Genomic DNA, 140,481 nt, shown 5'->3' on the forward strand with positions numbered 1-140,481 from the left:
GTTTCATATTTCCAGCACTTAGTATCATATGACACACTATCTTACTATATTACTTTCTAATTTTGTTTTTTTTTAAGTTCATATATTTATTTTGAGAGAGAGAGAGCTCAGGAGGGGCAGAGAGAGAGAGAGAGAAGGAGAGAGAATCCCAAGCAGACTTCGCACTGCCAGCGCAGAGCCTGATGTGGGGCCTGAACCCATGAACCATGAGAGCATGACCTGAGTCAAAACGAAGAATCAGATGCTTAATCGACCGAGCCACCCAGGAAGCCTTTTTGTTTCTTTTTTTTTTTTAAGTTTATTTATACATAAATTACTTATTTATTTTGTTGTTGTCTATCTCCCCACTGGAACACCAGCTCCAACAGAATAGGAATGTTTGACTGTTTTAGTTACCACTCTGTGCTCAGGGTACTGTATCCCACAGCATCGGGCACACAGTAGGTGCTCAGTAAGTATTTGCTGGATAAATGAAGGCTGACAGTGTCCATCTAATGCTCCCTGCTCTTGTTCAAAACCTGACGCACTCCCCAGGCTGCTCTAACTCACCTAACGGTTCACTGAACAGCAAAAGCAGCAGCAGAAAAAAAAAAAAAATCCCAAGCCCTAGAAGGGGTGGGGGGTGGACAGGGAAGGTGTTGAGGCACCAGAGATTTTTGTGACGGGAAAAAAGTGAAGGTCTTTTATGAAACCAGCTCTGCGGCCTGCTCTTTTTAACCCGATTAATCTCATTAAGACTTTGTCAACATCCACATTCCCTCAGCCCTGGCCGCGGCAGCTGATGGAAGCAGCCTTATTCAATATTTAAGAAGACCTGCATTGTAGGCAAAGGGTCTGGGCTGCAGGTAGAAGGACAGCCAGCAAATGCTCGGGGACAGTCTCTTAAGTGGTGGATTGTTTCTAACAGGAGAGAAACAAGAGAAGGAAAAGCCCTAACGCCCTCAGTCTCTCCCTGGCCTTCCCAGATTTCTGATAACATTGACCAGCACACCCCAGAGTCGTTTGCTCTGACCCAGGGCAAGAGAGTGTTACCCGTGGAAAGAAAACCACAAACCAGGGAGCTTGGTCTCGTGGGTCCCCCTTTTGCTAACGCTGCATAAAGTGGTGGTTTTCAGAGTGTGGTCTCCAGACCAGCAGCATCAGTGCTGCCTGGAACTTACTAGAAATGCAAATTCTCGGGCTCTGTCCCAGACCTCCTGAAACAGAAACTCTGGGGCTGGCAAGTGAGCATGAGTCCGCTTTCAGGAGCCCCGCCCCCCCGCCCCCCGAGGTGACTGATGCACGACCAAGTTTAAGATGTCCTGGCAGGAGGGACGGGGACCTGAAGACAGTATGGAGTGGGGCACATGGTTCTAAGCTCGTGGTTCTCTGTCCTGGCTGCACATTATAATCACCAGGAGGACTTTCAAAAGTATGATGTGGGTACCCACCACAAGTTTCTTCTAAAGGTGGTTTCGTTGGGATTCTGTAATTTAGCAGTTTTTTAACGTTTATTTATTTTGGGGCGCCTGGGTGGCTCAGTCAGTTGAGCGTCCAACTTCGGCTCAGGTCATGATCTCACAGCTCATGAGTTCAAGCCCCGTGTCAGGCTCTGTGCTGACAGCTCAGAGCCTGGAGCCTGCTTCAGATTCTGTGTCTCCTGCTCTCTCTGCCCCTCCCCCGCTTGCTCTCTGTCTCTCAAATATAAATTAAAGCATTAGGAAATTTTTAAAAAATAAAGTTTATTTATTAACAGTCTTTTTTTTTTTAATCTTTATTTTTGAGAGAGAGACAGACAGAGTGCAAGCAAGGGAGGAATAGAAAGAGAGGGAGACACAGAATCCTAAGCAGTCTCCAGGCTCCAAGCTGTCAGCACAGAGCCCGATGCGGGGCTCAAACTCATGAATGGTGAGATCATAACCTGAGCCGTAGTCAGACGCTCAACTGACTGAGCCACCCAGGTGCCCCAAGTTTATTTATTTTGAGAGACAGAGACAGAGAGCAAGCAGAGGAAGGGCAGAGAGAGGGACAGACAGAATCCCAAGCAGGCTCTGCACTGTCAGCGCAAAGCCCAGCACGGGGCTCGAACCCACAAACCATGAGATCATGCGCTGAGCCGAGATCAAGAGTCAGATGCTTAACCGACTGAGCCGCTCAGGTCCCCGTTGTTTGTTTTTAAGTTTATATACTCTGAATACTATAATTCCAGTATACTGGAACTAGTATTTTTACTGCCCCCCAAAGCCCTGATTCTAGGGTGCAGCGAGGGACATTCTAAGGCAGCCCACCTGTTCCCTACCATTGTGCCTTTGATGAGTCATCTCACCTCATGTGTCCTTATTTCTGGCATCCGCGAAGCGGGCCCTTACCCTCCCATGTTCTGTGACTTGCAAGGAAATTGTGAAGCTTGGGAGAGATGCTGGTGTGAAATCTTTGCAGGGCTCCAAGCGCTGTGCCAATGGCAGAGCTGATGAGGGTCTCCGGGGGCGTGTCTTCTTGCCCATTTCTGCCCGGCTGCCCCAGCCACCCCGCTCAGCATCCTGGGGCCCCGGGGCCGGCTCTGTGCTGGGAACTGTACATGCCTCATTCCACCCGACGCTTCCATCAGCCCTGAGAAGAAGGAACATCTGTAGCCCCCACTCGCCAAACAAAGGAAGTGAGGTGCAGACAGGAACGTGCCCAAGGCTGGCAAGGGGCTGAGCCAGGATGGCACCGGTGAAGTGTCTGGATTTAGCCACTTCCTGCCTCACGGGTCCCTACGCTGAACACAGGTTGGCTTTCTAGGAGGGGTGATTGTTGAGGAGAGGTCCTGAAGATGTCTCCGGAAGCGCCGGGTCAAGTGGCCGTTCATGGGCTGAGCGTCACCCCCTCCCTGTGCCTTTAGATTCAGACCCCGGCTTTGGTTCTGCGTCATGGGGGCTTGGTTTTCTACTCAAGGCTTCCGCATCTCCCACTACACCAGGTCCCATGAAGGCTTGGTGGGGACACTTTTGTTTCCTTTCTTGGTTTTCATACGGGCAGCCTGGCCGTTCAAAGCCAGACCGAAAACTCACTGATCGCCGCAAAGCCTCCACCCGTCTTTCAGGGAGAAATGACCTTCACGTTTTCCTTGCTTTCCTCAAGTCTCCTCTCTCAAGAAGAGCTGAAAATCAGGGCCAAGGGGACTCCGTCCTCAAGCCGCGAAAGATGAGGACCCTCCTGCTCCCCCAGATCAGCCCTCATCAGTGACCCGGTTTATTGCAGAAACCGAGCTGGTTTGAGAGGACCCATCGGCAGCCACCGTAGGCCCCGCAAACCTTTCCCCTCTGAGCGTGTATCGTGGATGCCAGACACTTAGAAACCCATTTGCTCCCAGTCCCGGGTCATTATCTGGTCGGACTCCAGAAGAGCCATGTGCTAGACGATTCCTGTAAGTTTTCCGTCCCTGGTGAATCCCCAAACCAATGTGCTCGCTCCTGGCTGGTTTCCATTCTCCCAGTTCACCCCGTTCTGCTCCGGAAGGGGGGTGGTTGGGGGAACGGGGTCTGAAACGCACCTTGGGCATCTTGTGGGAGAAGCTGTCCAGGAAACAAGCCACGATGACGGGACTTTGTAGGTCCTTGGTGCTTTTCCTCCCAAATTGCCTCTTGACATCCATTGTCTTATTATCTGCCCCTCACCCCAACCACAATCTGAAAACAGAAAACAGACCAAACTACTAGGCGTTTGTCCCACTTAATAGTCCCCATTGTAAAAGGGAAAGTGGAAAGCTAGGAGCACTTGCCAATTCGCCTAGTATGTTGCATATATATGTCTAATATATACATATATTATATATATAAACATCTGCATATACACAGGGTATGTAATATATCATCACATATGGTGCATGTAATATACTGTTGATTTTACATGTATACACATATAGGTATGTATGAAAGAGAGAGAGAAAGAGGGAGGTAATTTCATTATTTGGAGTAATCACGTTGTGCAAAGTTACCGTGATCACCGAATCAGCAAATACTGAATCATTGCTCCTGAGGGAAATACAGGGTTAGTCCCTACAAGCCTTTCGTCACACTTCATCAACCAGTCCATGCACATCCTTGTTTTATGTGTGTTTCTGTGTAAAGACATCTGCTTCAATAGATGTCTTATTTGGCCGGGTGGTTTCTAAGCAATGAAAGTTTATTTATTTATTTTTATTTGTTTATTTTGAGAGAGAGAGAGAATCCCAAGCAGGCTCCACATTGACAGTGCAGGGCCTGACGCAGGGCCTGAACTCATGAACCATGAGATCATGATCTGAGCCAAAATCAAGGGTTGGACGCTCAACCGACTGAGCCGCCCAGGTGCCCCCAGAAATTTATTTTTCACTGTTCTGGAGGCTGCAAGTCTGCGGTCAGGGTGCCAGCGGCATCGGATTCTGGTGAGGATCCTCTTCTGGTCTGCGGACTGCTGACCCCTTGCTGTGTCTTTACGTGGCAGAGGGCAGAGACAGCCAGACGGCTCTCTCGTGACTCTTAGATGGGTACCGATCCTATCAGGAGGGTCCCACCCCCTGACCGCCTCCCACGGTCCCACCTGCACATACCATCACGTTGTGGGGGTAGAGTCTCAACACCTGAATGTTGAGGGGACACAAACGTCGAGTCTGTAACAGTATTCCGTATTGTTAATTTTTAAAAAATGTTTATTTATCTTTGAGAGAGAGTCTGTGTGAGCAGGGGAGGGGCAGAGAGGGAAGGAGCCACAGAATCTGAAACAGACTCCAGGCTCCGAGCTGTCAGCAGAGAGCCCGATGTGGGGCTCGAACTCACGAACCACGAGATCCTGACTTGAGCTGAAGTCAGACGCTTAACCGACTGAGCCACCCAGGCCCCCCAGTATATCGTATTGTTGATTATAAACGTTGAACTCAGGGCCAACAGCACTATACCTCATGGCATATGAACTCACCTAACAAACATATTTTCTCTCTGAGGCACATCGCAGCCTTGTTGCACTGAGGAACACCGGCCAGACCTCAGCACTGTGCTCAGGGGCCGTTTTTAAACAGTGCGATCGCCGACAATAATGCAAACAGCGTTGCCCTAAACGAGACCTTGAAAAAGAGACTTGTGTATGGTTTGAGAGCTGGAGCTCATTTGCCGGTGGACTTGAGCTGGTAACATGCGTGTCGGGCAACTCCGTTTTTTCTGACCACTGTGTGTATGTGTGTGTGTGTGTGTGTGTGTGTGCGTGCGTGCGTGCATGCACGCTCACAAGTATTGCTACCGGTGAAAAATGAAAGTGCTACAAGTATTGATTTTGGGGTTGCAAACAGATTTTACTGAGTAGGCAAATTCACAAATACGGAATCTGCAAATACGTGAATCGATTCTGGGCATGAGTATGTGTGTGTCCATCAGAACTACATTAATGGTAAACCTAACTCCGTCTAGTTCGAGTGATACAGGGGGACGTTTCATGGCTACGAGGCATGACTGTACTCAGTGGGTCAAAAATAGCACTCAGACTGATTTCCGATCACCCAGCTCTGCTTTCTTCTGGGTTGGCCTCTCCCTCAGGCGGGCTTTCTCCACCTGGGAGAACCACCTGACCAATGTGCTGTGAACTCAGAAGCTCAGGGCCCAGCCTCCCATGGTTCACAGAGATCGTTCTCCACAAGACTGACGGTTCCACGGGGGATGAAGAGTGGACTTCTCTCCCTCCTCTTCTTGATGTCATATCAGTGCACGGCACTCTAATGGGGCTGACCTCAACCCTGCTTGTGTCCTATTCACTGATCTCCCATGGGCCACAGAAAGCCACGTGCTAAGTCCAGAGCGAGTGTGGAAGGAACCACACCAGGTGGGAGGTGTGTCCGTTGAAGGACACCAATTGAACAGTCTCCCCTGCTTGACCCAGGACAAACTGGACCGTGACCTGCGTTCCGCATTTTTCTTTGCCGTTGGCTTCATGTACTTTTGAGAACTCCGGTAAGTCCCTGGAAATCTCGATGTTGAGAGGGTAAGTCTGTGTCTGCCGGTAACGCAATAAAATGCTTCGCCTCCTGGAGCGAGTAGCTTTGCAAGGAAGAGAAACTAGACCAGCTTCAGATGTAGTTTTAATGTCCTGTGTCTCCAGAAAGTCTTCTTTCAGAGGATGGACGGTGGCTTATCGGATGTAACTCGAAGGTATTGTTGTGTGCCTGTGTGTGCGTTTGTGCGTGTGTGTGGTGTGTATAAAAATGGACTCTCACCTCTGGGGTTTGGATCCTGCCTCTGCTGGACACTTTGGGCCAGTACCTAAACTCACCTTGCTTTGGCTTCCTGGTATAAAATGGGGCTAAAGGTTGAGTTGAGGATTAATTTAGATACGGCTGCGCTGAGCACCAACATGTGTGGAGAACTTGGCACTGAAACAGAATAAATGCTCTCTATTTATTTAGGGGTCCAACAAAGGGGGATGGGGAGGAGGAAGGCGATGGTAGGTGGGTATTTAGAATTGAGCTGTACTTGACTCCCAGCCCTGTGCCTTTCTGGCTCCAATTCGGTCTAGGGCGAAAGTTAGTTAACCCTTATCAATCTCAGTTTTTCTACTTGTGAGATGAGCTCAGTGGTGTCTATGCAAGCATTATATGAGGCAGAGTATGTAAGTCACTGAGTGCGGCCGCTGGTACCCGGTAGATGATAAATACCATCACGGCTGTTATTATCAGCCTTTTCACCCCAAAGGCGTGGCAAAGCTAACTTGCTGCACTTTATTTAGTGCTAGCCACGTTCCAGACGCTGTTCTAAGCACTTGAAAGTATCAGCTCATTGAGTCTTTTAACGCCCCTCTGAGGGAGGTACTGTTATCACTGTTACTCTCATCTCTGGTTTTCATATGAGGAAACTGAGGCACAGGGAAGTTAAGTGACTAGCCCAACATACAGATAGAAAGAGGCAGAGCTGAACCCTGTTGGCTGGGCCCCCCTCTGCATTCTTTTGCCTCCAGTGATGAGGGTCTAATGCCCGCCTGCCTGGGGGATTGTGAAGGCTAAGGCCTTTGTAAATTACGGAGGGCTCCGTCCGTACTCGGTGTTCTGATGGCTGTTTCCATGGGGACACGGGAGATGGACAGGAACTTTGTGGTTCATTCATATTCTCCAGCCAACACCAACCGAAATTTCCTTTTTCTGTTACTTTCTCCCACCTGGTGCCACGAAGGTCTGGGCAGGGCAGGGGCTGGAGGGAGGCAGGTCTTGAAGATCTATTATTCATGGCAACTAAAAGGAGCTTTTTGTTCTTTCTGAAGTGGCCTCGGATTTCTTAGGATCCACACCCCGGGAAAGTGGCTGTAGCCAGATGGTGCAAGGCAAGAGGTATCCTTCCTGGCCAGAGACTCTAACTCGTGTTATTTTTTGGGGTGTTGAAGGTTCTGGAAGAACACCTGAGTAGCACCTGTACCCACCCTGGGCTAGGTAACCTTTATTACTCTGTTTTCCACTCGCACCTCTCACCAGCCCAATGAAGTGGGTGCTGTTACAGCCCCCATTTTCCAGATGACCCAGCTGAGACTCCGAGAAGTTAAATAGTTTGCCCCGAGTTTGGGCAGACTGTTTGCCCAAATAGTTTGCTAGGGTGACCACGGGACTCCAAAAGCCCAAGCCCTTGATGGAAAATTCTATCATGAAATTTGTACCATGGGTGAAAATGAGACGTGTGTGTGTGTGTGTGTGTGTGTGTGTGTGTGTGTGTTGTGCTGAGGCAAGAAAACAAGTTAGAGCCCTTCCTGGGGCCTTGATTGCCTCTGCTTCACAAGGAGGAAGTGAAAATATGCATTTTCCCAGGGCAGGGAGCGTCTGAGGCCAGAGGACTTAATCTTGTTATCTGAAGGGACTGGTTTTGCCTGCTTGGTAGGAGAGTCCGGGGTGCCTGGGTGGCTCAGTCGGTTAAGCATCTGACTTGAGCTCAGGTCATGATCTCAGGGTCCGTGGGTTCAAGCCCCGAGTCGGGCTCCGTGCTGACAGCTCAGAGCCTGGAGCCTGCTTCAGATTCTGTGTCTCCCTCTCTCTCTGCTCCTCCCCCACTCGTGCTCTCTCTAGCTCTCTCTCTCTCTCTCTCTCTCTCTCTCTCTCTGTCTGTCTCAAAAAGGAATAAACATTAAAAGAGAGTCAGGCCAAGCTAGGGAGTTAGTGTAAGGAGTTTTGCCCGCACATGACCGGGGAGAGTCTGTGAGCTTGAGCTGTTCTTTCCCAAATGCAGAAAGGAGAGGCCGTTTCAGAAAAGCACCTCACCATCTTTACAGCAGCCCCAACAGGCAGTTTTGCTGTTTGTGTGGATGACATCTGGTGTGACCGCTCATCACCTCTCAAAGCAGCACATCCTCCTTTTGGTACCTCTGACGGTTAGAAAGCCATTCTTTACCTAAGCCAGTCTCCCAGCCGCCAGGCGGCCACGTTCTAGGAGGTGTTGTCCAGAGTCGCGGTCAAGGGTGTTGGCATTAAAGGGAGACAAACCGGGGTTCGTAAGCTGGCTGGCTCCACCACTCCTGGCTGGTGACCTTGGGCAATTGACGCGCCCCTCTGAGCCCCAGGCACAGGAGTAACGTCAGGGCCTGCCTCACAGGATGGTATTGAAGACGGAAGGAGGTGGTACTTGGAAATTGCCCATCAGAAGGCTGGTGCTGTTCGTTTCTGTGCCAACCTACCTTTGCTAAGGACAGACCCTCAGGGCAGGATGGTGAGCTGGTCAAATGCACAGGCTCTGGAGCCACAATGCAGGGATTCCAAATGTGTCCCCGTCATCTCCTAGCTGTGTGATCTGGAAGAGGTCACCTGACCTCTCTGTGCTCCAGGTGCCTCCCCCATGAAAGGGGAATGATCACCGTTCACTGGGTCGCCGTGAAGATTAGGTGAGCTAAGTTCCTCGAACAGTGCCTGGCCAGCAGCAGAAGCTGGTTGCACGCCCAGTTTAAGGACCGAGGTGAGTTTAACGAAGAGATCTTTAGAGTCACGTGAACACTCCAGCAGGCCCATCTCTCGGCCTGGAGGGGCAGGAAGGGAACAGCTGCGGATCCAGAAGAGAAAGGGTTGTACGGAGGGGTCCTCCTGACGGGAGCCGGGACCCCCAACAGCCAGCAGGGGATAAATGCCCCAGCCTCTCTCTTCCCTCCCTCCAGCCTTCTGCTGGTGCCTCCCATTAGACAAACCCGACGAGGAGCCGGAGGGCAAGGGGGCCACTGATGTCACCCACACAGGTCATTCTCCCAGGGCACAGAGCCGGGTGGAGCGTGACTGCGTCTGCAGGGGTGAAGAGAAAATACCCAGCAAAGCTATTTTTATTATTGAGTTAGACCATACAATACTGCCACTATGCAACCATATTTGCCATATAAAAACAGCAAATTAATATGCTTAGCCAAATGTTCTGTTATTTGCATCAGTAATCAATGAAGCAGGGTCGTTAGAAGGCTCATTTATACAAGACCCTGGTCTGCATCCCTGGATATTACACCTGCTGCCAGTGTGACCTTGACAAAGTGGGGCCTCAGTCTCCTCGTCTGTAAAATGGGAATGCCATGTCTCTCGTCTATGAGTTGCAAAAATGCTCTTCGGGTTTGAGGATGAGGCCTGCTGCCATCTTTTTAATGGATAAATGCTCCTCTCTGCTCTCTTTTGTACCCGGGGTAGAGGCGGGGTCAGGATGGCACTTGCGGTCTCTGTGGCGTGATGAGATTTAGGGCGGCAGATAAGTCAGTTGTAGCTGGGTTTTAATCAGAATGAGTTTCATGGCAATTTAGGCCCGAGTGGCAGCCAGGGCCCATTAAGCTAAATGACTCGTTTTAATACTACACAGACCTAGCTCGTGGCGTCTTCCTGTTTGGGGCCCCCTGCGTCTGGGCATGCATGTGCAAACACAGAAATCTGTCCCGAACCTTTCCTCTTTCCCTCGCGCACCACAGCCTAGCTGGAGCAGGGATAAGCTTGGTTGACAACACAGCAAAGGCCAAGTTTCCACTTGATCAAAGAATCGGGTAATTGGCTGAGCTGTGCAGGGAGCCCTGGAGAGTCTTCCGTAACAGTGTCTGCTCTTTGTGTGGTGCAGTGTTTGGGATTGTAGACTCAGGGTGCAGAGAGATTCATACCTCGGGGAAGGAAGGAAAGGTTTGGGGTACCCCTGCCCGGCAGGAGACATTGTCCCCCAGGAAGATCAACTCTGCATGATCCTTCCTGCCTTTCGTGTGTGAATGCACACCCTGCTGTGATTTACTGGCTGCGTGTCCTTGGGCAAAGAACTTGACCTCTCTGGGCTTCAGTTTCCTGATCTGTAAAGCTGGGTAATAGAAGATCGTGTTTCCTAGGGTTGTTGTGGAGCTCAAACGAGGGGTTGCATGGGAAATACTTCGTGCAGTTCCTGGCCAGTAGGACGCACAGACAGGGCAGATGAGGCTGTTGTTGCAGTCACAGACAAGCCCCAAGGTTTCACTGGCTGAAGCAACAGAGATTTCTTTCTCACTCATGGTTTCTGGGAATGGTGGGTTGATAGGTGTCTGCTCTGCCTTTGACCTGCCCCAGGGACCCAGGCTGAGGGGGGTTCCATCATCCATCCGCGATTGTGAAGACAGGAAAAGGGGAATGTGGTGATGGATGCGCCGGCTTCAGTTTCCATCTGGGGATGTTTATTGGCCCGAACGGATCATGTGGCCTCTCCCGGCTTCCCAGGGAGAGGGAAGGACCATCCTATCACACGGTGGAAAACCAGAAACGCAGTCATTGCACTGACGACAACCATTGCACTCAACAACCGACCCTTGCTTTAGTATAGTTACACTGTTACCATCCCCTGATAGCATCACATGTATTGTGGTTATTTCTAGTACTCATCATTAGCATGCTCCCTGTACTTATTCTGGCTTCAAAAAGCCTGAGACATTTCCTTCTAGTGCCAAAGCTGGGCTCCCATCTCTTTAGGAAAATGTAACTGAGATAATTGTTGTTAATAGTAACATAAATTCATGATAGCTCCCACTTGACGAGCGGGTGTTTCGTGCCGGGTCCTGAACCAGGGACTTCCCATACATCGTCTCATTTAAGCCTCATGATAATTATGATCTGAGATCTAATGCTACAGATGAGGAACCTCCCTGAAGTTCAGGGATGGGGATATGCTTCTCAGACTGGTAGATGGCTGGATGGGCTTGGCCCCCAAGCCCGTACCCTAAATCACCCTGCTGAACTGTCTGCTAAGAGCATGTGGTCTTAGCCTCTGGAAATACATACTTTTTAATTTTTAAATGTTTATTTATTTTTGAGAGACAGAGAGAGACAGAGTGCAAGCGGGAGAGGGGCAGAGAGAGAGGGAGACACAGAATCCGAGGCAGGCTCCAGGCTCTGAGCTGTCAGCACAGAGCCCGACACGGGGCTCGAACCCACAGACCGTGAGATCATGACTTGAGCCGAAGTTGGATGCTTAACCGATTGAGCCACCGAGGCGCCCCTGCATCTTTCAATGCAAGCAGGGTTGTCGGGATGGACATTGCTTTGGGTGACAGGGGTGAATCACGGCCCCATTCTCTCTTTTCAGTCCTGTTTCCCCCCCCTCCCCCCTGCCCTCCCATCACCCAAGGCTCCATTCCCATGAATTCCTCATTCGCCAAACATTCCAGGTCTGTTGAAGCTTCTGAGTCTTTGCTCACCCGCATCCCCATCCTTGCCTCTGCCTTTTAAGTCTTGCACCCCCTGCTGATCCTTCAAGGCCCAGCCCAAAGGTCCCCCACTCCAGGAAGACCCTCATCACCCCAGCCCCCAGGCAGAACAAATACCAGAGCCTGCCTGTTCCCATGGCATTTCTTTAGCACATTAACAGAGCTGAACATTTTCTAGACACACACAGACACAGCCTTTTCAGAGGAGGGAAGAGATTAGTCTTTGTTTTTAATTAATGCCAGCTCTCTCATCCTGGCTTTTAATACTGCCACCTCATTTGTCTTATTAAGTACTTAGTTTTGCTTTTAATTAGTGCTGTTTGTTGTCACTGAATTTTAATTGTCAGTGCGGGGTCTCAGCAGGCCTTGGTGAGGGTGCTTTACAAACGTTTCCTGTCCTCCTGCAAGGCCTGAGCTTGGGTGGCAGTGCTTCCGAAGGGGGGGGGGGGAAGGGGGGCTCCAGGGGGTTGTTGAGGGCTGGTGTATTTCTCTCCAGGCCTTGGCCAATTCAGGCTGCCTTTGAGGTCCCCTTTTGCTCCAAGGTGGCTGGTCTGTGAAGACACATACTGCTCAGGAGGGTTGTAGTGGCAAAAATTCAATTCAAATTGACTTGACAAATGAAAAAAGGAGAAACATATTGGCTCATGGTGGCTAAAAAGGCCAGGAGGATACATTCAGGCGTGGCTGGATCCAGCATTCCAGTGCATCATCAGGAATCAACCTCTTTCCATCTCTCAGCTCTACTTTATGCTTTGGCGGGCCTTTCCCACGTGGTGGCAAAAGTGACCAGTGGCAGCTCCAAGCTTCTCTTCCACCAGCTGAGCAATCCCAGTGGAAAGAGAATGCTTCTTTCCATATGGTTCCAGCAAAAGTTTAAGGGCAGGTCTTCATTGGTCCAGACTGGGTCATGTGCCTATCCCTGGACCAATCACTGTAGCCCGTGGGGTGTAATACGCTGATTGGCCAGGCAAGGAAAATTGGCCCACTTCTAGGGACCAGAATGGATGAGCTCCTCTTAAGCGACACAGATTGATCGTGAAAGAGGGAGGGTTTCCCAAGGGAAAATTGCCGTTTCCCCCCACCAAAGAGAGAGAAATGCCAAACAGGCAAAAATAAGACGTCTCGATCCCAGATATCCACTGCAGTGTCTCACTCAAGCCTAAACAAACATCTGGAATTTACGTCTTTGTTCCGCTCCCCAGCCGTACCCTCAGATAACATTAGCAGTGACCTCCTTGCCTCATACTTGAAAAGGAGTTTGGATTACGAGGTCCCCGCACATGTGTTCTCTCATGAGCCCTCCCCAACAACACTGCAAAGCAAACATGACAAAGGTGGGCATTTTTATGTCTTCATTTTACAGATGCAAAAACTGAGGCCCAGAATGACTAAACAGAAAGTAAAACGAACAGGGGTGCTAAGGTTGGATTCCCAGACTCCGGGTCCAAGGCCGGCTGTTGCACCGTAACGATAGGCTGCTCTATCTATCGGTCAGCTTTTGGTGCATAACCAAGCCCCCCACAGTTGAGTGCCTTAGAACAACAACCATTCATTTATCTCACGATTGTTTAGGTCAGCGATTGGGTTGAGTTCAGCTGGGTGGTTCCTCTGGTCTAGGCCAGACTTGGATGACCTTGTCTGGGCTTGCTCACATCTGTGGCCAGCGTGCAGGTCGGGCTGGGAGTGGCTGCTTTACGACGGGGCGGCTGCAGCAGCGAGGATGACCGGGACCCTCACAACGGTGAGGGATAGACTCTCTGCCTGCCTTAAAACTCTCTAACAGGGGGACTGTCCCGTGGGCCTCTTCGAAGGCTCATGACAGGAATCATCCGTTATTGCTGTGTGGCTGTGGGAGAAGCATGCGGAGGTGATGGTGAGTTTCGTTTGTTTCAAGGCCAGGAGCACAAACGTGCCTGTGTCTCGAGTGTTGCTCTGGCCCGTCTCTGTCCTTGTTTTAGGCACCAGCAGGCTCTGCAGGGAAGGAGCCAAGCAAGGCCTTACCGTTCCAGGCCTGTGGCCAGGTTCTGGGGAGCCTGGGGATGTCCCAGCTGGCTTCGGGAGCAAAGAGAAGCCGACAGCAGCCTGTAGGCGCTGGATGTAGCTGGCCGCATGAGGGACGCTGTAGCTCTGAGACACGGGGCTGGCGTGGCAAGGCGGGTGGGCAAGCGGAGCGGCGCCTGGCTCGATCAAGTGTGGTTGATGGCATCTTTCCCCTTGCTGGCCCATGTCCTTGCCTCGGCGGGGATGTGTCGGAACCCTAAGACCCTGGCAAATAGTCAATGCTGGATGCGTGGTTGGGGCAGAGTAGAAATATTCAGCTCATTTCTCAGAGCTTTTCTTTGGCTTCCCCATCACTCAGAGTGGAAGCCCAAATGGTCCTCATGATCTGACGTGCCCCCCTCCCTGCCCCCACTACTGCTCCGACCTCTGCCCCCACCTATCTTCCTCTTGCTCACTCCACTCCAGCCACTATGCGCTCCTTGTCATTTCTCCACATTACCAGCGTATGCCCACCCCAGGGCCTTTGCACTTGCTTTCCCCTCTGTTTGGAATGCTCTGCCTCCAAGATTCACATGGCTCAGTCCATTACCCCCTTCAAGTCTTTGCTCAAATAACATATCTCACTGAAGCCTCCTCTGACTACTTATTAAAACTCACCCTTCCCTCTCAATCACCAATCCCCCTTCTTGGTCTTGTTTTTCTAAAGTGCTCATCACTAGCTGATGCCTTTTACATTTGAATTACTGCTTGGTTATCCTCTGGATTCCCCACTAAAAGTTAAGCTCCATGGGGGCAGTGATTTTCCTCTTTTTTGTTTGTTTGCTTTGATGTTGTATCCCCGGTGCCTAGAACAGTATCTGGCACACAGTAATAGATGTTCTGTAAGTATTTTTTTTGATCCTTCCTATTTCTTAGCAGAAGCCGGCAATCTGTATTTTTAATTAAATCCCATGCTTTTAGAATATTGGCTTGATTTAACTTTTTCAAAAACACTGCATGGGCCAAACAAAACATATTTTCAGCCTGGACCCTGTTCCTGGAACCTCCCGTTCACCCCTCCCAGTCCCCCCCCCCCCCCCATTTAAGGCCCTTGGTGTAAGTTGCATTTCCCACACCATCACATAGTCTGCGTGGTTTTTCTAGATTTCTAACTAAGCAGTGATAGGCCTGACTCAGGGAAAGAAGGGCGAGACAGGAAAAGACAGAGAGAGAGAACTGGTGGGGGCTGTCCAAGCTGGTGGCTGCGGGGTCTGCTGTGAAGCATCTGGCTTAATTCCAAGACTGTGGGGCTGAGGGGCTGACCGTGGCATTGAATTCCCCGCACACAGCTGTAGCTCACGTCAGTTCCCTGCTGTGCCCTGAAGGGCCTGTACAGCTCCCCTGCCAGCCCGGCCCAGCCCGAGGAGTCATGCGTAGACACTTGCGGCTAAATGGGCTTTAAGAGTTCCTTTCTCAGCTCATCGGAAACCGACAGAAGACCTGGAGATTTGGTGGTTCGAGGCACAGCTCCTGAGCAAACGGTGCTGATGCTGCCAAGGAGACGCTGCCAAGGAGAAGTAGGCAGAAACAAAATGCAAAGGGGGAGAGAGGCAAGGTTCTGGAATCTGGCCTCTCTGGGCTTGGGACAGAGTCTCCTGGTAGTTTCAGAAGCAAGGCAGCATACGGGTTAGTACCAAGCTGTGCAGGTGAGCAGATCTGGAACAGGCCTGGCTCTGCCGCTTACATGCAGGTTTATGGAGTGCCTACTGCACTCACTGAGCTTAGGTGAGGATTTATTTATTGAGCACCTACTGTATACCGCGTTCAGGACCGGCTGCAGAGCGAAAATGCAGGGCCCCCTGATCAACTATTGTTAAGAATCTCAAGATAGTGACAGCAGAGCATTAAGGCAGATTCTGGACCCTTCTAGGCCTGGAGCGCTGGGCAGCTGCCTAGGTTGTGGGCCCATGAAGCTGGCCCTGCATGCATTGGACGTACAATTATCGAACAAAGTTGGACCCAGGCCCTGCTCTCATGGATCTTACAGAATAGGTGAAGAGACACACAGTAGATAAAGAAAAAATGATAATTGCAAATCATTGTAAGTATTATAAATGAAACAAACAGTGACAGCAAGCAATGGGGTGAAAGGAAGTAACTTAGTGTAGTCAAGGAATGCTTCCTGAAGGAGGTGACACTTGAGCAGAGACCAGGGGAGCCTGAGAAGGAATTAGCCACATGAGAGGAAGAGGAAGGTGTTATAAAGGCAGAGAGAACAGCAGAGGCAAAGGCCTGGTAGCTGGAAAAGCCAGCATGACCAGAGGGTGGTCAGAGATATGGGGAAGGTAGCAGGGAGAGGGTCATGACATTTCTTTGAAGTTACAGGGGAGGTCTTAACTCTTATGACGGACAGCCATTGGAGCACTTTATTATTTTAAAATTACATTAAAAAAATAAATGCTCAGGGGCGCCTGGGTGATCCAGTCAGTTAAGCGTCCAACTTTGGCTCAGGTCATGATCTCCCAGTTCATGGGTTCAAGCCCTGCATCGGGCTCTTCTCTAGCAGCTCGGAGACTGGAGCCTGCTTCGGATTCTGTGTTTCCCTCTCTCTCTGCCCCTTCCCTGCTTGTACGCTAGCTCTCTCTCTTTCTCTCTCTCAAAAATAAAAAAATAGACATGAAAAAAATAAATGTTCATTTGTTTTTCCATAGCTAACATATCCACACGGTTGCAAATACGAAGGGGCATGTTGTGAAAATCCTCCTTCCCAGCTCAGCTTCCGCGACGGTCCCCCTCCCCGGAGGCAAGCAATGTTGTGCTAGTTTCCTGCTAGTTCTTTACAGAGACACATGTATCTTACGCATGGATAACCACAAGTCACACGTGTGCACGTATCCTGCTTTGCCTTGTGCACACAAATGGTGCTCTTCGAGAACATCATCCTACGTCCTGGTCTTTACGACTAGGCAGTTTATCTCAGTGACGCATCCACGTCCATCATAAATAATCTCCTTATTCTTTCCCGCTGTGCAGTATTCCACTATCCAGAGGCACACCACGGGCTAGCCAGCGCTAAGTACCGGGCGTTTAGATTGCTTTGTTGAAACACTTTTTTTTTTTTAATTTTTTTTTAACGTTTATTTATTTTTGAGACAGAGGGAGACAGAGCATGAACGGGGGAGGGTCATAGAGAGGGAGACACAATCTGAAACAGGCTCCAGGCTCTGAGCTGTCAGCCCAGAGCCCGACGCGGGGCTCGAACTCACGGACCGCGAGATCATGACCTGAGCCGAAGTCGGCCGCCCAACCGACTGAGCCACCCAGGCACCCCGCTTTGTTGAAACACTTTAAGCAGGACCTTGGGAAGCCCGCTTAAATGCATCGTGACTCAGTTGCTCCTCTGTAAAATGGGATAAGAAGAACATCTATCTTGAAGGCTATTGTGAGGGCTGAGCAAGATAAAACTTGAAAGGCACTTAGCACGTAGTAAGCCCTTGATATGTGAACAGCTGTTGTTGTTGTTGCTTTTGTTATTGAAAGCAGACTGTTCCTTGGAGTTTGCACCAGGACTGGGGAGTGGGGGGGGCGGGGATCACCTGTGCCCAGGAAAAAGACTTGGAGCCTCTGGCTTCTGGGGAGGCAGTTATTTTCTGCTTTCTGAACTTGCAGCTGCAGGACTGGATCTAAGCCGTGACTTTGGCCTTGACCGAGCCAAAGTGTGTGATCTCTCAGCATCTCTAGGTAGGGGGCTGGTGGGGGAGGGTCTCAGCTTGTTTCTGGGGCTGAGAGGTGGGCATACAGCCAGGAGCTGTCAGGATCCAATAATCTAAAGCCCAGGGAGGAATGTTCTGTAGGTGTGAACCGAGTAGTGATTAGCACATGGGTTTTGGAGAGAGTTCAAACCCTGAGTCTGCTTGTTGGTAGCTGTGTGATTTTAAACAGGTGGCTTAACCACTCTGAACCTCAGTTTCTTACCTGTAAAATGTCACTTACCTGACAGTAGGATTGTAAGGATTAAAGCAAATGACGAAGGTATGGAATTTTGCACATAGTAGGTGCTCAAGAAATGTTGGACATCGTTGTTACATAAGCTATAGTCTAGGGGAAGTAGGAAGGGGGGATTATCTTTCTGCAAGTGCTCACTGTGTGTCAGGGACTGTTGTAGATGCTGAAATTCATCAGCTCGGTGACGCTGAGGTTCTGCGGGTCCTAGGGCAGAATCCTATGTAATTTATCTGACACAGGCATCTCTGTTTTTGCTCCTGGAGCCAATGGTTGGTTTCCCTCTGGGGCTTCTCCCTGGAGCTGCAGGCCTTCTGTCCACTGTGGTGATGGTTTCTCTGTAGTGTGCGATAGGAGAGGCAGGGGTCATCTGAAAACGTCAGAGGCTTTCTCCACTTCTGTTAACTCGCCCTCAAACCTGACATCGTGGCTGGACTTCCTGGGGCAGCATCTGCAGGCAGGTAGGAGAGTGTCTTAGGCTCGCCTTTTATCAGGTTAGAAGATGGCTAAGTAACATGATGAGCTTGGGGATCGGAACCCCGATTTCCTAAAATTCTACTCCCGCGTGAGGTCAAGTACTCTAGAAGCAGAACCCGCGATGGGACTTTCTGGTACCAGTGATGACTCCGGGAAGCAGCGAGGGATGCCAGGCGAGGACGGGGCTTCAGCTGGAGTCTGGCCTCAGCCTGATCCCATGGGGAGCTCTGGAGCATGCTGGCACACGCTCGTCCCGCCTCGAGACAAAAGGTCTGTGCTTTTACATTGCCCGCTGCCCGTGATTCATTGGCTTTGGGCTGCACTCGGGGTGTCTCTGGGCAAGGCAGCTGCTTTTGTTGGCCGAGGGCAGTTCTCTGGAAAACGGTGCTGCCATGAGCCCTTAGCTGCTAACACTCCCAGAGGCTGGGGGTGGACGCCCCTCCTGTCAAGGACATCGGCAATGCGTGCTGTGCCCCCTCCCCTCCACCTGCATCTGTCCCCCCATCCCCCCAGCCACGGTCTGCCTGTGGACACGTGCGTGACCTCCTTTCTCTGGATGGCAAAGCTGAAATAACCAGTAGGGTCCAGGGTAGCTTCTGGCCTGGAGGACCGAGCTGGGTGCTTTCCATGAATGATCTTGGACTTTGCAGGCAGACTTTTAACAGGAAATGAGCTCCTAGTGTGCATGACTGAATGCAGGAGAGGATGGGCCGCCAGGTTCCGCCTGGAGAGCAACAGCATTTGGAGATTAGAGTTCGTGGGCGGAGACCGTGTAACCCCTGTCCCAGCCCTCCCTGCTTCCTGGGGTCCCCCGAGGGCAGCACCACATCTCTGCTGCAAAGCAGGAGGCAAGGCATTCAAATGAATGTTTGGAGTCCCCATCTGGGAGCAGCCGAGGAAGCCCAAAACCTGGGCCCGAGCAGGGGCCAGGGGTCCCGGGGGCCCAGGATGGCCTCGCTCAGCAACTGACACAGACAATAACGAGACAAGTTTCTTTTCAGCAGATTCCCTTTGCACCAGGAGATGTCCCTTCTTTCTTCCTGCTTTCCAAGTGGAAACGGTGAAATGGTCATATTAATCTGAGAAGATTATGTCGATCACAGGGGAGCAGACGAAATGGCTTTTCTGTAAGAGGCTTGCCTCCCATGTGTCCAGCCCTCGGCCCCCCTCTGGCTTCACTCACTCAAAGATTTAATAACTCCAGGGGCTGCAGGATAGGAGAGAGAGTGCTCTCCCTGTTCATCTCCCGACTTCCCAGCATCCCAGAAAACGAGGCCGTGTGGTGCCAAGACCTTCAGGGAAATCGGGACCCACGGGACACAGTGACCCACGTTCCGAAGTTTTTGTTTTTTAATTAATTAAATGTAATCTCCGTGGCCTCTCCCGCTTTGCCCTTTGGCCAGACCTGCGGGAGGGGGGCAGGGAGCCTCACAGAGGACATGAGCCTGGCTCAGTTCAGCTGGACTGCCTTAGTGTTGAAGGAGACTCACGCATGCATTCAACAAATGTTTATTAAATGCCTTCTATGCTCCAGGCGCTCTGTGAAGTGTTGGAGATTAAGAGAGAACAGAACAGAGTAAGTCCTGCAAGGGGCTTACGTTTTAGACATAAGAGAGGCAAACTCTAAGCAAATAAAGGAATAAGACATCCGATAAATTTGGGAAGGGATACGAGCTGTGAAGAAAAGGAAATCAGAGTAAAGGAAGCCAGAGTGGAGGACATGGGGGAGGAGCTGTTTTAAATGGAGCAGTCAGGGAGGGCCCTTTGAGGGGATGACATTTGGGAACACACCTAAAGAAACGGCAGTGAGCCTGGCATATGGGCCTGGAGTTCCAGGCAGAGGGGAGAGCAAGGAAGTGAAGGTTGGAAGAAGGGCAGAGAGGCCTGGGGGAGAGGGCATGGGGGGCTACGTAGGGAGCAAGAGGAGAGTGGGGGGTAGAGTTAGAGAAGGAGGTCACAAGGAGCCAAGATCATGCCAAGGAGTTTAGATTTTATTCTGGGAGCAATAGGGAGCCATTGAAGACTTCTGAGCAAAAGAGTGACATGGGCTGATTTACTGTATTTGAGGTAGGGAGGGAAGGGACATAAAGTGCAGACACGGCTTCTGCAGGTGTATGTTCCTGTCTAATGACCACCCAGATCAAGATACAGAACATTTTCATCCTACAGAGGCCCCTCCCCAGCTGCCCCTCCCCAGCCCCAAAGTTAGCAATGGATTTGCTCTGATTTCTATAATCATCAAATAACTTTGTCTCTTCTTAACTTCCATGAAACCCACCGTCATATAGTGTGTTCTCTTTTGCTGCTGGCCTCCTTCATAAAATATAGTGTCTGTGAGATGTGTCCCTATCGCTACATACATCAGGAGTTTGTCTTTTGTTGCAGACCAGCATCCCACTGCGTGGACAGACCACACGGATCTATCTACTCTCCTGTTGGTGGGCATTTGGATCGTTTCTAGGTTTTAGCTGTTGTGAATCAAGAAGCTGTGAACATTCTTGTACATGCTTAGAACGTGAGCATTTTCTCCTTGGGTGTAATCCTAAGAGTAGCACTCGTGAACTGTAAGGGAGATGAACGTCCATAGCTTTAATGGGCCTGCCAGCTTCCCAAAGGGATGGTCCCACCCTCCCCCCACTTCACTGAGATACAATTCACATATCATAACAATTCACCCTTTACAATGAATTTTAGAACATTCTCATTGCCCCCCCAAAGAAGCCCCGTGCCCCAAAGCCATCACCTCCTAGTCCCCCCACCCTCCCCAGCCCCTGGCAACCAAAATCTATTTTCCGCCTCTGTAGGTTTGGATATCTCTTACAAATGGAGTCACACAATGTGGCCTTTTGTGTCTGGCGTCTTTCACTCAGCACCCTGTTTTCAAGGTTCATCCGCGTGGCGCATGTCAGAACCTCTTTCCTTTTTACGGCTACATAACCTTCCATCGCCTAGACCACACCACATCTAGTTTGTAGGCTCACCAGTTGGTGAATACGGAGTCATTCCCACTCTTTGGCTGTTACGAATGATGCTGCTACGAGCATCCGCGTACACGTTTTTGGGTGAACATATGTTTTCGTTTCCCCTGGGCGGGTCGATACTTAGGTGTGGAATTGCTGGATCCCACAGTATCTCTGGGTTTCGCCGTGGGGTGCTGTTTTTACGAGCTGTGAGTTGTGTTTGTAAAGATCTCCCTGGCCACTGTGTGGAGCGTGGACTGAAGAAAGCCAAGGGTATGGAAGCAGGGGGTGGGGGGGGGCTGTGGAAGAGGCCACCACAGTAAGCCGGGCGGAGATAGCGGTGTTTTGGATCAGCACAGCGGTGAGCCAGGCAGAGAGCAGTGGACAGATTCTGGATCCACTGTGAAGATCAAACCAACGTGATTTTCGGATGGGTCGGGTGTTAAAAGTTTTTTTTTTTTTTTAAAGCCAGGATTGACTTCAGGGTTTTGGACCTCAAAGCTGGCCAAGGCCAAGGTGACTGGCAAATGAAAGACCCTGGATTGGAATCAAGAACTCTGACCCTCCCCCTGCTGGACACGTGGCCTTGAGTTAGTGAAGAAGGAGGATGTGGGTTTTAGGAAGAAGGCTCTTGGCTCCGATCCATTTCTGCCTCTAGGGAGCTGTGACTTCCAGAAGGAACTTTCCCTCTTGGGGCCTGGGTTTCTCCATCTGGGAAGTGGAGAAGCTGGGTGACGTGCTGGTCTTCTCTGCATCTCCCGGAGTGCTTGGCATAGAGTAGGGACTTAAGAAAGAGCGGCTGGGGGCGCCCAGGTGGCGCAGTCGGTTGAGCGTCCGACTTTAGCCAGGTCACGATCTCGCGGTCCGTGAGTTCGAGCCCCGCGTCGGGCTCTGGGCTGATGGCTCGGAGCCTGGAGCCTGTTTCCGATTCTGTGTCTCCCTCTCTCTCTGCCCCTCCCCCGCTCATGCTCTGTCTCTCTCTGTCCCCCAAAAAATAAATAAACGTTGAAAAAAAAATTAAAAAAAAAAAAGAAAGAAAGAAAGAGCGGCTGGATAACTGGGTGATGTCCGGGTTAATGTTTTCCAGGAGCACCAAACTTCTGCCATGACTGACACCGTGTTCAGCAACAGCTCTAGCCGTTGGATGTGTCCCAGTGACCGACCCCTTCAATCAGAGTAAGTCCCTGCGTCTTCCTGGGAGTGGCTTGTGTGGGGTCAGTGAGGTCCTGATAGTCCTACACTTGAAGGAAGAGAGGAAAAGCAAGGGAAGAAACAGAATTTCCTTCCGTGGGGTGAGGGGGGAAAAAACACCCGGTGGGGGTATTGTCATGGAAACTTCTTCACCCATTTTACTGCTTCGCAAGGTTGGAAGAATAAGATGCAATTTTGGGGCGCCTGGGTGGCTCAGTCAGTTAAGCGTCCGACTTCAGCTCAGGTCATGATCTCATGGTTTGTGAGTTCGAACGCCGCATCAGGCTCTGTGCTGACAGCTTAGAGCCTGGAGCCTTCTTTGGATTCTGTGTCTCCCGCTCTCTGCCTTGTCTCTGCTTGTACTCTCTCTCTCTCTCTCTCAAAAATAAATAAACGTTAAAAAAAAAAAAAACAAGGTGAAATTTTGAACTCCATCCACATATTAGAGGTGGCACGGTGGAGTGGTGAGAGCACTGATCCAACAGTTAAAATCAGACTTGGTTCTGCTTCTAGATCTGAGCTCATTTACTGTGCGATCATCGGCAAATCTCTTCCCCCCCCTCTGGGCCTCAGTTTCCTCATCAGTCAAATGAGGAAGTTGGACTAGATCACAGGTTGCAAACGGGCAGGCCACCAGCTGACTGTGACTTGCAACCGTGTTTTTTTGTTTGTTTTTACTATCTGGTTTTGGCCTGATTATTTAAAAATTGGGAAATTTTACATAAAAGTAACGTCATATTCTGTATCCAGTAATTATTATACCTGAATAAGGGATGTATTAGATCTGTACCATACTGGCTCATGAGAGCTGATAAATTTTGGGGCATTTGGCAAGCCTGTTATTAAACACAGTCATTAAAAATTAAGTTTATAACGTTACCATTGAATTATGTTAAACACAAAGGATATAAATACTCAAAATTAATCACTTAATTATTTTACTATATTTTGTTATTCTCTGTGTTATGTTACATATGTTTTATTTTGAGAGAGAGAGAGAGAGAGAGAGGGAGAGAATGCAAGTGGGGGAGGGGCAGAGAGAGCGAAAGAGAGAGAGAGAGAGAGAGGGAGAGAGAGAGAATCCCAAGCAGGCTCCACACTGTCAGTGTAGAGATCATGACCTGAGCCAAAGTCAGATGCTTAACTGAATGAGCCACCCAGGCGCCCCTATTAAACCCGTGTGTCTAATGCTATGCTTCCGCATATTTCTTCCCAATTTTGCATTCAGTGGGGCTTTTTCTCCACCGTTAAATTGTCTGTGGAGGGTTCACCAGCACACCACTGCCCGTAGTGCCTGACCACCTAAGTCTGTTGTTTATCATTCCTGTAGGTTTTCACTCAAAATGGCTTCTTTGAATGCTTGGTAGTTTTTCACTGTGAGTTCAATCTGTGAGAATCCTGGGGATCGACTTCGGGGATATTTTTCTTCAGAAGGATTAACATTCTTGCTTCTGCCAGGATTCAGGGGAGTCACTCCCCCAGGATGGCGTTAGCTCCCTCGGAGGGTCCTGGCTCAACGTCCTCCCGGGTCTCAGATTGAGCTTCTCCGCCTGTTAGGGGCGTAAGGTCAGACTCTGGAACACAGTGCTGGTATTCGCATCGGCTTACTGCTCACAACTCGCTGTCCTAGATTCAGTTTGCTTTGTTTTCTTTCTCTTTTTTTTTTCAAAAAATTGCCTTCTAGAGTATGAATATGTACCTTCAACAGTACACATTTGAAGTCCAGTTTGACCATTGGAAGAATGTGAAGGTATCACAGTAGTCAAGATAATGAACAAATCCCTACTTCCCCAGTGTTTCCTTGTGTCTCTTCCTCCCCCCACCCCAACCCCCACATCTCCAGGTAATTGCTAACCTTTCTGTAATTATAACATTAGTTTATGTTTTCTAGAATTTCACGCAAGTGGAATCATACAGTGTGAACTCTTTTTTGGGAGATGTCTCTCTTCTTTTTCATGATCCATTCGTCTTCTTCCAAAACACCCATATTGTTGTGCGGGTCAATAGCTTGTTCCTTTTTATTACTGAATTCTATCTCATTGTGTGGCGATACCACAATTTGTTTATCCGTTTGTCTCCTGATGGACTCTGGGCTGTTTCCAGTCTGGGGCTGGGACACATAAAGCCTCGTAGAGAGATGCTTTCCTCTCGCTTGGGTCATCACCTAGGAGCAGGCTCCCGTACTTGCGTGATAGGTATGCGCCGAACTTCTTACAAAGCTGCCAGACTGTTTTCCAAGTTGGCTGCACCATTTTACATTTCCACCGGAAGGTGTATGAGAATTCTAGCTTCTGTGCCTTCTCCTCACGACCCTTGACGTGGCCAGTCTTTCCAACGTTAATCATTCTAGTGTGTGCACAGTGGCATTTCCTTGTGCTTTTCACTTGCGTTTCCCTACCGACTAATGATGCCGAACCCCCTCTTACGTAACGCTTGCCTTTCACATAACCTCTTTGTTGAAGTGTCTGTTCAAATCTTTTTTTCCATTTTAAAATCAGGGCATTTACCTTCTTACTAAATTTTACAAGCTTTTTTTCCCATATGCTATAGATAAGAGTCCTGTTTTTGGATACGCATTGTTGCAAGTATTTTCTCTTGGCTCTGACTTGCCTTTTCTTTTTCATAACAGAAGCGTTTAAGTTTTCATTTTGACCAAGTCTGTTGTGTTTATTTGTGTTGCAAGGGGAAGTGGTGTTGGAGAATTCCCCTAACTTTATAGCAATCCCAGAACTGCATTAAAAAAAAGGGGGGATGGGGCGCCTGGGTGGCGCAGTCGGTTAAGCGTCCGACTTCAGCCAGGTCACGATCTCGCGGTCCGGGAGTTCGAGCCCCGCGTCAGGCTCTGGGCTGATGGCTCAGAGCCTGGAGCCTGTTTCCGATTCTGTGTCTCCCTCTCTCTCTGCCCCTCCCCCGTTCATGCTCTGTCTCTCTCTGTCCCAAAAATAAATAAAAAAAACGTTGAAAAAAAATTAAAAAAAAAAAAGGGGGGGGAGTCTGCTCTAATTTCTCTAGGACCTAATTATGCATTGATGAAGGGTCTGAGTATTTAGTCCACCCATATTCTCTGAAGCAAAAGCCCCCGTCTGCTTACTTCTGTCCAAAACCTCGAGTTCTGTGAGTTTTACAGTTTTGCCGACACTATGGAACTTTTCCAAAGGAAACGTCTATTCTGCCAAGCCCTTCCTATGGTGTTCTCTTGGAGCCAAAGTTACTTTGCAGAGAACATTCCATCGGCCAAAAAATTGTGTTTCTGTGAGATAAACAGTTGCCGGAGGGTGGATGAGGGTAAAATATTTATTTTATTTAGGAAATGTCAGTTAATTAAAATACCATCCATCAGAGTTTACTTTTAGTCAATATGAAGCCAAACAATTTGCCCTACAATTAAATTAAAATTATTCCAACCGTCTGGATGCAGTTTTCTTAAAGTGCTCCTGGGCTCTTCTGTGAAACATCTTGGCATTCTGCATGCATCCGGCTGCCTTGATTGCTTCTACGTTTCCTTCAGATATTAAAATTATTTTTCAAATAAATACTAACGGGTGAATCATAGACATCACACTTGCTACTTGGTTTGCTGCAGCTAATGCAGATGTTTCTAAGGTCTTTCTCTGGGAAATTAAGAAATCCGGTCTTGATTCACTTCTGGCTAGCCAGAGACACTTACTATTTTTGTGATTTTCAAACGCTTTTGTGATTTTCAAATGCCTCCCTCTCTCAGCCTCCTTGAACCTAATGACAATGTTTGAAGCACAATTGTGATTGTGGTTGAAAGATGGGAACACATCCGCTTCTTGCTTGGATACGTTCAGCTCTCTACACGTGGGGAGAAATGCTGGTGTCCAAAAGTCCTATTTCTCTGTACTTTTCAAGTCTGCAAGGCATAGAGTACCAGAGATCAGAGGTGGAAACTGAGGCACCAGGGGAGGCTATGACATGCCTACAATTGCTCGCCTAGTAAATAGAGATGCTGGTCTTCTTTCTAGAGCGGAAGAACTGGCTTTCCCCAGCTGGAACATGGCAAACGAATGACCCACGGAGCGTTCAGGGCTCACTGCCCTACCTCAATGCGCTCTCTGCCCCCCAGGATGACGTCGGCCATGCTGTCATTAGGCGATTTCTCTTTAGTACCAAAAATCCATTGTTCAATTACATAAATGGTCGGCTCAGTTAATAAGCTGAACTGATTAGTCATTTTCATCAAAGCGAAGGATTTTACAACCCTTCTTTGCAGCAACCTTTTTCAGATGCGCTGAAATAAGGTAATAATGACTAGAAGTGTTTTTGGAAAATGTTTTGGAAACCAAAACCAAACAGAAGTAGGTCATTGCAGTTTAAACTCTGTGGTTGTTGTTGGGGCTCCTGGATGGTTCAGTCAGTTAAGCATCTGACTCTTGGTAACAGCTCAGGGCCTGATCTCACAGTCGTGAGTTCGAGCCCCACATCAGGCTAGCTCAGAGCCTGCTTGGGAATCTCTCTGCCACTCTCCCGCTCACACACACACTCTTTCTCTCTCGAAATAAAGTAATAAACATTTAAAAAGACACTTTATCTAAAAAAGTCAACTCTGTAGTGGTTGCATCCAGTGTTGGTATTTTATGAGATTTGTTTCCTTAACTTTATTCATTTTTTCTCTCTCTCCTTTCTTTGCCTTCCCTCAGTGATAAAGAACAGTGAGTATTTTGATACTTTAATTTTTCCACAGATTGAATTTTATCTCTTCTCTGTTCAAATTAGCTGACCCCCAAAGAGAGCTGGTTAAAAAAGGAACTAGCAAGTTTTACATGTCTTAAAAAAAAAAATCCGAGTTTCTGGAGAAAAAAATTAGGAAATTACAAAAAACTGTCTTAGTAAAAGGATAGAAAGCATTCCTTAGGAGAGCCCTCACTGTCATTCTTCTCAGTGATCTGCGGGATTCCAGCCAGCTTACTGACCCCTCTGTGCCCGTTTCCGCAGCCTTTGCCTGGGAACAACGTTCTCAGATAAAGACAATGGTCACTCACATAACTGCTATCACTAATAAAAGGTGACGAGGAACAGAACAGAGCCTTTGGGAAGTTACGTGCCACACATGTGGTCTCTGTCACCTCATGGGAGGTCAGTCTGGGTTCCCAGTGAGGCACCTTTGACGCGGAGGTCCTATCTCTGCTTACGTCCGTGTTTTAAATTGGATTCATTTCCTCAATATGCATGACAGATTGAACACCGAGTCCAATAAACGAACAGTCAGGCCGCAAAGCAGACTGGGCTTCGGTTGTGTGTGCACGTTGAGAAGCTCTGGAAGGCTGTTGCTACCCTCCCTGAGATGGGGACGCAATTACAGAACCAGCAGCAGAGCATCAGGTCTGGCACCAGAAAACCCGGGTCTGAGTCCTGGTCTGGTGCTCAGTTTCAGGGTGGCCTTGAGTGATGCCCTTCACTTCCTTGAATCCTGGCTCCCTCCTTTGTGAAATAGGAATGATCACCCTGCCCGCCCTTCCTCTTCGTGTGGTGGTAGGATCGAATGAGATGTACAGGAAAGCTTTGTAAACTGTAAGGCACCAAGCAAAATCAGAGGCATGTGTGAATTACAACCTTGCCTTACCTTGCCTTACCTTCGTGTATACACTGTGTTTATGTGCGGGGTGTATATGCATTGTACAGCTTTTTTGGACCTAAATGACCATATCATCATACCCAGAATCCTTAAAAGTTTTCTTAACACTAATAAACACTTAACTAGATGACCTGGGGAAATTCTTTCCTGCTTTCCTGACCCTGACCCCCGCCCCCTCCCTATCTGTCAAATGGGGACTTTGAACAAGCTGGTCACTAAAGACCATTTGAATGTCCTACAGTCTGATGTTGGCTGATAAGACTCTGGCCAGACAAAATCTGCTTTTGATGAATATCACGAGTATATTATGCAGACATGTAGGGAGAGATGCTGAGACGTTGTCAGAGCGTAAATATGAACATCACAAGAGAGGTTCATGGCTCCAGAGGGTACTCCTGTGAGTGCTGCAAGTCGAAAGGTAGGGTATGTGTTCATTCTCTCTCCCTCGTTCCTTCACCCCTTCCCTCCTCCCTTCCTCCCCTTCTCCCTTGCTCCCTTCTTCTCTTCCTTCCTTCATTAACAAATCCTCACCAAGTTCCCACCACATGTCAAACACTGTGCTTAGTACTAGGGATACAGGCATAGCCAAAGTATGAGTTTGGATCCGGGGGGGTCTACAAACAAATAAATAGCCAGTCAGCAACAAATACCCAAGCGTGCAAGGAACTGTCATAGCAGAATCACAGTGAGCCTTGGGAATGCAAGGAGAGGCACATAACCCAGACTTGGTGATCCTGATAGGGGAGTTCCTGGAAGAGGTGATGTGGAGACTGAGACCGGGTGACGGAGGAGCAAGATGGAGAAGAGACAGAGGAGTTCCAGGTAGAGGAACAGCATGTGCAAAGTCCAAATGTGAGAGGCGGCATGGAAATTTAGAAGAACTGAGTAGAACTCAGTCTGACTTAAAAGATTAGCGGGAACTTGAGATTCCCTTAGCAGTCTAAAGGGGGTAGGAGGAACCCGAGCATCCTTTCTGTACCCCCTTTAGTCTAGTAGGGGTCAATTTCATCCAGAAGCGCCTTTAGGCCAGCAAGGCCTATGTAAAACATTCCATGGCATTCCATGGTGTAGCTGCCCCTCCTTCCCCATCCTTTCCTCCAGGATTCATTAAAACCTCATTCACTGAGCTGTAAAGAGACTTCCTGCCGACACCTGCCTGTGTTGGCATCCTGGGGGACAGGGGGGTGGAGAAGAAGTAAGAAAGGAAAGAAAAAGGATTAATTTTCTGCACACCGCTGCTATTTAATGTTTCGGAGCCTTCGTGCCCCGACAGCACTTGCCTCGTCCTACTCCTTTTGGGAATTATAATTTATTAATAGAGACATCTGGTGGGTATTTATTATGTGACTATTGTGTGCATGAAATGAAGAATCAAGGTGGGAGGCCAAAAGGAGGTGGGAGTCTGGATTTTGCAGTATTTCAGAGAGCGACATGTGTGAAGGGCTTCTACCAGCAGTCAGGACGGATCTCCTCTGTGTTGGGGGCCCTGGGTGTCGGCTGTGGCGGGAGGGCTCCTTCTGTCCCTGTCCAGACACCCCTGAGCAGGTAGGCTCATGTAGCAGCTGAAGCACGATCCGGATGCCGGTTTCTTGAGTCTCTGCCTCCTGCATGTTTCTCAGCAATTCCCTCCCCTCTCCTGCGTGTCAGGCATCTGGACAAATTGCAGGCCAGCCGCGGTGATCTTTAAACTTTTTGTCAACAGCGAAACGCTTTGAATGAATTTAATTCAGAAGCTGGATATGTAAGGCAGATCAGAGGAGAGCTGGATAAAGACCTTTAGTGGCTACAAGCCTTCAACATCTTATAGGGAAGTTGATGCCGCTGGTCATTTCCAATAATACCAAACTGTAAAATAAACGTAGACACCCTAACGGGCTTCACCTATCTGGGTGGTCGCCACAGTGGATACTGTATCAGTTCGCTTTTGCTGCGTGACGAGCCAGCTTAAACCTCAGTGGCATGGAACGCCAGTCGCTTACTCTCAGGGGTCCGGGCTTGCCTGGGCTTGCTTATGCATCAGCGGGGCTGGCCGATCTAGGAGCCATGGCTGCAACGGCTCAGCTCTGCTCCACATGCGTCTCATCCTCCAGCCCCCTGTCCTGGGCTTGTTGTCCCGGTCACCGCAGGGGCGCGAGAGAGCGAGCACAAACACGCAAGACTTTTGCAGGCTCAGCCTCGGGGGTGGCACGACATCGCTCCCCCGCATTTCACTGGCCAGGGCAAGTCAGAAGTCTGGGAAGGATGCACGTGTAGAGAAATAGACCGACCCTTGGGTGAGAGCGATTTCAAATTCACGCGGCAAAGAGCATGGATACTTGGAAGGGTGAAGTATGGAGGTCATCAATGCAGTAAACCAAATTTCATGCTTTTGTTAAATGCTACGTTCTTTCCATTTTTTTCTCTTTGTTTTCTGTACTGGTATCCGTCTTCTGCTAGTGCTGAGAACCCAGCTGAGTGAGGACGGTGGGCGGCCTGGTTGCCTACCTATCCCGTCCTTCTATCCCCCACCCCCCTGCAGCCCTTGAGATCCCTCCAGGGAACTGCTGAGCCCAGTTTGGTGGCCGGGCGAGGGAATAGGAGGCAGGCATCCTTTGACGTTTGTCTTAAGTGTGTGGATAAGAGTGGAGACAGGCTAGGCAATTCGCCCTTACCTGTCTCAGCCGGCAAGCCAGGGGTCTCTCTACATGCAGCCTCCGAGGGCCCCAGCAGGAAACAGAAATGAAACCATTCCCATTTAACAGATCCAGAAACTGATACTTAGAGCGGAGCAGAGCCCGCTGCTTACACGCGGCAGACCCAGGATTACAATCTTGAACTCCGCCAGGTCAGGGAGGGCTCACGTTGCCGTGCAGTAGGCCCTCCGGGTGTTTTCTGGCTTGGATGCAATGCTGTGAGTAACTTGAGTACGTTGGCCTTTGATGAGTTCCCCACACTGGACCCTGGTCTTAAGGCTGCAGAGCTGGGATCCTGGGCTCAGAGGGCCTCGGCAAAGGAGCCACTGTCCTGTCTTAGGAGCATTCTCGAGGGTTCCGTGCTGACAGTGCTCCCCAGCATATCACGGGGAGGCCCAGACAGGCCCAGTCTCTCTCTTGAGAGCAGAGCCTCTGGTCTGAAACACTATCTCGCTTCTCTCTGTTTGCTTTTGGAATTAAAACACGAAAATCCACAGGAGGCTTGTGAGTCCCCACTGAGACCAGTCGGTGACATTTTCAAACACTGGATGAGCTGTTTGTCAACTGCGTGTTTTGGAGCCGAGAATGGGGGAGGGGTTGGAGAGGTGCTGGCAACCCCTGGCACGCCTTCTGCCTGTCTGCAGATGGAGGCAATTATGTCAGGCGGGCCCTCTCAGGGACCCCCGTCCCTGCTTATGTTTCTGGAGCCACACGTGTTCAGCAGCACCCATTTCCTGCACACACGGACCCCGGTGAGTTGTGTGATGGGGTGAGAGGCATTGGTTTTGTGTCTGGCCCGTGACTGACCCTGCCCACGACCAGCTGGTGAGCTCCAGGAACACGTCCTTGAAGGGGTCTCCACTGGGAACATGGCCCAGCGTCTCACCCGTGCTCTGTTTTTGGTCACTAGGCTGCTTTGTAAAGGCAGGACATAAAGGGAGAGGGATCAGAAGAGGTAGAAGGAAGAAAAGTGAGGACAAAGGAGGGAAGAATAGGGCCAGTTGGGACGTCCATTTCTAGGGAAAGCCAGAGGGACCTGGCGGAGGGGTGGCTGAATTAGGTTATGACGCAGGCTCTTTTGGGAAGGGTGGGTGATCTTCATTATGCTGGCGTCCTTTAAAAATAATCGAAGAAACGTCAGGCTCAGGGATATTAGCACACTGTAAGGAAGATCTTTCCAATTCAACATCACAGGCTCCCTGAGAAAGTGAGGTCTCCGTTGTGGGGAGCATTCAAGCAAGGCTGGAAAGACCCCTGCTAGGGAGGCCGTGGCAGACAGACAGTGTTCTGGTGTTCATGCCTTTGTGTAATCAAGGTCCCCTCAAGGTGAGGGTGGGTGGGACCCAGGACCTGTTTCTAACCTATAGGATACAGCAAAGGGACGGGACGTCACTCTCGTGATTACATTATGTTGTATAAGACTCTTTCTCAGCTGACAGGAGCCAGGTCCCCCTGGCGTACTTGATGAAGCAAGCAGCTCCCAGGATGAAGTTGGAGAAGCCCACTTGGTTAGGAATTGCGGATTGCCCCCAGGACCCCAGGGGTAGCCTCTTGCCAACTGCTAACAAAAAGCCAGGCCCTCAGTTACGCAGCTGCAAGGAAATGAATCCTTCCAGCAACCCAAATTTGCCTGGAAGCTGATTTTTGCCCCCTCCCCGGTCAAGCGTCCAGATGAGAACACAGCGCAGCCAACACCTGACTGCGTCCTCATGAGATGCCAAGTGGAGGAGCCGGCTTAGCCGGGCCTGGATGGACACAGACACTGTGAGATCACAAATGTGTGCTGTTTTAAGCCCCTAAATCGGTAATAACTCGTGATGCAGCAATAGAGAATGTAGAAAGTGTATACAGACCCTGTAGATGGGGCTTTTTGCCGCTCTGTCTCTACCCTCCAGCCGAGTTTTTCCAGTACCTGCAGGACAAATCGCCTCAACCTTAGTGGCTGCAAACAATGAAACCTTTATCACGTCTCCCGGTTTCTGTTGGTGGGAATTTGAGGGTGGCGGGTGCTTCCCCCACAGGGTTACTCGTGCAATTGGTGTCCTCCCAGGGCTTGCTGGGGGCTGGAGGACCGCGGAGCAGGCAAGATGGCACTGGCTGTGGCTGGGGGCCTCCCTTCCCCTGCACATGGGGCTTTTCCACAGGGATGTTAGCATGTCCTCATGACGTGGCGTCTGGCTTCCCCCAGGGCAAACGATCCAAGGCCACAAGGCAGAGGCTGCGATGGCTTTTGCGACCCAGCCTTGGAAGTCACGCACTGCCACTCCCACTGTATTTCTTGGTCACACGGGACCGGCTGGGAGTCAGCGTGAATACCAGGAGGCAGGGGTCCTAGGGGACCACCCTGCAGGCTGGCTGCCACGTTGATCTTCACCTCCTCCAGCACTCTGCCCGCTCTCTCAACTCCAAGCCTTTGCAAAGACCGTTTACTCCCTTCGCCAGGCCCGGTCTCTTTCTCTGCTGTCCCCTCCTGGATTTCACCTTACCCTTGCGGTCTCCGCAGGGGCCCTAGTGCTGCTCTGGGGCCTGAAGCTTACATAATTTGGGGGACCCTCTTTACCTTGCTTTTACAAATTTTTCAGCTCACAGGACCATTGCTAATGCCCCTCCTGGGGTCTGGGAAGGTGCCTGTGCGAACAAACAGTCCCAAATGTAAGCTTTGCTTGTATCACAGCAGATCTCTGTCTGGGTCTTAACATGGCTGTCACTTCCCCAGGGAGCTGTCCTTGGTCCTTTAGACTAACCAAGTTCCACTGCTTAGGTCACCCTTAGGATTAGACGTTTAACATCCCTTTGGGCCACAAGGGACTGTGTCTTAATTCAATAACTTTCTGTGCTCACTCTCACACACTATTCTAAATACGATTGACACAGTAGTGACCCAGACCCAGACAAGGCCCCTGCCCTCCTGAAACCAACATTCTGGTGCAGGGGTAGGGGGCGTTGCGTGTAGAGAGATGCAGTAAACAGGTAACAAAATTTTTTTAGAAAGATAGTTTGAATTAGTGATAGGTGCCATGAAGAAAATAAATCTGGGCAATGGGGGATCAAGGAAGGCCTCTCTGAGCAGCTGGTATCTGAGCTGAGGCCTGAATAATGAGTGTTCCTGGCGGGAGACACAGCAAGTGCAAAGGCCCTGAGGCAGAAACAAGGTTTCGGAGTTTGGGACTGAGCAGGGAGGCCAGTGCAGCTGACTGTAGGGATAAGGGAGAGCTGGAGGCCACGAGGATGGAGACACAGGTTAAGGACAGACCGGGTGGGATTTTGTACGTGGGCCAAAAGAGCAGGTCCTATTTTATTTAGGTAAAGTTCACACGATAATGTAACATGAACCATTTTAAAGTGTACAGGTCATTGGCACTTATATTCCCGATGGTGTTCGCCCACTGCCTGTATGTAGTCATGGGTGTTATTCTAAACCAGTGCAAAGCCATTGGAGGGCTTTGAGCAGAGTGGGCCAAGTGCGTTGATCAGGTGTTCATCCCCAGAGGCCCCTGCTGCAAGGCAAGGTACGTTTCCATCAGCATTTCCCCAGGCCACGCTCCTCCCTTCCCTTTCTCAACGTCAGGCTTGCCCAAGACATCTGCTTCTCTTCGCTTCCAGACTCTTCCTTCTCCGCTCTTCAGACCAGACCAGCTAAGGGTGGGAGAATGGAAGAGAAGCCAGGGGAGGGAAGGAGATGGGGCTTTTAATTTGCAACTTTGAGCGTCAAAAGGCAATTTCATGCCTGCTGATGTGATTAGAGCAGTGGAAATAATAGAAGCAGACAGCTAATGGGGTGCTGGGGCCGGAGGATTCCTACTCTACCGATTTTTTTTCCCTAGCAGGGACAAGGATTTCCAGCAGTATTTAACCTTGCTTTCCACTCAGGGGGGGCACCTCAGCGCCGTGGGGCGTGGACCATCTTATTAGCAGAGATAATGACAACAGCACTAGCTCTCCACCCGGCCCCCTTTGACCCTCCGCACCGTCACCAGGGCTGTGGGGCTGGCCTTCCATTCCCTCTGTGTCGTGGAGGTTAAGTGTGCAGCCTGCCCAGCTCTGGATTCCACCTCTGCCACCTCCCAGCCATGTGACTTTGGGCAGGTGGTCTCACTGCTCCGTATTGGGGTCTCCTCACCAGTAAGCAGACAATAACAGCAGACGGCATGAGGAGGCAGCGGGATCATGTGGGCACCCGGGAGGTGCTGTGTCAGTGCTGACTTTGGAAGGAAGGAAGGAAGGAAGGAAGGAAGGAAGGAAGGAAGGAAGGAAAGAAAGGAGGGAGGGAGGGAGGGAGGAAGGAAGGAAGGAAGGAAGGAAGGAAGGAAGGAAGGAAAGGAGGGAGGGAGGGAGGAAGGAAGGAAGGAAGGAAGGAAGGAAGGAAAGGAGGGAGGGAGGGAGGGAGGAAGGGAGGAAGGAAGGAAGGAAGGAAGGAAGGAAGGAAGGAAGGAAGGAAAAAAAGGAGGGAGGGAGGGAGGAAGGAAGGAAGGAAAGGAGGGAGGGAGGGAGGAAGGAAGGAAGGAAGGAAAGGAGGGAGGGAGGGAGGAAGGAAGGAAAGGAGGGAGGGAGGGAGGGAGGAAGGAAGGAAGGAAAGAAAGGAGGGAGGGAGGGAGGAAGGAAGGAAGGAAGGAAGGAAAGGAGGGAGGGAGGGAGGGAGGAAGGAAGGAAAGGAGGGAGGGAGGGAGGAAGGAAGGAAGGAAGGAAAGGAGGGAGGGAGGGAGGGAGGGAGGAAGGGAGGAAGGAAGGAAGGAAAGGAGGGAGGGAGGGAGGGAGGAAGGAAAGGAGGGAGGGAGGGAGGAAGGGAGGAAGGAAGGAAGGAGGGAGGGAGGGAGGGAGGAAGGAAGGAAGGAAAGGAGGGAGGGAGGAATGGAGGAAGGAAGGAAAGGAGGGAGGGAGGAAGGGAGGGAGGAAGGAAGGAAGGAAGGAAGGAGGGAGGGAGGAAGGAAGGAAGGAAAGGAGGGAGGGAGGGAGGGAGGAAGGGAGGAAGGAAGGAAGGAAGGAAGGAAAGGAGGGAGGGAGGGAGGAAGGAAGGAAGGAAAGGAGGGAGGGAGGGAGGGAGGAAGGAAGGAAGGAAGGAAGGAAGGAAGGAAGGAAGAAAGAAAAGCCAAAAAAAGCATAAGATGGAAGGCAAAACGCTACGGGAGCTTCTGAGGCTGGAAATCTGGATGTTTTTGTGAAATTACGAGCTTTTTGTAAACCCTGTTGGCAATTCTTTCCAACTTATAAAGGAAATAATCTGCTGCACAAACAGAACATATGTGCAGGCAGGAGCTGGGTCAGCCTCGGACCCCCTCCTCCCAGAATGGTTTCTCCTCCGGCTGCGGAGTCTACTGTTCTGGGTTCTTCTCCCGAGGACACCCTTACTCTCTGGGTTCTCCTGAACTTCCTACAAATGCTGCTCGCAGAATATGCCTACCGTGTGCTAAGCACTCGGTAGACAGAAACCTGTGAGAACCCTATGAGGGAGGAACGTGTCCCATTGTACAGATGAGCAAACTGAGGCTCATCTCCTAGCTGGAGAGTTTCCCAGCAGGAATTTGAACTGAAGACACCAGGGACCAGAGCCTAACCACAGTCTGCTTCCTGCTGCACAGCCTCACGCCTTCCCATGTTACCTTTCAGGCTCCAGGCAGGCTGGCCCGTCCATCCCAGCGGTCCGCCCGACAGACAGAGGAAGCAGGAAGAGCTGACAGATGAGGAGAAGGAAATCATCAACAGAGTGATCGCTCGAGCCGAGAAAATGGAAGAGATGGAGCAGGAGCGAATTGGGTGAGGCCTGACACCTGCCGTCTGTCCGGAGAGCCCCCGGGGCCCGAGGGCCGGCAGGCTGTGCCACCCAGGGGTGTGCTGGGGTGGCGGGGCTTCCCTGAGGGTTTGCCGTCCGTGACCTGCCAGACCGCTGACCCTGCAGAACTGGTATCCTTGTGGCATTAGGTGGGAGAGCTCAGGGAGGAGGAGAGAGAATGGGCTGGGGGCTCGCTAGGGAGGGGACTTGGAGGCTAGGGGTGCCATACAGAGGGGGAGCTCTGGTAGGATGGTAGGAGATTGTCACTGGAGCCTGGGGGCCAGTGATTGTGAGCGCAGGGCGTCTTGGCCAATTTCAGCTTCGTAGAAATATGCTCTGGAGACACCATTGACCAGAATATACAGCCGAGGGAGAGCTAAGGAGAAGAGTGTCTGTCTAGGGACGGTATGCCAAATAGCGCATTTGAAATGAACTTAGAAAAGAGAATTGCAGAAATGGAGCTTGAAAGAAGGAGACAGCACGAGAGGGAGGCAGCAGAGGTTAACCTGACGGGTCTGGACTTGAAGAACCCCAGGGTTTTGTCCCAGTTCCCTGCTTGCCCGCTGTGGGTCCCGGGCATGATGCCTCACCTCTCTGAGCCTCCGTTTGCTCACTTGTCGAGTGGGGGGCGCGACAGTACTTATCCCACAGGACTGTTGCAAGCAGCAGATGAGATGATGCATGTAAGCTCCTTGGCCCAGACCCTGGTGACACTCAGTGTTTCATAAGTGGTAAGAAGAAGGGAAAGGTGGAGTTTGGAGAGCAGATAGTTTAAAAATGTATGGGGAGGAGGAGCAAGGGCTAGAAGGAGGCTGTGTAACAGGTGCGTCAGAGAGTGACAAAATCAGTGAGCAAGGCCAGTGCTGGAGAGTGAGGGAACAGTGTGTGGGTGGTCTTGCGAAGGGAGGAGTGGAGAAAGCGGGGGTGACCATGGGGTCGGGGAGGTAGGAGGCAGGCAGGGACCTAGGACAGTATGTGTGTTTGGGGGCTCTCGGTACAGGTGGAAGACCGGCTGTCGGGATGCCGGGCCGCTGGAGGGTCCTCCAGGACCAGGGTCTCAAATGGACTTGCTCCTTCCCAGCCCCCTTCCCAGTCCCCCTTCTGCCAGGGGCGGCCCTTGCCAATTGCTTACAACGGACGCAGGCACCGAGGTGCCGTTTATGTCCCTACCCACACACTCAGCTAAGGGTTAAAGAGGTTCTTGGATGGAGACTGGAAGTTGGCACCTTTGGTTTGAGTCTCTGCAGACGATTTTACTCAGGGTGGATGGGGAGCACTGCTGACAAATGACAGGCGCCTGCCACGTACTTCCTGGGTCTGCCTCATGGGTCGCCCTCCGTCTGTGTACCCCGGAGGCTGCCGAAGGGAGAGATCTCAAGGGGCCTGCTTATAGGATCGAATTCTTAATTTTGCTTTCTATTATTTTTTTTAAGTTTATTTATTTTGAGAGAGAGTGGGGGGGTGGGGAGGGGCAGAGAGAGAGAGAGGGAGAAGGAAAATCCCAAGCAGGTTCTGCACTATCCGTGCAGAGTCCGATGCGGGGCTTGAACCCACGGAACCGTGAGATCATGACCTGAGCCAAAACCGGGAGTCGAATGCTTAATCGACTGAGCCAGCCAGGCTCCCCTTAATTTTGCTTTATAAAAGACCTATCAAGGGTGGGAAGTCGTCCAGGCAGGAGGTCTGTGAGTGTGTGTGTGTGTGCCTAGGTGTGTGTTCACTTCCCCCAACAATGGGCCTCAGCCTTTTGGAAGTGAGGGATATGGGTTTTAAGAGTAGACACTTACCAGCAAAACTCCTCTCAGCCATTTTCTGGCATAGTGCTTACAATCAGGTAACATATTTTATATGTTATATATTTATTTTGACTCTTGTACATCTCTCCCCTGTTAGATTGTGAGAATCCTATAGGTAGAGATGTTTGCCTGTTTTGTTCACTAGTGAATTCTCAGAGCCTGGCTCATAGTAGGTGTGCAGTAAAATATTTGCTGAGTAAGTGAGTGAACGTGGCAGACCATATTGCCCCAAATTTCTGTAGATATCCCCTGTGGCCAAGATGATGGAGAATTTAGAATCTTGGAGCCGAGGGTCCAAATTCCCAGGGAAGGCACTCTGATTGGCTGGCTTTTGTCAGGGGCTCTCATCCAATCAGCTGTGGCCAGGGGTGCCAGCCATGTTCAAATGTATCAGGTGGGCTGCCTCTGAGGGTGAAGTTAAGGAGGTCTCTGTGGCCCGAGCAGATTGCAGCATGAACATTCTGGAACATTCTAGAACAGGATAGATGGGTCCCCTGCTTCGTCCTCCATGTCCTGTCATATTGCCTCAACTACCTTGGTGACGTGGTAGAATAGCACCGTGGTTAACAACTGGGGACCCAGAGTCAGAGATACCTGGGTTCAAATTCCAGCTCTACCACTTACCCTCTGTGTGACCTTAGGTACACCACGTTAGCCTCTCTGCGCCTCAGTTTCCTCCTCTGTAAAATGGGGACAACATCAGCGCATAATTCTTGGTGAGTGTTTAGTTAGGAGGCACAGGATTATCGTAGTGCCTGGAACAGAGCACACGCTCCATAAATGGTGGCAGTCGTTTAGAGAGGAATTTGCTTAGGAAGCTCAGTTTTTGACCCCGGCCAGGGCTTCCGTTCTAGAATTATGCCCTGAGACGCCTGTTTGGCAAGCCCTGGAATTCCAGCAGCCCTGGCTTCCCCTAAAGGAGATTTGAGAGGCTTCCAGGGAGGCCGGGGCCAAGCTCTTGATGACAGAGTGTCCCTTTGCTGAGATGTGCTTTCTGCCAGAGTGGGGGAGGACAGTCCCACAGGATTCTGGCCGTGGCTGTCTCCCTGCCCTGTTCTAGCAGCCAGTTCTTGCTGGTAGCATTGCCAGAGGCAAACCCGTCGCTATTTGTGTCTTACGATCTCAAACCTGCCCTCATTCCTGTTCTATCCATGCTTCCCTGGGAGGGGATCAGAGCAGAGTCAGAAGAAAGCAAGATGATACATCAGACATGAAACGAAGCAAGTCTGAAGACAGGGTGCCAACGGGGGTCCCATTTCAGAACCCGAGGTTCTCTGTTAATGAGGCTTTGGGGCCTCAGTTCTCCCACCCATCTAATGAGGCGGGTCAGTCTGATTCTCGGGATCCTTCCTGCTCAGACTCCATAGCATTTGGCCGTGTCTGATGGAGGACCCCGGACCATGCTGTTGGCTGCCCCTCTCAGAGCAAATGAGCTCCTTCTAACTGTTAAAATGGCAGATGTATGTGAGACCCCTTCTGGGTTCACACCAGCTCTATGGTGTGGAGTCTTTTAGGAAGTGGTTTGAAATCATCATACTGGGCACCATTTATTGAGCACTTACTATGTGCCAAGCATTGAATCTAAAACTTCCTGGAGATTAACTCCTTAACTGCTTCTCTCAACCCTGTCAAGTAGGTGCTATTATTTAACCCCCTTTTGCAGGTGAGGAAACAGGCTTAGAGAAGCGATTTGCCCAAGGTCGCTTGCCCAAGGTCACATGGAGCCAAGATGTACGTCTCTGTCTGGCTAGCTTTCAGAATTCTGCTTTTAGCTCTCAGCTGACTTGGGTGTCTTTCCTGAAGGCCTGGCCCCAAATTCTTCGACTCCAAAGAACATGGAGATTTTTAAAGCCTAGATTTGGAGGGGACCTTGTGGAGCTAGAAGCTGGAACCCATTCTGTGCTGGTCTAATGGTTCCTTTCCAGTTCTTCTTCACCTGTTTGTATCTCCAAAGCTACCAACATTGGTCTGCGCACTCCTGTGGCTCTGAGAGATACAGAGAAGAATCTTCCTCAGGCCTCCCAGGAGGCGCTGCCTCCCTAGGCCAATTTGGCCGGAGCTGACCACCCCAGGGAGCCCCAGGCAAGCAGCAGACAGGACCCGCTTCTCTCCCTGGAGAGTGGGGGGAGGAGTGCCTAAACCTTGGCTCACCACTCGGCCCACAGCCCAGCTCTGCTTTCTTCAGCATCCCTGGAGGAAGAGATAGTAGCCAGAAAGGAAATTCATCGAACAGCCTCATTTTGCCCCCACATTCCTTATTGAAGCACTAAGTGGGATGTCAGAGGTTATTCGACGTGCCCGGACTACTATTGGCAGGAAAGGAAATTAATTCCAGGGAGACTGCTTGAGTCATCTGTTACTGCTGCATAACAGCCACCCACAACTTAGTGACTGAAAGAAACCACAGTCATTGTGTTTCGCGATCCTGTGGGTTGAGAACTCAGGCAGGGCTCTGCTCGATGGGTTTTCAACTCCATGGGGCATAGGCTGGGGTCACTCCCTCAGCTGCATTCAGCTGGTGGCGGGGCTGCACTGAGAGCTGCAACCCCAAGTCCGTGCTCCCGTGTTCTCTTTGTGGCTTGCTCTCTCCATGGGATCTCTCCTTTTTCGATAGTCTGGCCTGAGCTGCTCTACATGGCAGCCAGATCCCAAGGGAGCAAAGATGGACGTTCGTCAGGATTTTTACCAGCTAGGTCTGGAACTGGTAGGGCATCACCCCTCCATGTTCTACTGGAGAGGGGAAATAGGTCCCTTCTCCTTATGGAAGAATGACTTGGGCCACCAGGGAAGGAAGGCATTGATGGCGGCCATCTTTGGAGGCTTCACCTTCTGCAAAAAGGGGAGTTTAACATAAGGATTTAGAGAGATCTCAAGGGATCCGAGGGCAGGAACACAGCCTGGCCTCAGGAAAGTTTTGCTTCTCATCTGACATATTAGAAAACATACCGATACTATACCTCCTGGATTTTTATAGCTCTTTTTAGCCCTAATTCCAGATTCCCAGGGAAGGAACCCTGACTGGCCCAGCTCACCCTAAGCCTCCACCTCTCCTCCAGCCAGCTGTGGCCAGGGGTCGCCGGGCTACAGATTTGGCTGCTGAGTGTGAAAAGAACCTTCGTGCATTGGACAGACACCCATAGGGTGTCCCCCAAAGTGTTGCATGTATTAACTCTGGAGTTAAACCTTTGCCTAGGAAACCCTGTCGGCGGTTTTCATTTTGTTTTTACCCTGTGGTTAGATAGATCCCTCCACATCCTCATTACATTTCTTTCTGTCCAGAGCCTCTCAAAGGCATCGGCTCACATATCCTGCCTGCCAAGGGATGGGCAGCCGGGTGGCTTCCATTTGAGGTCAATTTCCCTAAACAGATGGGCCACAAAAGTAATTAGGAATTGTCATTAACCTTGGTGTCCAGACGCTGTGATGGAAGAGGAAGGCAGAGAGACACAGGGAGACCTGTTGTTGACAGAATCTGTTGGGTTCTGTCACCTCCCCATCTCGGTTCCATCATCCCTCATATTTTTGGCACAGAATTTTTCCGAAATGTGGACAGAGGGAGAAGTGAGTAATAATACCTATAATTTGCGACATTGAATTGGGTAGACATCTTTCCTGTGATTTGTAAGGGGGTCATACTCTCCCCTTTCCAAAGGAGGACCGCTTACAACCACCTTCTTCTTCTTCTTTTTTTTTCTTTTCTTTTTTGACCTGGAGTCCTAAATGTTCTGTGGATAGGATTCAGGGGTTTGGAGACATTTATACATGCGTCTGTATTTTTTTGAGAAGGAATATTGATAGATTTCAGCATACTCTGGAAGAGGGCGGGGGGACTCTGAACCCTCCTATGTTAAGAACCACTGAGTAGTACCTTAGATTCCCCAGGTATTGGACCAGTGGTTTCTTTCTTTCTTTCTTTCTTTCTTTCTTTCTTTCTTTCTTTCTTTCTTCCTTTCTTTCTTTCTTTCATTTTATTTGTGGATCAATGGTTTCTAATGCCCGATCGCGTTAATACTTTATAGAACCTGTTTGTGCAAGATGAACATAGAAGTCTTCTTAATTCGCTAAGTAGCCCAGTGTCTGGCATAAAAGAGAGAACAAGTAAATCCTCGTTAGATGAATAGCATATGATGAATGAAGCCTAACCCGTACGCCTCTCATGGAATCACTTTGACCTCACTGCCTCCTGGACCTCATCTGTAAAATGGGGAGTTGGCCCATGTCGTCTCCCAAGTCTTTCCAGGCTGGAGTTTTTCAACCTTCGTACTGAGTACACTTGGGGACAGATCATTCTTTGTGGTGTGCACTGTCCCATGCATTGTAGGATCTTTTTTTTTTATGCAGCATTCCTGGCCTCCCCTGCTAGATGCCTGTAGTGATGCCTCACCCAGCTATGACAGCCCCAGATGTCTCCAGCCATTGCCACACACTCCCTGCTGAATGAACCACAGCACTCGCCCTTTCTGTCCGGTGGTTCACAAAAGGGAGAAGAGACAAACTCGAAAATTTTCCTGCAACCATGCTCAGCGTCTAGAGAAATAAAACGGTAGCTTGCTCTCCTTACAAAGCACCACATGCCAGCTCTGTGCTCGAAGCTTTATACGGATTCCTTTATGTAACTTTCACAACATCCCTACGCATTCGGCCACATTATTATCATTCCCATTTTACAGATCAGGAAATGAGGCACAGAGAGGTGAAGCACCTTGCCCAGGGTCACATGGTTAATAAAGGCTGGAACTGGGATTACATACTGAGGCAGACTGGCTCCAGGACTAGAGTCTTACTCTGCTATTCTATAGAAAAGCAAATATTTATTGCCAAGCGCTGTGTGAGGGACTGTCCGATATGTTATATTTCCTTTCATTTTCTTAATGTCCTCGTTGAGAGACAGACTGTTGTCCCTGCCGTACCGCTGAGGAAAGAAGTTCAGTGAGGTTAAGATACTTGCCCAGAGGCACACAGCCTTTGCGTGGCCAAACCAGACTTGGAACTTGAATCTGTCTTTCCACTTTATCCTATGGCCTTTTGGGGTGCAGGGAGGGAAGGCAGCTGACAAATGAGTTGAGGGATTTAGGGAAGTCCAGAATTTACAGGGGATCTCAGATCCTCACTCAGGGTAACTGGTTCCAGCTCACACACTTCTTCCTTCAGTGGGACAGTTCATGTCTCTCCACCGCAGTGACCCTCGTCCCCTCCTCCAGGCCAGGCCGAGGAAGGGGTTAGAAAGAGCTCTAACCGTAAGCACTGAAGGGAAACTAAGGCAGGCACCAGTATGTGGGCAGCTAGACCTAGCCTCCAGCGCCATTTTTCCTCTTACAGGTTCTGTGTGCCTCAGTTGCCCATCTGTAAAATGGGGGTGAATCCTAGAGCTGCTCTCACGGGTTGAAGATGGCCCAAGGAAAACAATGCATATAGAGTACTTAGCACAGCTCCTGGTAACCATGACAATTATTGGGTTTCTAATGACCCAGCACCTTACCCGGCATTGACTACCTTAGCTCGGCTGAACCCTCCAGCTGTCTTTTTCTCTTGGCTCCCTCGTCTCCAACTCTGAGCCGAGGTGACCCCCCTCCCCGAAGAGCTGAGGCCCAGGCAGGAATCCCGTTCACCAATCCATCAAGGAGAGAAATTAGGATCCACGGCTCCCCAGGTGTCGCCAGTAATAAACAACAGTGAGAATTAATGAGTCTGAGATACTCGCACCCCGCATGCCAGCCGAATGGCTTCGAGATAGGGCAGCTCAGTCATTTAAGGACAGGTTTCTGCGAGACCTTGGCAAGGGAGTCTCAGGCCAGTCGTCGTCAGAGCAGCCATGTCCCCGTTCACAGCAAATGATCTGATCTTGACTTAAGAAAACGCCAAGTTTAATAAACTTAACAGTAATATCCACCCCACCCCCACCCCCAGCTGAGAAATTAGGGTGAGGGAAAAACAACATGACTCTGGAATTGACGAAACAGAGACAGGGAGGCAACATGACATCCACCCTCCCCTTTTGCTGTGTTTTTGTGAATCGTGTGTAATCCAACCTACCGCTGCTCTAAAGGCAGTCGCCCCGACCCAGCCCCGGCTTTACGCCATCTCCCTCCCCGATTGAGGAATCGCCCGCAAAGCCATCACGCCTCCCAGGCAGGGTGCCTCAGCCCCGCAGCATATGCCACATTAAGCCTACTTCCCGGTGTAATTGTACACCCATTAGCCTTCTCCTCAACATTCATCCGTAGCCGTAGCCGTAGCCGTAGCCGATGCAGCAATACGCATTTGAAAGCCCAGAAGTAGTCGCCTGAATGCTTCCGAAGCCAGTTTGGACTTTTTGAGGGAGGCTGAGCTTTACAAACAGGTGGTGTGTCGGTCAGTCCTTGACTTGGTTTCTGTCCTTGTCTGCAGAAGGCAGCCAGATGGGGCTGGGCTCTCGGCAAGGGTGGTGGAGGGATAGCCGTACGTGTGAAGATGTGTTCTGCCCGGAGGTACGATCACGCGCATGTGTGCGAGCGTGTGTGTGCTCACAGGTGCACGTGGCCATGTGCCTCTCCAGGTGTGCCTGTGGGCATATGTGTTCACCTGTGGGTACGTGTGCTCTCCGTGTCAATTTCTAGTCACTGCAGCTCCTTCTAAAGCTTTCAAAAGACAGGTTCCGTGGGCAGATGATAGCATCCTCATTACACAGAAGAAGTGTGAGACCGGGGAGCCATAGGAGCCACAAATTTCTAGAAGAAATAATTAACAGCAACCATTACTCAGTAGTTACCGTGTTCTGGGGAATTTTACAAACACTGTCACTGCATCTTTGCAACAGTCCTGGGAGGTAAGGATTTTGTTTTCCCTAATTTACAGATGAAAAACAGAGGCTCAGAAGGGTTAAGTAACTTTCTTGGGGTCACAGAGCTAGGAAGTGCAGGGCCAAATGTAGACCCAGGCAAACTCACCCCCAAACTGGCACCCCAATCCTTGTGTCCCTGCCTATTTCTAAATTCTGCAAGTGTGTGCATGTGTACCTGCATGTAGGGAACCTGCATTTTCCTGGAGTTGAGCGTGAGCCCCAAGGGAAGGATTGGGATCCTGCCGAGTCCCAGGCTTGGCTTGTCTGACATCCACAGCCAGGCAGGGAGATATTGCCCCAACCTTGCTGTGGAGAGGAGGGCTGAAGTCTGATTCTGATGTGAATCAGTCGGAAATATGACCCGGGTGGCGATTATCTGGTGGACCCCATGTAATCACGTGGGTCCTTATAAGAGGGAGGCAGGAGGGTCAGAGTCACAGCAAGGTTGGAAATTGCCACACCGCTGGCTTTGAAGACGGAGGAAAGGGTCATGAGTCAAGGACTGTAGGCAGTTTCTGGAAACTGGGAAAGGCAAGGAAACAGGTTTGTCCCTGGAACCTCCAGAAAGAACACAGCCTTCCCAGCACCTTAACTTCAGCCAGTGAAACCTGTGTCAGACATCTGGTCTCCAGAACTGTGAAGGTAATATATATATATGTTGTTTTAAGCCATTAAGTTGGCAGTGATTTGTTATGGCAGCAACAGGAAACTAACACGGAGCAGATCCTCAAAGTCTGGTCTCAGGAAATGGGAATTCTAGGTCCTCTCGCGAGTGTACTCTTAGCCATACTGAGTTAGACCCACAGGGGACAATCCAGTAGTTTCTTTTTTTTTTTTTTAATTTTTTTTCAACGTTTATTTATTTTTGGGACAGAGAGAGACAGAGCATGAACGGGGGAGGGGCAGAGAGAGAGGGAGACACAGAATCGGAAACAGGCTCCAGGCTCCGAGCCATCAGCCCAGAGCCCGACGCGGGCTCGAACTCACAGAGCGCGAGATCGTGACCTGGCTGAAGTCGGACGCTTAACCGACTGCACCACCCAGGCGCCCCGACAATCCAGTAGTTTCAAGAGACCTGGTCCAGCCCCATGGGTAGACAAAGATTGGGGACCCACCTGCCTCATTCTGCCTGGACCCACTACAGCTCTGAAGTCCTCACTGCTGTGATCCTCTCATGGGCTCCGTTCTTACGTCCGCGTGTTGTCTCAAAACGGGGGAGATTGAGTCTCCTCTACCTAAAACCCGGTAATGGTATCCTATTAAGATCTGGCACGGAGCAGCCCCTGCCCACCCTTCCAGTCTCATCTTCCACCATCCAGCCCACTGGCCATACTGAACATCTCTCAAGTACTTTGCACATGCTGTTCCCTCTTCTTCCTAGTACTTTTCCTCAGCCCTCTTTACTGGTCCAGTTCCTCCTTATCCTCATGTCTCAGCTCTACGGTCACTTCCTCCGAGGCCCCTTCCTCACTGTTCACGTCCCTCTCTTACACGTTCTCCTAGCTGCCCATAACTGCCCTTCAGAGAACTTTACTATAGCATGATTATGATGATTTCGATAATGCCCGAGTCTCTCGCTATAATGTCAGGTCCGTGCAAACAGGGACTCACCTGTTTGGCTCCCAGGTGGGTCCTCACGTAGCAGGTGCTCCGTAAATAATTGAATGAATGAGTAGCCCATCTGCATCCATTCGGATAGCAAGGTCAGACCAAGCTGGGAACCCCTTCCCGCCAGCCCCAGGGATTGTCCGCTGATGCCGAGAGGAAGAGATGCACCCTTTCTGGTACCTCTGGGAGCATCCTGGGAAAGGGGGCGTGCCCACTCGGCTTCGCTGAGTAACCAACAGCTCCCCTTAAGTGTCCAGGCTGGTGATGGATGTGTTTCCTGGATGCAAGGCGTGAGTTGTAGTCATAAAATTAATCGGGCATGTAAAGACATAACTAGAGAGTGACAGCCATGTACGGTGTCCAGCTAATTGGGCACTTAATGTGGAGGCATTAGACAGGCAAACACCAGGCTGCTGACACAGAGCGGTCCTTCTCTTAGTCCTCGAGGGATCTTCTATTTCCAAACACCAGGGAAATCTGGATGTTTCAGCCTCAGGATCTGAGACTCCCCGAACGCTGCCCATGGGAGGAAACTTGAGGTGCACCTCATCTAACCCCTCACGTTAACGTCTGGGGGAAAGGGCCCCCAGAGAATAGAGGGTTTTCAAGGTCATTGACTGGAGAAAAGGTAGGATTCAAACCCATGGCTTTTGACCCTGCCTTATCTGTTCCCTATCTTCAAAAATGTCCTTTTTCTTCTAATATAAAGGCAACACGTGGGGCGCCTAGATGGCTCAGTCAGTTAAGCATCCCACTCTTGATTTTGGCTCAAGTCATGATCTCACTCATGATTGAGCCCCGCATCAGGTTCTGCGCTGACAGCGAGTAACCCGCTTGGGATTCTCCCTCTCTCTCTGTCCCTCCCCCACTCTCTCCTTCACTCTCTCTCTCTCTCTCTCTCTCTCTCTCTCGAAATAAATAAATAAACATTTTGAAAGAAAAGGCAACACATGTTCACTTTGGAAAATTAAAGAAGCAGAGGGAGTCCAGACAATTGAGTGCTTGAGGAGGGTGGGTGGTGGAGACGTTAAAGAAGGAAATAAAGCTTTCTTACAATCCCACCACCCAGTGATTATCACTGTAACTCTTTGGGTGTTTCCTTTCTCATTTTTTTTTCTTTTTTGCCCAGTGCGCACCATGAAGGGATTCAGATGAGCATGTTCCAAACCCAAGCTCACACCCTGACTCTACATCCTGGGTTTTGGGGGTTTTCATCCCTCTAACATAAGGAGAGCATTTCCCCGTGCAGTTTGCCCGACTGCTTCCTTCCTTACTACGGTGCTTACCAGAGTGTGGCCTGGAATTCCCCAGCCTCAGGATCACAGAGGGAGCCACTTCAATATTCAGATTCCCAGGCCCCGCCGCAATCCCACAGAATCATCGTATGTGTGTCAAACACTCTCCCCAGGTGCTCTAGAGGCGTCGTAAGTTTTGAGAACGTCCCCCCATGCAGTGGTTCTCAACAGGGCCGCATGCTGAAATACTGGAAACCAGGCTTAAGCAGATCCATAGCTGAGAAGGTTTAGAGTCGGGGGCCCACGGGTTGGTATTCTTTTTGAACGCTGTCTGGGTGATTGACATGCATGGAAGGTTGCAGGCATCTTTCATGATGCATATAGGGTTTTCCCGCCGAGACGAGACAACAAACATTCCTTCGAGGGTAAAAACACTGAGGGGCGCCTGGGTGGCTCAGTCGGTTAAGCATCCGACTTCAGCTCAGGTCACGATCTCACGGTCTGTAAGTTCGAGCCCCACGTCGGGCTCTGGGCTGATGGCTCGGAGCCTGGAACTTGCTTCCATTTCTGTGTCTCCCTCTCTCTGCCCCTCCCCCCGTTCATGCTCTGTCTCTCTCTGTCTCAAAAATAAATAAACGTTAAAAGGGTAAAAACACTGAAATATTTTATCACCGGGATAAAGACCCACTTGTCTTCGTGGTCTTTCGTGACATATTTTGACCTAGCTTCCTGCACAGTTTCATTTCTAAGTTTATACTCTTTGGCTGTCGGAGCCCTCCACGTTGAGGCCCCGGATTTGGGGCTACAGAGAGGATGTCAAAATGAGTACCCTGCTCAACCGATCTGGGAGCAGAGAAGGAAGGTCTGTGCCTCCCACCCACATGCTTCTCTCTTTACCGGTCTCTACTGGATTCACAAATAACAAGAGTCCCTGAGCTGAGACATCTGAATAATGATCTTAAATCTGTTATTTTTCCACGCCATTTGCTGCACTGAGAGAAGCTAATGAGACACTCCCCATACAAGACCCATTAATGGCGCCTTTCGGCATTTAGGAGTGAACTGTGGGAGGAACAGGCATCTTGGTGGAGGCTCTCATGTGGGTTTTGCAAGTGGTGAGTGAATCCACGGCCTCGATTTTACAAGAGGAGGCAGGAAAGCCTCTTAAGTTTCCTAAGCAAAGCGCACTGCCGTTTGGAATTGGGTCACCTGTCCCGTGCTGACTTCCTGGGGCTTGACTTGAGGCAGGAAGCCGGGAGGGCTTCATGGAAAGCAAAGATGATTTACTGACACAGAGAACTAGATTCTAGCCCTGGCGGAGCGACCCCAGGCAAGCCTCTCACCTTCTCTGTGCTTTGGGACCCACGCTGATAGAGGAGAACAAAATCTAACCGTTTTCTGGCTAGGGCAGTGCACGCTGGAGGCAACCTGCGAAAGAGGATGTGGACAAGAAAAATGTCTCCATGCGTTTACCATCCCCTGCCTCCCATCAGCTTGCCTCATCGTCTCATAACATGTTATAATTCTGCAGCATTGCAAGGCATCCTGAAGTTAATCTGCTCTAGACAACTTCAGGCTGTTTCTTCAAACTGTGGCTTTCCAAAGGAAATCTAATTCCAAACAAACAAACAAACAAACAAACAAACAAACAGAATGGATAAATGCAGACATGCTGTGGATGAAGTGCAGTTTTCTGGCCCCTCAGAATCACCCCTACAGTGCACGGCCCCTCAACTGGCTCTAAGGAGCTCTGGGGTGCCATAAAGCACAGCTTGACAACCCAACTCCTTCTGTTTTACAGATGAGGAAACTGAAGCCCAGAGAGTCCAACTCCGGGGCTAACCCCCAGCTTTCTCAATCCTCTGTTAAGGGCTTTTCCGGGAAACAAAATGATGGGGCAGCTGTTGGGTGTCTTGTCCCAAGCTCAGGGAAGTGAGATGGACAGAACCAGCTAGGGTAACTGGGTGTGTGTGAGTTGGTGAGGGTCCCTTGGTGTAGGGACTGCAGGAGGATCCAGCAGGGTGGAGATCAGACTGTTCCAGAAGACCCCCGTGGCTCTGCTTGGCACATAACAGCAGGGTGTATTGCAGTTAAGAACAGAGATTCAGGGGGCACCTGGGTGGCGCAGTCGGTTAAGCATCCAGCTTCGGCTCAGGACGTGATCTCACAGTTCATGGGTTTGAGCCCCACATCAGGCTCCATCCTGATTGTGTGGAGCCTTCTTGGGATTCTCTCTCTCTCCGCTTCTTCCCCGCTTGTGCTTTTTCTCTCTCTCAAAATAAAATAAAACAATAGTAATAATAATAAAAAGAATAGGAACTAGGAACTCAGGACAAACTGCCTGGGTCTGGATCCCAGCTTTCTCCACTTCCCAACTGTGCGACTTGAGTAAATCACTTAACCTCTCTGTGCCTCAGTTTTCCCATTTGGAAAATGGGGACAAGAATAGTGCTCAGCGTATAGTACTACTGGAAGGAGCCCTTAAGAAAATTGATGTGGAGTGCTTATCTCTGTACCTGGCACGTACTAAGTGCTCAGTACACATCGGCTACTGTTATTCTAGGTCATCTGAGACCGTGGACTGGGGGGCTTGCTCCTGGTTACCGCCCCACCCATCATCCTATAAAAACAATTTCTAGGGAAAACACAGGGAGGGGGGAAGGGAAGATGAGGGGGAGGAAAGGAGGAGCGTGCTGCCTCTGGCTCTGTGCGCCCTGCCTGCCGAAGCAGCTCCGTCCAATCTGGGTCACAGCAGAGGCTCTGGAGCCCACAGGCTTCTCCTGGCTCTTCCCTGGACAGAGTGGCTCTCTGTTGAACGAAACACAAAGGGAGAAGCTGCTATTTTTTAACACTGCAAATCCGAGCACTTTGAGGGGATGGCAGGAGCGAGGAGGCTTGTGGGGAGAGTCAGCATCAGGTGGCTCCCAGGGTCCTTCTAGAACCTCTGATCCCCAAGTTGTATCCCGGTGGTTCTCATGCCCGTGGTGCCCCCAGCGGGAACCCGGTCCTTGGAGGGGTGGGCCGGGTCCAGCTCCCTCCTGAGAATGGGAGCAGGTGTGCTAGGGACGGGGTTGGAGAACAGCCAAGATGAGGAGCAGCTGAAACTAAACTTTGAGATGGCAACGAAGACATCCGAGTGAAGACGTCACGTCGACAATTAGATAAAGGGATCTGGGGCCCAGAAGGCAGTTTTCTCTGGAGGAGGTGATGTGAGATAGTAAGTCTAGAGAAGGTGTTTAATCTGAAGTCAATAGAAGGAGGTGGGAGACCTGGGATATGGGTCTGTGGTGTTCTGAAAACGTATCAGAATTTCATGCACACGTGCCTTTTTCGGGGGAAGGGTCCGAGAGTCCTCATCAGACGCCCAAGAGTCCATGACTCAGACAAGGTCAAGACCATCAGCCTGACACTAGGAGATGCCGTGGTCCCCGGTCCTGTGAGGCCCTCACTACTCTGTGTCTGCTTCCAGGCGCCTGGTGGACCGTCTGGAGAACATGAGGAAGAACGTGGCTGGGGACGGGGTGAACCGCTGCATACTGTGTGGAGAACAGCTGGGGATGTTGGGCTCCACCTGTGTGGTGTGTGAGGACTGTAAAAAGGTACTATCATCCTCCTCCTCCCTGCTGCCCTTCTCATCACATGCAGGGGGCTAAGCCTGGGCTCGAGCCTCGGGGGACCCTGGGCCTTGGGGACGGAGCTTGGATTCTGAACGGTAGTTGCCAGAATATGATTCCTTTGGGGATGCTCCCATGCCCAGCTATCTTCTAGGCAACCCTGAACCCTGGTTCCTCTTCTGGAAGATGTTCTGACCCCTCTGTCCCCTTGGAGCTCAGCTCCATCTAGGATGAACATGGGAACCTGAGACAGGATGTAGGCTATGGTTGAGCCTGCAGGTATCCTGGTCGTAGCTTAGCAGACTATGTGTCAGGCTAAAGAACATGCTGGGCAGGTGTCTACACCTGTGTGAACATGGAAGGTTTACCCAGCATCCTCTTACCCTGGCTTAGAAAGCCCCTCTCCAGCCCAGTTAGGGCCATTGGGCTTCTTGAGTATTTAAAGGAGTCTCCCTCCACCCTGCACCCTCTCCTCAAGCTGTCTGCACGTGACAGTTCCAGGACGCAGATATACCTGTCCTTGGGTCTGCCTGAATTCCCCGGAAAGGAATTCAGGGGAACATGTCACTTGGCGTCTCCTGCTTGGGGTCCCACTTAGCATTTAGAATGCAGTATTGGGGAAAGTTTATGCCCCAAAACTTGTCTTCTGCAGTCAGCCACATAGTAAAAATTCCGTGACCTATTCAGTTTTCCATTTTGTCTTGACTGCCAGGAAACTCAGCCAAAAGTATAATGTTCCATCACAATCATGGCATTTGCACAGGTAACTTCCTTCTCTTCAAGGAGCTGAACCTGCAGCCATAATCTAGGTAATGTCAGATTCATGTGGGAAGGAAGGAAGGAAGGAAGGAAGGAAGGAAGGAAGGAAGGAAGGAAGGAAGGAGAAGGAGAGAGAGAGAGAGAGAGAGAGAGAGAGAGAGAGAGAGAGAAAGAGAAAGAGAGAAAGAAAGAAAAAAAAGAAAAGGGAAAGAGAGAAAAAATAAATATGTGGCTTTCCTCTTTAAAAATCATGTCAGTGATCTCCCCCATATGGATGCCAAAAATTCAGACCCCACAGGGACTCTTGGAAAATTCCAGAGAATATATTCATCCAGTGCTGGAGGATGACTCCAGTTCTCATTATTGGAAATCGAAACTCAAATTGGAACTTTAATCCTAGCTGGCCTTGGTCATGAGAGGGAGGTGAGAAATGGGGAGTTCCAGCTCTTTCTATCTACCAAGAGAGAGAGGGGCTCTGTTGCCTCCCAGCCCCTTGGCCCCGATCACTGGCAGCTCGGAGCCTGGCGTATGTGAGTGTGCACTGGGCTATGTTTTGTCCCCAGAACGTCTGCACTAAGTGTGGGGTGGAGACCTCCAATAACCGCCCGCATTCCGTGTGGCTCTGTAAAATCTGCATCGAGCAGAGAGAGGTGAGTGGACCGGTCACCGTCCCTATTTGTCCATTCCCCCCCTCCTCACTGCCAGGTGGGAAGCAGGGTGGCCATTGAGGGCTGGGGAGCCTGGTTAGCTGTAGGTCTTACGGGATTGGTAACAAGGAACCAGCTCAGCTGTGAACACTGGCAGGACTGTTCAGTGAGTGTTTGAATGAAGTTCTTTTCTCATCTCCCGCTTCTGTGACTTGACTCTTCCTCGACGTAGGGAGCTCACCGCGTGTAAGAGGTGGCAGGTGCTGTGTGACCTTATACTAGTTCATCACCTTTCTGATCCTCAAATTTCCCCATCCAGGAGATGGGTGTACTCAGGCCCTCTCTACGGAGTGTTTGGGGTTGTTGTGTGAATCAAAGAGGAGTTGTGACAGGCTATGTGGTGTGTCGGTGTGCTGAGTGCAGGGAGCAAAGGGAAAAACTGGCACTCCCGAAGGCAGGGCTGATAGTGCATGGTTGCCATGTCTTCATCCTCTCCCTGTCCTCCCCCAGGTGTGGAAGCGTTCTGGAGCGTGGTTCTTCAAGGGATTCCCCAAACAGGTCCTCCCACAGCCTATGCCTATAAGGAAGACCAAGCCCCAGGAGCCTGTCAGTGAGCCTGCTGTCCCTGAGCAGGTCACTCCTGAGCCCAAGCATGCTGCCCGGGCTCCAACCCGAGGTACAACGAAACAGCTTCTCCTTTCAGGACCACGGACAGGTCTTGGCTAACTGGTCTACCTAGAGGATGTCCTGACATCATGACTGTGTTTCCACCCAGTTGGTGGACAGCCAGCCTCTGGATTTAGGACCCCTATGTCCACTGCACAACTCACCATGAACCTTTGTCAAGAGGGTAGCATAGCGAGCCCGTGTCGAAAACCGTATGGAGTGTCCTCAAAATTTAAAAATAGAACTACCCTATGATTCAGCAGTGGCGCTACTGGGTATTTACCCAAAGAATACAAAAACACTAATTCAAAGGGATACATTCACCCCTGTGTTTATAGTAGCACTATTTACAATAAGCAAGATATGAAAGCAGCCCAAGTGTCCATAGATTGATAAAGAATATGTGAGATACACACACACACACACACACACACACACACACACACACAGGGATATTACCCAGCCATAAAAAAGAATGAAATCTTTCCATTTGTAACGACATGGACGGAGCTGGAGAGTATAATGCAGAACTAAATAAGTCAGTCAGAGAAAGGCAAATGCCATATGATTTCACTCATATGTGGAGTTTAAGAAACAGAACAAATGAGCAAAGGGAGAGAGAGAGAGAGAGAAACCAAGAAACAGACTCCTAATTATAGAGAACAAACTGAGGGTTACCAGAGGAGAGAGGGTGGGGGGATGGGTGAAAGAAGCGATGGGGATTAAGGAGAGCATTTGTCATGACGCACAGTGGGTGTTGTATGGAAGTGTTGACTCACTATCGTACACCTAAAACTAATGTGACACTGTATCGTATAGTGTTACACAATAATACTATTGTATAATAGTGGAATTTAAAACGGTTTTTAAAAAGAGGGTAGAACAGGGAAGTCTCCAGCAATGTCAGGCTGCCAAAAACTTTCGCTGTCATCCCTGATGGAGTATTTAGAGGTACAACAGAGGTGGAAGTTAAAACTAGAAGCTGAGAGACTTCTGTCACCAAAATACACACTGGAGCCCGAGGGGGATTTGCTGAGAAGGCCTTCCTTGTCCCTGATACTTCTGCTATCAACCATCAGCATATCTGAAATTGTACTAATTAAAAGTGAAAGTTGAGCAAAAGGGGAATTCATAAAAGAAAATTACCATGACTGTGGATATTATCCCTATTACCCAAGTATTATGATTAGTTAGTAAAATGATGATGATAAAAGGGAGAGGCAAAAAAAAAAGTTAAAAGAAAAGAAGCCACTGCTATCAAAACATATCATAATTGAGTGAGACCATTAGGTCCGACCAGATGAGGCCCCTGTAATAATTTCAGCTAATACTAAATGATAAAATCTGGCCTGAATGACGGTTCTGGAGTTGAGCGCAGGCAGTGTTTCTGAAAGGAAAGTTATAGTTGAAGGTCTCAAAAGTTCAAATGTCCAACTATGCCTCCTGTAAGATGACTTCTCAAAGTGCCCAGGGTCGTGCCTGGCACCCACATGGCATTCACCAGATGTTTTCCTCCTGACATGGCATGAGCAATTTCTGCTCCTTGGCAGAGAAATACCAAATTCTCAATATACAGCGCATCCCCGAGGAGCCCCCACACTCAACCCCAAGACTTCCTTCTTCCTGGTTAAGCACTATTCCCTGTAGGCTGAGAAGACTACATGGCATAACTGTCAAGATCTGGGACATCTGAGACCAGGAGGACCTGAATCTCATTTCTCTGCTACTTATCTCTGCGTGAGCTTGGGCAAGTCACCTGGCCCTCTGAGACTCTTTCCTCACCTATGAAATGGGCTGAATAACTCACCGGGTTATTTTGAAGGTTACATGAGATACTACATGGGAAGTGCTTTGCACGATGTGGCGCTTCGTAAATGTTGGCCAATGTTATATCACGTTAATCACGTAGACACAGACACATACGCACATAAAGAGTATGAATTAGCTTATCACATAAACTCTGGACAAAGCATTAACTCCAAGACTACGGTTGATGTGACACCCACTCACGTCGCTAGAAAGAAGTAACATCACCAGCGTTGCACAGTGCCACCTAAAAAATTATTGGTAATAACATCCAGTGCTGATGAATGTGGCGGAAATGAATACCCTATAAACTTTTGGTAGGACTATAAGTCACCTCCAGCCTTCTGGAAAGTATTATGGCACAATTTGTTAAAATTTGAAGTGTATATACCATTTGATCCAGCAGTCCCTATCTGGGAATATATTTAACAGCAATAAAAGGACCAATATAGGGGCGCCTGAGTGGCTCAGTCGGTTACGCATCTGAATTCGGCTCAGGTCATGACCTCACTGTTTGTGAGTTCGAGCCCCACGCCCAGCTCTATGCCGACAGCTCTGGGCCTGGAGCCTGCTTCAGATTCTGTGTCTCTTTTTCTCTCTGCCCCTCCCCAGCTTGTGCTCTGTCTCTCTCTCTCAAAAAGAAATAAATATTTAAAAAGGTTTAAAAGGACCAATATAAAAAGATATATGTGTAAGTATATTTATTGTATCACTTTCTATGTGCCATTTTCTATCGCAGAACCACTGGAGAAACCCAAATGTTCATTAATGGGATTGTCTAATGGATTATGATCTAGCCATACCATGCTATGTTAGGCATCTTTTAGAATCCAATGATGTAAATATGTATGATAGATTTTGAATTATGCCCATAATAGGAGCTTACAGTATTCTTTTAACAAATATTTACTGAATGCCCAATGAGTTCCAGGCTCTGTTCTGTGCCCTAGGAACACAGTGATAAATGGAACAGACAAAATCCTTGTCCTCGCACAGCTAAAATTCTACTGGGGGAAACAGATACTCGACAAACAGCATATGCAAATATAATAGAATATCAGTGGTGATGACAGCCAGAGGCAAAATGAAGCGGGTGAGGGGGACAGACATGGCAGGAGGGTCTGTGTTGGATGGAGTGGCCACAGAAGGGCTGTCTACGGAGACGATGTTTGGAGAGAAGCGTAGAGAGGGCTCGTGGAACGTTTGAGAATGTGATGTGCAAAAGGACTTGAGGTTGGAGCATGCTCGGTGAGTGAGTCCTGGGGAAAATCAAATCAACTGAGCACATTCCAGAACAGTTTGTGTGATCATTGACCGAGGATCCCAGTTTGCTCTTTTGGAAGCCTGTGTGTGCTCACATGTGCGTGTGCATGCCAAGGAAATCATGTGAGATTGTAAACGGGAGCTACACCACAGGGGAAGAAAGGAGAAGAGACTTTCAGCTCACTTTTTAAAAGTTCCTAGGGGTGGCGATGGGCCCCTTTGTGTGTTCCTTAAGTGGCAGCTCTCCAGAAACCATAAAACAAGTTCTCTTCATCTCTCTCTCCAGGTGACACGGAAGACCGGAGGGGCCCAGGTCAGAAGACAGGTAGGTCCTGCCCACTCTGTCTTCTACTTTATCCCATCCCTCTCTTGCCCTTTCTCCATGTAATACATGCTTTTCCCTCCAGGTCCTGACCTGGCCTCTGCCCCCGGGCGAGGAAGCTATGGGCCTCCTGTGCGCAGGGCCTCCGAGGCACGCATGAGCTCATCCAGCCGGGACTCAGAGAGCTGGGACCATGGCCACGGTGGGGCTGCCGCTGACTCCAGCCGGAGCCCAGCCGGTAGGAGACATGGGCAAATCTAGATGGGCTTCTTGGAGGAGGAGAATCAAAAGGAGTTGGGGGAGGGGGGCAGGGAGGACAATGTTTTAATTCATTTATTCGTTCAGTATCTGTTGAGTATCTACTGTGTGCCACGCTCTGTTCTAGATGCTGGTTCTAGTCTATGGTAGAGGAAAGACAGAGCTCAGAAACAATTCTTACCCTGCACATCCATACTTTGGGTTATATCCCTTTCCTGCTCTAACGCCAAATGTAAGGAAAATGTGGGTTTTTTGCCCTCCTCCCTGGAAGCCCTGAGGAAAATGCAACGTACTTTTGAGTACAGTAGGGAAGCTTCCCTCTCACAGACCCACCCAAGTTCTTTCTTCTCTTGGCCGGCGTCCTCTGCTGTCCACGAGGATGGGGTAGGTCAGCGCGGCCAGGACGCTTCTCATCTCATTGGGTCCCAGCACCTCCAGCTGCACTCAAAGTGGATTTATTTGGCGAGAGTGCATGATGGTGGGAATCCTTGATTCCTGGACTTGGACTTTTGGACCAGGTCCCAAGTTAGATGGGCTGAATATTTAGGTCCCATGTTGACCTCTGGCTTCTCTTCCTGAATAGTGGGTGTATAGCTTAGGCCCTTAGTCCCTCTTCTTCTTGGCAGGAGAGCTGGGCACATACCTTGTGCTTAATCCACTGTGCACACCCCCTAGTGAACTTATGGTTCAGATTCACAGAAAAAGAAGAATTTCTCAGGTCTACAACATCATGGAATATTTGCTGAGTGCTTACCATGTGCCAGACATTGTCCCGAGCTCTTCACATACGTCATCTCATTTGATCCTTGTCATACCCCCAAATCCTTTTGCGAAGATTCCTATTATTCCCATTTAACAGATGGAGAAACTGGGCTCAGAGAACTGATGCCATTTGCCCTAAGTCACACAGCTGTCAATTGGCTCAGATGGAAATGAAACCCGTGTCTGTCCGACATTAAAGCCTGGGCTTCTTGTTTTTCCCCTTCCAGAGGTGAAGTTTTTGTTGACGATGCTTTTAAAAAAATCTTTTTTAATGGTGGTAAAAAATATACACTAATATTAAATTTGCTGTTTCAAGTACTTCGAAGTATGTAGTTCAGGGGCCCCAAGTACATTCCCATTGTCATGCAACCATCACCACTAACCATCTCCAGAACTATTTCACCATCTCAAACAAACCTTGTACCCACTAAACGCTAATTCCCCATTCCATCTTCTCCGCCCCCCCCCCAGCCCCTGGAATCCACTGACCACTATGGATCTGCTTATTCTTGACATTTCATATAAATGGAATTACACAGTATGTGGCCTTTTGGGGGTAGACATTTTGTTTCTCCATTCATCCGTTGATGGACATTTGGGCTGTTTCCACCTTTTGGCTGTTGTGCATAATGAACATTGGTGTACAAGTATCGATTTGAGTTCCTGCTCTTAATTTGGGGGTGTATATATATATATATATATATATATATGTGGAATAGATACATCATATGGTAAATTTATGCCTAAATCTTTTAGGAACCACCATACTGTGTTCTACAGTGGCCTCACCATTTTTACAGTCTTACCAGAAATATACAAGGGTTCCAGTTAATCCACATCTTCACCAGCGCTTATATATACATACATGTGTGTCTGTATATGTAGGATATATACATGTATGTGTGTATACATATATATATGTATACATGTATACACACATATGTATATATGTATACACACACACATATATATGTATACATGTATACACATGCGTATATATATGTATACACACACGTATATATATAGTATGTGTGTGTATCCGCCCTAATGCGTGTGAAGCAATATCTCATGTTTTTGATTCGTGACATTGAGCATCTTTGCATGTGCTCATTGGCTGTTCATATATTTTCTTTGGAGAAATGTCTCTTCCAGTCCTTTGCCCACTTTTCATTTGGGATGTTAGTTTTATTATTGTTGAGTTACGGGAGTTCTTTATATATTCTGGATATTAAACCCTTGTCAGATCTACGATCCGCAGATATTTTCTCCCATTCTGTGGGTTGCCTTTTCACCCCATTGATAGTGTCCTTTGATGCACAGAAGTTTTTAATTTCGACGAAGTCCAATTTTTCTCATTTTCTTTTGTTCTCTGCGCTTTGCGTGCCGTATTCAAACAGTCGCTCCAAAGCCAATGTCGTGACATTTTCCCTGAATGTGCTCTTTTAAGACTTTTGTGGTTTTAGCTTTAGCTCTTACAGTTAGGTCTTTGATCTATTTTTAGTTAACTTCTGTATATTGAAGACTGCGCTTTTAGCCCGTGTATTATGTTGCCTGTTGAGGGAAAAGGCAGTCACACAGTATTCCTGAGCCGGATTTGGATCCCCTGTCCCTCGAGTCAGTGTAATGTCCCCTCGTCTGTGAAACTTGTAGCATCCGCCCTGCTTCACCTTGAGAAGAGTTCACTGCTCCCTCCTCTGAGTCCCCAGAGTTCTGACACACAGCTCTACTCAGTGCTTGTCACCATCTAAAGCGTGTTGTAGCCAGAATCCCTCTCCCTGGGAGAGCAGCAGAAGACAGGCGGTCAGCAGATCCAGGCACCTTAGGTGAGTGTCAAAAACACTGGTTCCTCTGCCACATTTCAGACCTACGAAATCAGAATTTCTGGGGCCGGGATCCAGACACTGCACTTCTTTTTTTTTTTTTTTTTTTTTTTTTTAATGTTTTTTTCAACGTTTATTTATTTTTGGGACAGAGAGAGACGGAGCATGAACGGGGGAGGGGCAGAGAGACACAGAATCGGAAGCAGGCTCCAGGCTCCGAGCCATCAGCCCAGAGCCCGACGCGGGGCTCGAACTCACGGACCGCGAGATCGTGACCTGGCTGAAGTCGGACGCTTAACCGACTGCGCCACCCAGGCGCCCCCAGACACTGCACTTCTTAAGCAAACGCCTCATGTGATTTCAGTGAATGCTGAAGTTTGAGAACCATTGTTAGAGAGCCTGAAAAGTCAGATAAAGGAGTTTGGACTTTTTCCCGAGGGTGTCGGGGAGCCGCAGAAGGATCCTGAGCAGAGGAAGGGCCAGCGCCTTGCAATTTTTATATTATCCACACATCTCATAGCTATGGCAATGCAAATCCTACCTAGTGGCACTGAGGTCGGTCAGAGGGGTCTGCTGCTACAAAACACAGACACGTCTGTGCCACCCTTTTTGTGCCATCGGCGGAAGGGATGGTTGCGACCGTTCCTGATCTGTAGCCCGGCTGCCCTTGCTGTGTAAGAAAAGGTTCCGTTGGGGCGCCTGGGTGGTGCAGTCGGTTAAGCGTCCGACTTCAGCCAGGTCACAATCTCGCGGTCCGGGAATTCGAGCCCCGCGTCAGGCTCTGGGCTGATGGCTCGGAGCCTGGAGCCTGTTTCCGATTCTGTGTCTCCCTCTCTCTCTGCCCCTCCCCCGTTCATGCTCTGTCTCTCTCTGTCCCAAAAATAAATAAACGTTGAAAAAAAGAAAAGAAAAGAAAAGGTTCCATCATGCCGGGAGCCCTCAGTGATGAGCCTAAGCCCCAGAGGGGGTCCCACCAGGAGTGCTGAGAACAACTTGCAACTCGGGCCCCAGATCCTTGACAAGAGTCAGCTGACCTCCGCATCTTCCATTCAGTAATCCCGATGCCTCCCAGGGCCCCTTTCTCTCCAGATCTGGGACCTGGAGTTAATGCCATGGAATAAACCAGAGTTATCCTGACTTTGCTTTATGCTACAGAGGTCGCCTGTGCGTCGACGACCTCCGTTTGGGTTGGAAAAACCCAAACTCCAAATCCAAAGGCCACCTTCACTGTGAAGCGTCCCCATCCCCCCAGCCAGAGGTCACCCCTCACCTCCGTCCCCCGTGATGTTACTTCTTTACCTGTATGGCCATTTCAGTTCAATGTCAAGTGCACAAATACCAGATCAAAGACTGTGTGGGGTCAGATCCCAGCTCGACCACTTACCAGCTGGGTGTTCCCATTTTACAGATCGGGGCACCGGGCTTTCCTTTATTATCAAATGGAAATGATAATGGTAATCATTCTTATCTCGGGTTGCTCTAAAGGATTAAGTAAACTAAAACCTCAGATCTCAGAACACAGCCTGACATGCCGTGAGGGTCGGTGTGCATTATTACTCGCGGGATTCCGGAGCCGGGTGAACCTGGTCGGAGGTCCTAGCCACTTCCTAGATACGTGACCTTGGGCACACTTAGCTTCCCTTTTCTTGACTGCAAACGGGGACCATAACGCTACGCATGGCGTCAAGTTGTGAGGGTTCCCTGAGGCGAGGCTCACGGGCTGGCACATTTGAAGCGCTCAGTGGATGTTCACTGTTATCGCTGCTTTATAAACTCATTATTTCAGGGTCTGCCTCCCTCCTCTGACTGGGCCATCTGCTCCTGGAGGAATTAAGGTGATTTTTGTCCATCAGGATGGGCAGTTCGTAGACAATGAACACTTGTTGAATGAGTGAGTGAATGAATGAAGGAATGAACAAGGACCCAGATGAACAAAAGCACAGTGCTACTACAGGACCCGGGGACAAGACAGAGGGACTGGTCAGCCCCCAGCCAGCGGTGGCAAAGCACCTTCTGTCATTAGCATTCAAGCATCTCTCCAGTGACACAGGGCTGAGTTCAGGAAAGGCGGGATCCAGCCCAGAGAAGTGAGAAAGGACTTTCTTCCAGGAATGTCATGCCTTCTGGATGTCAGGACCTGCTGTGTACATTATCCCATTTGATCCTCCAGTAGCTCTGGAGGAGACAGTAGCACCTCCTGGTCTCAGGCAGACTCCGGAGACCAAATGCCTGAGTTCAAATCCTGGCTTTGCCATTAACCCGGCAAGAGATGTTAGCCCTCTGTGCCTAGCTTCCCCATTTGTAAAATGGAGGTAAATCAGCACCCACCTCATGGGGTATAGAGATTAAACAACCTCTTATATGTGAAGTCCCTGGAACATGGTAAGCATTAAATATATGATAACTCATTATCATCAGTAGGTAGAGCTCAGAGATGCAGAGAGGGTGAATGACCATCCTAAAGTCACACAGCTTATACAAGAAACTGGGATGCAGAGCTAGGCCCGTGTGAAGATAGAGACCAGATTCAATAATAATAATAATAATATTCCGTGTTTACTCTGTGCCAAGTGCTGTTCTGAGCACGTTGCCTGTATCGCATCACAGCGTCTCCACCACAACCCTAAAAAGTAGGTACTCTTATCCCCATTTTGCAGGCGAGGAGACCGAGGCCCGGAGAGGATAGGTCGCTTGTGCAAGGTCACACAGGTGGAGGTGACATCCTTCCCTTTTCAACACCCGTGTCGTTGTTGTGACCTGGTTCAGGGCATCTGAGTGTTGCAAAGAGAGAAGGCACCGGAGGGGGAGGAGAGGGTCTGGAGTAGCAGAGAGCAACCAGTTCAAACCCAGAAGGCATTACCTCGTGCCAGCTGACCAGACCCAAGGTTCCTCCCGTGTCCATTGTGTGTGTGTGTGTGTGTGTGTGTGTGTGAGAGAGAGAGAGACATGACGGGCTGTCTCCTTTCCTTACCCCTGCAGGTTTGCGACGGGCAAACTCAGTCCAGGCCTCCAGACCGGCCCCCGCCTCCGTGCAGAGCCCAGCCCCTCCACAGCCCGGGCAGCCAGGTACCTGCCGCCCCACCCCCACCTGTCACCCAGCTGTGACCCTGGGACCTCCCGTCCTTGCTTGCAGAGCCCCCCGGCTTCGTGCAAAGCCACAGCCCCCGCCAAACCCTCAGAATGAGTAACCCTCCGGGCGGGCAGGTGGAGCAGGGTCCGGACGGAAGCAGCCCACCTGCGTGAAGTGCCTCAGCCTCTGCCCCCTTCCCTCCTCGTTGTCGGGTCACTCTCCGTCACCGTCCTTACCTCGTACATCTGCCTCCTGCTCTCTCATTTCTTCGCATCTTTCCTCAAATTGGTTCGCTTGAAAAATGCAACTGAGAGAACTCGCTATCTCCAAACTCCTCTCTCAAGGGAATGTTGGGGGCACATGGTTCCCAGAACAGTAGTGTGAGATTCAGGAAAAATTGGTGGCCAAAGAGACGAGTCACATGGGAAAATCTAAACAAATGCGGATTGCATGAAACAATAGGAGCGATGCCTCATTGGTGCTGTTAACATTTTGCTCCATTTTTTTTTAACGTTTATTCATTTCTGAGAGACAGAGACAGAGCGTGATCTTAACTTGATCATCGGCAAAGAAACCTCTTTCCAAATAAGGCCACGTTCCCAGGGACTGGGGGCTAGAACCTCAACATCCTTTGGGGGAATACAATTCAACCCATTGCAGAAGGTAGTTCTAAAAATTAATGTCGTGAAAATTAAACAACGCGGTGAGGTTCTCAGTACGCTGGCCTGAGGAAGGTTCTGAGTCCGAGCTCTGTCCTTTTTTTGCTCAGAAGGGAAATTCACAAAAGTTAGGGACAAAGTGGCACCTGAATGAGACGTTTCCACGATGGTATTGAAGGGCAGTGGAAACTGATGCGACTCTCTCCCTGTGTGGTTGAATGATCTTTCATGCCCCCTCGGCTCTCCCCCCGCCCCATCCCAGGCTTTGGGAAATGTAGTTGTAAAAATTCCGCTGGACCAGTAATGGCCCTGTAGCAGTGGGGGACTCCGGGTACAAACTTGCCCGTCCCCTCACAAGCAATCCTTACTCCATTCGTCCATCAACCTCATAACAGCCCATGAAACATGACAAGCAGGTACAGGCATCCTCATTGTGTAGACCCAGGAAGGAAGTATTGGGGCTTGAACCCAGGCCTTTCTGACCCCAGAGTCCCCAGTGGGGCCATTCCTGCAGCCCTGGAGGCTCCTTCTCATCGCCTGCTGCCCCCAGGCCTGTGTCCACACCCCCGACATGAGGGGGGAGAGGGAAGAACAGGGAAATCATGCCACCTGTGCTCCACCCCTCTCTCTTTTCCCCATTCAGGGCCTCCAGGAGGCGGCAAAGCCAGCCCTGGGCCAGCAGGACGCTTTCCAGATCACAGACCAGGCAAGTGTTCCCCCTCCTCCCATACCTGTCCAGTGGCCACGCCCTCCCACCTCCTGTGAGAGAGCCCAGGCTGCCAGACCTTCCCCAGCTGTGCCCAGAGACCCATCGGATGAGCTCTAAGGGACCCCCTGATTCCAAAACTCTAGATACTCCTTACCAAGATTAAATAGAAAAGGACAGAGCATACAGTGGTTAAGAGCACGGACTAACCTGAATTCAAATCCCGGCTCCTTCACTTCCCAGCTACGTGACCCTGGGCAAGTCACTTAACTTCCTTCCCTGGGCCTCAATATCCTTATCTCTAAAATGGGAGGGATGCCTGGGTGGGTTATTGGGTTAAGTGCCCGACTTCAGCTCAGGTCACGATCTCATGGTTCGTGGGTTCGAGCCCTGCATCAGGCTCTGTGCTGACAGCTCAGAGCCTGGAGCCTGCTTCAGATTCTGTGGCTCCCTCTCTCTCTGCCCCTCCCCTGCTCGCTCTGTCTCTTTCTCTTTCTCTCTCTTAAAAACAGATAGAGAGTTGGGGTGCCTGGGTGGCTCAGTCGGTTGAGCATCCAACTTCGGCTCAGGCCATGATCTCATGGTTCATGGGTTCGAGCCCCGCGTCAGGCTCTGTGCTGACAGCTCAGAGCCTGGAGCCTGCTTCGGATTCTGTGTCTCCCTCTCTCTCTGCCCCTCCCCCCCCACCCTCTGTCTCTTTCCCTCTCGAAAATAAGTAAACAAAAAATAAAATAAAATGGGAATAATACAAGGATTTACCTCACAGAATTGATGGGAGGATTAGACAAACGAATACACATAAAACTCTAGCACGTGGCCTCGAGTGGATTAAGGTCATGCTAAGTGACCGTGATTCTTGCATATGATGTTATGCATCATCTTCGGTTACCATAGCTACAGCTTAATCATTGCTTCCTAACTCACCAGGTACTGTGTTAAGTAGTATACATGTAGTAGGTTATATATTTTTGTAAGTTTATTTATTTATTTTGAAAGAGAAAGCGTGCATGCCTGAGCAGGGAAGGGGAAGAGAGGGAGAGAGAGAGAGAAGGCTCCATTCTCTCAGTGAAGAGCCCGATGCAGGACATGATCTCACGAGCTGTGAGATCATGACCTGAGCCACCCAGGTGCCCCTATCATGTAGTAGATAATTTTTATTTTTTTTTTATTTATTTATTTTTTCAATGTTTATTTATTTTTGGGACAGAGAGAGACAGAGCATGAACGGGGGAGGGGCAGAGAGAGAGGGAGACACAGAATCGGAAACAGGCTCCAGGCTCCGAGCCGTCTGCCCAGAGCCTGACGCGGGGCTCGAACTCACGGACCGCGAGATCGTGACCTGGCTGAAGTCGGACGCTTAACCGACTGCGCCACCCAGGCGCCCCTGTAGTAGATAATTTTTAAAATATTAGCCGATACTCTTTGAGTGCCTGCAGTGTCATAATTCCCACTTTACAGACGAGGAAACTGAGGCTCAGAGACTTTAAGTAACTTGCCCCAGGTCACACAGCGGAGATTCAAACCCAGGCTGTCTGGCTGCAGAACCACACCGCTGATCAGTGCCCCCCTGAGGTCTGTTCTGCCCACGTCTGAATCAGCTCCTGGGACTTGTTATGAGACATAGACTCCCGGGCCCCATTGCACTGCCTACTCAGTCTGGGTGGGGCCCAGGAACCTGCATTTTTGCAAGCCTCCCTAGGTGGTTTTGACAAAGGCAACATTCTGAGAATTGGTGAATGACATCATGAGCCCCCCCCGCCCCGCCCCATCCCCCTCGACTGGATATGGTGATCCTCCGTGGCCGGGCCGGGGTAGTTCTGGTGCAAGGCTTGCCAAGCTCCCGGTATACAGTAGGCGCTCATCACTAACGGTAATGCTGCCACAGTGGCTCAGACACAGACACAGAGGCTCAGCTAGCTGCCTCTTTCCTGCCCTCTCCCCATCTCCTCTGCAGAGGTGGCTCCCGGTGAGCCCAGCTACGCAGGGGCCACCACCCCAGCCCGGGAGGACAGAACAGGGGGAGCTGGGGGCTACTCAGCAGCTGGAGCCAGGGAGGACCGAGGGGGCCACCCACCGGGCCCCTATTCCCAAGCGGCTGCTGCGGCTCCCCAGCCCGCCGTGGCCCCTGCCCGCCAGCCCCCGCCCCCGGAGGACGAGGAGGAAGAAGCCAACAGCTACGATTCGGACGAAGCAAGTAGGTGGCACTTAGGGGAGGAGTGTTTGGGGAAAGTCACTTCGGGGTGTCGTCCCCGGGGACATCAGAATAGCCCCCCCCAGTATGCCAAGCCTAATAAGCTGTATCAGTCAAGTTATAAAGATACAAGTTTGTGTTGCTGAATTCAAAAAATAACCCCCGCTTTCTAAAGAGTAGGTAGGTGCTGTGTATTTTTTATTGTGATGAAAAGCGTAACATCAAAGTTGCCATGTAAATCACTTTTATATATGTATACATAATTTATTGTCAAGTTAGTTAACATACAGCGTATACAGTGTGCTCTTGGTTTTGAGGGTAGATTCCCATGATTCATCGCTTACATACGACACCCAGTGCTCATCCCAACAAATGCCCTCCTCAGTGCCCATCACCCATTTCCCCCCCTCCCCAGCCCCCCCCATCAACCCTCAGTTTGTTCTCCTCATTCGAGTCTCTTATGGTTTGCCTCCCTCTGTTTAAAACTTTTTTTTTTCATTTAAATCACTTTAAAGAGTACAATTCAACTACATCGACAATGCTCAGATGTTCAGTGTTTGGTGATCCACAACAAATCAAGCAGAATTATACGACCCAGCATCTCACTTCTACATTTATGTGTGTGTGTGTGTGTGTTTTACTAGTTTCCAAAACTCTTTATTGTGTGTCTTCTCGAAGTAATTTTTTAACCATAATTCAAATATTTCTAGACATTTCCTCTTGCATCCATTCCTTCACTGATTTATACAATGCCTGCTGTGTCCCTCTCCCACTCGGACCCGAAGTCCTAGGGACACACACACACACACACACACGCACACACACGCACACAGTGGCACTTATCCTGGGTGTGTGTGGAGCAGCAGGGGAGAGCTGGGGTGGCCGTTGTGAGCTGGAGGGAGGCGTGGAAGGACACGTGTCTGGATCTAACATGTGTTCTGGGGTTGGGGGCGTCCCAGGGGCTCTGAGTCAGGGGGACAGACCGCACCCACTCAGAAGAAGTGGACAAACAGCCGTGATCAGTGACATGGCTTGGCCCCCCCGTGTCACCACTCCTTGTTGTAAAGTGGGAAGCAAATACTGCCTCCCGCACGGAGCTGAGGGGATGGTAAACTGAGGTACCCCCTGGGAGGAAAAACTGGCAGTCGTTATCATTATGTAGTCCTAAACACACGGGAGGAATTATTATTTATGTGGTATGCACATCAGAAGTAATAATAGTCCATACTTGCTTATTTTATGCCGGGCGCTTTTCTAAGTGTGTTCAGTGCACATGCTCATTGAGTCTTCCTGCTCGGCCTGGGAGTAGTTGCTTCTACTCTTCCTATTTCGCAGATAGTGAAACTGAGGCTCCGAGAGCTTCAGGGACCTGTCCAACCTCACAGGGCCAGTGAGTGGAAGAGCTGACGGTCGCATTGCTGTAGCAGATCAGCTGGGTGAAATAGATCAGGATGAAATATCAGCTGTCCCCTCTGTCCCCTGTGCTCTGTCATGGGTCTGCGGTCTCGGGAAAGGAGCGTAGGAGGGTCCACCGCCTTGTGAGCGACAAACTGTTTCCTGCCTCGGAAATGCACACTGTGTCCGGCCCACCTTTCTGCCTTTCTGCACACTGGCACTTGTGCCCAGAACAGTATCCACTGCTCCTTCCTTCGGCCTTAAGTGTCTCTTCACTGACCTGCCGAGCCTAAATGATCCCTCCCAGCTTGTATCTGTCCCTCTTACGAGCTGACCCCAGTGATTTATAACAATCCTATACTGTATTTAGCTGTATATACCGCTCACTCACTCATTCACTCATCTTTATAACCAATAAGTACTTATCAAGTACATACTATGTGCCCCAAACTATTCTAGGTGCTAGAGACACCATGGCCAAAAAAAAAAAAAAAAAGGCAGCCAAGATGGCTAATCTAACGGAACTAACATTCTAGTGGAGAGAAACAGTTAACATACAAATGAGTTCATTTCAAATAGAGATAGCACAGCAGGAAGGAAATAAAGGCAATGGCCACGGGGGTGGCTGCTTTAGATGGAGTGGTCAGCGAGGGCTTCCCTGAGGAGGTGACGTTTAAGCTGAGATGTGGATGATGAGAAGATGGCAGCCACGTGAGGATCTAGAGGGAGAGTATTCCAAGCAGAGGTAACGGCAAATGCCCAGATTCATTTATTCCTTTAGCAAGTAAGTGAGCACCGACTGTGTTTCCTGCACTGTGCCCAGTGGGGGCCCAGCAGTGAACAGGACAGTCACAGCCCTTGCCCTCGTGGGGCTCTCAATCTAGCAGGATGGGAAGTCGTTAACTTGGCAATTGCACACCCGATTCACTGATCACAGGTGTGCTGAGGCTTCCAAAGTAGAGGAGGGCCTACCAGGATGGCGAGTCCAGAGCAGGGACCGAGGCTTCCTCTCTATAGGCTCAATGCCTGGACCAGACTGGGCACCTAATAAGCGCTCAGGAAATGTTTGTTGAGTGACTGAATGAATGTTCTCTCGGTTCCTGCCTCTGCCCCTTCAGCCACCCTGGGTGCCCTGGAGTTCAGTCTTCTCTACGACCAGGACAACAGCTCCCTGCACTGCACCATCATAAAAGCCAAGGTAGGTGAGAGGCCCAGCTGGGGACCGCTTAGGATGCCCTGGCATTTCTAGGAGACTCGGGATTGGCGTGGGTTACCAGGCCTGTTGATCTGTGACCGTGACGGTAATGAGAAAGGGGCAGGAATTAACCGTGGCCACTTCCTTTGGAGGACTTTCTTCAGGGGTGGTCTCTGGTGGGGGGGAGGGGCTCACTGATCTGTAGCTCCCGGGAGCAGAGGCAGCCGGGCTTCAAGGGCAGAACTGGAATCTGCCCAAGAGGCGCCGCCCGGGGAAGCGGTGACAGCCTGACCTGACAGCTGACATGCCCACCGAGGGCTCCTTCGGTTGATGTGACTGTCGGGCTGGAGCAGCGGCTGGAGTGGGGGCAGGGGAACCATTGTTGCAGATGCAAGGACATCTCCCGGCTGCGGGCCCCCGGGGGAGTGAGCGGACTCAACTCCAGACCCCGAGGAAAGCTGGATGGGCCAGTGCAGATCCCAGAAAGTAACTGACCAGAGTTCCCCCCACTGCAAGCCTGGTCCACGTGGAAGAACAAACAGGAAGCAAGGCTCAGGAAGCAGACTGCCGGGTTCAAATACCAGCTCCATTGCTTCCTGGCTGTGTGATTTGGGGAAAGTTACTTCGCCTCTCTGTGCCTCAGTGTGCCATTTGTAAACAGGGGATAATAATGTGCCTCTCCCGTAAGGATGACTGAGTACTTTTTTTTTATTCTGAGAAAGACAGAGAGTGTGTGAGTGGGGGGGACAGAGAGGGGGAGGGAGAATCCCAAGCAGGCTCCACGCTGTCAGCGCAGAGCCCGATGCAGGGCTTGATGTCACGAATTGTGAGATCATAAGCTGAGCCGAAGTCAAGAGCCAGACGCCCAACCGACTGAGCCAGCGAGGCGTCCCAAGGATGACTGAGTATTAAGAGGAAGGTGGCCACATATTCCTGTCTGCCCAGGACAGTCCCTGGCCATGCCTGTGATGCTGTAATGATTAAAAGCCCCCCTTTTCACTTGCCTAACGCCCCAGTTTGGGATATAAACGAGGCTGAGCAGTGCCTGGCACCACTCCTGGGTCAACACACCCAGGTCGCGTCTTCGGAAGAGGCATTGAGCGTGTATTTTGTATCCGTCACTGTGGCAAGCACGTGCTTGCGCCCACCCCCGGCCTCCAGTAGCACCGTGAGGTAAGCACATTCATGATCTCATTATATCTTCCTGGGAACCTCCGAGGTGGGGATCATTATTAGCCCCATTGTACAGATGGGGAAACTGAGTCCTAGAAAGGTTAAAGCCTGAGGTTGCCCGGCAGGTAGGGATAGAGCTGGATTTGGGTCTGGCGCAATGCCCAGGCATTCAGTCCCCTCTTTCAGCTCCAGAAATGGGGGAATGCCACACCATGCCAGCCCCCTGGAGACAGGGCCACAGAAAACTCACACGCTTTCGGGCCGGGCTGGTAACGGAGGTGAGGAAGGTGCGTGAGATGTTCGGCTGTGATGGTGACTGTGGTCAACTGGACTGAGCAGGCCCCAAACAGAGACGTTCAAATTCAGAGTTTAAAGGCACAGCGTCTGCCACTTTGCAACGTTGGAACCCCAGTAGTCATTCCAGAAACGTCTGCTAAATACCTCCTCTGTACCAGGCACTGTCCCGAATGCTGGCGATCCCAGAGCGAACAAGGGCTGGCCCTGCTTTGGGGCTCACTTTGGGGAAACAGCCAAGAAACTGTGGCCGTAGCATTTCCTGAGGATCACACACCCTCCGGGGCTTTCCACAGATTACTTTGTTCCCCTTCACCTTCACAGCAACCTGTGAGGAAGGGTCTATCATCATCATCCCCATTTTATAGACGGACACACTAAGGCACAGAGGGATTAGGGACCTGCCCAGATCACATAGCCAGGAAGTGACAGAGCTGGGATTTGACCCAGTGTAGTCCAGCTCAGGAGCCTGCGTTCTTACCCACGATGCTGCTCTGCGAGCTCTCCCCCTTGCACCCCGATTTGTGTTACCGTCTCCACATTGTCCGCACTCGCTAGTGCGGGGCCCAGAGCTCGCCCTTCATGGGAGAGGTCTTCATCCCCTAAGAACATGAACAGATAGGGAAACAGGTGCACAAAAATGCATGACTTTGGGATTAGGGCTGTGAGAAGGGACAGTGGGAGCCCAGAGGAGGGACATCTGCCCAGCCCTGGCCTAGGAAGTTGACAGAATGTGTCTGGGCCCCGGGAATTTGGGGTTGCTCATATAAACAAGCCCAGTGTAATCCCTGCCCCAAACTCCCTTCCCCCACAGTGTCTCCCTTGAGCCTCATTCCAGCCCTGTGAGGGAGGCCAGGCAGACATTGTGATCCCCCTTTTATGGGTGAAGAAACTGAGGTCTCAGAAATGAGTACAGGGGCCAGGGCCAGGACTCAAGCCCTCTTTCCCCAGCTTCTCCACCTCTCCGATCTTCCCTGTTCTGGAACATTGCCTCCCATCTCAGAAATAACAGTCTAGCCTTGGGGCGCCTGGGTGGCTCAGTCGGTTGAGCGTCTGACTTCAGCTCAGGTCATGATCTCGCGGTTTGTGAGTTCGAGCCCCGCCTTGGGCTCTGTGCCAACAGCTCAGAGCCTGGAGCCTGCTTCGGATTGATTGTGTGTCTCCTTCTCTCTCTGCCCCGCCCATGCTCATTCTCTGTCTCTCAATAATAAATAAACATTAAGAAAAAAAATTTTTTTTTAAAAGAAGAAGAAATAACAGTCCAGCCTTAACGCAGCAGTTACTGTGGGTCAGGCTCTGTGCCCAGAACTTTACAGGTATAACTGTGTTGAAGTCATACCGCTCCATGAAACAGATACTGTCATCCCATTTGACAGATGTGGAAAATGAGGCTCAGGGAGGCTAAGGAACTTGCCCAAACTCACACAGCTGGGAAGGCGTCACACATGGCCAGGCTTCAAATCCTGTCTGCCTGATTCCGGCGTTCTTTCCAAGAGACTTCACTTCCCTTCTCTCTCTTTGGAAGAGGAAGCACACGGGTGGACCGATGGGCAGGACAGATGTCAGGGGCTGTGTCCATTGCCTATGACGGTTGAGTGCCAGGCCCTCCCGAGGCCCTCATGCTGTTGCCTGTTCTCTTGCAGGGACTGAAGCCCATGGATTCCAACGGCTTGGCTGATCCTTACGTTAAGCTGCATCTCCTGCCGGGAGCCAGCAAGGTACCATATGGCCCGGGCCTCTCGGCAGGCTGGGCACATGGGCCCTGGCAGGCACCCAAGGTTCCCAGCCCAGAGCCTAAAATAGCCTTATCTGGCCCCAGCGCCCCTCCTCCCTGAGCGGCAAAGTCCTTGCAAGGGGTAAGGGACAGACAGGAGTCATTCTTCCCCAAGGGGCAGGCGCTCTGCCCATTTCTCCAGCCCAGAAACCTGGGATCCAAGGAGCTGCCGAAGGCCAGGGGGGAGCAGAAGCCCTGATTATGCGATCCACCTGCTCAGATACCTTCAGTGGCTCCCCAGTGCTGACCGTGGCTCACTTCCCCCACTCACTACGTCCCAACCAAAGACTTCTCAGCTCTTAACAGAAATGAATAACTCTCTCCAGGCTGTGGGGCTAAGCATTTGAGAAAATGTTCTGTTACTGGGTGAAAGTCAGTGTATCGCGACCTTGCCCTGGGAAGGGAAAATGGAGTTAACTCTCCTCCCTTTGGATTGACCCACTCAGAAGACAAGGCTAGAAAGGAAAGGGTGCTTTCTTGAGTTTTGTTTTCTGGTTTGTTGACTTAATTTGATATGGATGTCCTAAAAACAAGGGCGACCGCACACTCGCTTATGTGATCTTGGGAAACTGCCTGTTAAAAATCTCTGTATATAAGAAATGCCACATCACACAAAAAGAGGACACACGTGCGTGCATTCACATGCATGTTCTCTCTCTTACCCTTTCTTTGTTTGGATCAAGGAGAGTCCCTCACCTGGCTGTGGCCAAACTTTGAAGTGTTTGGCTACTACTCATTCTAACTCCCCAGTGACATTCGATTCTCCTTGAGACTCTTTGCTCAGTCCTCAATCCAAACTTGCTTTGCCAAAGCACCCAGTGAGTCATTTACATGTTAGTATGAATTAGATTTGTGACCAGGCCACCTCTTCTGGACATAGTGCGTTTTTAGCCTTCTCTCTTAGAACAAAATGAAAACTTTGTCCCCTAAGGAATTCAGGCATGGAGGAAGACAGAAGGAACAATTTCAATATCCCCAGAAGTTGTTTCTTTACTGCCTAGAAATGGGGGACTCTTATTTCTGCCTTTCTGGCCTATAAATCATATTTTTTTTTCCTCAGAGGAAGGTGTCTCTGCTTTCTAATCTTAGTGGAAAGTTCAAAGAGAGGGACCAGTGCATGGAGGGAGGGGTGGCCCAATGTCCAGCATTGGCGATGGCTGTAGCCATCACCCTACGGGATGCCCCTCACTCACCGAACACATGCATTTGGGAACATCTGAGCCCCTGGATACTTGTAAGGGGAGAGGACTCCTACATCACCCGCCCACCCCCCACCCCCAATCAACCCAAAGGATAGGGCCGCAGGGCTGGCTCCCCACCGAGGCAGGTGTCTGTCCATCTCTCTGGGCTCTAGTCCAACAAGCTTCGCACAAAAACCCTGCGGAACACCCGGAACCCCGTGTGGAACGAGACACTTGTCTATCACGGCATCACAGACGAGGACATGCAGAGGAAGACGCTCAGGTACCTGGCAGGAGGGTGGGCGGACAGGACACGGAGGCCGGGTAGATGGACACGTCTGTAGCTGCCAGGGGCCACTCTGGAAAATGTGTCTGCTTACTTTTTCCTTTCTTTTCCACTTCTACAAAAACAGTATATTGCTGGTAGAAACTTTTGAAAACAGCGATAAACAAAACTCTTAACATCTTGGTGTCGGGACATTCGGGGTATGTGTGTGTGTGTGTGTGTGTGTGTGTGTGTGTGTGTGTGTGTATTTATGCGTGTGACCTTGCGTGTGTGTGCAAACAGTTCTTCTAAAATTAAGTGTTTATATGGGGCACCTGGGTGACTCGGCTGAGCGTCCGACTTCGGCTCAGGTCATGATTTTGTGGTCTATGAGTTTGAGCCCTGCATTGGGCTCTGTGGTGACAGCTCGGAGCCTGGAGCCCGCTTTGGATTCTGTGTCTCCCTCACTCTCTGCCCCTCCCCTGCTCACGCTCTGTCTCTCTCAGTAATAAATAAACGTTAAAAAAAATTAAAATTAAGTGTTTATAAAAATGGACCATCCTATTAACTAATTAGCCTCTCTTACTTAACAATATATTGGTGCCATTTTATATTCTTCAGTGTTTTATTAAACTGCATTTGTAATTATAGAAGTCATAAATGAATACACGTTCCTTGTTATAAAAAAAAAATTACAGAGAAGGCAAAGCTCCTTTTAAATGTTAACCCCCTCTGCCAGCCCAGGCCTGCTTCCTCCCTTTGTGAGTGAACACATATTCATACCGCTGTTCAGAACCTATAAAGTATCATGTTGCATAGATCTGGAACTTTCCTTTTTTTCTTAACAATGTATCTTGGCGTTATAGCCAGGAGAAGACATTTAGATCTGCCTAATATTTGACTGCTTCGGAGAGTTGTACAGAACGGCTTATCACACGTTTTTGAAAACGTTTTATAATTTAAATATTACAAAGACACAGAAGAGTGTAGAACGTAATAAAACAAACACCGACAAACTCAATACTCGGTCTTTTAGAAAATCGCACTCTTCCGCTGTATGTGCTGCTTTTTAAATTATTATTATCTTCAAGAAATAAAGCGCCACAGAAGAAGGTCGAAGCTTTTCTTCTATACCCTTTCCTTCTCTTCCTTCCCTCGCAGGGCTAAACACCATACTGAATTTTATGGATATCATTCCCCAGCATGCCTGAGGCTTTAGCTGCATAACTAGTATCTATACACCGTGGTGGTATTATCTGGCATGTTTTTAAATTTTATGTAAATGTTTGCCAGTTTATTCAGCCATCGCCCTGTGGACGGACATTTAGGTTGTTTCCAGCTTCTATTACCAACAAAGTTACAACGAGTATCCTTTATGGACGGACATTTAGGTTGTTTCCAGCTTCTATTACCAACAAAGTTACAACGAGTATCCTTTATGGACGGACATTTAGGTTGTTTCCAGCTTCTATTACCAACAAAGTTACAACGAGTATCCTTTATGGACGGACATTTAGGTTGTTTCCAGCTTCTATTACCAACAAAGTTGCAATGAGTATCCTTTATGCTTCCGTGTATACACACTGGTGTTTCCTTAGGATAGAAACAAAGTGAGCAGGCCTTTGCTGCTTCATAGTATCCGCGGTTGTGGGGTTTGTTTTATTTTACAAATCGCACAAACGGTGTTTCAAATTTGGCTGTTCCACGCACATTCCCACCAGCTACACTATTAGGTTAAGTAAACATTTCTATTGCAGGGTAACGTCCACTTAGAAAAATGCACACATAAAAAAAAAACTGCACAGATTGATGAATTTTTACCACGTGAACACATCAGGATCCAAGAAGAGGACATTCCCAAGACCACAGACTCCCTGCCCCATCAGCGCCGTCCCCGTAGTGAGGACCCCTGCCTCGGGGCATTCACTGTCCTGACTTCTGACAGGACAAATGAACTCAGTCTGGTTTTGTACTTTACATAAACGGGATGGCACAACATGACCCTTTGTGTCTGTCTCCTTTCACTTAATACTATGTTCGTGACACACACCCAAGTTGTTGCTTGTGGCTGTAGATTGTTGATGCTTGTCGCTATTTAGTATCCCCTGGGGTGACGATGCCACAGTTTTATGTGTCCGTTCTACTGCTGAGGGGCATTTGGTTGGTTTTCATTGGGGGGCTATTACGATAGTACGGCTGGGAACATTCGAGTCACATATTGTGCATGCTTTTCTTCCTAGGAGAGTAAGGGTTGAATTGTAGTGTATGTGCACGTTCAGCTTTAACAGAAAACTGCCAGTTTCCCAAAGAGATTGTACCAGTTGCCACTCTTAACAGCAGTGCACGAGAGTCCTGGGTCCTCCCCATCGTCATCAACACATTTCCATTTTGGCCATTCTGGTGGCTGTGCCGTGGTGTCGCAATTCTGGTTTTGCATTTCCCCGATGATTAATTACAACACTGTTTTCTCTTTCATTTTTTTATGTTTCTTCCTTTTTGAGAGTGAGGGAGACAGAGTGCGAGCAGGGAAGGGGCCGAGAGAGGGGGAGACACAGAATCCGAAGCAGGCCCCAGGCTCTGAGCTGTCAGCACAGAGCCCGACACGGGGCTCAAACCCACGAACCGCGAGATCGTGACCTGAGCTGAAACCAAGAGTCGGATGCTTAAAGACTGAGTCACCCAGGCCACCCCCCTTTAAAAACAAAAAAGAAAAAAGTTGATTGCAGCAGCTTTCTTCATAATAGCTCAAAACTAGAAATGGATCAAAAGCAAATACCCATCAGTAGCACAAGTATTATGGTATAGTTTCACAGTGGAATACTATACAGCAGTGAAAATGACAAATGCCTATAGATGTCGATGAAGCTTGTCTTTGAGGGAGGTCATGACAAGGAGGGACCTTGAGGATCTTCCAGGAGCCAGAATATTCTATATCTTGAGGTGGGTGGTGGTTACATCAGTGTATACCTATGCAAAAATTCAGCAAGTTATAAATTTAAGATTTGTACACAGTACTGCTTGTAAGTTACACGGTAATAAGGAAGAAACAAAGTACCTGGCCTAGTGCTCAAAAAATAGGAAACTGAAATATTCCTATGCACACGACACTTTCCTTGTCAGTATCAATCACAGCTCTTAGTACATAGTAGGTGCTCAATATAGGCCCTTCTTTCTCTCCCCACCCCTTCCTTATGTTGATCGCAGGATCTCTGTCTGTGACGAGGACAAATTTGGCCACAACGAGTTTATCGGTGAGACCAGATTCTCACTCAAGAAACTGAAGCCTAACCAGAGAAAGAACTTCAACATCTGCCTGGAGCGGGTGATCCCGGTGAGCGCCTTTGCCTCGAGGGTGCGACGGGGGAGAAGAGTTTGGGGGCTGGGGTCTTCCTCTGGGGCCTGCAAAGGGGGTGATAGATCTGCAGGGTGCCCGACAGTGGAGGTGGGAGGGGGATTTCAGGTCACAACATCGGGATGGCATCCTGGCTCTTCAACCCTGTGCCAACATCACTTCTCTGACGTCCGCGTCCTCCTCGGTGACATTGAGAAGGGCAGTGTGGTGCAGCAGTGTGGCCTGTCTGGGTTCAAAGCCTGGCTCCGCCATTTCCCTGGTCCCTGGCCTTGGCCAAGGGTCTGAACTATTCTGAGCCTCCGTTTTTCTAGTCTACAACATGGGCATCCTAACAGGACTTTCGCCATAGGACGGTTGTGTGATACATACAATCAGAACAGAACCTAGGGTCTAATAGCCACTTGTAAATTAACTGTTGCTATTGTAGGAAATAATACCGCCTCACCCCCTTGTCAGTCACGAATTCATAAAGCACCACGCAGATCAGCGGGCGACAGGGTAGCATAGTGCTTAAGACATGGGCTCTGGAGCCAGAGTCAGGCTCTGGCACTTCTAGTATAATCTGAGCCAAATGATTTGACCTCTCTAGGCCTCAGTTTTCTCATCTGTAAAATGGACTAATGTAGCAAGTACGAACTTCATAAGGTCTTTAAAGGCTTAATCTGAGACTACCTATAGAGCATTGGAGCTGTTACTGCTGTGTGCTGCTTGCCTTTTGGGAAAAAACAGGAACTAAACCAAGGCGCTCCAATTGGAGATTGGAGAATAGCAATCTATACCTCGGAATCAACTGGGGATTTTTATTTTTTTCAATTGTTTCTATAGTTCAGTGTACTTTAGTAGCAAACTTACAGGAACAGCACAGAAGACCAACGACATTAAAAAACAGGTAGGACTTGTAGGACAACTCAGAATGGTGAATGGAGGGAATCTACCATGTGATTTAAAAAAAAAGCTACAAACACCGTTTAGCTGCCGTCGATAAGAAATTTCCTTGTTTAAAAAAAAAAAAAATCCAAATGCTGGCATTGTCCAGAAAAATGTAACTGGTTTATTTAAAATCGCTATAAAGTTGAAGCTGCTGAATCGTGTTCATTGAAACACGTTCACTTGCATTAACGCTTTAGGTCTCTGCATTTGTATTAAAAATTCACACACAAATGAAAATGGAGAAACTGTTAATACCTGATTTCTGTCCCCTGTTTTTTCCCTTGCAATCATATACTCAGGTAACTTTTGATTCCCATGGGGAAAAAAGAAAAGTACCTAACGTTCAGAGCCACCAATAACAGGAAGAAAAAAAAATTTCTGTAATTTTAGATAGTTTTGAGAGAGAGAGCGCACACGAGTATGAGCAGGGGAGGGACAGAGAGAGAGAACCCCAAAGCAGAATCGGCACAGTCAACTCACCGACCTTGATATCATGATCCATAATCAAGAGTCAGGTGCTTAACCGACGGAGCCACAGAGGCACCTCCAAATGTTATCTATCATAGTGGATTCTTAAGCACTTTCTCCGTGTGTGTGTGGTGCACTAGCTGGATGTCTTTCGGCACAATGTTGCACGTTTGGCATGGAGCGTCTTCAAAGAGGCCCGCCGGATAGGCCTCACTGCCTCCTGCAAAGTCTAATGGCTGCACCCCGGAAGGGCAGATCTGTTTTGCAGTCCTGAGCAATTTCTCGCGCCAGATGCCGGAAAGGAAGTTTGCGGATCAGAAGTTCAGTGGACTTCTGATAACGTCTAATTTCACCCAAGGCCACAGGGCCAGGCCTGTGACGATGAGGTTTCTTCACCCTCCGGTAGAGGGCGCACTCTTGCAAGCAGCTTTTGTAACCTGTGGCTTCCTTGAGGCTTCCCCCCCCCCCCCCCCCCCGCCCATTTTCGAGCAGTCTGCTTTGTATGCGCCCTGGCACGGAGACCTCCCTACTCACCCGCCTTCTCCTTCGGCTGGAGCACGGCTGGAGGTAGTGAGCGATACTGGCACAGCGGAGGCTGCGAACACAGTTCTCAACTGGAGATTTTTAAACCGGAGTTTCTTTTTTTTTTTTTTTTTTAAATATGAAATGTATTGTCAAATTGTAAACCGGAGTTTAAACCACATGTTAAACCAGAGCTTAAACTATGATTCGTGGGGATCTCCCTGGAGATCCTGACTTAGTGAGGTAGGGTGGGACCCAGCACTCTGTATTTTTAAAGACAAAACAACCTGCCCATTTTACATATGGGCCACCTTGGGCCCACAGAGGGGAGCGAGCTGCCAAGGTTATGCCACAAGTCAGTGGCTGTGCTCTCGCGCACGGGCCAGAGCCTAGCTCTCCTGCAGCCACCAGTGTGACTCTTCCCCCTGGGCAGCGGCCAGCTCCCCACAAGGACTCCGTGGGGGGCGGGAGGGGAAGTCCTACAGCATCCTCCCACCAGATGGCCAGCCCGAGGATGGAATATCCCATGTGCCGCACCATGTTTCTATAGCATAGGCAGAAGAACAAGACAGAGCAAGGAAAATTGCAAGAAGCAATTTGCCCCAAACGCCAGGCTCCAAATAAATCATTAAAGACCATCCTAAGAGCGAAGAATTGGCTCTGGCTCTTTTCCTAGAAACAGCTGGTTCTTCAGGCCTCCTCCTCCATCCCTCACTCAGTGACTCCAGCTGGTCAGGACAGTGGCCGGGCCCCCACCTGGCTTATCTGCTCCCGAGTCTGCCCATCTTGCTGTGAGGGGTGCAGCCAGCCCCAGAGGCACAGAGGTGGCGGGGACAGGCAGGGGCCTGGAGCCGCCACAGGACATCTTTTGCTCTTTGTCCTTGACCTTCCCACCGCCAGCTACCCCCACATGCCCCACGAAGAGCAGGGGCCTCGCAAGTGCTGTCCCTTCCCCCCACCCCCGCCCCGGACCTCGGTTTTCCTCATCTCTATAGTGGGGAGGTTGGATTTAGGCAGTGGTTTCCACATTGTGTTCCCCAGAGTCCTAGAATCCCACAAAAGGACCTTAGGAACCAAGGGGGGAGAAGTACCTGGTGGTTCAGACCCCAAGCCCCCTGTGTCAATTCTACCAAAGCAGATGAAATCTTACCTGTTTTATGAGTGGGGTGCCCTGCCACTCCTTGGCTATGTGACCTCGGGCAAGTGGCTTAACCACGCTGACCCTCAGTGTCCTCATCTGTCAAATGGGATAGGAATACAACCTAATCATAGGCTATTGTGCATTAACGTGGTCTGTCAAATGGTTAACATTACATAAATTTTATCTAAAAGAAGGGGAGATGGAGGACCACAGAAGCTTGGAGAACTCACCCTCGTGGCTCTGGCTGCTAATGGAAGGATGTGGGTTTCCGATCCTTCCCATGTAAGGAGATGAGCCTCATAGACTCATGTTATCTTTCCTTTCTGTTTCTTTCCTCTAAGATGAAGCGTGCTGGAACCACCGGGTCAGCCCGAGGCATGGCCCTTTATGAGGAGGAGGTGAGCACTCAGTGGGTATTGAAGCCGCAGCCAGGATCTGCCAATTCTCTTTTCTCTCCCTCCCAGCCCCTTCCTTATTCTTTCCCCCAAAACCACTTGCCCGTCGGCGTACCATGAGAGAGGTACCCCTTCCCATTAGAACATGAGACCAAATGTATGCTCCTCCCGTCTGGAGCCCCCTAGGCCAAGAAAGCCCACCCTCTCACACCCGGGGCACACCCTTGAGTTCCCCTGCCTTGTTGGCAGAAGCTCTGCTGAAAAATTCTGCAGCACTAAAGCAATGCCATTCTCCCTCCATGGGGACCTAGGACAGGCTGGCTGGGGCTGGGGTTAGGCTACATATCTGTGCCCTCTGTCCGGGTCCCTCATGGGACCCCACGGACTACAGTGGTGAGAAAACTGTTTTACTCAGGCAAATCTGAGTTCAGAGTCAGACTGGAACCAGGGTCCAGCCCCACCTCCAATCACTCAGGGCTCTGTCCTTGTCTAAGTCAGAGTAAAGCCCCAGGCCCCCAGGTGCCTTCATGGCTAGCCCCACTTTCTGGTCTCTGGAGACTGGGGAGCATCTGCTGTCCATGGTGCTGACCGTGCTGGGGCGGGCCAGCGCCTCCTACTTTCCACAGGCTCCTCCCTCCTGCCAGTCATCCGTCCAGTTGCCTGGCCCCCTCCCCTTCCTAGACCCATATGCCCTCTTCTTCTACAGCAGGTGGAACGAATTGGTGACATAGAGGAACGCGGCAAGATCCTGGTGTCCCTCATGTACAGCACACAGCAGGGAGGCCTCATCGTGGGCATCATACGCTGCGTGCACCTGGCCGCCATGGATGCCAATGGCTACTCAGATCCATTTGTCAAGCTGTGAGTCATTGGGACTGTGAATGGACCCCAGACGGGGTCCTAGATCGTTGCAAAGGGAGAACCTAGAGAATTTCCCCAAGATCATTGAACGTTGAGGCTCAGAGAAGGGAAGGAGTGTGCCCAGGGTCACACAATGAGGTGATGTCCAGAACTGGCTAGAGTGTGAGTCTGGGGTCTCAGACAGTCAGACCGCTGTGTCGCTCGCCCATATGAGAAGTTTTGTGACTCTGTCCTCTCCAGTGGGAGAGAGGCAGTCGGCAAGTTGCAGTAACCCCCTTTGGAGCCCCCCTGGAATCAGCAACACATCCCTCCAGCAGTCCAGAGCCTCACCACCGAAGAAGCAATTCCAGCTTTTTTCCCAGGTGCAGTCTGGAAATGCTCTAAGAAAAGGCCTTAGACTTCGGTTATTCCAGTAATCGCCACCATGGGGAGTAAGAGAGACGTGTTATCTGTGTTAGTCCAGGTCCTCTGGAATGATGCCAAGATGGGATTCAACAGACAAAGGTTCACTAGGAGAAATACCTGAGTGAGGGAAAGCAGGGAGGGAGTGGGAGAGGCCACCGTGTGTGCAAGAGCGGAGAGGGGAGGTGGGAGCCAGTGGAAGCATACTGGGTGCAAGTTCAGCGAGACCGTCCGAGTCCTCAAGGCCCAAATCAGCCACCAGACGGGCCCCATGTGTCCTAGGAGTGGGCCCTGCCACCTTCAGTCATCAGCTGGGAGCAGGGTCTTGGCACGAACGTGGCTGGATTTCCAAGTGCAGCAGCTGGGGCCTGGGTCAGGTATGCTGTGGCTGGAGGTCCACCCGGCGCGTTCTCGTGGCCACCACTGAATCAGACGTGGGGCTCCTCTCCCATCTCTGCCAGCTGCTAGCTGTGTAACTATAAGCAAGTTGTGTTTCTGTCGATATGGTGGAAAGCCTGGGCTCTGGGTCCAGACTGCCTGGGTTTGAATCTTAGAGCCAGTAGTCTTCAGTGTTCTCCAGCTGTGTGACCTTTGGCTAGTGCCTTCACATCTCTGGCCCTCGATGTCCTCATCTGTAAAACGGGAAGAGTAACATTGGCCATGAGGTTCTCTCCTCCAAGGAGCAGACACCAAGACTAAGTGAGGTGTGCAAGAGATTTATTGGGGAACATGCCTGTGAAGAAGATTTGAGAGGGAGTGAGAGGAGGGTCAGAGGAAAACAGGTGGGGAGGAGGGGGGACGGTTGGGCAGGGAAAGTCGAAGATTGAAGTGCAGTTCTGAGGAAGTTTTGAGGCAGGCTGTGGGGAATCCTGGAGTGCAAAGTCACTCGGAGGAGCCCTGCACCTCCCAGAAATGGGGCTGCCTCCTGTCCCTGCCGGCCCAGGTACGGGAGCTGCCCAGGGCAAGCGCAGCCACGGTGGGAACATCGGGGTGAAATCAGAGTCCAGCAGCTTGTCAGCCAATTTTGCCCCCTGCGTTTGGAGATCTGAGAGATGTGTTTTCGTGGGGTCCGGTACGTAGTAAGTGCTCCATAAATATGTGCCATTATGGTTATAAATCACCACCACCACTATTCCTACTCACGGCAAAGGGTGCTCATTGTTGCCTCCAGCCTGGGAGACGCTCCCTCCCACTGACTACCTTTCATAATGGAAAGCAATGCTTCCCTTCAGGTCATGGCTAAAACTCAGTGTGGACTTTGCTTCAGATTTTCTTCGAATGAGGAGTTAGTGAACAAAAGAACCCACGTGTCAGGGATGAGTTTGATTTCTGGGAGTCATTGGCATTTATTTTCTCATACGGTCCAATAGAGAAAGTTGGCTCATGGACTACTGTCCTGCCACATGCAAATTGTTTTTCTTAAATAATTCTCCCTACCACCCCTTCTCTCGTCTGCCCAATCTCTGCAGAAGAAGGAGCGTTGCTGAGGTCACCAGTAAAACGGCTGCCCTGGTGGCCATTGTGGGAAAGCTAAAAGGAGGCCATTAATCAGTTTAAGACCAAATAAAGATTTTTAAAATCAGAATTGATTTTATCTCTTTAAAATTTTTTTTAATGTTTCCTTTTGAGAGAGAGAGAGAGAGAGAGAGAGAGTGGGGGTGGGGCAGAGAGAGAGGGAGACACAGAATCCAAAGCAGGCTCCAGGCTCTGAGCTGTCAGCACAGAGCCCGATGCAAGGCTCGAGCCCACGAACCGTGAGATCATGACCTGATCCAAAGTTGGACGCTCAACCGACTGAGCCCCCCAGGCGCCCCAATCTTATCTTTATCGTTGCTCAGCACCTCATACTTTCAGTACCAACTTTGTGTCTCTTCTTGAAAAGTATCCTCGGGGCGCCTGGGTGGCTCAGTCGGTCCTGTTTCAGATTCTGTGTCTCCCTCTCTCTCTCCCTGCCCCTCCCCCACTTGTGCTGCATGTCTCTCTCCCTCAAAAATAAATAAACATTACAAAGTAAAATTCACAGATGAATAAAATTATCCTCACGGGCTGTGGGGGGTACAGGCTTCCAGTCATGGAATGGATGAGTCACAGGGATCATAGGTACAGCGTATGGAATAGAGTCGATGGTCGTATGGTGACAGGTTTGGTGAGCACGGTAGAAGCATAGACCTGTCCAGTCACTGTGTCGTACCCCTGAAACTAATGGGACATTATACGTCAACAATAGAAATAAATAAATAAAATAAATTGTCCTCCAAAACCCTTCTGTAAGTAAGAAAAAAAAAAAAAAAAAAACATTTGCCCTCTTTAGAGATTGGGCAACTGGGGTATGCCAGAGCTACAGTCAAGTTCAAAGTTGCACAGCGAGTGATAGCTTTAATCCGAATCCAGATATCCCCACTCCCAAGAGTTGTTGGCCTGTTTTATTTATTTGCCCAGAAGAAATTAGTTGAGCACCGACTATGTGCCAGGCATTGTGCCTACACTGGGGAAGAGCCTTCTAGGCAGAGGTAATGGTATGTGCAAAGGCCCCGGGGTGGAAAAGACAGTGAATGGGGAGTGGGGTGAAGAGCATGGCGCAAGACCAGGCTGGGCTGGGACACGGACCCGATCATACAGCGCCTTAAAGGCCACATCAAGGATTTTGAACTTTACCCTGAGGTCGTAGGGGGAGCCACCGACCAGTTTTGAGCAGGATTTACTATAATCAGATTTGCTTCTTCTCCTTTCTGTCTACACAGTCACCGTCTCCCCAGGACTTGGGGGCAGTCTAAGGGGTAATAGTGAGACTCCAGTCACCACCGTCTAGGCTTTCAATCTGATCCCTTGGGAGAAAGTACTGGCTAAGAGCGTGGACTCCATAGGCAACAGCTGGGTGAAGTCCCCAGCTGTGTGACCGGAGGCACGTGTCTCAACTCTGAATGCTCAATTTCCTTGTGTGTAAAACAGGTGACCGTAACTCCACCGTCTAGGGTTTGTTGAGAGTTAAATGTACCTACGGTCCTTAGCGCAGTCCCCGGTAGATGCTCCAATGCACGTTGGCCGTTGTTAATGTTGATTCGCTTTCTGATTTGTTCATTTACTCTCCTGACGCTGGACGGCACCTTTGGGGTCGTCAAGAGTCTGCTCTTACTCGTTAAACGTCATCCACAATAGCATTTCTGTCTCCTCTCAGCTGGCTGAAACCGGACATGGGAAAGAAAGCCAAACACAAGACTCAAATAAAGAAGAAAACCTTGAATCCTGAATTTAATGAGGTGAGGCTGCCCCATTTTTGTCATGCTCTGAGAGATTTCCTAGATGCGAGAGAGGAGCACGCTCCCTACTAGGACGTTGTAAAGCACGTCAAGAAAACTTTTTCTCACAGATCGACTTGAATTAGCTAAAGGATAGGTAATGAGTTCCTGGTCACCAGAGGGAATCAAGCCTAAGACAAAAGCCTATGGATTAGGAATGCCATAGGAAGAAGCTGCATTCGGAGAGGGATTGAAAGGAAATCATCTCTAATGTCTTTACCAATTCTAATAGTTTGTGGTGCTGAAATTTGAGGAAATAAATGGGGGTAGTGATGCCCTTTACCATCCACCCAGTTGGCGCTCCCTTCTCTCTTCTCCCTAACCCACCATGTCCATCCTGGGCATCAAGTCCCCGCAAGGCCACTGTCTACATACCCTCTGAACGTGCTCCTTCCTGTTGTCTCAGTGTTACTTGTCTGGCATTTTCTGTCTGGACTGTTGCAGTAGACTCTTGCCTCACTCCCTTGTGTTTGGCCCACCTAAACATGAGCTTTCTAAAGAATGGATCCGGATTTGTCATCCCTGTTGCTTCACCCAGCAGTGGCCTCCCCACCTCTTAGGGTGACAGTCAAACCCTTTCGAACTCACCTCCCACCCCTGCCCTATCTTGACTCCCCTTCTCAGGTCACAGTAACCTCACACGGGTCCTTGATACGTCTCGTAGCCTTTGCCCTCGCTGCTCCCTTTTTCTGGCCTTCCATCTCTCTCTTTTCCTTTCTGGCAAACTCCTTCTCATCCCTCAGGAGTTGGGGTGGTAACCCTGCAGGTACTCTCTCCTCTGTGTTTCCAGGCTTTCCATGCCCCCGCGTCTTACCCTGTCCCTCTGCATCATTTGTTGACAGTTTTGTCAGATGGTAGGCGTCCGGAAATATACGTTGAATATAATGATCTGATGTTGGGTCAGAGCCCGCGAGTATGGATTTTCACCAAATGTCGGAAAGCAGGGAAAGAAAACTACAGTACAGGTGTTTTGTGTTGTTTTGTTCTTAAAAATGCATAGTGCCTGTATGGGCGTGCGTGGAGAATGTTCTGTGTAAACAGAGCTCAGAGCATCCCTGGCCAGTAGTTCAGCCCACCCCGTTCCCAGGCCCCTCTTTCAGCTGGACCCCAACTCAGACTCAGGAATTTTGAGTCAGGAACCAACTGGCAACTGTTGCCAACCTGCCCTACCCTCTCCTGGAGTCTGAACAAGTCACTGAAGAAGAAATCCAGACAGCCAATAAGCCTCATGAACAATAAAGTATGAAACAAGGCCAGACACCATACTCGTCACAAACTGGCATAAAAATACCGTAAAATGTTGATACGGGTGTTGGTGAGCCTGTGGGGAAAGGTACACGCCATGCGCACGAGAACAAACCAGTCTGACTTCCCAAGGGATGTTTGTCAAACTACTTCAAAAGCCTTACAGTTTTTAAGTTTAAATTCCATTTATTCGGGGAACAGGTAATATAGTCGCATATTTGAAAATTCCTAAAGGACCCAAGGTATCCAGTCAAAATCCTCCTCCTTTCCCAGCCTCTATCAACTACTTGTCTTCTTCCAAAGTAACTGTATATTATCCGTTTCCAGAATTTATAAGTATACAAAACAAATACGTATGTGGCTTGCTTTTTTTTTCCTTTTCTTTTTTTAATTTTTTTTAACGTTTATTTATTTTTGAGACAGAGAGAGAGAGACAGAGCATGAACGGGGGAGGGTCAGAGAGAGAGGGAGACACAGAATCGGAAACAGGCTCCAGGCTCTGAGCTGTCAGCACACAGCCCGACGCGGGGCTCGAACTCACGGACCGCGAGATCATGACCTGAGCCAAAGTCGGCCGCCCAACCGACTGAGCCACCCAGGCGCCCCTGTGGCTTGCTTTCTTATTGATCACAGATGACATCACAGAATACACCCACTGCTCTCTATCTTAAAATTTTACAAACTCGGGAAGACATTTCTCGGAATTTATCCTAAGTAAGCTGTCATAGATGTACACAATGACTTAATTGCTGTTTGCTTTTTCTCATATCATTAACGGCGTGGAAAGTTGGAAACAACCTAAATACTCAACTGTTGGGCATTAGGTTAAGGAACAGCCACACAACCATTAAATGAAGCCATTAAAATGGTGATGCAGAAAAAGATTTGCTAACATGCTAAGCTGTTTTTTTTCTTTTAATTTTTTTTTAATGTTTATTTATTTTTGAGACAGAGAGAGACACAGCATGAGCAGGGAAGGGGCAGAGAGAGAGGGAGACACAGAATGTGAAGCAGGCTCCAGGCTCTGAGCTGTCAGCACAGAGCCCGACACGGGGCTCGAACTCACAAACTGTGAGATCATGACCTGAGCTGAAGTCGGACGCTTAACCGACTGAGCCACCCAGGCGCCCCGCTAAGCTGGTTTTTATCATATGTTACAAAATGGGAAAAGAAGGCCATAGTGCAGTATATTTATTTTATATTTCATAGAATATTCAAATGTTTCATATAATACTCAAATGAATATTCATATTAACTTTTAAAAACATACTTTAATGTGGTCACACACGGGGAATGTTGACAGTGGCTATTCTTGGGTGGTTAGACTGCAAGTTTTGGTGTTTAGGTTTTATTTTATTTTAGCTTCCTTGTTTGTTTTAATGGTGAATGTGAATGAATTTTATAGTTAGGCAGAAACGTTATATAAAAGTCAGATTATCTGGAAACCTAAGCACCTGTCCCTCACGTTAGCCTCCGGGCCCTCGACTATCCTTAATCTCTAAATGATGGAGTGAAAGGAAAACCCACTTCAGAAGCTACCAGAATGGAAGGACTGATTTCTCGGGCCATCTGCCTTCAAGTAAACTTGGCCAGGAGCAACTCTCTTAGAAAAGCCCCATCAGCCTTCCTGTTTCAAACAGAGAGTCATTGAAACGAGAGCTACAGGGCTTGAGGGACTTCGTTATACAGAGTGTTTGTTGAAAGGGGATTGTCAGGCCTGGGGTAAAGGCTCGAGCAGGAGGGCCCCCTTGCTCCCAGATGCCCAGTTCTAGGGCCTCCCGTTGGTCCACGAACCCTTAGGGCTCAGCCTCTTAGCTTCTGATTCTAAGGGCTCAGGACCCTCTCACTCACCTGTCTTCCCTCTGCTGCAACCAGGAGTTCTTCTATGACATCAAACATAGTGACCTGGCGAAGAAGTCCCTGGACATCTCGGTCTGGGACTACGACATTGGAAAATCCAACGATTACATCGGTGAGTGCTCCCAGCTCCCAGAGAAAAGCCCATCCTCCGGGGAGAGAAGAGCCTTACCCAGGCTTCTCTTGGGGAGGGGGGCGGTGGAGGGGCGGGTCAGGGCATTCTTTGTCTTTTGTGGCCACATTGCCCAAACACCAAGTCAGGACCCATGGTACTGGTTTGGGTCCAACGTGGGGATGCTTTCAGAGGAAAGGGCTTACAGAGCTGGGCGGTTGGGTCACGACTGGTTATGTGCTGCACAAATCATCTTTAGTGCATAATCGAATCACAGAGGAGAGTGGGGTCTGTGGCCTCAGAAAACAGGGCGCAAAGGAAGTCTCCTTGATCTGTTTGCAAGTCGTGGAGGAAGGTTCTAATTTTCCCAGCATCCCTTCAAATGATGAGGAAGAACAACCGGTAAACATGGGGCAAGGGAGGGGGCCCCGGGCAAAGGCCGCAGCATAGGCAACGGTGTGGAGTACCCAGAAGGAGTGGGGAGAAGTTTCGCCGGGCGGGGTGGTCGCTCACAGAAGGTCTTTAAAGACGAGGCCGCGAAGCTATGACCTGATGCTCCAATAGGGAGCCATGGCAGGATCCTGAGGAGCTGGTGCACAGGCAGAGACGGCCAGCAGTAACCACAGCGTCATTACGACAGCCCCCGTAGAGAAGGATCCCAGGTTGCTGGAGGGGTCACTTCTCGGTGGCAGTTTTTCCCCAGCTAGACACTTGGGTCCAGAGTGAGAGTCCCACGCATCTCTCCGCTCTGACCGCCTGCTCCTGTCTCCCTATCTTGTCCTCCAGGAGGCTGCCAGCTGGGGATCTCAGCCAAGGGAGAGCGCTTAAAACACTGGTACGAGTGTCTGAAAAACAAGGACAAGAAGATTGAGCGTTGGCACCAGCTACAGAATGAGAACCACGTGTCGAGCGATTAGGATGCCCCCGCCAGGTCCCCAGCTCCACGCCCCACCCCCATGCCAGCTCACCCACCCGCCTACCCCAGCTGCCCTTTGCACTCTGGTCCCTCTTCTCTCCGCCTCCTCCGCCCCTCCCCTCCCTGCACCTGCCTTTGAGGTGCCCCCCCCCGACCTTGGGCACCACTGCCAAAGACCTTCTCCTCCCTCCCTCTGCGATGCTGTGGCGCGGGCCCTGAGTGCAGCCCCTCTCTGGTCCCTCTAGGATGGGGCAGCAGGGAGAGGGATGGGGCGATTTTGACAAGGAGGCTGGAATTTAATGACCTCTCTGGGTAAACGGCAAAGGTTCCTCGTCATTTAGAACTGTTTTTAGACCCTCCTAGCCTCGAACACACACACACACACACACACACACGCACACACACACACCTTGCGTGTCCTGTGCCGTGTCTGCGCATATCCTCAGTTGTCAGCAGACCCGGACAAGGCTGTGAGGACCAGCACTGGGGCAGAAACAGAGCATCCAGGCCAGGCTGCCCCTCCAGAGCATTACCCGCCCCCCCGCCGATGGCCAGGAAAACAGACCACTGGGTTTAAACTCCCCGGTGACTAGGAACATGCCCTCCTGGCTCCAGATGCATCAAGAAATGGGCGCGTGGAACACCCAACGGGATCCGGTAGCCTCCTCTTTCAGGATGCCCCCACTTGCTTCCTAGCAAAACCCAACACCCTTTCTCTAGCGCCCCCACCCCGTCCCTCGACCTCCCTTCCCCTCTCCCGGGCCCTACACCCCACCAAACTCTCTCACCTCCTCACACTCCTCTCTCCCTGTCCATCTCTCTCCCCTCCTCCTTTCTCTCTCTCCAAGGGCTTCACCCAGCCTCGCCCCTCACCAGCTTGACCCAAACTGGCGCAGCCCAGAAGTCCCAGTTGGGCCGTGCTTCTCAAAACTTCCACTCCTGCCGGCAGGGCCGGGTGTCCTCGGGCTGGGCCAGCGGCTGGCGACGTCCCGGGAGCTGTGTAGACCTCCTGTAGAGGGCTTCCTCGGCCCCTGGGCTCCCCAAGTCGGTGCCAAAGGCATTTAGAAACCAGAGCTCTGGGGGCAGGGGGCCTCTCCAAAGCCCCCAGCCTTCCTCCCCCCTGTGCCATCAGTTAAAGGAACACACGACTGCGTCCTTAGCACTCGCTGACTCTCTGCATCTCTGGGATCCTGTCTCTCACTCAGAATCACCTTGAATCTCTCTGTCTGTGGCTCTGTCTCAGTCTCTGTGTCTCTTGCCCTTTCTTCACCAAGTTTGTCAGGGGAAGAAAACACCATCATGAATGGAAAGCTTTCGAGAGTGACAGATCCTGATGCCAAAGGCCATTGTCCCATCATGAATCGGTCGGTCTCCCCCCCCCAAAAAAAATAATAATAATAATGGAAAGGAGGAAAAAAGCAATGACGATGAACGCTATAAATTTGAGGCTGGGGTCAGGCAGTCTTCATTGCCCCACGAGAAAGGCTTGTGTTTTTCCCCCCCGTTTCCATTGTCTACCCCTGTGGAAATCACCTCCTTCTGTCTAAGAGCCCACCATCATCTATAGACATCACCAGATGGACACTAACGCTCTCCCTTTCTCCAGACGCACCTTTGAACCTCTCCATTCAATGCCTCCACCCCCAGCTCCCTGCACAAACTCATCGGAAGACTCTGGTTTCTCGCCTCGAATAACCATTTTCTAAACATCGAGATGGTTCTTCCTCGCTGCCATCTTGCCCCCTGACCCTGTCTCTCTGTCAGTCCCCGTGGCACCCACTCTCAGCCCACCTCCTTCCCACGGTTGCCCTTAGGAGAAAGCATGCTGGCTGTGTTGCTCAAGCCCGACGCTGGTGTGGGCGCTGGAATCGGCATGCAGCGAGCTCACGGTGTCCCCGGTCTGGGTGCACGCTGTCCCCGACAAATGTAACCACCTCCCTGCCTAGAATCCACACACGCCCTCCAGTGCATGCAGAACCTCCCACTGCCTTTCTTAGTGATGATGTAGCCAAAAAATAAAGTAGGAATATCCAGGAAAGCTGGCTGGCCTGGGGTTTTCCTTTCTGGCTTCTGGAAGTGCTTCCTCTCCGTCAGGACCCATGATGCTATTGGGAGAGTCAGTATTTAGTGAGTATCTGCTACATTCCAGCCCTTGGGGACACAGCAGTGGACGAGGCAGATGTGGTTTCTGGCCATGATGGCTGAATGCTGTTCCCTGGTACCCAAACCCTCCTCTTCTCTCCTCTAGCCCAACCTTGGGAAAATTCCAAGGTCACGTGGAATCAGATCATGCCCAAAGAGACGACAGAGTTGGGCCAGGGCCTAGTCCAATCAACTCACTTATCTCACAGAGGAATTACCCAAAGCCTGGGAAAGGGAATAACACACCCAACGGCTCACGACAGCAGTGCCAGGAAAGAAGCTGTTTCATGGGACTCCCGGCACAGTGTCCTTAACACAGTGGCTAATACTATCACCGATCATCAAACGCCTCCTTTGTGTTCTAGAACCTTCCATCCTACAAGGAGCCTTCACAGATAGCCTTCGGTGGTCCTAAAAGTGAGCTGAGGAGGTAACTAACTTCCCAGAAGGATGATTAATCTCCTTATGATCTATCCCGAAAGTGTTGAAGCAATTTATCGGGAATGTTGGTTACTTCCCAGAAGGAGTCATCCAGTTCCATCCAGGCCATGTTAGAAGTTTTTTCCTCCCCCCAAAAGGGGGGTTCTCAATCCTGGGGAAGAAGTAGGCATGTTAGAATCACCTGGGGAGATTTTCTTTTCAAACTACCCATGCTCTCCCTGCCACCCCACCCCCAGACTCTCCTGCGCCCTGGGGACAAGGTGTACATTCCAACATACTTCCTGGTTGACGCCTTATGGCCTTCTGCTTCCCACGCCCATGGTGACTTTGCAAACCGCTGCCCTAACGTCCATCTGTTTTTCCTACAAATCAGCCAGCTGCCACCAGGTGGAAAGAGGTACCAGCTAAGGCCATGTCGCACCCCCAAAAGTGGCAGGGGGCAGTGTTGCCCTGTGCTCAATGCAGACATCGCTAACCTTGCCCCGTGCTCACGGCAAACATTGCTAATCAATATGGCGTCTTTCTCGCACAGCCTGCTAGCAGCAACCAAAAGAATTCAGGATGCAGCCCGGTTTTGTAGGCAAACAACAAACGCTCAAAGATGATCAGCCAGGACCAGAATCTTGAAACATAAGCTTTTTCTCTAAAGTCACCCTCATTCCTATTAAAGATAGCCAAATTAATACTAATATGTTTGGAAAATAAGTCCAGGTTTAATTCTTTACATAAGCACAGCAAGAATAGTGATTGACCCTATGGGTCGTTTTTTCTTCCTTTCAATCTGCTCTGCTGAACTTTTTATTTTTTTTTTTAAATTTTTTTTTCAACGTTTATTTATTTTTGGGACAGAGAGAGACACAGCATGAACGGGGGAGGGGCAGAGAGAGAGGGAGACACAGAATCGGAAACAGGCTCCAGGCTCCAGGCTCCGAGCCATCAGCCCAGAGCCCGACGTGGGGCTCGAACTCACGGACCGCGAGATCGTGACCTGGCCGAAGTCGGACGCTTAACCGACTGCGCCACCCAGGCGCCCCTCTGCTGAACTTTTTATAAAGAATTTCAGATTGAGCCTTTAACAACGTTAAGGCCAAGAGCCGAGCCAAATATTTGCCGTCCGATTCACCTGTAACACCGGTAGATTTAGGTGAATTCCTCTCTTCGTGAGGTCCTCCAAAATTTCCTGAGGTTCCTGTATCCACCAGGAAGTGACATCCTTTACGCACCTGGTAAGGCTGTTGACAACTCTGGAAGCAAGGTATGAGGCTAACATTTCCAAGGGGCTCCGTTGGCTCCAAGTGAACCTTTGTTCCTTAAAACTGTCTGGCCGTATCTGAGTCTGTGCACATCTCTCTCAAATAGGACATTCCAGTCAAAGCCTCATGCTTGTCATGGAAGAAAGAACACTCGTTGAGAGTTTCCGACTTCTGGAAGGTTCAGGCAGGGAGAAAAGATAAATGTTTCCATTTCTTTACAAAAGAATATTTTGTCAAATTTCTGGAAGTCATGGCTATCTTAAGAGAAAAGATTTCCTTAAATCTGGAAGTGCAAATGAATAGGGGAAAAGGTCAACATTAGGCAGGGCGAGATCAGGGACCCCTGGGCGGCAGGCTGCAGGGTTTGGGGGGGAAAAAAAAAGGATAAACGTATTCCGGACCCGCCTGGGCTAGATGCCATGAGTGGAGTCTCACAAACATTCTGATAAGGTCCCAGTAAAAAGCCAGGGGCAGAAATCCTCAGTGGCTACCCCGTCGGGATCTTCCGCACTCTTGAGAGCTTCATACTTTCTCTCAAACTCCATCGCTGTCGTGCTGGAGATTCATTCTTCCACTCCGTGAGACAAGGACCAGCGTCTCGCCCACCCTCCCGTGACACAAACATTAGAGAACCAGCAACGTTTCAAACAAGAATCGTAAGAAATTCTAGTCCTCTACCTCCATGCAGTCAGTCCCGTGTTGTTCATTCCTGTTCTGAGTGGAGCTTTTCTATTAGTTCTAGAAATGCTTAGTTTAGTTTTCTGACTTTAAGGATATCGGACACCTGTATGTGTTAAAAGTTGTGTTCGTGAATTTCATTGAAGCTGAAACATAGTTTGCAAGAGCATCAGATCAATAACTGTAAATGGCAGGAGACTCAAAAAATGGCCCTGGTTATGTGGTAGGGTCCCCTCCCCAAGGAAAGGGGAAAATTAAAAACAAAACAAAACCAACCTCAAGGTAACCCGGCTATGCGTGAACGTGACAGCATCCCTCATGACCTTGCAACGTGAGACCACTTAATCAGACTACGTGTTTCTGTGTTATCCTATATGGGAGACAAGGAAGCAGAAAATATATTTTAAAAACTACCCCACGTGGCATCCGGGGCTCAGTTCTTTGGGTACGAACCCAACCGAGCAGGGCCGGCAAGAATAAAGTCGTTTCCTGGAAAGAAAAGCCTCGGTGTCACAACTCCGTGTGCGAGAATCTTGCTACAGTTAAAAATCTGATGAGAGTTTATTCTGATGCAGTTGACAAGGAAATTTGGTTCTTTTTGTGACACACAACACTTTCATAATTAGAACTCTAAGTGGTGACATCATGCCAGGACATATTAAAATTTTAGGAATTTTGGGGCACCTGGGTGGCTCAGTCGGTTGAGCGTCCGACTTCGGCTCAGGTCACGATCTCACGGTCCGTGAGTTCGAGCCCCGCGTTGGGCTCTGTGCTGACAGCTCGGAGCCTGGAGCCTGTTTCGGATTCTGTGTCTCCCTCTCTCTCTTCCCCTCCCCTGCTCGTGCTTTGTCTCTCTCTGTCTCAAAAACAAAGAAACATTAAATTTTTTTTTAATTTTAGGAATTTTATCTAATTTCTGGAACAGTCATGGCTTTTGCCCATGTAATGTAACCAAAAAGGTATACCAATGTTTGTTTGACATTGCTTCCCATGTGCCTCACAAATCCAATGAACAACCCTAATTAGTTAAAAAGACTTTATTTAGAACTTGAATTTGGGGGAAATTTGTTACAAATATCAAAAGGTTTGAAAGCACGGGCCTAAGTAGGATTACAGACTACTATAAAACCTAATATTTAAATATTTATTTAACCAAGGCGGCAACGAGAGATTTGAAAGGCAAATAACAAGGGTATATAGTTGTGGGCAAAACTTAGCTCCTTTAATATTGATAAGATTCAGTTTTATTAAGTAATCAAGGGCTCAGTAGAAACAAATACAGAAACCTTGTTTTTCTGGGAAGATTAAAAAAAAAGCTTTAGAGTTTCTCATCAAGGGCAGACCAACGATCCAAAAAAATCCTGTATTTTTAACAGAGAGAGAAAAACCAAAATTTAATTTTAGACCAGTGTATTTTTAAAGCTAATTTTTTCCAGTCTCAGTGTGAGTGGGGGAGGGGCAGAGAGAGAGGGAGACGGGGAGAATCCCAAGCAGGCTCCTCACTGTGAGCTCAGAGCTGGACATCAGGCTCCATCCCCTGAACCATGAGATCATGACCTGAGCCGAAGTCAGACGCCCAACCGACTGAGCCACCCAGGCACCCGTGGACCCAAGTACCTTTAGTTCCCCTACGGTCAGAGGCTAAAAGCAGAAAAACCGACATTCAGTAATTAATGTGTCGGTCTTTTATCTTATCTGGAAAAGACTTAGATATCCAGTGAATTCAATCCAATTTATCATTTTTTAAAAAACTTTTTTTTAACGTTTATTTATTATCGAGAGACAGAGAGAGACAGAGCATGAGCAGGGGAGGGGCAGAGAGAGGGGGAGACACAGAATCCGAAACAGGCTCCAGGCTCCGAGCCGTCAGCACAGAGCCCGACGCGGGGCTCGAACCCACAAACCGCGAGATCATGACCTTAGCTGAAGTCGGTCGCTCAACCGACTGAGCCCCCCGGGCACCCCAATCCAATTTACCATTTACCCTGGCAAAACTGTAAAGTTTTAGATAGATGAAAGTTTATAGATAGGGGCCCCTGGCTGGCTCAGTAGAGGGAACATGTGACTCTTGATCTCAGGGCTACGAGTTTGAGCCCCAAGTTGGGGGTAGAGATTACTTAAAAACAAAATCTCTTTTAAAAAATGTTTAGCTATAAACTCTTTTTTAAAACTTTGTTTATGGGGCGTCGGGGTGGCTCATTCGGTTAAGCGTCCTTGACTCTTGATTTCGGCTCAGGTTATGATCTCACGGTCTTGGGACCGAGCCCCTTGATGGGCTCTGTGCTGAGCGTGGAGCCTACTTGGGATTCTCTCTCTGCCCCCCTGCTTGTGTTCTCTCTCTCTCTCTCTCTGCCCCTCCCCTGCTTGTGTTCTCTTTCTCTCTCTCTCTCTCTCTCTCTCTCTCTCTCTGCCCCTCCCCTGCTTGTGTTCTCTCTCTCTCTCTCTGCCCCTCCCCTGCTTGTGTTCTCTCTCTCTCTCTCTCTCTGCCCCTCCCCTGCTTGTGTTCTCTCTCTCTCTCTCTCTGCCCCTCCCCTGCTTGTGTTCCCTCTCTCTCTCTCTCTGCCCCTCCCCTGCTTGTGTTTTCTCTCTCTCTCTCTCTCTCTCTCTCTGCCCCTCCCCTGCTGTGTTCTCTCTCTCTCTCTCTCTCTCTGCCCCTCCACTGCTTGTGTTCTCTCTCTGCCCCTCCCCTGCTTGTGTTCTCTCTCTCTCTCAAAATAAATAAGTAAACATTAAAAAAACCTTAATGTACTTGTTCTTAACAATTACCCGGGAAAACTTCCCGAGACAAAAATCAACAATCCTTTTAAGTCCTTTTTGCTGGTAAGTTGTAACAGAATCAACATGAATTTAACTAATAAATTCAGGTCGAATAAAAGCTGATTATCTGAATTATATTTGATGCCGATACCTCCAAAAACATGTCTGTTTTAATTAAACCAACAACCTTGAATTAGCTCTGATACCTAATACGTTGCACCTGTGCCCGCTCAAAAGCCCATCCGTGTACTCCTGTCAGTTTCCCCGGGGCCCCTTGTGGGCTAATCTGAGGTTGGAGCTTTAAGTCCAGGGGAGCCCTAGGCCCCCTAAAGCTGATCTGGGAGGTGCTTCAGTTTGAGCCTCATAAGGAGGTGGCCCAGCAGCGTGGGGTGCTTTTTCCTCCCAGATAGTGAGGGGTCCCGCTGGGTCGGCTGGCCACCAGCACCTGGCTCCGACTGTGACAGCCACCAGCTCAGGAAACGCACAGGTGGGCCTCCTGCTCGTCTCGGGGAGTCCCCGGGGGGCTGGAGAGTCAGACACACAGCTCCTGGCTGTTCGCCGCAATCTGTTACTGGACAGAGACTCGGTTTCGCACTCGGGTTTGGCGGCTCATTGCTCAAAAATCGATACTCAGGAGACCCATCATGGGGGGAAAGGGAGGGTTGTGTTATTCAGGGAGCCGGCAACCCGGGAAGACTGATGTCTCGAAGACCATCTTCCCCGTCCAGGCCAAGCCAGAGGGTTTTAAAGGGGAAGGCAAAGGGGCGCCTGGGTGGCGCAGTCGGTTAAGCGTCCGACTTCAGCCAGGTCACGATCTCGCGGTCCGGGAGTTCGAGCCCCGCGTCGGGCTCTGGGCTGATGGCTCAGAGCCTGGAGCCTATTTCCGATTCTGTGTCTCCCTCTCTCTCTGCCCCTCCCCCGTTCATGCTCTGTCTCTCTCTGTCCCCAAAATAAATAAACGTTGAAAAAATTTTAAAAAATAAATAAATAAATAAAGGGGAAGGCAGGGGAAGAGGGAGGGGGGCTGTGGGCAGGAGAAGCAGGTGTCCGAGCGGTGACTTGTACTCCGACACGCCCCTGAGCAGAACTGCTGGCGTCCGCGACAGCTGTTTTTGGTCAGCCTCATGCCTGGGAAAGTTCTGTCCTTCTCTCCTCGAGCCTGGTGGTCTGCAAGTTTCAGGGAAACTGAGTTCTGCCACAGACCAAGGGACTTAGGTCAGCAAGCGAGGAGCGCAGAAGCTTGAAGACGCAAGTTGTCCCTTAAGGCCGGTCGGAGCGCTGTTACAGGAGCTTTTTCTGCTCAAGTTTTCTGTAAACCTGAAACCACCGCAAGAAATTCAGCCTATTAGCCCAAAGGAAAAATGTATATAGCGTGATGCCTTAAAAAGAAAAAAGAGAGTTTTGGGGGGGCATCCGGGTGGCTCAGTCAGTTAAGCCTCCGACTTCGGGCTCAGGTCATGATCTCACAGTTCATGAGTTTGAGACCTATTTCTGGCTCTGTGCTGACAGCTCAGAACCTGGAGCCTGCCTCCCATTCTGTGTCTCCCTCTCTCTCTGCCCCTCCCCCATTCGTTCTCTCTCCCTCTCTCTCTCTCTCTCTCTAATCTCTCTCTCTCTCTCTCCGTCTCAAAAATAAATAAACATTAAAAAAAAAGACAGAACTGTAACTGTCTGTGTGTGTGTGTGTGTGTGTGTGCCTAGAAAAATCTCTGAAAAGATCTATGCCAAAGCCTTTATAAGTGGACATTTTTGAGTTTTAGGGTCCCGGATGGTTGTATGCTTCCTGATTTCTCTGACTTCTTTTCCATTTTATAATGCGCATATACTGCCGTGAAGCTCACAAGAGACTGTAAAACAATTTTGTCAGCAACCAAAAAAGACGAAGCAGGAAACCACACATCAGTTTTTTAATTATGATTTGTCCCAGGCGAGGTACGGGGTGTGGGTTGAAGTGCAGGAGTTTAAGAACACAGTCTGAAGAAACGTCTGACGTCCTTAAAGGACCAGAGGGTAGGTTTCCCGGTGGGAGGCGGGTTCGCTAGGCTAAGCCCCTCCCTTCCCAGGAAACGAAACTAACTGACTCAGACAGCGGGCGGGACGGAGGTTAGCAGCTTCGAGAAGCCAGCTCCAAGAAGTCAGCTCCACCGCCACGGGCTCTGCTGTGCCTGCCCTGAGTATCATGTCGGGGTGGAACCTCAAAGACATCCCTGCCTGGAATCTGGACAAGTTCATCGAAGACTATCTCTTACCAGACACACGTTTTCGCAGGCAGGTCAGACAAGCCGTCCACATCATCTCCACTTTCCTGAAGGAGAGGTGTTTCCAAGATGCACCACACCCCGTGCGGGTGTCCAAAGTGGTCAAGGTGAGCCCAAGCCTGCTGGCCTGGGGAAGGGGTGGCTGAGTGGGCCAGAGTTCCCACAGAGACAGAGAGAGAGCAAAAGGTTCGGGTCTTCAGGGCAGGTGGTTTCTGACTTAGCCATAGCGAGCACATATGACCATAGCCTGTCAGAATAGGTTCTGGGGTGAGACCCTCCATCTGTGATTTTTTTTAATGCTTATTTTTAAAAGAGCACAGCGCGGGAGGGGCAGAGAAGGGGAGGGGACAGAGGATCTGAGGCAGGCTCTGCGCTGACGGCTGCGAACCCGATGTGGGGCTCGAACCCATGAAGCCGTGAGATCGTGACCTAAGCCGAAGCCAAGAGTCAGGTGCTCAACTGCCTGAGCCACCAGGCGCCCCCCCTCCACCTGTAGCTTTTAAACAAATGCCCTGACTGAAGCTTAGGAACCCTCATCCTCGGCCGCGTCCATTTCAGAGATAGGGAAACTGAGGCCCAGCTCTAGTAAACAATTTGCTGATTAGTGGCCAGGCCGGGGACTCACCATTTCTGCATTGTGTTTGTTTGTTTTTTTCCTGACAAAAGGACTTCCAGAGCCCCTCTCCAGCCAACAACAGCTAAATGTTCCGATGACTCCGTGTGGCTGAAAAGTTGTTGGTATTGCCCCCTGTAAAGTGTATACTCTGCAAAAACAGAGCTGGACACCGCTCTGGGGTCCATAAAGGGGGTCCAGGCACCAGCTGTCTCCCCAGATGCTCAGCTTTTCAACATCCGTGATAAACTAGCATTCTTTTTTTTTTATTTTTTTAAGTTTATTTATTCTTTTTTTTTAAAGTCTTTTTTTTTTTTAACGTTTATTTATTTTTGAGACAGAGAGAGGCAGAGCATGAACGGGGAAGGGTCAGAGAGAGAGGGGGAGACACAGAATCGGAAACAGGCTCCAGGCTCCGAGCCGTCAGCACAGAGCCCGACGCGGGGCTCAAACTCACGGACCGCGAGATCATGACCTGAGCCAAAGTCGGCCGCTTAACCGACGGAGCCACCCAGGCGCCCCTAAGTTTATTTATTCTTGAGAGGGAGAGGCAGAGCATGAACGGGGAAGGGTCAGAGAGAGAGGAGGAGACACAGAATCGGAAGCAGCCTCCAGGCTCTGAGCGGTCAGCACAGAACCCGACGCGGGGCTCGAACTCACAAACCGTGAGATGATGATCTGAGCCGAAGCCGGACGCTCAACAGACTGAGCCACCCAGACACCCCCGCCCCGGGCCTTTTTTTTTTTTTTTAATTTTTTAAAAATTAATTTATTCTTTTTGCTTGTTTTATTTTTTACATTCCACATGAGTGAATTCATAGGGCATCTGTCTTTCTCCGTCTGATTTATTTCACTTAGCATAATAATACCCTCTGGGTCCATCCTTGTTGTTGCAAATAGCAAGGTTTCATTCTTTTTTTATGGCTGAGTAACAGTCCTGTGTGTGTGTGTGTGTGTGTGTGTGTGTGTGTGTATACACATCTTCTTTATCCATTCGCCTGTGGACGGACCCTCGGGTTGCCTCCATAATTTGGCTATTGTAAATAATGCTGCAGTAAACATAAGACTGCATGTATCTTTTCAAATTAGTGTGTTCGTTTTCTTTGGGCAAAATACCCAATAGGGGGATTACTGGATACTATGGTATTTCTATTTTTAATGTTTTGAGAAACCTCCACAGCGTCTTCCACAGTGGCTGCGCTAATCTACGTTCCCACCACCAGTGTGGGAGGGTTCCCTTTTTCCCCCCCATCCGCCATGGGGACTCACCATTTCTACAGTATCATGAGCTGGTTAAGAGTATGAGTTTTGAGGGGCGCCCGGGTGGCTCAGTCGGCTGAGCATCTGACTCTCGATTTCGGCTCAGATCGTGATCTCGGGCCCCGCATCGGGCTCTGCACTGACACCACGGAGCCTGCTTGGGATTCTCTCTCTCTCTCTCTCTCTCTCTCTCTCTCTCTCTCTCTGCCTCTCCCCAGCTTGCACACGTGTGCACACAGGTGCGTGCGCTCTCTCAAAATAAATAAATAAACTTAAGAAAAAAAAGAGTATAAATTTTGAAAGCAGATAGCACCTACTGGCTTTGAGCAAGTCATTTCACCTCTCTGTGCCTCAGTTTCCTCATCCATCATGCCCAGTGCCCTATCGGGCCGTATACAGATTAAGTAAAATAATGCATGAAGACCGCCCAGCAAGGGCTGGTCTGCAGTCTATAATAAGATAGTAAAGGACAGGGTGTAAAGAACACAGACTGGAGAAGGAGACAGCCGGGGTTTGAATTGTATCTGTGCCACCTACAAGCTGTGCCCCCCGGGCCGCTGCGTCACCTCTCTGAGCACCTGTTTCCCCATCTGTAAAGTGGGAGCTGGTAACAAGAGTGTGTAGGTCAGCCATAAGGCTGAGGGCATTATGGGAGTTAAGACTGGCGATGCCCTCGGATCAGTGGCTAATGCTCTAGAATGTTAGTGGCCGCTCTCATCATTTTCGTTCGGGAAGCCCTCCCTTCTCGGTAAATGTCCGTTCTCGTTCTCCTCATCTGTCGTAGGGTGGCTCTTCGGGCAAAGGTACGACCCTCAGAGGCCGATCCGACGCCGACCTCGTGGTCTTTCTGAGTAACCTCACAAGTTTTCAGGAGCAGCTTGACCACCGGGGAACGTTCATCCGGGAAATTAAGAGGCAGCTGGAAGCCTGTCAAGAGGAGGAAACGTTTGCAGTGCAGTTTGAAGTACAGAGTCTGCACTGGGAGAGGCCCCGGGCCCTGAGCTTTGTGCTCAGGTCCCCCCAGCTCCAGGAGGGGGTGGAGTTTGATGTCCTCCCTGCCTTTGACGTCCTGGGTGAGCTCTCACAGACGCAAGGGCTTTCCCCTCTGTCCCACCACAGGGCCGCTTTCTTTTTTCATATTTCTGAGCAGAACTTTCCCACAGTCGGAGAGTCTTACCGAGACGGGGCATCCCTTCGTAGGGGGTGGGTCGAGATCTTAGAACGGATCAGGTCACGACCGGCCACAGGAGCGACGTTAAGTGGCAAATTGGCACAATTTGGGGGCAAGACGTCCCTTACGGAACACCTTCTGGGCTGGCCGGCTCTACTTGTGGCAAAGCGTGTAAATTTTAGCTTTCTGCAAGGGAGGCAGTGTAGATCCAGCCTGCGGTCCGTACGTGAATTTCATCTATTGCCCCAAACAGGAGGAAACCCTGCCGGACTTGTGCTGAGGGCTGGAGTCTATATCGACGACCCACAGCCGCATTTGGACAGGAAGCAGAACCTCTCAGGGGCTCAGCTTCCGCATTCGGAAAGCTGGCAAAACCGTGCCACCTATGTCGTACTCTTAAGTATTGAGCGAGCATCCGCATTCAGCTGTCACACGGGGCCTGGCGCATAGTAGGTGTTCAAGAGTGTGAGTTCCCCAACCGTAGGCCGAGGCACCCCAGGACGCCACAGTGAAAACACTCACGGGGAGCACGCGGAGTGGGTTAGATTTTAAGTTTTTGAGGGACACACAATGCCGTCTGGGGGACACCGCACGAACCACCACTGTTCAGTTGTAGACTGAACCCCGTGCATGGAACTCCTCTTGGGCGGAGGGGACCCTTGAGGAAAATACCGAAACTCTAAAGGCACCGGGAAATGAGAAAGTTTGGGAATCTCTCCTTGTTGCCATGTCCGGTGTTGGGCGCAGGCATACGATGGTTACAAAAGAGATAAGAGGGGGAGAGAGAAGGGGAGGAAGGACATGCCCGGCAGAGGGAACAGCACAAGCAAAGGACTGGAGATGAGAAAAGGGGAGGATGTGTTGGGGGAACTGGTAGACACTGAAGAGAGTGAGGGGAGGGAGGGAAGGGGGGAGGGAGGGAGTGGGGAGGGCGTGGAGGGCAGGGAAGGAGGGGGAGGGCAAGGAAGGAGTAGGGAGGGTGTGCAGGGCAGGGAAGGAGGGGGGAGGATGGGGGGCAGGGAGGGAGTGGGGAGGGTGTGCAGGGCAGGGAAGGAGGGGGGAGGATGGGGGGCAGGGAGGGAGTGGGGAGGGTGTGCAGGGCAGGGAAGGAGGGGGGAGGATGGGGGGCAGGGAGGGAGTGGGGAGGGTGTGCAGGGCAGGGAAGGAGGGGGGAGGATGGGGGGCAGGGAGGGAGTGGGGAGGGCATGGAGGGCAGGGAAGGAGGGGGAGGGCAGGGAGGGAGTAGGGAGGGTGTGCAGGGCAGGGAGGGAGTGGGGAGGGTAGAGGGGGCAGGGAGGGAGTGGGGAGGGTAGAGGGGGCAGGGGGGCAGTGGAGAGGGCAGGGAAGGAGTGAGCAGGAACTGAGCCAGGAGAGCTGATCCTGCAGAAACCTGCCTCCTTGGTCAAGGGTTTCTTCTGAACACAACAGAACAGCTGCGGGAGGGTTTCAAGTAGGGGAGCAACCTGGTCAGATTTGTGTTTTAGAAACCTAGTCCAACGGTAGCGTGCAGAATAGATGGGAAGAGAGGCACGACCGGAGTTTGGGAGACATTCAGGCAGCATTAAGTATAGAAGCAAGATAAACGGAACGATGCCTGCAGAGTGATCCGATGGAGAGCGACCGGGAGGTGGCAGGGGGAGGGCTTTTTCAGACAGTGTGATGAGGGAAGGTTTCTGAGGAGGTGACGTCGGGGCTGAGGGATGAGAAGGAGCCAACCATGGGAAGATCCAGGAAGAAGAAACAGCAAGTGCAAAGGTCCTGAGACAGGAGTGAGCTTGGCATGTTTGAGGAAGAGAAAAAAGGCCCCAGGTATGAGCGGCAGGGGAGCAAGGTAGGAGGGGAGATCCCACAAATTTCCTAGGCCACGGTGGAGATACTGGGTTTTATTCTAGATGTGGGAAGCAGGAAGCGGTGTGAGCTGGTTTTGAGAGTCCTCTCTGGGTCGAGAGTGGGCTGTGGAGGAACCAGTGAGGAGGCTCACCTCCGGGTGAGGTGGGCTGGCAGAAGAGATGGGAGAAGGGAAGGCTGGGGATGGGCTTCAGGCCCCCTGGCTCGGCCCGTCGCCCTTTCTGCTGCACGCCATGGCCAGTGAGCCCCAGAGTGGCCGGACGAACATCAGAGATGCTAACCTCTTAGAGTTACGTATGGATTTGTCCCTAACAGGGCAGTGGACCAATACCTACAGACCTGACCCCAGAGTCTACATCAAGCTAATCCAAGAGTGCCAGGACCTGGACCTAGAGGGAGAGTTCTCCACCTGCTTCACAGAGCTGCAGCGAGACTTCCTGAGGCAGCGTCCGACCAAGGTGAAGAGCCTTATCCGCCTAGTGAAGCACTGGTACCAACTGGTAAGTTCCTTCTGCCTGGGGAGCTGAGGAGGAGGAGGAGGGAGAGAAGGAAGGGGGGCATGGAGTAGAGGGAGGGGTGGAGGAGAGAGAGGTGTGGGGAGGGGAGAAGGAGGAGGACCAGGAGAGGGAGGGGGGGTGGGGAGGGAGGGGAGAGGGGGAAGGGAGGGAGGGGAGGAGGGAGAGAAGGAAGGGGGGCATGGAGTAGAGGGAGGGGTGGAGGAGAGAGAGGTGTGGGGAGGGGAGAAGGAGGAGGACCAGGAGAGGGAGGGGGGGTGGGGAGGGAGGGGAGAGGGGGAAGGGAGGGAGGGGAGGAGGGAGAGAAGGAAGGGGGGCATGGAGTAGAGGGAGGGGTGGAGGAGAGAGAGGTGTGGGGAGGGGAGAAGGAGGAGGACCAGGAGAGGGAGGGGGGGTGGGGAGGGAGGGGAGAGGGGGAAGGGAGGGAGGGGAGGAGGGAGAGAAGGAAGGGAGGCATGGAGTAGAGGGAGGGGTGGAGGAGAGAGAGGTGTGGGGAGGGGAGAAGGAGGAGGACCAGGAGAGGGAGGGGGGGTGGGGAGGGAGGGGAGAGGGGGAAGAGAGGGAGGGGAGGAGGGAGAGAAGGAAGGGGGGCATGGAGTAGAGGGAGGGGTGGAGGAGAGAGAGGTGTGGGGAGGGGAGAAGGAGGAGGACCAGGAGAGGGAGGGGGGGTGGGGAGGGAGGGGAGAGGGGGAAGGGAGGGAGGGGAGGAGGGAGAGAAGGAAGGGGGGCATGGAGTAGAGGGAGGGGTGGAGGAGAGAGAGGTGTGGGGAGGGGAGAAGGAGGAGGACCAGGAGAGGGAGGGGGGTGGGGAGGGAGGGGAGAGGGGGAAGGGAGGGAGGGGAGGAGGGAGAGAAGGAAGGGGGGCATGGAGTAGAGGGAGGGGTGGAGGAGAGAGAGGTGTGGGGAGGGGAGAAGGAGGAGGACCAGGAGAGGGAGGGGGGGTGGGGAGGGAGGGGAGAGGGGGAAGGGAGGGAGGGGAGGAGGGAGAGAAGGAAGGGGGGCATGGAGTAGAGGGAGGGGTGGAGGAGAGAGAGGTGTGGGGAGGGGAGAAGGAGGAGGACCAGGAGAGGGAGGGGGGTGGGGAGGGAGGGGAGAGGGGGAAGGGAGGGAGGGGAGGAGGGAGAGAAGGAAGGGAGGCATGGAGTAGAGGGAGGGGTGGAGGAGAGAGAGGTGTGGGGAGGGGAGAAGAGGGAGGAGATGAGGGAGAGAGGGGAGGGAGGAGAGGAGGGGGGAAGGGGAGGTGCCTCAGATCAGGAATCTGGAGCTCTCTCTTGTCCGGCGAGAGAGCAGACACAGAAACGAAGACGAGAGAGGCTAATGTCTGGGGAGAGACGAGGGCCCCGAGCAGGGATTTCGTGTCCGTGTTTGGTGAGCTCTCAAGATCGTACACACGTGGCGAATGTGCAGAAAACAATCAGATAGTAAAGCATGAACTTGTGTGTGTAAGAAGCAAAGAGTCTGGGGGGCGAGGGGCGTTAGAAGTTGTGGTCAGAGCACAATAGTGTGTCGGCGGCAGATGGAGAGTAGCTTCCTGTAGCAAGTTACTCGTGATCCTGTGACAATATCTCGCTAACTAACCTCGGGCGCTTTCACCCTGTGGCGCGGGCTTTCTGTCCTCAGCTTCGTTAGGTAAGTGTAAGGAATCCTTGAACCTATTTCCCACAGGGAGGGAGGGATGGGGCGAGGGAGAGGAGGGGATGTGTGGGGAAGGAGAGAAGGAGGAGGATGGGGTTGGGGTAGGAAGGGGAGAGACAGGTGCCAGGGCACCCAGGGTGTCACACTCCTCCCAGTCTTTCCCATCCCAACACGTGACAGCCCCATTCTGCCAGTGACTCTGGCCTGAAACGTACATCTTCCTTGACCTCTTCACATGCACACCTCCATCCAACCAGTCAACAAATGGTGTTGGTCCTATTTTTAAAATATACCCACAACTCATTTATTGTCACCACTTCCATCGCTGTCGCCTGGGTCCCAGGCACCTTGCGAGGCTCCCGGGATCTGCCCTTGACCTCGCTGAACCCCCATGTCTGCCCTTCAGGCCATGCCGCCTCCCTTGTCGTTCCTCCAACAGCAAGACTCTGCTCCAGCCTTTGGACCTTTGCAGTTGCTTATGTGTTTGTTTAGTGTCTGTCTCTCCCGCTAAAAATGTACACGAAGGAAGGGGTTTGTGCGTTTTATTGACTGCTGCGTCTCCGGAACCTAGAACAGCGCCTGGCACATAATAGGTGCTCAGTAAGTAATTGTTGAATAAATTAATGAATGCTATCACCACCCACACACACACACACACACACACACACACACACACACTTCTGTCTGCTCCCTGGCTGTCTGACCTTGAGCCATCAACTTAACCTCCCTGTGCTTCTTATTTTCTCATTTGCGAAGGGCAACGTGGCCTGACGTGACACGGTGCCTGGCACAGCCGATCCTCATGGATGTGGTTCCTTTGAGCCACTGCAAGAGCGCACATAATAAAGGTTAGCATGTAGTATGTGTTAATCTTGTCCAGGCTCATCATATTTAATCTTTTGTGGGTGTGATACGCATTTCCATTTACTTTAAGACATCCTATATCTCACTTAATCTTCATGGTCATTCTGTGAGCTGAGCGAGGGGACGTATCATTATCAAGCCTGTATTACTGGAGGAGTAAGAGATCGCTCTTTCAGCTAATAAGGAGCAGAACGAAGCCTTGAATTTGGGTCTTCCGACTGAAGACTTTGCCTGATAAGTAATATACATCTTATAATACACATGTATATTTTTGGATGAGTAATTGGGTGAAAGGAAGCAATTAAGGATAACCTTCCTACTTGAAAAATTATCTTCAAGGCAAAGCAAGAAATCACTTATTTGCTAGACACCTGAAGTTTGCTGATCTAGGAAATTTGATCTTGGAGCCTGAGCATTTTAGAACTTACAAAAGTGGTTCTTGACAAGTGTAACACTGGCCCCAAGGACATTGAAAATTCATGAGGATGCTTTTTGGTAACCATGGTGATCAGGGGCAAGGATGCTACTGACAATTAGTGGGAAGAAGCCAGGGATACTAACTGTTTTACCATGAACAAGATGGTCCTGCAAAAAATTGTCTCTTCCTCCCTCCCTGTCCTTCTTCCCCTTCCCCTCTCTCCCTCTCTCCCTCCCTCCCTTATTCTCCTCCCTCCTTCCTCTCCCTCTCTACCCTTCTTCCCCTTCCCCTCTCCCTCCCTCTCCTTTCCTGGAAAGCAATACAGGAACCTGACCGTCCTTTAACCCCACTTACCACCACCATCACCATCTCCAACTCACATGCTACTTGTGTTGTATATTTCAAGTCTCTATATTTTCAAGGGCCTCAAAGCATTACTATTATTTTACAACATCAGTGCTCATTTTATCTATCCACATATTTACTACGCTCTTCACTGTCAGCTCTTTCCTACGTCTCTAACTGTCCCCCGGGGATCACGTTCCTTCTTCCTGAAGTATGTCCCCTTGGAGATTTTTTTGGTGACTGTCTTGTGATAATGAACTCTTAGTTTTTGTTTGCTTGAAAATGTCTTGATTTTACCTTCGTTGTCGATGGGTATTTTTGCCATATATTTGGCGGTCATTTCAGTACATGGAATACGTCACTCCTCCGTCTGCTGGTGTCACTAGTGACGAGTCAGTTGTCAGCCTAACCGTGGCTCCTTTGTAGGTAAACTGTCTGATTCCTCCGGCTGCATTTATATTTTTCTCTTTGTCTTCGATTTCGTTTCATTTCAACCTGAGGTGTCTTAATGATGATTCCTTTTTCACTTGTCCTGTTTGGAGTTCACTGGGATTCCTGAATCTGTGGATGGATCTCTTTCATCAGGTTTGGAAACTCTCAGCCATTCTCCTAACATACTGTTTCTCTCCCTTCCTTGCCTCCTGGAACTCCAGTTAATGTATGTTAGACCTCATTCTGTCTTCCGTATCTTTATACCGTCTTCCATATTTTACATCTTTCTGTCTCTCCGTGCTTTTTTCCGGATAGTTCATTCTAATATACTCTCCAACTCACTAATTTTCCCCTAACTGTGTCTAATTTGCTGTTGAGTTATTAATTACAGTTATTATCGTTTTTTGTACTATGATTTCTATTTTATTTATCTTCAAATATGCCATGCTACTTGTTACGGCTTCTAATTTTCTCTATTTCAAGCTCTTTCTTTATTTCTTTAAACACAATATTCCTAGTTATTTCAAAGTCTGTATCTGATCCTTCAATATGTACACTTCTGTGGACTGGGACACCTGGGTGGCTCAGTCGGTTAAGCGTCCAACTCTCATTTTCGGCTCGGGTCGCGATCTCACGCTCGGTTTTGATCTCTCACTCAGTTTTGTGAGTTCGAGCCTCACATCGGGCTCTGCGCTGGCAGTGCAGATCCTGCTTGGCATTCTCTCTCCCTCTCTCCCTCTCTCTCTGCCCCTCCCCTGCTCACACTGTCTCTGTCTCTCTCAAAATAAATAAATAACCTTAAAAAAATTTTTTTTAAACTACTTTCCCAAAAAAAAAAAAAAAAGTTCTGTGGACTTATTACTATTTTCTCTTTCTTCTGCTGGTTATTACTCTTGGTTTCTCGTTTCCTCGTGTACCTGGTCATTTACGCGCAGGTCATGATACTTATAAATTCTTTGTGAAATCACTTGACGCTCTGGGTTAGCGATCTTACTCCAAAGGGACTTTTGTTTGGCTCTTAGGAACGCTTCAATTTCTTCCTCTCAGTTAATTGTCACGGTATCCTTTTGGGGTCGGTGGTGTTATTACCCCTCACCTGGCAGGTAAGAATAACGAGGCTCCAAGGGTCTAAGTTGTCTTCTCGGAATTGGACGCTGGCGGATCCAGGACTCGAACCCGCCTCACGCATAATCCAGAGCTCAAGCTCTTAACCAGGAGTCAGTAAAATTTTTCCAAAATGCCTTAGGTAGTGACCATTTCAGACTCTGGGGGCTGCGTACGTGGTCTCTGCCTCCACCAGCCAGCTCTGTCTTTGTAGCACGAGAGCAGCCACAGGCTACACACAGATGAATGGACGTGGCTTTGGCTTCAAGGAAATGTTATTGACAAAAGCAGATGGCAGGCCGGATTTGGCCCTTGGGAGATGTGCTTTGTGCCACGACGGGACAAGTGCATGTTTCTGATGGTCTTTTCCCCCTCCTCAGTGCAAGGAGAAGCTTGGGAAGCCACTCCCACCCCAGTACGCCCTGGAGCTCCTGACCGTCTACGCCTGGGAGCGTGGGAACAAGCAGACAGATTTCAGCACCGCTCGGGGGTTCCAGACCGTCTTGGTATTAGTCCTGAACTACCGGGAGCTTTGCATCTACTGGACAAAGTATTACGACTTTGAAAACCCTATCATTAAACAGTACCTGAGGAGACAGCTTAATAAATCCAGGTACCCTACACCTCCACGTGGGTCGGCTCCCCACAGAAAGGAACCCCTGGTGCCCTGTGGCACCTTGGAAGTGGGGGGGAGGGGGAGGGCTCCGTGCTCACGGATCATCTTCTCTGGCCGGTCACCGTGCTGAGCATTTTACTACTGCCCATCTGATTGAACCTACAGCCTCCCGCCCTGTGAGGCAGGCAGTATGTAGCCACTTTACAGGTGGACAAACTGAGGTTCTGAGAAGTCAGGAGCTTGCCTAAACCTTAACAAAAACACGAGTGAAATATCAACAGCCACAGCAACAATGCTCGTTGCTCCGAGGGATTAAGGGCTTGCGGCAAGACGAACGCATCCTGATATAGTAAGCAAAAAATTACGGTCCTTACAGCTAACGTGTACCGACCTCTTACTACGTTCCGAGTCCTGTGCGGAACATTTCCCACGTTCTGGCTCCACCCTCACATCATGTCCTATGAGACAGGTGTCCTCTGCTCTCCCCATTTCACGGGTGAGGAAATCGGCTTAAAGAGGTCACCTGACCTGCCCAAGAGCGAACGACTAATAAAGGGCAGAAGGGAGATTCAAACCCAGGCCTGTCAGACCCAAGGGCCAGGCTTTTTCTCCCCTTGCCCACCACCCGCCATGGGGGGGCAGGGCAGTTAGGACACGCTCCCGGGGGAACAGCACCCCCCCCCCCCGCTCCCGCCCTGAGTCCCAGCCTGGGCCAGGAGGCTCTCATCCCCAGACACAGCCCTAACTCCTCACCTGTCCCTCTCTCACTGTTACTCTCCAGGCCTGTGATTCTGGACCCGGCCGACCCTACAGGAAACGTGGCCGGTAAAGACCGGTACAGCTGGCAGCGGCTGGCAGAAGAGGCCAGAGTCTGGCTGGGTTACCCATGCTTTACCAACAGGGACGGGTCTCGGGTGGTCTCGTGGAACGTGCAGGTGATTTGCGGCTTCCCCTCTGCTGTCCTTCCGCACCGTGTGGCGCATGCTGCTGGAGAACGTTCTCTCCAAAGAAGTGGCCTCTTGCTACCAGGGTCCCCTAGTCATATAGTTTCAGGATACGCTCCATTTTCTCCGTCATCTTAGCCCCGTTTCGCCGGGCTCCTGGGATTTGCATATCCCTCGTCCAGAGTTCATTCTTTTTTTTTTTTTTAACGTTTATTTATTTTTGAGACAGAGAGAGACAGAGCATGAACGGGGGAGGGTCAGAGAGAGAAGGAGACACAGAATCTGAAACAGGCTCCAGGCTCTGAGCTGTCAGCGCAGAGCCCGACGCGGGGTTCGAACTCACGGACCGTGAGATCGTGACCTGGCTGAAGTCGGACGCTTAACCGACTGAGCCACCCAGGCGCCCCCAGAGTTCATTCTTTAGTTACCACTACCCTGGCCGGAAGCAACTCTTCCAACAGCCCCCCGTGGGCTCCTTCCTCTGCGAATAATAATAAACAATAACAGCCACCGTTTAGTGAATATTTGCTCTGGGCTCAGGTTCTGTCCCAAACGGATGGCTACATTATTTCACGAAAACAACACCCTTTGAGGCGTGTTTCCTACTCCCATCTTACCTATGAGGGGCTCAGAGAGTCACCTGCTCAAGGACACTTAGCGCGGGAGCTCCCGCGGTGGAGCGGAGATCCAAAGTCGGTGGCTTCCAGTGCCAGCGCTCAGCCCGCCGTGCTCTGAGCGTCCCCACGCGTATCACCCCACACGCGGGAGACTCCGCACTGCTGAGGGACGTGGGCGTGCCACACAGCCGGGAAGAGGCAGAAGGGCCTGAACTTGGATCTCTGCCCCACCCCCCACACCAGGGCCGTAGTCTTTCGCACAGCGGGTGACGTTGATGACCTTGTAGGTGGGTTCCCCCGGGGAAGGAGCGTTTTCGGGGAGAACCATCGGAGCCAACAGGTGGGGAAAGGAGGGGGAGGAAGCAGGTGTGGGCGCAGGGAGAAGTCCAGCTGGGGGTGCGCCCCTATGTGAGTCTCGGCCAGCCCCTCCGTGGGGGAGTCCTGGGGCTCCGTGGCCTTCAGAGTTGCCCTGCCTCAGTCTGGGGCGGTCGGCCCTTTAGACCCCCCCGTGGACCAGTCACTGAATGTGGGCAACTCAGGAACGGGCATCGCCTTGGACACGGGGCTTTCTGCAGCCGAGGCGGCCCTGAAGGCCAGGGGTCTGTCTGCTGCCCGCCTCCCCAGCAGCTGGGACTTGTTTGTCCGTCCTCCAGGGGGATCCGGGTGGCCTGTGACACTGTAAATGCTCACTGAGACCCAGTGCCAAGGGGGAAGGATCAGCTCTGCAATGTGATCACGTGCTTTACCCTTTTAGCCTGAAGAAGACTATCCAAACGATTGGTTTACCTGTGAACACAGGACATATCAGTGCCATGATTATGGATGGCGTCCTGCACCCTCTGAGAACCTCAGCACGGGCCTGGCAGCATCCATTCCCCAGAAGGAAGATGACTGGACGTGTGCCATCCTCTGAATGCCAGCCCATCTTCGGGGGAAGGGCTCCAGAATCATCCAGACCAGCCCCCTCATTTTGGAGGGGGGGGGGTCCCTTGATCCAGATAGCAGAAGACGGCCCCCAAAGCAGCGGTGAATGGGTGTCAGACTTCAGACCCGAATCCAGGTCTCCCGGCCCCCACTCTTCTCCCATTCGGTGGTCTTTCAACCCATCACAGATGACATTCCCTGCAGTCCCTCCCTACCCCAGCCTGACCTCTGACAATGTTCTCTGAGAGACAACCAGAGAGCCTTAACTGTATTCTGTCTTCCTAGTGGGAGAGTTCTAGTCCAATTTCTCGTCAATAACAATAAAAAGAACAGCAAATACCGTGTGTTGGATGTTTAGTCACTGCAAATCACACCATCGAGAAGTGTATCCGCATATTATATGTGTGTATACATGAACCGATTCAACCGGAAACGTGTATTGGGTGCCTGCTGTGTGCCAAGCATTGTTCTGGATGCTGGGAACACGGCAATGAACAGAGCAGATGAAAAATCCCTGCCTCATAGACCGACATTTGCATGGAACCTTGTAATAATTAGATCACTTTGGGTCCTTCTAATTTTCAATTACAAATAATCCTAGGACCAGCAGTTTTGATTCACCCTCTGTCTACACTTCCGGTCATCTAGGAAAGTTTGTAGAACTGCCCTGTCTGATGCGGTAGCTTCCAGACACGTGTGGCTGTTACGCCCTTGAACCGCAGCCGGTCCAAATCGAGGTGTGCTGCGAGTGTGTAATTCACATACCTGGTCTCAGAGACTTAGCACACACACGCGAACAGAAGAATGTCACATGCCTGACAACTGATAATTTTTAAAATTTGTTTGAATGTTTATTTATTTTGAGAGAGAGAGAGAGAGAGAGAGAGCATGAGTGAGGGAGGGCAGAGAGAGAGGGAGACACAGAATATGAAGCAGGCTCCAGGCTCCGAGCTGTCAGCACAGAACCCAACGTGGGGCTTGAACCCACAAACGTCATTTCTTTTTCATGACATTATTTGGTTATTGTCTTTAACATTAGCAAAGTAAAGAAATCATTAGAACGAATGGAAGGAAGGAAGGGAAGAAAGGAGGGAGGGAAGGGGGAAGGAAGAAAGAAAGAAAAATACTCCATGGTCCCTTCCGCCAACCGGTAAACACTTGGGACCTGTCTCTTCGGCCTTGTCTCTGACTCTCCCTGTCTCCCTGTGTATGTGGTGTTTTTATAAAAATGGGATTCTACTCCCTACCTGGTTTTGTTACCTGCTTTGTCACATGTATCATAATTATCACTATGCTGAGTAGGAAATTTGGGCTATCACATATAATGGCTGCATTGCACTATACCATAATTAAGTGGATAATCCACTCGTGTCATCTTTTTCTTTTTTTGGAGAGAAAAAAATAAAACTCTTTATTCACAGACTGTGTGATCGCTTATGTAGAGAGCTGGTGGTATCTTCAGAAAGCTACTAATATTAACAAATGAACTTCGCAAGGTTGCAAGATACAAGCCAACGTACAAAATTATTTGATCGGGTTTTTACATACTGGCAAAAAGATCGGAAATTGGACATATGTAAATTAGGGATAAAGTTGACAAAAGTGTGCATGATCTATACCCCGAAAAGTACACAAGATTTCCACAATAAATTGAAGAAGACCTAAATAAATGGAGAGATACACTGTATGATGGACTGCAAGACTTAATATGGCTCAGATGTCAATTCTTTCCAAATTGATCTATAGATTCAAAGCAATCCTTACCAGAATCCTAGGAGGCTTTTTTTTTTTTTTTGCTGATTCTTTTTTAAAAATTTTTTTTTCTTTTGGGGCGCCTGGGTGGCGCAGTCGGTTAAGCATCCGACTTCAGCCAGGTCACGATCTCGCAGTCTGTGAGTTCGAGCCCCGCGTCAGGCTCTGGGCTGATGGCTCAGAGCCTGGAGCCTGTTTCCGATTCTGTGTCTCCCTCTCTCTCTGCCCCTCCCCTGTTCATGCTCTGTCTCTCTCTGTCCCAAAAATAAATAAACGTTGAAAAAAAAATTAAAAAAAAAATTTTTTTTCTTTTATTTATTTTTTTATTTTTTATTTTTTAAAATTCACATCCAAATTAGTTAGCATGTAGTGCAACAATGATTTCAGGAGTAGATTCCTTAGTGCCCCTTCCCCATTTAGCCCATCCCCCCTCCCACAGCCCCTCCAGCAACCCTCTGTTTGTTCTCTATATTTAAGAGTCTCTTCTGTTTTGTCCCCCTCCCTGTTTTTATATGATTTTTGTTTCCCCTCCCTTATGTTCATCTGTTTTGTCTCTTTAAGTCCTCATATGAGTGAAGTCATATGATCTTTGTCTTTCTCTGACTGACTAATTTCACTTAGTATGATACCCTCCAGTTCCATCCACGTAGTTGCAAATGGCAGGATTTCATTCTTTTTGATTGCCAAGTAATACGCCATTTTGTGTGTGTGTGTGTGTGTGTGTGTGTGTGTGTGTGTGTCTGCCCCATCTTTATCCATTCATCCATCGATGGACATTGGGGCTCTTTCCATCCTTGGGCTCTTGTCGATTGTGCTGCTATAAACATGGGGGTGCACGTGTCCCTTCGAAACAGCCCACCTGTATCCCGTGGATAAATGCCTAGTAGTTCAATTGCTGGGTCGCGGGGGTTGTTCTATCTTTAGTTTTTTTGAGGAACCTCCATACTGTTTTCCAGAGTGGCTGCACCAGTCTGCATTCCCAACTTGTGTCATCTTCTGAGTGTTTCATGATTATAAACAATGTTACAGTCATCAGTAGATTAAGTGAAAAGCCACATCAATCATACAGTAGTACTATTTTTTATTTATTTTAATGTTTATTTCTGAGAGAGAGAGAGAGAGAGAGAGAGAGAGAGAGCATGAGCAGGGGAGGGGCAGAGACAGAGGGAGACAGAGGATCTGAAGCAGGCTCTGCACTGTCAGCACGGAGCCCCGACGCAGGGCTCGAACCCACGAACTGTGAGATCATGACCTGAGCTGGAGTCAGACGCTTCACCGACTGAGCCACCCAGGCGCCCCTGTTTTTTATTTTTCGAGGAACTCCCATACTTTCCTGTAATGGCTGTGCCATCTTGATTTCCTACCAACAGTGCACACAGGTTCCGTGTTCTCCACCTCCTCACCAACACTCCTGTCTCTTGTTTGTTCGGGAATAGCCATTCTAATTGGTGTGAAGTCATAGCTTTACGGTTTTGATTTACAATTCCCTGGTGATTAGCGATGGTGAGCATCTTTTCATACACCTGTTGGCCATTTGTGGTCTTCTTTGGAAAAAAGTCTACTCGAGTCCTTGGCCCATTTTTAAATTGGGCTGTGTCTTTGCTACTGAGTGGTAGGAGCACCTTATGATTTTGCAGATGAACCCCTTATCAGATTCACGGTTTGCTAATATTTTCTCCTTTTCCATAGGTTGCATTATTCCTCCGTTGACTGTTTCATTTGCTGCACAGAAGCTTTTCAGTTTGATGTCGTCCCTCTTGTCTAGTTTTGTTTGTGTTGCCTGTACTTCACATATAGTCAGCTGACCTTCAGCAATTTGCCAAGAATACACAATGGGGAAAGGCTAAGCCTTCAACAAATGGCAATGGGAAAATGGGATACCCACACGCAAAAGAATGACCTAGACCCTTATCTTACACTATACACGAAAAGCCACTCAAAATGGATTAAAGACTAAATCTTATATTACAGGAGGGGCACCTGGATGCCTCAGTCTGGTAAGCGTCTGACTTTGGCTCAGGTCATGATCTCGCGGTCCGTGAGTTCGAGCCCCTCGTCGGGCTCTGTGCTGACAGCTCAGAGCCTGGAGCCTGCTTCGGATTCTGCGTCTCCCTCTCTCTCTGCCCCTCCCCGCTCACGCTCTGACTCCGTCTCTCTCAAAAATAAACATTTGTTAAAAAATCTTATATTAGGGGGGAAACCCACAAAAGCCTTCTCCTGACCTTTTCTATGTTAATTTTATACTCACTGTGTGAAGTCCCACCCAAAATATGGGGAGGCATTTGATTGGAATTACATAAATCAGTTTAGGAAGAAAGACGCTATTGTTCTATTGAGAATCCCCATCCATGAACTTGGAGTGTCTCCTTATTAATTTTAATCGTCTTTAATGATGCTGTAACCATTGTAATATGCCACTGCATGGGTCTTTCACATCCTCTGTCATATTATTTCTACATATTTGTTTCTATTTTACTGTCCTCGGTATGTTCTCTTTAATTGCATTTTGTAGCACTTGGTTCCTGGAAGACCTTAAATGTTGCAGAGAGTGTATTTGATTATAACATTTCAAGCGATCTTTATACTCTTCTGAATTTTCTGACTTTATCAATTCTTTTTGCAATAAACTGATTGATGCTGGATTGATGATCAGAATTGATGCTGAGGCCCACCCCTCTATGCTCCCACCTCACCCCTGGCTCAAAAGAAGGTGATTTGGTTGGGGGCGGCGGGGGGGACAGGGCACCTGAGTGGCTCAGTTGGTTGAGCGTCTGACTTCAGCTCAGGTCATGATCGCAACAGTTCATGAGTTCGAGCCCCGTGTCGGGCTCTGTGCTGACAGCTAGGAGCCTGGAGCCTGCTTCGGATTCTCTCTCTCTCTCAAAAATAAATAAACAGTAAAAAAAATTTTTTTTAATTTAAAAAATTTGAAAAAAGGAAGGTGAATTTTAACCTAATGCCGCCTTTGAAGCCCCGAGTGAACGCTCCCAAATACCCCCACCCCCCCCACACGAAGCCCTCCCTGCACACCCCTGTGTCTGGGACACGTCAGGGCCCCTCCCCCGAGCTCCTCAGAGCCCTTCCTGCCCTGCAGAAGCACTTTCTCCCTCCCGTGTTTCAGGCCAACACGGCCTACTTCCTCCAGCCCCACATCTGTCTCGGGCGTCCCACAGACCTCAGTTCGCCCGCGGGGCCTCTACTTAGCATCCGGCAGCATGATCCAATGTGTTCACCTCTTCCCTGTGATTTCTAGAGCCTAGGGCGGCAGTTGACAGCTTGTGTACGTGATCGGTCCCCCGTCTTCATCCAGTCTTGACCCTTCCCTTTCTCCCTCCTCAACATACCTCAGCTGTCCTGATCCCTTGACGGTGACCTTTCTTGATTTCCCACCTGTTGAGTTGCAGGACACTTTTAACATATCTTTGCTGTCATTTTGGTGGGATCTCGAATGTGCGTTCAGCATACTATCTCAAATGGAGGATTTCTTTCTTTTTTAAATGAATGTTTATTTATTTATTGAGAGAGAGAGAGAGAGAGAGCACCCAGGGAAGGGGCAGAGGGAGAGGGAGACACAGAATCCGAAGCAGGCTCCAGGCTCTGAGCTGTCAGCACAGAGCCCGACGCGGGGCTCGAACCCACGGACCGTGAGATCATGACCTGAGCTGAAGTCGGACGCTCAACCGACGGAGCCACTCAGGCGCCCTGACAAATGGAGGATTTCTGAAGTGACCTGTGAGTCAGGGAGAAGACTGATTAATAGGAGAGCTTGAAAGCATGACCTGATGGCTGAGGGCACCCGGCTTGAATCCCCTCCACTATATCAAACGTACAAAATGGGCGTCTTCCTACAACTGAATACCTCCCAGGGATGTGGCGCTCGCTACCCGAAGTAGAAAACCAGGTGTCCACCCCGGTAGCCTGCCCTCTCTTCCTCTGGTTCGCTATGAGCTCTGCAGTTCACCCTCCGACCCCATCTACTTCCTAGAGGTTAAGGCAGACTTCAGAAAGTCCTTGTTCACATTCATTGCTACCCAAGACAGAGTGACTGCTGGATCCCTGAGCGTATGGGACAGAGGACTAAAGAATTTTTGAGTGGGACAGGGAGGAGGGGTTGGACGGTGGCATGGGCGGAGCCTGGGAAAGAGCTCACCTTCTGGTCCTCTGGGTAGAGGAGCCACAGCGAACCCGCCAGAAAGGTCGAGGACAGGTGTGAAGATAGAAACCCCTGGTAGCTTCAGGTCTCCACTCTGCTGCTTACTCTCCGCCTAGTTTTGCGCCGGTCCCGAAGGGATCTAACTGGCGGCTTTATAACACCTTGCTATGTAACGTTGCGCGAGATGCCATGGTATACTGATCTTCCTTCCCCGTTTCTCCTTTGTAAAAGAATTCTTCTTCCAGGCAGGACTTCAGAGTATGTCTGAAGTTTTAAAAATTGGGATTCTAAACATTTTGGAATTGCATTAAACGTGTAAATTATTTTTATACTCCTGTAAGAACAGGAGCTCCTGTAAGAACAGCACATTACTGAGAGCGTGTGCTGGGTTCGAATCCAGTCTGACAATTTTCCGGCTACGTATGGGACCTTGGCCGAGGTGCCTAGATTCTCTGTACCTTAACTCCGTCCATCAAACGGGTGTGGTAATAATAGCGCCTGGCTGTCGGGGGGATGGAACGCGACGGCTGGACGTGTAAAGCAGCGAGGGACAAGCGTTGTGCAAAGGGTCCTCCATTACTAGCGGTGTTCAGAACGCCCCCTTCAGGCAGAGAGCAAGCGGGGTGCTCTCTGGGTGAACCTCCTCCAGGCCACCAGGCGTGACCGTGTCCTCGCGTGTAAATCCTGCACGTTTCTTCAATGCTTCCAGGGTACGTGACGGTGCTCTGTGGACCCGTTGCTGCCGAGGCTTTTTGTTCGGGTGTGTTCAGTGCATCGGAGCTGGGTGGGGGCGGGAGGCTGCAGGGAAGGCGGACCCAGTGCTGGAGCCGGGAGGCCGAAAAACGAAACTCGGCTGGGAAGGGAACCCGGAAATGGGTGCGAGAGCGCAGAGCTGCTGGAGAGAAACGAAACCGAAACCGCAAGCGGGAGAGGGGCGGGATGCCTGCGAGGCTGGGGAGCAGGGACGCGGGGCGCGGCGGCGGGGAGGCTGGGGCGGCAGCCCCACCCCCTGCCCTCCCACGGGGCGCAGAGGCCGGGTCGGGGCGCCGCGGGCAGCGGGGAGCGCGCGCGGACCGCGCGGGAGGGCAGCCGGCCGTGGACATGGACGTGTACCGCACCCCCGCCGCCGCGCTGGACAACCTGGTGGCCCGCAGACTGCAGCCGTCCGCCGAATTCGTGGGGGCTGCGCGGCGCGCCCTGGGCGCCCTGGGGACCTTCCTGCGGGAGCGCGGGGGCCGCGCCGCTGCCCAGCCTTGGAGGGTGCTGAAAATCGCCAAGGTAGGCGCCGCGCAGGGGGCAGGGGCAGGGGCAGGGGGGAGAGCTCACCTGTAAACAGGAACAACCCATTGCCGCGGGCGATGTGGCCCCGGACGGTTTGTATCAGCTCTTTCCATTCATTTCTTTGACACTTTGGAGGCACGTTTGCGGTGCGCCAGCGCTGATCTAAGTGCCCTGAAAATACACTGCACACCGCAGCCCGGCCAAGTGGGTACTATTAACCGCACCCGACGCATGGGAAACTGAGGCACGGAGCGACGAAATGATGTGTCCAAAGCTTGTAAGAGGCCCGGCAAGATTCAAAGCCAGGTCGTCTGATTCTTGCATCTGTGCTCTTACAGGCTGCCTCCATTCATTCATTCATTCGTTCGTTCACTCGCTCACTCACTCAGTCGTTTACCCAGTCCAAACAGACTCCAGTCCTCACACCGTGCCTGACCCTAAAGATGCAGAAACCCTAGTATTTCTCCAATAGCCACGGAGCCTAATTTACTGCGAAACCGCCCAATAACAATGAACATTGTCTCATTAAATGAGTCATCCCGCTGAATCCTCACATTCAACGAGGTAGGGATTATTACCCCTGTTTTACGACTGGGGAAACTGGGACTGGGGGTGGGTGAGCCACTGCCCCGGGCCACGTTTTGTCATTTAAATGCCTTCCTGCTGCTGTGACCCCAGGATGCCCACAGGCTCAGGCAGGAGACAGGCATCAGCTTCTGTGTCCTCAGCACAAACTCAGGGGCTAGGGCTGCGACCAAGGAACTTGGCTGGGGTAGAGGGGACTTGGAGCTTCTCAGGGAAGGGATGGAGACACAGGGCAAGGGACGGCCCCAGAGCAGCTGGTGGTTTCCTGGGGCTGAGTCTTAGCTTGGGAGGTGGGAAAGAAGGAGAGGCTTGCAGCCTGGGAAACGTGGAGGCAGATTTCTGCCTTTGAGGTGGAAAGGACGAATTTCTTTGGAGCAATAGTTTAAGAGTCTCTAAAGCTCTGGCAATCCTCAGCTTTCTTGGAAAGCCTCGGACAGTTCTCGTGGTTGACTGTAGCTTATGGCCTTCGGATCATTCAAAGCTTTGAAGGAGGCAGTGGTAAGGTGGGTATAGGGCCATGAGCTACCTTTCCAGTCTTCCGATGCTGCTCCCTACGGAAAAGACTCCTTGGAGAATGGCCAGTTCCAGGGCTGGAATAATGTGCAAGATGAGCCTGGGGCTTCTAGTTGGACCAGAACGCGAAGAAGGGGTGGCTGACCTCTGTAGTCCTGTCAGAAGGACCGCCCTCTCCCTTCTCCACCCCTGCCCAGAGCCAACAGGAAGGGGCTCTCCTGCCCCAGCTGTGACCACCAAAAATGTCTCCCGGTGGCGTGGCCAAAGGCTGAAATTTCTTTAAAAATCCCAGAAGGAGATGGGGCGCCTGGGTGGCTCTGGTTAAGTGTCTCAGGTCATGATCTCACAGTTTGTGGGTTCAAGTCCCGCATCGGGCTCCGTGCTGACAGCTCAGAGCCTGGAGCCTGCTTCGGATTCTGTGTCTTCCTCTCTCGCTGCCCCTCCCCTGCTCATGCTCTCTCTCTCTCTCTCTCTCTCTCAAAAATAAGTAAACATCAAAAAATTTTCTAAAATAAAAACATACATGAAGCACATGTGGCAACAGACTTCCTTAAAAACCCGCTCTTCTTTTGTGTAGGTTTAGAAACGTGCACGATAAAATAAGTATTTTTAAGGGAATTCATCGATGGGGAGGGGTGCAGGAAGAATGTAGGCTTGGAGCCCAGTCTTCTGAGCTGACCTCCCAGGTTCCAAGTGCCGTGCCTTCTCTGAGTCAGGTGTCGGTGAGCAACCTCTCTGCACTTTCGTTTCCTCATCTCCTCGTTTGTAAAGTGGGAGCGGTAACAGTACCTTCCTCTCAGGCTTGTTAGGGAGCTTCCGTGAGATGATCAAGCACAAAACAGGCAGGAAATGCTCGGTTTACAATATTCCTCCGTGCTGCGCCCTGTTCCCCCTTTGTTGGCAGCCCCCCCCCATGTGAGGAGCTGGCAGTAAAAACAAAACAAAACAAAACAAAACGAAACAAAACAAAAACCTGGGATGCCATTGGGATAATTCGCCATCCCAGCTCGGTGGGGGAGATGCCCTCTGGAAGGCTAATCTGGTTCTTGGCTTTTCCAGGCTGTGTTAACTCACTTCACAGCCCCGAGGCTCATGTAACCGCGTGTAACCACATCACAGGGACTGCCTGGAAGTGAGATTACCGGTGTCAGACATTTGACAGAGCTCCAGGCACAGGGTAGAGACTCTCATCATGGGAGTTTCCTTCGCAGGTCCTTCGCTGACAGCTTTGCAGAAAGAAACACCCGTCAGAAAGGTCCCGGACATTCAGCAAGTCATATCATGGTTTTGAACTGATCCCAGGCAAAAGCCGAGAACATGTGTTCTGCAAAGCAGAATTTGTTTCGCCAGCATTTTGAATTAAAGCTTTTGTTCAATGTTTGTTTATGTTTGAGAGGGAAAGAGAGGGGCCGAGGGGCAGAGAGAGAGGGAGACGGGGGATCCGAAGCAGGTTCTGTGCTGACAGCGGGGAGCCTGATGCGGGGCTTGAACCCACAAACCGTGAGATCATGACCTGAGCTGAAGTCGGACACTTAACCCACTGAACCACCTAGGCGCCCCTAAAAAAACTTTTTTTTTTTAAAATTATAAATTAACAAAAGCTTTTTGAAGTTAGTGGCCAACACTTAGAAACATATGGATTTACAAATAAAACATGCTTTTCTTGAAAACTCAGGCCTGGCTTTCCCCGGCCTGCATTTCTGCATGGCTTCACATGCCAGGGGCTGTGTGCCCACCGTCTCCCCCCACAGCCTGTCTGGTTCGCTCAGGTTGCCTACCAGCCCACTCGGTCACCAGAATCGAAGAGTGCAGAATTCTGAATTGTTTTTTGCTTCACAGGGAGGCTCCTCTGGCCGGGGCACAGCTCTGAGGGGTGGCTGTGATTCCGAACTTGTCCTCTTCCTCAACTGCTTCAAGAGCTACGAGGACCAGGGCGTTCGCCGTGCAGAGATCCTCAACGAGATACGGGTCCTGCTAGAATCCTGGTGGCAGAAACCCATCCCCGGTCTGAGCTTTGAGTTTCCCGAGCAGGACGCAGCCAGGGTCCTACGGTTCCGACTGGCATCCACGGACCTCGAAAACTGGATGGATGTCAGCCTGGTGCCCGCCTTCGACGCTCTGGGTGAGGGGTGCCTGACCCATTCCAGGGTCGGGGGCAAGATCCTTAGGAGTAGGACCGGGCTTCCAGTCCTAACCCTGCCACCAGCCTGCTGTGTGGCCTGGGCATCCCTCTCTGGGCTCTCGTTTCCTGACTACACGCATTGAGTGTGGGCCAAGAAAGCCCGGTTCCTCCCGGATCTGCGGTCCTGGCGTCTAGAAGCTCGGCCCTCCCTCAAGCAGCTGGGGAGACGTTCCTTCAGCCACTGCCGAGAACAGTGCTTCTCGGCCCTTCCAGAAATACCCCAGGGGGAAGGCACAGCCGCCTGGCCTCAGGGGGCTTGGGGACAAGGCCAGCATTCTGCAAAATCTTATATTTCATCTTAAAGGCATTAATATGATTTTTGCGCTTCCCTTGATAGTATATCCATGCTTGATTTATAATATAGTATATATAATGTGCCCCTGTGCTCACATCTGTAAAATGAGGTTAATAATAATGGGACCGTAGCAATCCATCTTGCAGAGTGTTTGGAAAGACTGTGTGCGTGAAAACCTGTGATGAACTTGACACATGATGGGGCTGTATGAGTGCTTGCTGTCCTTCTTTCTATTATTATTATTATTATTATTATTACTATTTCCCATTATCAGTGTTCTTCTTATTAACCATGATGTCCTGGGAGACAGCTCTCTTGAACTTATCCAGGTTACGACGTCCTGACGGACAGCCACACTCTCCCACGCTCGGTACACGTATACTAATCATAATAGCTACTGCTTACTCAGTGCTCGACTCCAACAAGCACTTGACCTATTTCATCTCATTAATTCCTCAGAACAAACCTATGAGGTCTGTACTGTCTTGTCTTCCCTTTTCCTAAGAGGGGCACTGAGGCACAGAGATGGACGGTAACTCACCCAAAGCCGCACAGCAAGTAAGCGATGTCGGGGGAACCTGGGAAATTATGGAGCGCGTTTCCTTTTCCCAGGCCAGGCCCGCAGGAAGCGGTGGCGGGAAAGGCCCACGCCGCAAAGGCAGCCAGCTTTAACTTCCAGTCCTGAGTCCGTCACTTGCCAGCTCTGTGACCGGGGGCAGAGCCCTGAATTTCTCTGTGCCTCAGTGTCCGCAGCTGTAAGATGAAGTGAAGGCAAGTTGCCCGGTGGGGTTTTGGTGGAGAGACGCGGCACTCGGTGTGAAACTTTAGTGTCGCAAGCACTAAAAAAAATATTAACAATCACTGCCAAGGGCTCAGAATCCTTCGCCTTACGGTTTCCCCAGCACCGTGCCTTTCCCCTCTGGCACCAATTAGAGGTATGTGCAGTGGCATTTTTGTTCTGCCTGAGGGAACCGCAGGGAGGGAAGAACTACCAGGTTCTAGGTACTCCTGATTCAGCTGGAAGCATCCTTCCTATGTAGCCGGCTTGGAATGCAGCCGGGCCCTGGGGGCTGCCTGGCCATTTGGAAGGAAGGGGCTCTTCCTTCTGGTCTAGAGCTTTCCTCCCTGCCCCCTGAGAAGCTCCAGGCTCTCTTCCTCATCCTCCAGCCCCCATGCTCCACCAAACTGCCCTCCTCCCCGCCCCCGGCTGTCCGTCCTGTGCCTCGGAACCCTTCCTGATGCACAGCACTTCACTCCCGCAGGACAGCTCAGTTCCGATGTCAAACTCAAGCCCCAGATCTACTCCCGCCTCCTCGACAGCGGCTGCCAGGGGGGCGAGCACGCGGCCTGCTTCGCGGAGCTGCGGAGGAACTTCGTGAACGTTCGCCCGGCCAAGCTGAAGAACCTGATCCTGCTGGTGAAGCACTGGTTCCGCCAGGTAAGGTGGCTTCGGAGGGTCCTCGCCCCAGGCATAGGACTGTTGGAATTTGTGATTTCGCGATGGCGAGAATATTTTCTTATGTTTCGTGGCCACTCGTGTTTCTCTTTAGGGATATGCCTGTTCATATCATTGGTTTATTATTTTCTTCTGGGCTAGCTGTTTTCTCCTTGTTGGTTTGTTGGAGCTCTTTACATATTCTGGATGCTAATTCTTACTGAGTTAACATAATGCAATCTGTTCTCCCAGGACGAGGCTGGGACCTCCGTTTTGTTCGTAGGTCTTTTGTCACGGAAAATGTCGGGATTTTAATGTAATCAGGTGTGTTCATCTTTTTCGTGTGTGATTTGTACTTGGTGCATCTTGCGTAAGTAGGCTTTGCCTATCCTGACTTTTTTCTTAATTTTTTTTAATGTTTATTTATTTTTGAGAGAGACAGAGACAGAGCTTGAGCGGGGGAGGGGCAGAGAGAGCGAGGGAGACACAGAATCTGAAGCAGGCTCCAGGCTCTGAGCTGTCAGCACAGAGCCCGACATGGGGCTCGAACTCACGAAGCGCAAGATCGTGACCTGAGCCGAAGTCGGGCGCTTCACCGACTGAGCCACCCAGGCGCCCCTATCCTTTCTAAAATTCTTCTCCCATATTTCCTTCCAGAAGGTTCTAAAGTTTTCTTTTCACGTGGGTTCAGGGCTTTGAACTCTCTGGAATATTTTATCTATGGTATGAAGTAGCGCGGAGTTTGTACGCTTCCCGCCTCAGCCTCAGGAATGACCCCCACCCCCGAAACATTCATGTTCGTCGACAGACTGTTGTGTATTGAAGAAGGGGTGCCCAGCCTGTGTCTGGAGATGAGGGAACAGGCCCCCTCCCCCCCAAGATCTTTGGGCACACGGCTTGGTCTTTCTGGTGGACCACTCATCATAAAGCAAGTCTGGGGGGAGGAGATCCTGGATTCCGGATCTCGTTCAGCCAACGACTCGCTGTGTGGCCCTGGAAAGTTCTGCCATTCGCTCATCTGGAGGATGAGCAGCAGCCTCGCACTGCCCACCCGCCGGCCTCTCTCTGACTGCTCCCCAATCCCAGAGGCTCGCATCGCATACGCCCGAGGCTTGGCCGAAGCCCCAGGAGCGAGGGCAGATGAGACGCGGCAGGTTGTTCCTGGACCGCGGCATCTCGTCTCAGGCTTCGCCTGCGTCCCGGTGGGCGGGCTCTGCACCCCCCAGACTGAGAGCTCCGGGGAAGTCCTCCAGGGAGCGCTCTCTTTCCCCTCCCCTTCCCCTCTTACAGGTGCGCCAGGGGGAGGCGAGGAGGGAGGAGCTGCCTCCAGCCTATGCCCTGGAGCTGCTGACCATCTTCGCCTGGGAGCAGGGCTGTGGGAAGGAGGCCTTCAGCCTGGCCCAAGGCCTCCGCACCGTCCTGGGCCTGATCTGTCAGTATCAGCACCTGTGTGTTTTCTGGACCCTCAACTACGGCTTCGAGGACCCTGCGGTCAGGTGGTTCTTGCGGTACCAGCTCGAGAGACCCAGGTACCTCCCATCACCCCCCTGTCCCCACTCTCCGGGGCTTGGGCCGCAGGAGATAATTAACAGTGATCAATGATCCAACAGGTCTCCTCTCCCGGAGGCCTGCGCGGGGGCCAAAGCCACACGCTGTGCGCTTACTAATTCAGTGGATTCAGCCCCAGAGGGAAATGACAGTCACTAGGCGGGCGTTTTTAAAAAGATTTTTCTAGGGGCACCTGGGTGGCTCAGTCCGTTAAGCGACACCTTCGGCTCAGGTCATGATCTCTCCGTTTGCGAGCTGGAAACCCATGTCGCGGGCTCTGTGCAGACAGCTCGGAGCCTGGAGCCTGCTTGGGATTCTGTGTCTCCCCCTCTCTCTCTGTCCCTCCCCCTGCTAGCGCCCCCCCCCCCGCCGCCCTCTCTCTCTCTCTCTCTCTCTCTCTCAAAAATAAGTAAACCTTTAAAAAAAAAAAGATTTTTGCGTGAACGTATTTTACACGTGAACATTTTATGCGACACGTAGCATACAGGTACCAAGGGCACATTTTGATGCCTTTCTATAAAGTGAACCACCTGTGAAAAGACCACCAACGGTGGGGCGTTCTTACTGTTGCTTATTGCGTTCTGTTGCCGAGCAGAGTACTTGCATCGTGTGCATTTATCACAATATGCTTTCCGTCCTGTTCCTCATGGACAGTTTGGTGGTTTCCACTCCGGGGCTGTTACCATGAGGCTGTTCCAAACAGCCTTGCACGCGCATTTCGGTGTGCCCGCACCGTTAGAGAGACACATGGGAATGAAACTGCTTGGTCGCGGGGGTAACTCTGAGTCCCTGGGGGTGGATCCTCCTGTCTGATGATTCTAATGTGCAGAGTGGAGGATCATGACTCTGATGTAATCTCCACGGCAGCCCCCCCCCCCAAGGTAACTGAGGCTCAAGAAGGTAAGTCATCCGCCCTAGGTCACACAGCTGGAAAGGAGAAGAGCTGGAGTTGGAACCAGGCCTGCTTGACCTCGGAGCCCCTGGTCCTGACCGTCTCGCTAACCAGAACCTCCTTGTCCCTCTGGATTTGCAGGCCCGTGATCCTGGACCCGGCTGACCCCACGTGGGACGTGGGGAACGGAGCAGCGTGGCACTGGGATCTCCTGGCCCGAGAGGCAGAGTCTTGCTATGAGCACCCGTGTTTCCTGCAGGCGGCGGGGGGCGCTGTGCAGCCCTGGGAGGGGCCCGTGAGTGAGGGGCTCCCAGGATCCTTGTTACGCACCCAATTCGTGTACTCGGTGTTTCCTGAGCATCTGCTGTGTGCTGGGGCCCTGGGCTGTGGGACAGGCTTGAAAAGTGGGGGCTGCAGGCATGTAACACAACCTGATCACCAAGCTGAGCCTGCTTGGAGGAACCTTTCCGGTGGCGTTGTTATCATCTGCTTACCTCGCTGTGTCCGCCCGGCACCGGGGACCTTTTTATAATTTATCCCGTCTGGAAGGGCGCCTCTATCTAATCTGCACGAAGGCGCCTTAGGGGCTAGCGGTGACCCTCTCGCTTTCTCTCTCTGAGTCTCAGTCACCCTGACCGTACAATGGGAGGGGGCTGGCGAGAGAAGAGATGGAGAAGCCTCTTCGCTTGTAAGACAGCTCCTTCAACAAACTTCCAGGGCCTTCCACGTCCTGGGTGCTCAGGTTTGGACCACCCCATCCAGCGAGACTCTGCCCAGAGGGCCCCGGAGGAGAGCAGCAGTCTCAATGCCGTGGACCCAAGTGCAGGGAGCAGGCAGCCCTCACGCCCAGCTCCCGGCCCCTCAGGGACAGCCAGCACCACCCCCTGTACTCTGGGGACGGCCTTGGATCTGTCTCGCGTCAGCACCAAGGACCTGGACCGCTTCATCCAGGACCACCTGAAACCGAACCCCCAGTTCCAGAAGCAGGTCAGCAAGGCCATCGATGTCATCTTGCATTGCCTCTGCGAGAAGCGTTTCTACAGGGCGTCCACAGTCAGCAAGGTAAGTCGGTGGGTGGGGACACCGATGGGACCCTCCTGGAGCACCACAGCGAGGGGGGGGGGCCACAGCGCGGCTGAGGGCGGGCAGGGCAAGTGGGCATCCGTGGAGGGGCAGTTTGCTGGCCGGAGGTATGTATCTAAGTACCAGCTTTTTGGGGGGGATCTTTTTTAATGATAGTTTTTTAAACCACTAACAGAGCACGCCTCCTCTCTGCTCAAAACCCTCCCCGGGTTCACAGAGCACAGTGGCTTCGAGGCCCATAGAATCTGGCCCTGGTCTTTCTCGGAACTTCACTTACTCCACACTGGCCTTCTGGCTGCTTCTTGAACTCACCGGCCAGAGTCCGCACTGGCTGGTTTCTCTTTCTGGAATCCCTCACCACGCCACCCCCCACCCCATCCACTTGGCTTCCCCTACTCTCCTTTAAGTCTAGGGTCCCAGCCCTCTAGAGTCTCACGGAGGCCTGATTGCTCAGTTCACAACTGCAACCTCCCTTCCACAGCCCCACCCCGTCCCCTTACTGCCTTATTTGCCTGCACACAGCCCTTAGCGCTTCTGGGAGCTGTTGTTTGCGGACTGTCCCTCCCTCCTCTCCCCCTGCTAGAATGTAAGTTCCAGGAGAACAGGTAACTTTTATGTACTCCCATACCTTGCCACATGTGAGTGTCCAATAAACGGATGGATGGATGGAAGCAGGCCAGCAGAGCACATCCACAGGCCCCATTTGGCCCCGGGACCTCAACGTGCCATGTGTGGTCCAGATGGGCAGTCAATAGGTGCTGCGGATGTTCGGCTAAAATCATTAATCCCTGCCCCCTTCACCGCACCCCCCGTTTTCTGTTGCTACATGTTGGTCTGACTTTGCGCAGGCCCCGAGGGTCAGAAGGCAGGTGCAGGCGGACATAATTTGACTCTGCCAGGCTTCTAAGAGTCAGAGGTCGCGGGGCTTGTGCAGCCCACCTCTGTCACGGTGTCCCCACACCCGACACCAGCGACAGAGTAGTGTTGGGACTGCAGTGGGGGTACAGCGGGTGGGGTCATAGTCTGACTCCTGAGCTCAGGGACAGTCATGGGTCTCAGATGGCCCATCCTCTGCAGGGGGGCTCATTTGGCCGGGGCACAGACCTGAGGGGCTACGGTGATGCCGAACTCGTCATCTTCCTCAACTGCTTCGAGGACTACGGGGACCAAAGGGCCCGCCGCCTGGAGATCCTTGATGAGATGCGGGCACAGTTGGAATCCTGGTGGCAAGACCCAGTCCCCGGCCTGAGCCTCCGTTTTCCTGAGCAGACCGTGCCCGAGGCTTTACAGTTCCAGCTGGTGTCCCGGGCCCCAGGAAGCTGGATGGACGTGAGCCTGCTGCCCATCTTTGATGCCGCGGGTGAGGGCTGCCTCCAGCCTGTGCCTTGGAGACCAATTCCCTCGCCCGCTATGCTACACAGCTTGCCTAGGGTCGAGATCACCCACCTTGCGGAGTTATTGGGTGGATGAGCGAAAATTACTGAAAAGCACCCAGTACGTATTTGGTGCTTAAAAAAAAAAAAAAAAAAAAAGTTCTGATTGCTATTCCATGTCGTAGACTGTGTATTATGGGTTGCAGTGCTATGCTATGCAATTAACGTTAAAATATTAATAAAAGCTGGGGAGTGGCTGGGTGGGGACATGCTGCTGTCTTCGTTAGAGCTAGGCACTCAAGAGTACTTCACATTTCGCAGGGCAGCTCTGTGCGGGCGCCAGACCTGAGCCCCAGATCTACTCCAGCCTCCTCGACAGTGGCTGCCGGGGGGGCGAGCATGTGGCCTGCTTCGCAGAGCTGAGGAGGAACTTCGTGAACACTCGCCCACCCAAGCTGAAGAACCTGATCCTGCTCGTGAAGCACTGGTATTACCAGGTGAGGCCTCCATACCCGCCTCCTCCCTCCTCCCAGGAAGTAGCTGCTGTCATGGCAACTGCCTCAGCCAATCAGCGCCTCCCCCAGGCAGCCATCTCCCTTCCTTCACTTCTCATTGGCCATCCCAAGTAGAAGGTCCACCTCCTCCATCCTCCATTTCCGGTACAGACCGGAAGTCCCTGGCTGAAAGAAAATCTCTTCGTCCGTTAAGCTCCGAATGCCCGTTTCTTGTAGTTGGGGTTCACCATCCACCTCTAGCTCATCTGTTTCCCTTCACTCCCCACGCTGCTAATGGGTTCCCTGTTCTTGCCCACCCCCAAGCCCTAGCTTATGCTGTTCCACCATCACTGTCTTGTGTGCAAAGTGTACTAAATAAACCCCGAGCTTCCTCCAGACCTCCCTCACCAAAAACACTCATCTGAATGCACTCGCATTCGTGCACTCATTCAGCAAACATCTACTGAGCACCCACTGCCACTAACGTCACGATTGTGCCAGATGTTGGGATACCAAGCTGAATATATCGCAGCCCCCATTCCTGTACAACCGTCCCGTACACCCTTGATGGAGAGACTCTGGGCAAAGATCAAGTCTGAGATTCTTAGCCTCGCTGTGTGACCTTGGACAAGTCACTACCCACGCCCGTTCCCAGACCTCTGTGTGTCCCCCTGTGAAATAAGAAGGGTTTCGTTTTGTCCCGTAAAATGAAAAGGGCTTCATTTTTTATATTCCCCTCCCTCTCCAAGTACATAGGGCCATGCTTGGCACATCTTGGGTGCTCAACTCCACTCATTCTTTGATTGGCCTTGGGTGACCCAGGTCGCAGCTCGGAACACAGGACGGCAGCCAGCCTGTGCCTCCCTGCCCCCAGTCTATGCCCTGGAGCTCCTGACCATCTTCGCCTGGGAGCAGGGCTGCAGGAACGATTCTTTCAACACGGCTGAAGGCCTCAAGACGGTCCTAGGGCTCGTCCAGCAGCACCAGCAGCTTTGTGTCTACTGGACGGTCAACTACAGCTTTGAGGACCCAGCTATCAGAACATACCTTCTTGGCCAGCTTCAGAAACCCAGGTGCAGACCCACGATGCACTGCATCATCCTTTCTCCTCCCCCCCCCCTCCCCTGGAGTCACTGCATCCAGGAGTGGGATCTGGGTGCCCCAACCCCACTCCTCGCTCTGGACTCTTTGCTGAAGAAGCATGGACACAGGGAGCCCCCAAAGAAGGCAGAGCCAGGTTCATTAACACAATAAAATATCATTTCTGAAATGAAGGGCTCACCCAATACCTGACTGAGGCAGCCAGGTGGGAACCCTACTGTGCTTGGGACAGACTGGGCCGGCCCTAAGGTCCTGACACTCTTCTCCTTCTCCCCAGCCCCCACACCCTTTCCCGGTCCCTCCCACCCCCCTGCTCTTCACTGATTCCCACCTTCCCCACCTGCCTGCCCATCCACTCTGCCCCCCAGGCCCCTGCTCCTGGATCCTGCTGACCCCACCTGGAATGTGGGCCAGGGCAGCTGGGAGCCGTTGGCCCAGGAAGCGGCAGCTCTGGAGACACAGGCCTGCTTTAGGAATAGACAGGGGACGTCTGTGCAGCCCTGGGATGTGATGGTAAGAGGGGAGCCCCTGGGGCGGCGGATGCCGTCGGTGCCCCCTTCCAGACCCCTTTTCCCTGCCGGTGCGCGCATTCCCCAGCTGCCAGGAGTGTGCGTTTCTGCCGGCTTACGGCTGAGACACCTGCTGTTCTGTCCCAGCCAGCGCTTCCGTGACACGGGGGACAAAAAGCCCACCCTCGTTTTTAAGGCGAGACCGGCTCTGTGATGCAATTCCGAGTCCAGAGTTCCCCGTGGGATCGAGAGAAAGCTTTCTCGAGCTGGAGCCTTGCTTAGCTCCTTCTCCTGCTTCCCTCACTCCCCTTTTCCTGCAAGCACTGCCCCCCGTTAATCCACGCACGAGAACCCCCATCGCAGGCTCTGCTTCTAGGGGACCCCCGCTTAAGGCGATAGCCAGCCCCCGAAGGGATATGAGTTTATTGCCCTTGCTTTTGTCAGCCGGATCTCATAACCAGGGCTTGATACTCACGACAATCCAGTGAGGCACGGGCCTTGTTATTGCCCCCATTTAAAGATGGTGAAACCAAGGCTGCGTGTTGGCGGTGGAACCAGAACGTGAACTCGGGTCCTTCTGGTGCTCCCACACAGACCTGCCAACCAGCTGAGAAAGAAAAGGGCTGTGGGAGGTAGCGGGAGTCTCATCCTCATAGACTGGCAAGAGGCAGGGCCTGCGCGCTCCTAGGGAATCCTGGCTCGAGCCGGCGTACCTGGATTCTTTCTGTAGCCTGCTCTCCTTTACCAAACACCAGCTGGGGACCTTGACAAGTTCATCAGTGAATTTCTCCAGCCCAGCCGCCAGTTCTTGGCCCAGGTGAACAAGGCCGTCAATGCCATCTGCTCGTTCCTGAGGGAAAACTGCTTCCGGAATTCTCCCATCAAAGTGCTCAAGGTGGTCAAGGTAAGTCCCCAGAGGGCCGTGGGCAAGGAGGGCCCTGCAGGCTGGGGATCTCTCCCAGGCCAGGGCCAGGCCTGACCCACCTCTGTGGTCCTTACAACAATCGGCACGAGGCCAAACACAGAGGGGAAACCAGAACGCCGTTGTTGTAGGTGGGTGGCGGCGGGAGGGCTCAGAGGTGTCCAGCAAATCTCTTCTGGTCGCTTGTGACAGCCAACGCAAAAGGAGGAACGAAGGGAGTATATTGGCTGATGTAAATGGAAAGCCCTGGAGTAGATCTGCCGTCAGGTACAGCCAGATCCAGGAGCCCATGCGGGGTCATCAGGACTCAGCTTTTCATCCCAGCTCTTGGCTCTGCTGTCTTCTGTTTCGGACAAGCCCTTTCCATGTGATGGTTCTTAGCATCTCTAAGCTTCCAGAAAGGGGGATTCTTTTTTCTCAAAATTCAAATAAGTCTTGGAATTGAGTCTTATTGTCCTGACTCGGGTTATATACCCCTCCCCAAACTCATCACTGGGGCTAGGGAGACACCATGCTCTGACTGGCCAAGCCTGGTTCATATTACTGAGCCAGTCCCACGTGGACCTGAATTGTGGGGGAGGAGCGATTCCCCCAAAGAAAACCAGGGTGCTGGTCATCGAAGTAGAAGGGATGCTGGGGGTGTATAAAAAGTCACATTATCCACTGCACCAGATACAACCTCGGTCCACAGCTGAAGTCACAAGTGAGACCCAGGTTAGCTCTGGAAGATTATCAGCACGGAATCAGCCAATGAAAAGTCCCAGGCCTGATGATTTGCTGTGTGGCCCCAGGCAAATACCTTCCCCTCTCTGATCCTTACCTTCTTTGTCCATAACACTTAAAGATGATAACCTGGCTCACTGGTTGTCAACCGTGGCTTCACTTAGAATCACGAGGTGACTTTTAAAAATTAGACTGATGCCCTGTCCCCCTCCCAGGCCAATTAAATCACAGTCACAGGGGCATAGGAGGCATACGTACATCGGCCAGTTTTTAAAGCTCTCCTGGTACAAGCAGGCTTGAGAACCACAGGTCCAAAAAATAAACAAATAAATCTCTCAAATCCCTCCCGGCCCCCAAACTTGATGGAATGAGAACGTTTGCATTTGTTGAAGGGTTTAAACTTAACATCTTTGCACATTTCTTTTTCTTGCGACCATACTACGTCTTAACCGCATATTAAAGAGGTAAGACAGAGAGGTTAGGTGACTTGCCCAAGGTCACACAGCAAGTTCCTGACCCACAGGCTCCGGCAGGAGGACGTCACGCAGTCCTGCAAGGGTCAAGCCGCCTCCGTGTCCTCCCCAGGGTGGCTCTTTAGCCAAAGGCACAGCCCTGCGAGGCCGCTCAGATGCTGATATAGTGGTGTTCCTCAGCTGCTTCAGCCAGTTCACCGAACAAGGGAACAAGCGGGCTGAGATCATCTCAGAGATCCGAGCCCAGCTGGAGGCATGTCAGCAGGAGATGCAGTTCGAGGTGAAGTTCGAGATCCCCAAGTGGGAGAATCCCCGCGTTTTGAGCTTCTCTCTGATGTCCCAGACGATGCTGGATCAGAGCGTGGACTTTGACGTGCTGCCAGCCTTTAACGCCTTAGGTGAGGTACCCAAGCATACTCCTGAGAAGGGGAAAAGCAGAGGCAGGGCTGCCAGGGACAGCAGTCGAGGTCGTGCACTGCACAACCAGACCACACATGTTCACAGGGCAGGCATTGTACACGTGTGTGTTTCTCACCACTTTCCTGCAAGGTGTCTGGAGAAAAGGACACGTTTTTCCAATTCGTACAACAGTTCTATGTGATCTAACAGTGGTGGGCTGGGCCCTAGTCTCAGCATGACAGATGACCTTGAGCAAGGGAATTCCCTGCCTTGAGCCGCAGTGTCTTCCCCTGACACTGTATTCGAGTGTCTCCGTGCACTCCCAGCTTCGAGGATTTGTGTGCTACCTTCTCCACCTTCCACAGACCCGGAGGATCCGTTCGTTCAACACATGCACCAAGTACGTGTCCAGCATTCTCCGTGGCACCAAGGGTACATCCCTGCACAAAACAAACACAAATCCTTTCCATCTATTCAGTTCTGAGCTTGCACTGGAAAGTTCGCAGAGCGAGGACATCCCGTGTATTGGAATGTACTTGGCTCCTGAGGTTTGGGAAATGAGTAACAAGGGAGGGACTCATCCAGAAATGTGTCTGAATCTACACAGTTCCTCAGTTCGGAAAGCAGGAACGCTTGAATGTCAAGGAGTGCCTTTAAGGGCGGTGAAGCCGGAGAGTGATACGGTCCTGTTCCTTACAGGAGGCTCTAAGACCGAGGCTCTGCCTTTGTTAGAGAGGGCTGAACGAGTGTCCAGGAGCCGCTAAAGATGCGTCAGCTCCCAGCTGAGACTTCTTGCTGACGGCCAACCGGAGGGGTTGAAAGGGGGCAGGAAGGGCCGCGAGATTCTCACCGGGGATTTAAGGCTGGGTCACGCCACGTCTGTGTTCCGTCTAAGATCCCCTGTGCCCCCTCCCCGCCACCGTGGGTCCAGACCCCCGGCGAGGGAGGTGCCCAAGTAGGAGATCCTGGAAGGCCTGTCTCAGTTGGCCCCAGGGGGGTTCTGGGAAACGAGCCGACGGTGGCCTCCTCCCTGTCTCCAGGCCAGCTGAGCTCCGGCAGGAGGCCCACGTCTCAAGTCTACGTCGACCTCATCCACAGCTACAACAACGCGGGCGAGTACTCCACCTGTTTCACGGAGCTGCAGAGGGACTTCATCGTCTCTCGCCCCACCAAGCTGAAGAGTCTGATCCGATTGGTCAAGCACTGGTACCGGCAGGTTCGGCCCGAGGACGGGGCCATCCCCCCACCCCCTGCCCGGGCCCCAGAGCGCTGTCCTGGGAGGAGGCGGGGCGCGACCCGGGGTTGGCCGAGCGGCCGGAGACAGATTTCATAGCTGTGGGACCTTGGTGTGTTTATCGGTGAACTGGGGCTGGCGTCGCCACATCGCAGCATTTGAGGGCATAGTGCGTGGCCGGGCATCTGACGCATGGAAGTGCCCGGTAAAGGTTTGGGGTGGTCTTGCCAGCTCTGGAAGGGTCCCTCCTGTGCCTCTTCGTTGCCAGTGTGAACCCACACTTTCCCTTTATTCCCCAGTGCAACAAGATGCCCAAGGGGAAAGGCTCCCTGCCCCCCCAGCACGGGCTAGAGCTCCTGACGGTGCATGCCTGGGAGCAGGGCGGCCGGGACCCCCAGTTCAACATGGCACAAGGCTTCCGCACCGTCCTGGAGCTGGTCAGCCGGTACCGTGAGCTCTGTGTCTACTGGACCGTCAACTACGACAACCGGGACAAGACTGTCAGGGACTTCCTGAGCCAGCAGCTTCAGAAGCCCAGGTTCTGGCCCACCCTCAGTGTTGCAGTGTCTCAGATCTGGGGTCCCTCGCCCTTCCCACTTCCGCAGGGCACAGAGCAGGGACAGCAAACTCCTCTTCCTGGAACGGAGCTCCTTTCTAACAGGGACAGCCTTAGCACCTGAGGGACAGGCCCTCCGTTTCCTGGTCCCCTGGTTTCCAGGTGAAATGTATGACTCCCAAGTTTGAATTTCAGAAAAAGAATGAGTGACTTTTTAGTATGTGTATGCCCCCACGCAGTCCTTGGGACATACTGACGGTTTTCCAGAGCTCAAATTTCACTGGGCATCCTCTGTTCATATTTGTTAAATGTGCCAACCCTACCTGGGAACCCACCAGGTAACAGGAGCAGGTCTGCTTCTTTGGGATTTTGCCTCCTTCTGAAATGGTGCAAAGATAACAGAGACGCTTGCGCAAATTCACGATGTATCTCCAGTCAGTGGGTGATGGCAACTTAGAACAATGTGTTGAAAAAGACTCTGACGTGGTGACATCTACCACAGATGTAGGAAGGGAGAGTGGTAGAACGAGTCCCGAGATTAATTAACAATGCCCGCTACATGCTGAAGGGGTAAGAGTGGCCCAAACGAACATGGTGGTTGATTAGTAATGTCTGCCCGGGACACAGAAGGGAGAAGTGGCCCGTGCAGAGTGCCGGGTGATGGAGGAGAATAGTCCAACCAGTCCCACAGAAGGGCACCCAGGTGTTGCCAGGGATCGGACTGACCCTGATGGGAATTGCAGGCCCATCGTCCTGGATCCGGCTGACCCGACGGGCAACCTGGGCCACAATGCCCGCTGGGACCTGCTGGCCGAGGAAGCTGTGGCCTGCATGTCTGCCCTGTGCTGCATGGGCAGGGACGGCACCCCCATCCAGCCATGGCCAGCGAAGGTAAGAGAGCTGTATGGCGCAGCAGGGCGCACCCTTCCCTGGGGACAGTGTGCTCGGGGGAGGGGCCTGACTCCTGCCGAAGGGGCCCCCGTGCCTCCACGTCCCGGCTGTCCCTTGGTCTCTGCTTCTCCAGGAAGGTTAGGACAAACCAACTTCTTCTGTCACCTTCCGCCAGGCTGCCGTGTGAAGGCCGGAATTTGTACCAGATGGAGGGATGGACACCAGCCATTGGCGTGGAGAGACTTCGGGTCACCTACCAGATGTGCATGTGTGTGTGTGTGTGTGTGTGTGCGCACTTGTGAGAGAGAGACCTCGATTCAGTGAATCTACTCCTCTGTCCAGCCTCCCGACTCCTATCCCTGCCTTCCCACTCTCTGCCCTCCTCCTGCTCTGCGTACCCAGCCCAGCTGAGTTTTATCAAATACCCCCTTGCGTCAGACGGGCACTGGCCACCACAAGGCTCCCCTGCTCCCCTGCCTCCTATGGCCGCGCACCAGACTCGGTGGGCTGACAGCAGCCTGTCGCCGCCATGACTCCACTCTCAGACAGCCACTGTCGCGTACCACACTGCGTCCCGCCCCTGCCGAAAATGTCCTCCTCCTTCCTGCCTTCTCTGCCCGTCCGCACCGGTTCACATCTTCCGCTGAAGCCCATCCCTGTCTGCCCAGTGGCCTCTCCTCCTTCCCCAGCCCAGAGACTTTCGCAGAGATGGCAGTCTTTGTGCCATTTGTCAGCCACAGGCCATTGGCACTGGCCGCCTGGAGTCCTGGGTTCTGGAGGATTCTAAAGAATGGATGCATATCTGGGAAGAGTGATGTAATCAACTAGTGATGTCTGCCATGGATGCGGTAGGGGAACGTGGTGGCACGAGTGCTGTGATTGATTAGCGATGTCTGGCCCCAAGGCAGGAATATGGGCTCACAGGCTAACGGTGTTATTGAGCAGCTCTCCGAGCTCGGCCACCGGCAGGAAGAGCCTGCCCGGATGGGCCGGTCTTGTCTGCCACAGACGGAAGGCGTGGGGACGTGTGTACCATGCAGTCCCTCTCATGGGACCCCTGACTGAATGCCTTTTTGCTGGAGCCTTGTTTTCTACCTCCTTCGCACATCTTGAGACCACGCCCTGTTTGCCTTCTTGAATTTTTTTCTGGGCTCCTGTCTTCTCTCCTGATGTGCTGGAACATCGCCGATGGGATTCTCCATCCCCAGAGCCAGCCAGTGCCCAAACAACAGTGCTCAGCCTGCTTCCCTCCGCCCTCCAGGGCAAATCCACCGTGTGGTTTGCAGGCGGGGCTCCTGCCCTCCAGGCCGACAGCTGTGTCCCTCTTAGTCAAGGCTCAGCACAGAAAACAGGAAGTAGTCCAGGAATCGTTAGCAGGAAGGGATCCCATCCAAAGTCTCTGGACAGTCGGGAGGAGCGGAAGGCAAGGACCGTGGTGGGACTGGTGGTCTCAAGGTTAGACCCCCGTGGCTGAATCAGAGGTCAGGAAGCTGCCCCTGCCTGTCACCAGGCCACTGCCTCACACCCACCTAGCTGGGCAGCCACGGGTGTCGCTCGGGACTTGCCAGCCACCGGCTCTGCAGGAAGATGCCTTCTGTCTCCCTCCTGGAGCACAGTCGAAATTACGGCCAGAAGTCTGGCGACGGGGCCATCGGAAGCGAATGGTTCACCTCCCACTCCTTGCAGCGCAGGGAAGGAGGGATGCCCAGTGCTGACAGCCCGCGTCCGGGACGGCATCCCCAGCAGATGCGCTGTGAACTGCGAATGTCTGTTGGGCGGGTGAGGGGGTGGGCGGTCCCAGAGGGAGGACCAGGAGGAGACAGAGGGGAAGGAGCCACCAGGCATCCCCTCCCTGCCCACCCCCCCCCCCCCCGAGTGTCTCAGGTGGCCTGACTCTCCGTGGCCCACTGCTGGGTACTGCGGGTCGGGCGCTGAGTCCGTTCGGGCTGCTGTAACGAAGCACCACAGACCGGGTGGCTCATCAACAACGGCAACGTATTTCCGGCAGCTCTGGAGGCTGCAAGTCAGCACGGTCGGGTTCTGGGAAGAGCCCCTTCCAGGCTGCAAACCTCTTGTGTCCTGACATGGCAGAGAGCCGGCCAGCTCTCCGGACTCTTCTCACAAGGGCACTGATCCCATTCGTGAGGGCTCCCCCTCCAGACCTCACCACCTCCCACAGACCCCCACCTTCTCATACCATCCCATCGGGATTGGGGTTTCAACATAGGAACCGGGGGGGGGGGGGGACATACACCATGGCGGGGATGCAGCCCGGGGGTGGGGAAGAGCCTTCCCCTGTCCGTGCCATTCTTAGAAAGTGCCAGAGAGCAGGCCCTCTGCTCCGCCTGGGGCCACAGCGGCCGAGGCTCGGGGGCAGAGCCCCCGGATTCCGGGGCCGCGTGGGTGCCTCCCATCCCCGTGCCACTCGCTTTGGCAGCTGGACTGCTACTGAGGGCACGTGGTGTTGAAAAAGCCTTCTTAAACTCACTTCACTGACTGTGAAGCCGGGGCTGGGGTTCGCAGGACCCCGAGGTACACCTTTTGCGTTGGTGCGGTTCCAGGGGCTCAGAGCTGACACCGGTGGGCAGCAGAGACCCGTCCCACCACGTGTCCAGCAGCAGGTGGGGACCTGGCCTGGGCGTTGCAAGCTGGTGGTTCTTGGCCCAGGTGGGGCCAGCAGCAGGGTCTCAATTCGATAACTCCCATCGTCATGACGCGGACTCTATGCACCCCACACCCCCCAAAATGGCTCCTGAATTAGGATAATTGTGAGATGGTGAGAAATGGGGTAGCTCCAGTAGGTTGGAGGTGAGAAGGACCTGTCACCTGGTCCGGGCTGACCTGAGGGGCGGGGGGGGGGGGGGGCGCGCACATTTATTCTATTCTGGCTCCTGAGTCCTTGACAATGGCCACTCTGGTATTGGCCTCATAGCCCCGCTGTCCCGTTTGAGGGCTTCCTGATCTAGCCACACCCTTAATAGGTGGTGATTTTAAGTTGATTTCTTACATGTAATGACCCTAAGGATGTAAGGGTTAAATTGTGGTGTAGGGCTAACCTATAGCTTGAGAAATAACAGCTTTGTTTTGACCTGAAGGTTAAGAGACAGCAGCCTTGCTTTACTCTTGTAAATTAGGCCTCACCAATTAAGGAAACAAAAGTTCAAAGAAAAGAGCATCGGAGGCAGGGTCAAGGAGATCAACTGGACTTAACGGCAGAAAGTCTAGAATAATCACCCCATCCGGGAACTGTTTCCACCTCATCTGGGAACTATTTCTTTGTTCTGTTCCCAGGTGATGATAAAACGATGTGGTCGGCTATAAAAACTCTGTACCCCGGCTGTTCGAGGCCGCACTCTGATCAAAAGTGTTGGTCCCGATCGGTCGGCCTTGCCTCTCGTTGCAATAAACCTTGTGGGGACTGTCACTGGTGCCCGTCGCATTCTGTTTCAGGAGTCGTGTGGATGCAACAAGGATAACCACAAAAATGTCCACGTGCACTTTTCTCTGGAAGAGACAAATTGATACTAAAGTTCTATGGACACACATGTGTGCAAGAAAAGCTTGGAAAATGCAGAAAAAAAGAGCTCGGAGGAGGAAGGATGAGCCCCAACCAACATTAGAATTTACGAGGATGGGACGCCTGGCTGGCTCAGTCAGTTAAGCATCTGACTTCAGCTCAGGTCATGACCTCACAGGTTCCTGAGTTCCAGCCCTGCATGGGGCACTCGGGGCTGTCTGTCACAATGAGCCCGCTTCTGATCCTCTGTCCCCCTCTCTCTCTGCCCCTCCCCCACTGGCATGCTCTCAGAAATAAACATGAAAAAAAACCAAATAAACTTACTAGGAAACCACAGCCTAAGGGGATGAAAATAACAAAAAGGTAAATGTGATCAGTCAGCAATTAAAAGCTAAACCGAGAGCCAGAGGGCCTCCTGGGTAACACCCAAAGGGGTTCCATCTCCTGGAGGCAGAGGAAAATGAGGACCCAGTCAAGAAATGGGCCCCATCCAATGTAGGAGTCCAAAGAAAGTGGGGGGGGGGGGGGGCGGGCTATATTTTCAATTTGACTTAACTTTTTTAAGTTGAAAATATGAGATATAATTCACATGCCATGAATTATAACTTTTAAAGTGTATAATTCAGGGCGTCTGGGTGGCTCAGTTGGTTAAGTGTCCAACTTCAGCTCAGGTCAGGATCTCA

At 51.0% G+C, this 140,481-nt stretch overlaps 3 protein-coding genes across 6 annotated transcripts; all 3 read left to right on the forward strand.

Annotated features, from left to right (window-relative positions):
* The first annotated feature begins 22,155 nt into the window (after nt 1-22,155).
* Nucleotides 22,156-89,053, forward strand: RPH3A (rabphilin 3A). Of its 2 annotated transcripts, XM_047088437.1 has the most exons (20): nt 22,156-22,226; nt 26,903-26,914; nt 36,114-36,260; nt 51,205-51,334; nt 52,672-52,758; nt 53,266-53,431; nt 56,777-56,815; nt 56,898-57,050; nt 62,632-62,718; nt 64,025-64,087; nt 66,042-66,281; nt 68,792-68,871; nt 71,979-72,053; nt 73,464-73,573; nt 76,760-76,886; nt 80,310-80,366; nt 81,070-81,224; nt 84,802-84,883; nt 88,043-88,139; nt 88,923-89,053. In XM_047088437.1, exons 1-20 carry the CDS (start codon nt 22,156-22,158, stop codon nt 89,051-89,053), a joined length of 2,109 nt encoding a protein of 702 aa, XP_046944393.1. The 2 variants fall into 2 exon arrangements, with proteins under 2 accessions (XP_046944393.1, XP_046944394.1); XM_047088438.1 differs by lacking the exon at nt 26,903-26,914.
* Nucleotides 89,054-98,433: 9,380 nt separating this feature from the next.
* OAS1 (2'-5'-oligoadenylate synthetase 1) lies at nt 98,434-112,249 on the forward strand. Of its 2 annotated transcripts, none has more exons than XM_047088038.1 (6): nt 98,434-98,688; nt 101,239-101,527; nt 103,789-103,973; nt 109,167-109,399; nt 110,184-110,337; nt 111,718-112,249. In XM_047088038.1, exons 1-6 carry the CDS (start codon nt 98,503-98,505, stop codon nt 111,874-111,876), a joined length of 1,206 nt encoding a protein of 401 aa, XP_046943994.1. In that variant the 5' UTR covers nt 98,434-98,502; the 3' UTR covers nt 111,877-112,249. The 2 variants fall into 2 exon arrangements, with proteins under 2 accessions (XP_046943994.1, XP_046943995.1); XM_047088039.1 differs by having other exon boundaries at nt 111,762-111,880.
* A 6,482-nt stretch (nt 112,250-118,731) lies between these two features.
* Nucleotides 118,732-139,705, forward strand: OAS3 (2'-5'-oligoadenylate synthetase 3). 2 transcript variants are annotated; one of them, XM_047088035.1, is made up of 16 exons: nt 118,732-119,070; nt 122,011-122,293; nt 123,911-124,086; nt 125,374-125,612; nt 126,665-126,818; nt 127,241-127,585; nt 128,684-128,966; nt 129,301-129,476; nt 130,296-130,546; nt 130,943-131,087; nt 131,814-131,987; nt 133,314-133,599; nt 134,641-134,816; nt 135,134-135,372; nt 136,134-136,281; nt 136,457-139,705. In XM_047088035.1, the coding sequence occupies exons 1-16, from the start codon at nt 118,732-118,734 to the stop codon at nt 136,466-136,468; spliced, it is 3,426 nt and encodes a 1,141-aa protein (XP_046943991.1). In that variant the 3' UTR covers nt 136,469-139,705. The 2 variants fall into 2 exon arrangements, with proteins under 2 accessions (XP_046943991.1, XP_046943992.1); XM_047088036.1 differs by lacking the exon at nt 118,732-119,070 and having other exon boundaries at nt 122,173-122,293; nt 123,916-124,086.
* Nucleotides 139,706-140,481: the final 776 nt, after the last annotated feature.

Source organism: Lynx rufus, unplaced genomic scaffold (assembly GCF_022079265.1).
Source record: "Lynx rufus isolate CCGP_SWC_20201006 ecotype Redwood Valley unplaced genomic scaffold, mLynRuf1.p SCAF_24, whole genome shotgun sequence".
Lineage (NCBI taxonomy): Eukaryota > Metazoa > Chordata > Mammalia > Carnivora > Felidae > Lynx > Lynx rufus.

Bases quoted from the DNA above. Each gene is read 5' to 3' on its own strand.
- RPH3A (XM_047088437.1), top strand. From the start codon at position 22,156: ATGACTGACACCGTGTTCAGCAACAGCTCTAGCCGTTGGATGTGTCCC. The intron at 68,872-71,978 runs GTAGGTGAGAGG...GTTCTCTTGCAG, and splicing joins GCACCATCATAAAAGCCAAG to GGACTGAAGCCCATGGATTC. The intron at 72,054-73,463 runs GTACCATATGGC...TCTGGGCTCTAG, and splicing joins TCCTGCCGGGAGCCAGCAAG to TCCAACAAGCTTCGCACAAA.
- OAS1 (XM_047088038.1), top strand. From the start codon at position 98,503: ATGTCGGGGTGGAACCTCAAAGACATCCCTGCCTGGAATCTGGACAAG. The intron at 103,974-109,166 runs GTAAGTTCCTTC...CCCCCTCCTCAG, and splicing joins TGAAGCACTGGTACCAACTG to TGCAAGGAGAAGCTTGGGAA. The intron at 109,400-110,183 runs GTACCCTACACC...GTTACTCTCCAG, and splicing joins AGACAGCTTAATAAATCCAG to GCCTGTGATTCTGGACCCGG.
- OAS3 (XM_047088035.1), top strand. From the start codon at position 118,732: ATGCCTGCGAGGCTGGGGAGCAGGGACGCGGGGCGCGGCGGCGGGGAG. The intron at 122,294-123,910 runs GTGAGGGGTGCC...TCACTCCCGCAG, and splicing joins GCCCGCCTTCGACGCTCTGG to GACAGCTCAGTTCCGATGTC. The intron at 126,819-127,240 runs GTGAGTGAGGGG...ACAAACTTCCAG, and splicing joins TGCAGCCCTGGGAGGGGCCC to GGCCTTCCACGTCCTGGGTG.